The sequence below is a fragment of the Lepeophtheirus salmonis genome, chromosome 6 (genome assembly GCF_016086655.4).
Source record: "Lepeophtheirus salmonis chromosome 6, UVic_Lsal_1.4, whole genome shotgun sequence".
NCBI lineage: Eukaryota > Metazoa > Arthropoda > Copepoda > Siphonostomatoida > Caligidae > Lepeophtheirus > Lepeophtheirus salmonis.
Window position 1 is genome coordinate 56,052,880 of NC_052136.2, and position 144,179 is coordinate 56,197,058.

General features: G+C 31.5%; 1 protein-coding gene and 1 long non-coding RNA gene across 4 annotated transcripts; both read right to left on the reverse strand.

The window, feature by feature from the left end:
- Nucleotides 1-24,059: 24,059 nt before the first annotated feature.
- LOC121120670 (uncharacterized) lies at nucleotides 24,060-27,318 on the reverse strand. The gene is made up of 2 exons (XR_005865144.2): nucleotides 26,756-27,318; nucleotides 24,060-26,695 (listed from the first exon to the last, which is right to left on the reverse strand). It is a non-coding gene; the product is annotated as an uncharacterized lncRNA (long non-coding RNA).
- A 6,634-nt stretch (nucleotides 27,319-33,952) lies between these two features.
- Np (serine protease notopleural) lies at nucleotides 33,953-56,318 on the reverse strand. Of its 3 annotated transcripts, none has more exons than XM_040714724.2 (8): nucleotides 55,855-56,318; nucleotides 43,635-43,916; nucleotides 37,936-38,988; nucleotides 37,598-37,864; nucleotides 36,891-36,966; nucleotides 36,558-36,826; nucleotides 36,039-36,193; nucleotides 33,953-34,577 (listed from the first exon to the last, which is right to left on the reverse strand). In XM_040714724.2, the coding sequence occupies exons 2-8, from the start codon at nucleotides 43,771-43,773 to the stop codon at nucleotides 34,416-34,418; spliced, it is 2,121 nt and encodes a 706-aa protein (XP_040570658.1). In that variant the 5' UTR covers nucleotides 43,774-43,916; nucleotides 55,855-56,318; the 3' UTR covers nucleotides 33,953-34,415. The 3 variants fall into 3 exon arrangements, with proteins under 3 accessions (XP_040570658.1, XP_040570657.1, XP_071745859.1); XM_040714723.2 differs by having other exon boundaries at nucleotides 37,936-38,994; nucleotides 55,855-56,234; XM_071889758.1 differs by lacking the exon at nucleotides 43,635-43,916 and having other exon boundaries at nucleotides 37,936-38,994; nucleotides 55,855-56,209.
- Between the last annotated feature and the right edge of the window lie 87,861 nt (nucleotides 56,319-144,179).

Below are 144,179 nucleotides of genomic sequence, written 5' to 3' on the forward strand. Positions count from 1 at the left end.
ACTTTCTTATCCAGAAGTTTGATCCAAGCACTTGTATTGAGCCCCTCTATCCTCTCCACAAAAATAGGAGGGCTGACTTTTCCTGTAACGCCCAAGACCATCCTCATAAGGACCGGTCCTTAACTCTCGGTACTTGGAATTTTGAATAAATATATGTATGATGTATTGAGCCAAATAAGATATATAAAATATATATTAAGGTGATTGTACATATCTTGCAAAAAATATTATATTTTTCATTATAATACGAACATATTATATTGTTGCTTAGTTATATAATTTAAATTATTATATAACAGAATAATTAAAAGGAGGAAAAACACCCTCATTGACGTCACAAGGAATTGATTTTACTTTCTTTAAGGACCGGCAAGTATGACTGGACTGGACCGCGGTCCTCAGTCCTAAATAAGCACCGACACAAGACTAGTAGTATTTCCTTATTCATAGTGACACTACGTCATTATTCCCCCTCCCTTTTTTTTTTCTTTTTTTAAATAATATATACAGTTGTAATTAAATAAAAAACTTGTCAAAACGATAAGATATTATTTATACAATGTATGTAGTAAATTCAAATGTCAATAATGCATATATATATATACAAAGAAAGGCCGACAGGGGGAGATTTGATGCGTGTTATAAATATGTACAATTTACATAGGTATTATTCATGATGAATAATACCCCTCCCCCTTAGAAGAGCAGCTAATTATGATGTAAATATTAGTGTTTATATTTTTTTTTACACTTCGGTCTGAGGTGATTTTTTTTCTAATTTTTTCTAAAACGATTAATTCTAGAAATATCGATGTAGACCAAAATCTGGGCAGTCCACAGGGTTATATATATATATTGGGGGGGGGGGGTAGGGGTATTGTTTTTGGATTATTTTTTATATTCTTCCGAAAAAAAATCCAAAAATTAAATAAAAATATTTTGAGAAAAATTTCAAAAATCTCTGGTTATACACAAAAATTAAATCTTTTTGGAAAAAATTTTCAACTATTCACAAGAAATATAATTTCGTGAAGAAAGATTTCAAAAATTAAAATATTAAATTTTTGGGAAAAAAATTCATAAAATGTATAGATATTTACAAAAAATTAAGTTTTGAATATTAATTTTTTCCAAATTTGCAGGCAGGTTTCGCGTCAGGTTGGAGGGCTTGGTTGAGGTTGATGATGGTTGGATTGAGTGATTAGATTCATGGAGGATCCCTACGTTTGTATATAAATGGATTTGTAAATATCTCATCTAATTTAAGATACAAAAAGGTTTATGTCCTGGTCTCGAAAATTCTTAATAGTAAAACCGCACCCTGTATGTTTTTTCTCTTTCTATCTCGAAATTGGATAAAGTGAGAGAAAAAAGTGAAATTGAATTATTGCAACCTTTTAATACTAAGGAAATTACTTTGCTAAGTGAGGCGAAGTGACTGTCGCGGCGAAGCGAAGTGTATATTTTTGTGATTAGGAGAAGAAGGGATCTCGACTTTTTCGAGAAATTCGGACAATTATCACTTTGGAGCTTTAATTACGGTGACGACAGAATTAGATAGCATTATAATGGTCCTGTGTTAGATTTTCAGACAGAACCCCACGGCCAGTAAAAATTACATGCAAAGGTGTTTTTCTGCTCGCCGCCCTACTGGTTCTGTTTTGTTTTGCAACACCCATAAAACATATATGCTTAATGGATATATATATATATTACCACCTCCTCCTGTGAGTGGATGTAAAATCAATTATTCTCCCCCTCAACTCTCACGGAGCAAAAGAACGTCAGCGTTGCATTGATTCTCTTCTCCTGTCACAAAACAACTGTTTAGATTCAAATACATATTTAAAAAAATACATATATATATAACATCTTTTTAGTGTTGTGTGTGTCCTTATTTATTCGGTTCAGTACAGTCTTAAGACCGGCTCTATCAGTCTTCTGGAACGGTCTTATCATTTCTGTCATCGGAAGTTTTCATGAATATATCGACTGTTATTTAAGCCAAATAAGATAATACGCGAAGTAAAAAGTTCTGAGCGTTTTTCGCTTTATTTTGGCAATAAAATTAACATGTCAGTTCAACTCGTTTTTTTTTTAAACCTTTAACTAACAAATTAGATATGTATTAAGATCATAGAACATATCTTGCAAAAAATAGCGAGGTATATATTTTACCTTCTTTAAGGACCGACAAGTGGGGTTGGACTGGACTACCGTCCTCGGTTTTATATAAGGACCGAAACAATAAAACTTCTCTTAGTTTTGAGACTCGGCACAAAACCTATTTTTTCTTGTTCTGGCCGGGTCCGTTAGAAGAGTTTATAATAAGAATGAAGAATATTCTTCATTTTAAAATTGAGATAAAAACTGTCGTCTTTTCGAGAAATTTTACTACAAGATTTTTGTTATAGGGGTGGGTGTCTTAAGCGGTTCTTTCACGGTACAAAAAATTTCGAACCGATTTTATTTTTATTAAAGCTTTTCCAATGCACATCATTTTTGGAAAAAAATCGTAAACTTTAACATTTTGCTAGCATGCTCCGTGTAACCGTTTTTGAAATTAGGTGAGGGGGGGGGGTGGGGGTGGTGGCAATAACTGTAAAAAACACATTTTTTTGTGAATTATCAAAAAGTAGAGGAAGCACGTCCAATTCCCTACTTCACGACCCCTGGATAGTGCTCAAAACTCAAAAAGCTATTCTACAATAGTCTTTATACTAATAAAGCATATTTATATATATCAGGGGCGTCTGCAGGGGGTATCGCCCCCTCCCTCAAAAAAAAAAAAAATCAAGAAATATTGCCTATGTACACACACACAAAAAAAAAAAAAAATCTGTCAGGATGTAAAGATTTGTAAGCAAAAATATAGGAGACAAATATTGGATGTCTTTTTATTTTTTTTAAATGCGTCAACCGGCCACATTCTACAATAAAGCAAAAATTTTAATATATATATATTTTTATTGTATTTAGAATCTCCTTGAGTCATTGAGAGATTAAAGGTTGCAAGAGTCCAATCCCAATGATCTTAATACATATCTAATTTTTTGTTATAATTTATTAATTATGAATATAATTCCAACAAAATTAATACTATAAATAGATGTGTGTCTGAGCTCTCTTTATCACTAAAAAAGAGTTCAAAATCACTCAAAAGAGTCTTGCAATGGTTTCTTTAATTGCTGGTGTAAAAGTTGACCCCAGAAGGCTATTTCCACCCCGTTTTTATAGTTCTCTGATGAGTCTGGTGGGAAACCCCAAGATCTCTTTCAAGGACCATCATGGACTCGAGGGAATAAGCATGGGTTGTTTTCTTTAACTCCTCCAGATCCAGTCTGGCCTTTTTGACAGAATCCGTCGTCCTTTCTAACGTTTCGGACTTGCTAACGGCATAGACAGTGGTCCCAAAGACTCCCATTTACTTGGAGTGCGTGAATGGAAATTGGTCAATCACATTCCACTATCATTTTCTCGACGTGTATGTAAGCTAGAGAGCTCAAGTTTGTTAATTAATCATTGAATTAGTGACTAATGGACTACTCGGTACTATATTTATTTTTCCAATCAAGAAATTCACCATTACGATTGCATATGTTGACTTAAGGCCGTGTATGTGACGATTTCTTATTTTTAGGAAACCTCTGTTAGCGTTCCATGATTTTCGGACTGAATCGCAACACTAATATATTATACAGTTAATAATTCCTATTGTGATGCGTTTTGAGAGATTTGTAATAATAATGAAAATATAAATATGGGGGGAAGGAAGAGGGGAAAAAAAGAAAAGAAAAAAGAGAAAAAAAAAGAAAAGGAAAAACTCAAGTATCTTTCCCCGTATTTATATTTTATTATATTATAGAATAAGAATGTTAATAAGACAAGGAAGGAGAGAACTGGGATTTCAAGTGGCCCTGGATTTTATGAACACGTTGTACTCAGCAATTTATTTCTATTTTGTATGTGTAGGGTACATACGTCATATATATGGTTAATCTACTGACAACTGAATGATAATGATATTATGATGATTACTCCTAATTAGATCATTGAAGAGGATTTCATGTGGAGAGCTCAAAGAGCTTTTTCACTTCACGTGCTCCGGGTATAAATAGGCAGATGTCTGCGCATTGCGCAGGTTTGTTTATATAAACTAAGAATAATAATAAATAATAATCATTCATACGTTTAAAAAATTAAACATTGTGTATCCGGTGATCTGTGATGATGAAATGTGCTTGCTTGCCTCGTACATCAAGGTCGCAGGAATCCTATAAATGCACACAACAGATGATTTTGTATTTATTAATCCAGTACCTACGGAAATTTACCATTCTGAAGTTTGTTTATTTATTTATGGATTCGAATCATCTCTATATTTGTTTAGCTGTTAGTCTGAACTAATAAGTACGAGATCATGTATTTATGTGAAATCTCAAATGAATTTCGTCTTCATAAATCATTAATTGTTGTTCCCTTTCTAATTCATACTAAATATTTTGACAGTCTGCTCTGTATGAGTAAGTGATTTGTACAAAACGTCTTCATTAACATCTCTATAACAAAATACATACTTACAACATTATGTGTGTTTTGTATATATACATATATATATATGTATCATTCGTCAACAGAATATAAATCTAAAGGAGTGGTTCAAGCATTCAAATATTACATTTTAGATGAAGCAATCAGGAAAATATCTTATATATGTATACAGTCATTTTTTTAGCGAGAAACTGCCATCTATTGCGATTATGAATTTTGGATTATTTATTCGTAAAAAGTAAATATCAATTTTGTAGATTCTTCATTGGTCAAAAAATCACTTGGTCTCCATGATGTTTGAGGTCTTTAAGAAGACTCCCACCCCGATTCAATCAGAATTCTTGATGATTTTGAATAAAAAAATGGCCTTTCCTCAAACCCATTTGACTTCCGCCCAGCAGGCTTGACCACCAATGACAAGAATTTAATATATATACAAAATTTAACAACTGAATTTTAAAAAGATATATCATATGCTCCCATATTTGGCCATATTTAGTCCAAAATCACTTAATTTGGAAGCACTGTTACGACGAAACAAAACAGAAACCAAAAAATGTTCAATACTGGCTCAGACGTTGTGTTCATTGACTTAAGGAACTGTTAAAATATGAATTCATATAATTACTGGTATTTTTTCCCCCTGTTTTATATAACATACATATTTGCTCAAAATCAATTATTGTCACCATGACCTTGGTGTTACGAGTTACGACCCTATTTAGGGTCGAGGCCCACAAGTTGGAAGTTACTGACGTAGGGCAAAAATCAACAAAAAAAGAAAATCCTTCTTTCTTTAAACTTTTAGAGAGAGATGGACTAGGCTTGACATCCACGCTAGCTCTTGGCTGGTAAATAACCTGTCAGGCTAGTTCAGTGCGAAATGTATCTATCCCGTTTGGCTACGTAATGCTGTACCTTAAATACCGCATATACACTTGGAATTTTGTGTTCAAATCATAAGTATTACCTTGTCTTAACGGCTCATATGTCTAGTAGACAGAGAAAACAAATATGTTAAATATAATCCAATATTTCTTATATTCTGGGGTACTAAATTTTTCACAAGGCTAGTAAGATCCCATTTTATTTAGCTAAATATATTTGGTTTTGCAAGTGGACAGCTGGTCCCAAATGAGATCAAAACCTATCGCCACCGCTATCCTGAGTTCAAGGGTACCTTCAAATATTCTATAATGCACCTCAGCCCACAGGATTTAAAAGTGAACTAGATGCCCAAATATGAGTAAAAACCCACCGCCACCACTTTTTCCTGAGCATCAAGGACCCATTTGAAAATCCTATAATATACCCCTACGATGGGTTGTGCAGGTGGACCACATACATTTCATATCATTTAATAGTTTAATTGACGGAATAAAAATTTTAATGAATGTTCACACAATGAAGTTACTCACGATCAAATTGTTTGCAATGAAATGATATACAATCAAATTACCCACAATTATTTCACATCACTGGGTCCATTCCATGTCAAATCGACAAGGACATGTGACCCGAACCTCTCATATTTGGATCATTTTTTCAAATTCATGAGTAGATTAAATATGCCAAATTTCAGCATATAATTCAGAGTCTTTCATGAGATATAGATACGCGTCTGATTGCCTCTTCGGACCAAAATTTTCAAGGTCGCTTTAATGTTGTATTATCGGACGCTACTTTTTCTTGTATTTTGTTTTATCCAAAAGAGACTACCTCTTGAAATACGTTACTTAACTATTTTGGAGTGTGAGGATTCCAAAGATGAAGTTAAAAGTATAATATTCAAATTTCTTATGTCCTCAATTTTGATTTAAAAAGAAAATCTCAAATACACTATTAAGTACTTGATCATAAAAAAAAATCGCCTAACCTTATGAATATGAAACTTTGACAACATGCTCTAAATATGAAGGATATAGATGTGCAAAAAATCCCGTTTGATTTTGTATCATTCAGAATGGTGGGGGACATATTGAATAAAAATGTAGAAAATGGGTAAATGCCCAACTTTTGTTTCAAAATTTTGCCATAAAAATGGCACAAAATATAAATATATAGAGCTGAAAACGGGGTTTATCCTCACTCTGTATAGGGTGCAACCACTATTTAGGAACTAACACATTTTTTTAATTATGAATTTTCTCCTAAACTCTGATTATCCGATTTTAATAAATACCAACGCTACATGAAAGCTTAATAAAAAAAATATTATTTTTAATATAATCTTTTTTGGTTTCAATAACGCCCTCAAATCAACCTCGGAAATGGTCTTGATTTTGGAATTCCTCCTAGATCCTGGACTTCAGCTCGGATTTTGAGTTGCAAGAGTATCTGTTTGGGCATTACTCAACTATACCACACACAAAGAAGTCCATGGGGTTGAGCTGCAATGAGCTTGGAGATCAAACAAAAGGTCCAACAAAGCAAGAAAAAAAAAAAATACTTGGTAGTCTAACCTTATCTTATGATCAGCACGATTTGCTGCGTATTCTTAATCACATCCAAACTCTTCCAGTTCCTTCCTGACTCACCAGACAAATTAACTTCCCAGGCTTCAATCTCAACATTGTCTCGTCCGGTGCGGAATGTGGATAAATACTTTATGACCGATTACTTTCTTTTTAACTTAGGCCAAACATTTCTAACTAAACAAAAACTTACCTGCGCATTGCAGCTGTGACAGGCACTGTAAGTTCCTTGTTAAATAACAGTCTCACGCTGTATAAATATATTATTTATACATTTTTTCATCAGTTACCATTCACATTTTAGAAAGGGATCGATTTTGTTGCGATTAACCAGGGATTCGCAGATGGAAATTCGGCCTATGAGGATGTTTTGAGTTAACTCGTGTGGCACCACTTTATCGAGGTTTCTTTTGAATCAAGCTTTATTTAAGTGTTTCTAACTGGTTCTTTGTACAACCTTTAGTTTTTAGGCAATTGAAACAGTGCTTACATGACGGTAGGTTTCGATTATTTTCATAATTTCATCAATGTTTTTGATAATTGTTCTTCAAGAGTGCAGTGCATCTTTGACATTAAAATTATCGGAACTGAAATGACAAAACCAAAATTGCGCATGATTGGCTGTTACAGTATACGGACCAAAAACATCCTGCACATTTTTAGCCACCTACCTTGCATTTTCGCCTTTATCAAAGAAAAACTGTAAAATATAGCAGATTTTCTCTGTGCGTGTGTTCATCTTTGATACTCGATTAAACAATACTGAGTCAAGCAATCATAAAATTGTGTAAAAGTACGTATAATAAAAAATCTTATCTTTCTAATGCCATCTTCTTTAACCCGATCAAGCTTATACAACGTCAGATCCAGATTAGTAAAGCTATCTATCAGAAAAATAATGGATTTTTGTGTACCAGACCTTTTATATATACATATAAAAAAAACCTATTTATGTAACTGTGTTGATATTTTTTGGAGATAAGTTCTCAAATGATGAAAGCTAGCAACACTCCTGCTGTTTACCCTGGCATATTCTATGTTGACAAGTCACATGATATTCTGTGATAGATTATTATTCTAATTATAGCTCTACATCAGCGGCACCGGAGTGTCCTTTCAAGTTGGGAAGGGGGGAGGCAATATAATCGTGACGTCATACTCATACAATCGCGCAATTTTATTATAGAAATATTAGTCTCACCCCTATGGTTACAACTTACATACGATACAATACAAACGAATCGAAATGTAGTTACTTTTAATCATCATTCAAGTGTAAAAAGTAAATAGAATTTAAAGGAATTTTCTTTCTTTCCATCCTTACTTAAGAAAAGATGTGTAGGACTACTACAATATATACATAATTAATTCCTTTACGTTTCAACACACTGTTTGACATAATTATAAATGTATTTTAAATAAATAAATAAATAACAAAATGCTCAAACTTTGAAGAAACACAAAAAAATGTTTGTTAAAGATAGGAAAACATTATTTACAACATACAGACATGAAAAAAAAAAAAAAAAAAAAATCTACAAACACACACACTCAATGTCCTCCTGCTCACAAACAGTAGAAGAGTCTTCCGACAAAGGAATGTTCTCTTGTCTTACTCAGTCATAATCTCTTTTTTCGTTTTTTTTCTTCTTAAAGATCAACCCTGAGATTTACATACTTAGGTTCATTAATATAGATGTATTTATTAGTGTTGAGACTCCGTCCGACTTGGATACTTATTTGGGTCCTGAAATGCAGACCCTGGACCAAAGTTTTAGTAGAAGGGAAATTTCCTCTTGAAGTGGTCACAACTAAATTTTTTTTTTTAAAGATCGAATTTTACTACGATAACGGAAGTTGGACAGAATTACTGGGTGATCCATTGAAATCTGAGCACTTACTAATTCAATAATTGATGAAGGTTGAGTGAATGAAATTTATTCATATTTCGATATATTAAAGCATTAATACTTAGTTACAAAATTAAAGAAACTTGAGCTCTCTAGCTTACGTATATTTCTGAAAAATGATACTTGAATGTGATTTACCAATTTCAAATTTCCATTCCAAGCAGTTGTGCGTCGTCTCCAAGTACCACCATCTACGCCGTCAGCAAGTACGAAACGTTTGAGAGGAGGAAGGTCCCTGTCAAAAAGGCCAAACTGTACCTGGAGGAGTAAAAGAAATCAGTCCAGGCCAATCCCCTAAAGTCCATGAGGAGACAGGCAAGAGATATTGCAGCTTCAAAACAGAATGTCCAGAGAGCTATAAAAAAAAGAGGGTAGAAAGAGGCTTGTGAGGGCGAAGAGGCTTTTGACACCAGCCATGAAAAAACCCATCTGCTCCATTGCAAGACTCTTTTGAGTTCTTTTGAACTCTTTTTAGACATTTTTGGGGTCCCTACTGCCCTGATGCAACCCCACTCGAGTACAACTTTTGGATGTATGACAGAGGACTACATCCACAAATAGTGCCACATCTTTCGTCACCTGGAAGCTACCCTTGCCGCTAAGGTCGGCTACATTAATGATAAAGAGAGCTGTGACACACATCTATTTATAGTATTAATTTTGTTGGAATTATATTCTTAATTAATCAATTATATCTTATTAAAGTTCAAAGTTTTCAGATTTTAATGGACCACTCGGTAGATAGAATTATAAGTGTCTCAGACCGGTCTAGGAATTGCAGACACAAATCCAACACTATGTACTATATAAGTATTTACATTTATTTATGAATGGACTAATTAATCTATGTATGCAGACGTTTGACTTGGAAGGAGTGACCTCAGTAGGCCATTTCAAAGGCAAGAGGGCAGGGTTAAAGTACTTAATTCCCAGTCAAGGGTCGCTTCAATGTCCTTTGTAGTAGTATATATCGTAACATTCAGGGCAGTGACAATATTTTAGGAGGATATTATTGATACGCAACACCCCGAAAAGGCGGAACGTTTTTAAAAGTGGTGGAGTTGTGGGAAAAGGCAAAAACAAAACAAAAAACGAAAGAGAGGTCAATTTAAGATCAAAAAGGGTACTTGTAAAATTCTTGAAGTTTTTCATTATACAAGTGACATTTATACTATCTACAACTTTTACATCTAATTCCGACACGACCTTAAGATATAAGGAGGATTCAAACAATTACATGTAGTAATTGATGAAAACATTTCATTTTGATATAGTACAATTACTTATTGAAGATACTGGTGATTCAAATGCGAATTCTTGAACTTATCATAGATAACTAATTAGTAATTTTATCAGAGAAGTCATAGCTATACACCTTCAATAAAAAAATGTACATCTTCAAAAACATTTTTAGTTTCATATTTAGTTCTTGACGTGCTAATAGCGATTCCATAATGAGTTTTTTTAAAATCAAATTTGGTTTTGATAATTTTCTATGAACTTTTTGGTATTTTTATATTTTCTTAGGTTCTATGTCAAGTACTAACAACTAAAATTATATATGGAACTTAAAATATATTTCGTCGTTGACTTGTATAATATATTAAAGATTTTCTATATATCTACATGTATGATATGAATAGATCAAAAAAAGAAAAGAAAGAAAGATAATGTACACATCACATACAGGATGCACAGGCTATATATGCTCCCACTTTGGCTCGCTCTCTTGGGTAAACACAGGCACTTAGTTCAAGCCTGTGCCAGTTGAAAAAAAACCGGAATCAATGGACGAATTCGTTCTAAAAATATTTGGAAAAGACACAGAGTCCTTCTTGGAATCCGCCCCGAGAGAGACAACATAAGAATTGATGGACGTGCAACCCTGGTGAAGCCCTGCACCGGAATAGTTGCCAATGGGAGGCCTTTCGTGTGGCTGTAGGGCTCAGCTCCCTGCCAAACCTAAAAAAAAAAAAGTCTCAAATGGCTCCAAGACAATTTTTATAACTTCATCTTGCCGGACTTTTGGCCTCCAAACTCGCCAAATCTGAATCTGATGGATTTTTTTTTTGTGTGCGGTGTCCAATCGAACAAAAAATCAACCTAACTTCTGAACATATGAACAGTGATTTTTTAGTATGGCAAGAATCGCCGCTTTCACTCTGAATAACTTCATAACAAGCAATGTATGGCTATCCAATAAAGATTTGACTTGAGGGCTTAGATTTATCCAAGGAGTGTGATATAATCACAGAGTAGCATCTATTAGAGATGTGTAGAAATATAGATCAGGAAAGACCCAATGTGGAGGGCATACAGAGAACACCGGTTGATGACAAGAAATGTGTATTCAACAATTTGTATCCGAAGAATTGCCTGGGCATTTTGCACATTGCCAAATACGCCAGATTGCCCGTAACATATATATATATATATATGTGATGGCACGATTAATCACAATCGGGTAATTTTTCTGGAATCAGAATCGTCATGGGGGAAAATAATGGTTAATTTACCATTTACGATTCTTATTTATTACTTAGCTAGGTTATGAAGAAACCCCAAAAAAAAAAAAAATAAGGAATTTTTGCTTTTTTTTGAAAATTTTTAATAAAACCTGTCAATTTTTTTTCGAAAAAATATTACTTTCGGGGAAAAACCTATGTATTTTTTAAGTCTTTCTACGAAAAATTTAATATTTGAACATTTTTGTCAAAAAAATTTATATCAGAAATGCAACTTTTGAAATTTTTTTCCGCAAAAATTTCATGTATTTGAAATTCTCTCTCTCCCCCTCTATAAATATAATCCTGTGGATGCCCCTGATAGCAAATTTGTGTTTATTATTTAAAATATTAAGGAATTGGCATAGGATTTATTTTTTTTGGAAACGTCCCATGACTAATATAGGTTGTGTGACTTTCTGGAAATTCTTCCGAGTAATCCTTCCTCCAGAAAAATTCAAAAAAATACATATGCAACATTAATTATTTGATATAGGAAGGAAAATGTTTTTATAGTAAGTAGGTACAATATATTATTAGTATGAGTAAAAATGAGTCTTGTGTTTATTTTGATTGCAGAAAACACAATAAAAATAATAATTACAAGAAGAAGAAAAAGAAAAAAAAAGGAATGAGCAAATATCTTTTGCTAATATTTATGTTGTTACATACAGAGGAATTAATCTCCTTTGAAGTTTGGTGTGTGTAATGCCGTTGTAGAATACATATATTAATATTTGTTTAAGATGAAGAAAAATAAGTGTATATATAAATTGTGTTTTTTATAAATCTTCTTGAGTCATAAGGGAAACTTCAAAAGAAGGATTTGATTAGAGCTAATATCACCACCACCACCACCATGTACACATACAATAAAACTCTTTATACGTATAGATATCTGTAATGATCCTCACCTCTATGACACCACCTACATACAGTGTGCGTAAGGAAAAATGCATCATCCTGTCCGGTTGAAGGGGCTGTAGCCCCCCCCCCTCAATTTAGGAATTTATGCTTTTTGCAAGAAAATTAAAGTTTTTGTGAATAGGAGTGAATTTTTCCAAAAAAAAAAATTTCTTTGAATAGCCTTGAATTTTGGAAATTAAAAAAAAAAAAGGTTTAATATTTGAATTTTTTGTAAATAGCTGTGGAATTTTGAAATTATTTTCAAAAAGATTTAATACTTCAATTTTTTTTCAAAAAATTTAATAACTGATAATTAATTTTTGAAATTGTTTTCCAAAAAATTTAATAACTAATATTTGATTTTTGAAATTGTTTTCCAAAAAATTTAATTTCTCAAATAATTTTCCAAAAAATTTAATATCTCAATAATTTTCCAAAAATTTTAATTTTTCAAATTTTTTAAATACAAAAAATCTAACCATCCCCCCTAAAGAAAATGTAATCCTGCGTATGCCCCTGATTATAGCAGACAACATGGGCTTAAACTAGTAAAAAAAAATCTTTGTTCCTTAAAATTCATAATGTTCACCTTTTAACTCAATTGCACCCTTTGCACGATGTCGAAAGGCCCTGCACACTCTGATGACATACTCATCAGACAGGGCTTCCGCCACACAGTGTTTCTGTGGGGCAGGAGGGAAGTAAAGACCTTAGATTTAAGGCCATCCCAAATTCTAGAATGTCCAGATCTGGTGCCCTTTAACTTTGCTGTTATGAACTGGCGTTTTTGACAGACGTAGCTCTTGAGTTCCATGTCTTTCAAGACATTCATGATTGTCGCTTCACAAACGTTGTGCTTTTTTGCAAGAAGACATGCCATGGTTTCAATGGCGCCTCAAATCCAATAGTCAAGTCGGTTCAGATCTGTCGAGAAAGGAGGTCACAATGTCAAGGGCCTGTCATCCAAATTAGGAGTTTTTAGGCCTTGGCCTTTACCATTGCTGTTATAAGTTGGGATTATCGTTGGACGAAGCTCTTGATGATTGTGGTTTTTTACGAACTTGCACATCGAGGTGTGATGATTTGCCTAAATACTGTCTCTCAAGGCAATCGTGTCCTCTTGAGATCATGAAACAAGGGGTCTTCACAGGGATTTGGCCGGAGGGGCTGTACCGCTCTCCCAAATTAAGGAATTTTTATGTTTTATTATACCATTTTTTTGTCATTCGGACCAATTATGCAACAGAGCAATAAATTTAGTAATTAAATTTTATGTGAATAGCAGTGGATGATGCATGTTTAATTTCCCTATGTTAATTGGTTTGGAATTTGTTTATATTTTGATGTATTTTTGCTTATGCACACAGTACAAGATATACATTCTCATGCTTTTCCCATCCTCCTTCCCGCAAATTCACATACATGGATTAATACATACTTCAAACATAAGGTAACATGATATACAACAAATGTCAACTCTCTTCTCATTGACCCAAGATCTCAAATATCACCTGTAAGAATCCTTCCTACTCGTACCTCTCAATTAACTCATAACTAATTCCTCTAAAAAGACATTTGTCTTGTGGAGAAAGACGTGCAGAGGGGGGAGAAAAAAAATAAAAATCACTGAATATGTTCTTTCTTTCTTTCGTCTTCCGTTGTTTCTTCTCTCCTCCTACCCCTACTACACACTGAAGAAGAAGAGATTCTCTCACTTCAAACACAATATAATAATATACGAGGGAGGGTTTCAATTTACCAATTTGTTTCTATTTCAACAACAAAAAAAGAAGAAAAAAAACTTATTGGTGCATGAAAATATTCTATTTAACGAACAAGGGAGGTATGAACATTATTGAACACGCATTTAGACATACATATATCATACACAGAAGAGTCACTCAAATCCATATAGAGGGGGGTCTGAAAAGTTTCCGACCTCAACGTGAAGATCCCTGAGGATTTTTAATAGACGTCCGTGTTGACTTTCTCGTTGGCCTTGTAGAAGTAGGAGGGTATCTTGCTCACGTCGGACGCCACGACTGCAAGGAGCATAACCTGAGCTGAATGTTTGTTCCTGAAGGTTCCCTCGACCTGAGCTCTTGATTCAGCCAAGAAGCGATCATTTTTCTTGTTCAGATCTGCCCTAACAAGAAGATCTTCTTGTTGGAGATCAACTTTCGAGAATACTATACATGATTTCTTTTATAATTTTCTGAGGAGCACCAATTAGAAAATCCATTATGAACTGAACAAGTACTATACTTTGTTTTGAGTCCTCAGTGCCGAACTGCAGTTTGTAGAGTGGATTTTGCATGCCGTCGTAATCTTAATAGATATGTACAATTTTCATTCCCAAAGTATATACATTTAAATCTGGATGAGAGAAAAATTCGCTTAAAAATAACTTTTCACGGATACTAATCTTTTACTTAAAAACAACTTTGCATAACCACAAAACAAATTAAAAATATTCTGATAATATAATTTTTTTTTTCATTTTTATTAAAGTACAACTATATAAACTTCATTCCTCTTTGTGAATTTGAATGGAAGAATTATTATTAATTGCTTAAAAAAAAGGGATTTCATACTCTCAGGACAATCCTGGCTAAGAAAAATATGGACGAACAGGGGTACTACAGAGTGCGACAAAGAAATTTTCTAAGATCAAGAAGCAAAACCAAAACCTTAATAACTTTTAATTAGAAAAGTATAATGAAAAATGTTATCGAAAAAACCTTTAGCAATCAATTCATTGGCAAGAATTATTCAAAATGACCGCCTCCAGCCTCTATCACAACCTCCACACGAGGTCAGAACTTGACACAGGTTACCATAATATAATCGGCGGACTTGTTGGCCCATTGCTTCTTGATGCTGCCCTTGAGCTCTTGTACATTTCCAAACCTTGTTCTCTAAGACGCTCCACGCACTGAAGTCGAGGGGATTGAGAAATGGACTGGAAGAGGGCCAGAAGGTCTTGTCCTAGAAGTAAGCAAAGTGCTCCTTGTCTTCAAGGCCGTATGGCGGGGGGCACCGTCTTGGGTTAGTTGTTCTCAGGATAGTTATCCTTCAGCCTGGGCAAGATTTTCCCCCTCAGTACCTGATACTAGGCTTCAACTCCAATTTTCGTATTGGGGTTGAAGAAAAAGGAATTCATTTTCTCCCCATCAGAGGCCACGACTCTCTGGGACATTGTTTGGGCCGGATATTTTGTCCTGAATGTGCCCTGGACTCTTTCAGGTGATGCTACTATAAATATGTCCTTTCTGCAGTTCTAAACCTGGTTCACTGTGAAGATCTTCTTGTCCGACAAGATCTTCACAGTTGACAGATGACTCTTCAAGTAATTAAGAACTTTTTGCATCTCTCAAGCCTTAAGGATTTCAGTCTGTCGGTGAGGAAATGTCTTTGGGTTCTGACAAATCTCTTAAGGCCAAGTTCATCATGAACACCCTGATGTTTCGGACTGTCCTCACGGTCACGCCGACAATGTCTGAAATTATTTTTGGATCAACATCTGTGTCGAGAAGATCCGAAACCCTTTGCATTTTCCGTTTGATTTTGATCAAATCAAAACAGTGTGCAAAAAACAAGAACAAATGTATCGGAACATTGCTTGAGATGTACTCTGAAACCTTAGAAAAAAAAAAAAAAAAATGACGTGCAAAATTTCCTTGTTGTACTTCGTATAAAAAAACCTCTTGTGAAATAATTGCAAATTAAATTTGTATTAATTTGCTCATTAATGGAGAGACATAATGATATTTACTAATTAATTATTATACGAACTGTGCCTTTATTCATGTGTAGACTTAGGATTTCTGTGTGATCAGTCAATTGCTCAAAAAAATTCACCCAATTTACCCTTTCGTGGAAAAAACCCCCAGCTAATTTTACTCTTTTTGTATGTGGAAATGGCTCATTTTTGAAACATAAAATTTTGGTTCTAATTAGATTACACAACAGCTTCTAAGGATTTTTTTTTTCGAGGGTCTCTTTTTGGAGGCGAAAATATGTATATGTATATGATACAATCCGGGGTATAATTACATATCTGAGGGAGGCAGATTTCGACAGCAGCCAATTAGAGGAAGAATAGATTTGGCGTAAATTGACTGTTGAACCCTTGAATCTTGCAACCAAGGAAAAATAATTTTGTGCCAAATTGCCAAATCCTCATTTTCCAGTGGTGGTGATGATCAAATGTCTTCATACTACTTATTTTCATTAAAAGTTATCTGGTTTATATATAATCACATGGGTATTTTCATCAAATTTATCAATAAACATTGTGCCCTCTTATGTTTAATTGTATCTTTAAAAATATAATCTCAATGAGAAAATTAATTAATTAATCACTTTGAAAATTGTTTTGATTTAAAAAATATAAAAATGGTTTAATAATAATATGTGTTTTTACTTAACATAGGTGTTGAATGTGAGTATGTTGCGCGTTTAACTGGAAAAAAGGTAAATACTTTTTCACCTGTTCATATGTAGGTAAAAAGAAGTGAGTCTTAATATTCTTGTCACTACACATCTACTAATTTGGACGTCTTTATTATGTTTAAAACTTCCAATTGGATGAAGGCAAAAATTAAGGGAAAAAAATTTCTTATATCTGTCGATACAATACAGCAAAATTTATGAATAAATTATGATAAATATAAAACAACACTAATTACCTTAAATTAACCTTATAGAACTGTATTTTTCTTCAAATACAAATGGGTCAATTTTAATATTTTCCGTGCTCATTTTTTGACATTTTTAGTGTTCTTTTTTTCTCAATTTTTGGCCGAAAAAATCTCTCAAAATCCAAAGTCTATTGATGAGTATGTATCATTATATAGTACCATTTAAAAAAAATATAATTATGAATTTATTTAAGGTGACACGATCTTTTAAATGGAAAATATTTAAAATTTTTATTATTAATGTACTCGTATATATCATTTTATATATTCCTACTTTTAAATTTTAATGGTTTTTTTTTTTGTAAAAAGTTGAGAATTTAAGAATATTGTTAATTTATTATTTCTAAAGAGGTCTCCAATGGAGACCAAATCTATTAAATGTTACTGATCTTATAAACATCTAATTTGTTTTATTTTGTCGGTTAAAGTTTTTAATATGTATCATTATATCGTTAATGATCAAATAAAGACACAAGATGATGATAGTACACCTGGAAATACATAGTTAGTAGCTACGTGTTGTAGTTACCATAATAGACCGATAGGAATCGGACTGAGAGGACTACAGTCTTTTAAACTTGTTTTTAGACTCGGTCCAACACTAAGGCATTCTAGATTTTCTTTTGCTCATTGCTTCTTCAATCTAAATATGTATATCTACAGATTTAATATGAAGAGGGAAAAAAGATGTCAAACATTTATAGCCACTCCTCTTGAATTGCGGTTCTCCATTGATTGAGAAAGAAAGTGTAAATTGTCAAATATAGTATGTCTATCTATGTATGTACTTATGTAACAAAAATAGAAAGCTCTACAAAAAGAAGAAGAAAAATAAAACAATATTTTCCTCCAAGAACTGAAAACAAAAGACAAAGTTTGTCTTTTATAAGAAAATATTGTTTAAAGAGAATTTTTAAAAGAAAGAAAATATACATAATATAATGTATTTGCCTTCAAGGTTGCGTGATTGAAATTTGATCCTATAAGAAAATATACATTGGATATACAAACACTCTTTTTTGTAATCCATGCAAATATATCACATTTCCTTAAAATGTTGGTGGACATTAGTGTCGATTCGGACTTTAATTAAAATCCTGGTCAAGTTTGGTACTATTCAGTACTATACCACTTTTCAGTCCTTAAAGAAGGACTGATCAATCCCTTGTGACGTCATGGAGTAGGTGTGTTACAAAATACCGATTTACGGAGAGATAAAAACGTGCAGAAGGCGAGTGCGGAAGTGTAGAACTGTTTGGGGATCCCCATAGGAATGCTAGATTTTCATTACTTGTACAGAGAAAATCAATTTGACGTCATTTATATTTAATTTAGATAAATTTTTAATATTTTACTCGATTTAAAAAAAAAAAAAAATCAATCCATTGCTTTGTTTTGTCGGACCATTTGCTGGAAAATAAGTCATTTTAAAATATTCTATAAAATTACAAATAAACTAATGGATTTAAAAAAAAAAAAAATTTCGGTAAAATAATTCAAAACCCAAAGTTATTCTAAGAAAATAAATTCAAATATTATATTATCTTGTAAAAAGCTCCAGCCCCTCCAGCCCAACCCCTGAAGACGACCCCGATCAGTATTTGATGAGGCAGTGCATATTAGCTATACATAGTATGTAGTACATACAATATTATAAATTTTGTAGCCTGCCTTGTACGTCTCAGCTCAGTTTTCATATTTATTAAAAATTTGAAGAATGAAAAGGAAAAACAAAGTTACAACTTTTAAGCTCACAGTTAATTAAATTAACTAAACATTGATTAAAAATTGATATATATATTTAAATTCTGGAAAAGACATGATATATTATGAATTTTATACAATCTCAAGAAAAGGGTTAACCGGAGTTGCTCAGGCCAAGAAGGAAGCTGTAAATTACATTGATAATCCTCAATGTAATTTCTTTTAATGTTTAGAGCCCTTCGGTGCAAAATGGCAAAAAAAGTAGCTAATAGAATTTATTGAAATCGTAAACAGAAACAAAAAAACTAACAAACAATTTTTTTGTACATGCAAAACCAAAAAGTTATAGAGAATAATGTCGTCGAAAAAAAATCATTTTTGCAAGTATTCCATAAAAGTTATGTTATAAATTGTTCCGGTAATTCAAAATATAATATTGACTGTTAAAATTTACAATTTTGTGTTCAAAATGCATCACTTTGTTGCAATTCTTCTTAAAAATTGACGTTTCATGAATAAAAAAAAAAAAAAATGTGATAAAAAAAAAAAAAAAGATAAATTACTCAGACAATGACAGATATTTGAGTTAAACAGTAATTTTATATGTCAAATTTATAAGCAAACGAATCTCCAGACAAATTTTTACAAACTTTATCTTATCAACAAATCCAAAATTCCATCATCTATTTGGATTTTTTTTGCACCTAAAAAAAAAAAAAATCAGCTGCAATTTTACCGATTTCTTTTTTTGCCCATAATCTTTTTGATTTTGAATAAATTTAGAAAGCTTATATATATTCGTATAGTTGTTTTTTAACACACGAGTCACTTTTTGAATATCTCTACACCTTATATTGTCTCCATGAGCTCTAAAAACAATTTTTGTGTTTTGGGTATAGAGTAAGCCCTCCTTATATATAACCTCCCTTCTGAATATTGGTAATTGGTGCCCCCTCTTAGCCTTACAAAGTTCAAAGGAGGCAGCTATGCAAAATTTCAGCATCCTACGCACTTTGTTACATATATTTATTTTATGAGGAGCACACTCAAATATTGTTGAATTGATACAATGTAAAGGAATAAGAAGAATATTTTTAAAAATGGCGGGGATTGTAATATCCCAATAAAAATTGATAAGTACTTGTTAATTGCTTTTACATGGATGCTCCCTCCCCTTACGTCATGGCCTATTTAGTGTCTTTTTCATTCTTATAATATACGATACCCTCAAATCACTTCAGTCAATTACTAAACATACTATCTGTACTTGTATGTTCTTCTATTTGCAATACATCTTTTGGGTAACTTTTTCGAATTTCGATTACGTCTAATTTTGGAAAGTTGTGGTGTGTTGAAAAAAAGTATCACAGGACTCAAAAACATATTTATTTCGTCAATAAGGATTGAAATACAGTATTATTCATTATTTCGCATTCATTAATTTAGATATGTATTAATCTAACCTATATAAAACATTTATAAAGTTTTTTTCTAAAGATACCCATTGGAGCAAAAAAGAGAGAATCACAAGGGAAATTTTAATCCTTCACTTCTGAAAATGTAAACTAAATGATGCACACTATACGCGAATCATCAATTTTTCGGTATATCTGGGTGGCCCATTGACATTTGAAAACTTACTAATTCAATAGTAAATTAAGATTGAGTGATTGAAATACATTCATATTTCGATATATTAAAGCATAAGCAATTAGTTACAAAACAAAACAAACTTCATCTCTCTAGCTTACGTACAAGTTGAGAAAATGGTGCTTGCACCTGATTGACGAATTTCCACTCTATGCAGTTGGGCGTCTTCAGGACCACTGTATACACTATCAGCAAGTCCAAAACGTTGGAGAGGAAGACGGGCTCTGTCAAAAAGACCAGCCTAGCTCCGGAGAAGATAAAGAAAACAGCTCAGGCCAATAACCCCCAAGTTCATGAAATCCCATGGAAGAGATCTTGTGATTTCACACTAGACTGTCCAGAGAGCTATCAAAAAAGTTGGTCCGAAAAGCTATTTGAGGTTGGAGAGGCTACTTTTGACAATAGCAATAAAAGAAACCAATCTTCTCCGTTGCAAGACTCTTTTGATTTTTTTGGAACTCTTTTTTGACACTTTTGGCCCCCTCACATCCTTGATAAATTATTTTACAAGTATCTTGGTTGGCATACATTATTTTAAATAATTTATGATGAATAAAATGGTTGGTGGACAATTAGTCAAAAATATTTTTGCAGAAGGACAATTTGCCGAAGAACCAATTAGACATTTTCCAAAAAATGATATTTAATATATTGTAAATCGATTGTAAATTTCGATTCCAATTTCAAATGATATTATAATGAAATATAATAATATACTATATATATCATATAGGTAAATAAATTCAATTTTAATTCTTTTTACCCTTGTAGTACTCTAAATAATTTACATAATATACAAATCCGATAGCTAATAACTCCTACGTTATCAATTAGTTATCGTTTGTCTTCATGGATTATTTATATTAGAAAACACTCATAGATTGACGAACAAGCATATTATTTAATTTATTTAAAGTAATATTACAGTAAAGATTTGAACTACATTCGAAAAAAAATATTTTTCTACGAAATAACATTAATTAATTTACCTATATCACATAGGTATATAGTCTATGAACAATATCTATTAATAATACTATCATTTTAAATTGAATTAAAATATACAATCGTATGAATCAATAAATTCAATATCATTTTTTGGCCAAATATCCTAATTGTTCCTTTGGTGATATGTCCGTTTGGCAAATTGTCCTTCGAGAAAGTGACATTCGGTAAAAATGTTTTCGCACAAAAGTTCGCTCACGGAAAGAAATGTTTTTATTGTCCTAACAATACAAAAAAAAAGGAAAAATAGTAAAAATTGGACTTTGAAAATAATTTCTCACATATTACGGGTAAACAGTAACAAAAAAGTCGAAGTACCACGCGGATTTTTATAGTTCCAAAACTACAATAAGTGAGGCAGGGACCTTTGCAATGGGTGGGCTGGAAACTCCCCCCATTTTTGCTTTTTAATAAAATGGTGGATGAAAAAATTGGTAAAAAAAAATGATGACAAAAATTTTAAAGATTTTTTATTATTGGAAAATAAGGTCATTGCTACAAATTATGCAGTAGAGGAAAAATTTAATTTTTTGAGAATAGCTGTGGATTTTGAAATTTTTTTTATATAAAAAAATTTAATTTTCTCTAAATAGCTATAGAATCTATAATTTTATTGCCAAAAAAATTTAATATTTGACATTTTTTTCCAAAATTTTTAACTTCCTTGAATAGCTATATATTTTTGATTTTTTTTGTAAATACCTGTAGACTTTTGAAATTTTTTTTCACTAAATAAAATTTTCTGTGAATAACTATGAATTTTTGAAATTTTTTTACCAAAAACCAAGCCTCCTCCCAAAAAAAAGAAAAAAAGAAAGAAAGAAAAACGCACCAGTGGGCATCCTTGTATTTATTTTTCAGTTGGGTGGGAGGAAAATTATTGCTTTGGACAATCACGGCCCCCCAATGACCAACCGTAGTTATGGGACTGATCTTAATATTATTTAAAGACTCTTTATGTGTACGTATATCCAAAAGATTAACTTACAAAGTACTGATAGGGGGGGATGACTCATGATTATAATCTCCTTCTCTCACTCAAATAACCCCTCCCCTTCATTCAAAACGTATTTATGTATATAAAATATAAAAATTATTGTCATATTGTTAAGTGTCAAAATATTTTATTCTTATTATCTACTTTTGTTCTTGAGCTTCAAGTGAAAATTTGTTAGCGCAGCTGAGGGATTTGACTTTCGAATTTCTCTTTTCCTTCTTTCTGCTCCTTCATTCCTCTTCATTAGAGATAGGACGGATATTGATTATCTCAAAACCGGGTCGGTATGGATCTTTAGACATAAATATTTGGTAAATTTCGGAACATTCGGATCCAGATTCGTAAACACAATTAGACGAAATCTTATCTCTAATTGTATGAACATTTTACCTGAACTTTGTACCTAAATAAAATTAAATATGTACAAAGGTTACATTTCCCCTGATTCTGAAAAATGAATAACCCAATGTTATTAGTACCAAGTAGCCCATTAAAATCAGAGCAATTTGAATTTTAAACTTGAACAATATATAATTTATTAATTAAGAATAGAATTTCAAACAAATTTATATTTGAAATAGATATGAGGCTGATCTCTTTTAATAATTAATGTAGCCGTCCTCAGATGCAATGATAACTTCCATGTGTAAGCGGAAGATCTGTCACCCACTACAGATGTACTCCTCTGTCATGGCGTTCCAGTGCTGGCTGTCTTTGAGGGCCTCCGATTTGTATGTGGGACACTGCATAACCCTCCCCTTGACATACACGCAAAATGTTTAGACAAGGGGCTGGCATCATGGATGTAGGGGGCCAAAAGTGTCAAAAAAGAGTTCTTTTCTGAAGAAAGGTTGAGAGATACATCAATGTTTATGACGTTAGCTCCAAGCACTAGTTATGAGAAATAGAGATACTGCGTTCAATATACCTACAGGTGTTTTTTTTTGGTGGGGGGGAATGAGGGAATTTTGTTTTGAGAAATAAATATCAAAATTCCGTAGTTATTAACAGAAAATTAAATTTTTGGAAAAAAATTTCAAAAACTAAATTTCAAATATAACATTTTTTTAGAAAAAAAATGTCCATAGCTACTCACAAAAAATTAAATTTTTGGGAATTTTTTATCACAAACTAAATTTTTGATAAAAAATAATTTTTAATTATTAGATTTTTTCGAGAAAAATTATAAAAAATTTTTGAATGAAAAAAAAGTTTCGGAAAATATTTTATACAATTAAATTTTTTGGAAGAAAATTTCAAAAATCCATATTTAATAACAAGAAAAAAAAATGCCTTTAATGTGCAAAAATACTTTAATGGGGGGGAGCCACAACCCTCCCTCCCACTCCCAGCGGACGCCCTGATATAGATAATATCTTATTTTAAAACTAGAACTAAGCAATATTATATGCTTTTAAAGATCTGAATGATCTCTCCATTCTTATTTATGATCTTCCAGTTCGTGTCTCAGGACCTTTTCACGCTTGATACAACTTTACTTATATAGTACCGGGTACTTTGGATCCATATGCACTAACCGTTCTATATCTACTTCTCATATTATTATTATAATTTATGGAATCTTTCTTTTCTTAGGTGCTTCATCTTATAAAAAAAATCTCCTCTCCTCAAATCAAGGTAAATAATATTGTGAATAGGGAATCAAAAATATATTGTTAATATTGAATCAAAATAATAAATACAATGTACAAGATTGATAATATTACATAATACTTATCTTGTTGTCATAGATTTAATAAATAATCTTTAGGGTATAAACAAACACTCTTAATGAATTGTGATTAATAAATAATAATTATATACATACATTTAATTAGAATACAATATTAAAAAGCAAATGGAAGAAGACAAAAAAAGTATGAAGTTCGAACCCTCGATCACTTTAGTGACCCGAAGCTTGAGTTTGGTGGTACCTTGGACCACTCGGCCAAACTGTCTTTCGGATAAGCATTGTTATATCTAAATATACTGTTTAAACATAAGTATTAGACCTAAGAATACTCTTGAAATACATGCACACTTTTTTTGACCAACTGTTTCAATTGTCATAACTATTCTACTCTTTAATGTTATATTATTTAGTATGCTAAACAAAGGGGGGGGGGGGTGAAGGAAAAAAAGGTCGTTGTTTCATATATTCAGTATTCCTTAACTAAACTATTAGACAAATTGTTTCCCTTGTTAAACAGGCCTAGGCCCACACTTAGTTTTAGTTGACCGTGTCTTCATACACAGACTAACTAAGATGAGAAAAAGACATTTGAACAAAACTCCTCTCAATGCATTCAAATATAGTTCCCAAATTATTCAAATGATGAGTCCAAGGCTCCGTTACAATAGACGAAAGGAAATAAAGAGATAAATGTTATTGAGAGGGACGGAGTCAAAGGAATTTTTATTGTGGTTAGTGAGAATTTAATTATAATAAATGTCAAATTCCATGGAGGAAAATAAAGCTTCTCTGACTCAAGCTTCAGATATGTAAATGTCCTCGGATGTACATTCTACATATTGTATCCTAATGACCAGTTGTTAAACTTTGAGGAATGACCCTTTTATTCAATCATCATACCATAGGCACACAACGGGAATCCACGAGGAACTTGACACTTTTCCTTCAGAGCACGCGTTGTTCGGATTATTACTTCCTCAGGCTTGAAAAAAACAAAACAAAGGAACAATACTTTATTTGATATATAAAAGTAATGGGGGAGAAAACCCTTATGTTCCTTCTTTAGACTGCGTTTCTAGGCACATGAAGCTATTAAAAGCGTTAAATATATATGGTTAAACAGGGGTGAACGAAATTTTGTAAAGCTTCCCTTTTGAATGAAAAATCAATGTATAAACTTAGAAAAAAGCAATACTTTCAACCCTTTTTCAAAAAAAAATACAATCCTGCGGACGCCCCTGATACTTTTTTTTATTAATGGTCTCCGCAACAATCCTTTAATCCAGTCCCCTATAAATCATAACTTTATCTCTTTTATTTCCGTTCCTCAACGTAGAAATTGGACATACTACTATAATAATGATGATAGTTGTCATAGATCCTGTTTTTATGTTCATAGTCTGTGTTTTAGGGGAAAAGAACGTCATGGACCAACATATTTGTACTACACACCAGCTGAGAATGTTGTTACTTCAAACTAAAGACAGGAGTTGATAATATGTGCATAAATATTATGAATAAGCTCAAACAAAAAGAGGAAGGATGATGATGATGACAATGGTGAGGAGAAGAGAGTAATGATCATCCTCATTCTGGGGTGACAACATCTGGTCAACAATTCTTAACCATTATTTATCACATCCCATGTTAAATGTATTTATTTTAAGACGACGCATTAATAGTTATGTATACAGGGTGAGGACTCAAAAATTAGAACGTTATAAAAGCCGTTTTCATTTCTACATAGTTTTATTTGTCCCGTTTTGTATGGCAAACTTTTGAAGCAAAAATTGTTAATTCAACAATTGTCTACACTTTTTATTCAATATGTCCCCCTCCATTCTGAATGATGGCTTCAATACGGGATGAACAGAAGCAACTCTGGTCTTGATGAAGTCGAGGGACAAGTTGTTCCACTCCTACGTGATCACGGTCTTCAGGGCACCGATATTTGGGTGCAAAGTCTTGTTCGTCTTACATCAAAGTCTAGGGGGTGAGGACACATCCCATAAGTCTGGTTGCCAGAATGTAGCCATGTTCTCCCTGGAGAAATACTGTACCTTCCTGGACGTGTGTTTGGGGGCGCCGTCTTGGGTTAATACTTAGTTGTCCATGGGAAACGTGATCTTCAAACATGGTAAGACATAGTACCTAGGACCTTGTAGAATGTCTGTGTCGACTTTCTTGACGGCTTTGAAGAAGTAGGGAGGCATCTTGCTACCGACAGACGCCACGATGCCGAGAACTATTACCCGAGCTGGATGTTTGGTCCTGAAGGTTCCCTCGACTTGAAATCTTGATTCGTCCAGGACGGGATTATTTTTCCAGTTCAGAAAACCATCCACTCTGAAGATCTCCTTGTCGGAGATCTGCTTGTGTGGGAAGGAGATCACACACCCTCTACTGTTTTGATTGTTGCTCGAACATTTTTGATCACACAAAAACAAAACAATCATCAAAATGTAGCTTTTTGTTACCTCTTTTGAATGGCCTTAAGTACAAAATTGTCAGCCTTTTAGAATTGAGGCTAGACGTCCTCGAAGAGGATTCTAATATTTTAGTCATCACCCTGTACATATAATAGAGAAAGATACGAATCTGTCAAAAGAAGTGTGTGATCTTAATGTTTCTTTCCAATGAGTAGGATTTAAAAGTTACCTTAGATGGCCCTGATTTCCAATCGGGGATCTGTGGTGTAGTGTTGTGTCGATCCTTATGTAGGAGTAATAATCGCAGTCCATTCCGTCCACCTTCTCTGTCTTTAAAGAAGGTAAAGTGGATCCCTCGTGACGTCATTGAGGTTATTTTTTCCTTTTTTAGTTATTCCGTAGTATAACATAATTAATTATATAACTCAGTAAAAATAGAATATTTTCCTATTATATGAGGAGAGTGGTCTGAAAAGTTTCCAACCTAACAAAGATACATGATACTTTTTGTGAATTTATAATCTTATTTTTCAACATGTTCTCCTTGTATCTCTATAACTTTCTCCCAGCGATGCTCCCCTCTTTGTAAACCGTTCAAATAGTACTTGGCATTTTTCTCTATAAAATAATTATTCACGGGACACTTTTTGTTTTTGACTCAATGTCTCCGAGTTGGATTGACTTAGACTCTTCAAATTTTAAAACAAAAAGCTTTTATATGTTTGAATCTATTTAAATGTTACACTGTAAAACAAAAAATATTTAATGATTGCTCGAACCTCGATTTTGTTCGTTTTGTCAAAAACACTCACATCAACTCACTCAAAGGACTGTCACTTAATAACTGCGCGTTCAAAATGACTACAATTTGGTGAGAAACTGTCAATAGATGTTCGATAGATGTGACTTACTTTTATTTACGAGTGCTGCCATCATCACGTTAAAGTCGTAAACTTTTGAGACCACCCTTGTGTTATAATGAAAATGGGAATATTTTTTGTAGGATATGTGCAATAATCTTAATATATATCCCAAAAATCTTCTTTGGTTTCATAAAAAATCGAAATTTTTATGAAAAATTCTTAAGTCATACAGTTAAGGAACAGTTCCAAGGACTGAAGGTTCTAAGAACCCATTGACTGTTCTTGGTACTGGACTGGACCAAACAAGGACCGACACAAATGTACAGTGGGGCACAAGAACGAGGCCTAAGTCCATTGGCTATGGCATTGCAAGGTTATCTAGTAATGTATCTTTTAAGAACGTCACCAACAAATGTTTTCAATACAGAAAGAGATGTACAAAATAATTAAAGAAACAATCATTGACCCATATGAACGGGCAAAATTATAGGCTCCCCAGCCCCCCAATAAAAGAATTACGTTTAGGGGCTCTACAGTGTTTTAAAAGTTGCGAATCACGGTGTTAGTGTGACCATAATTTGTTTTACCACTAAAAAGAGTACACTTGAATCAACCAATGTCAGGTTAATACTTTTAAAGTGAATATATTTTAGAATAAAATAGTAATCATTCGTGTCTTTTTACTAAACAAACTTTAGACTGTGGTCTTTAGAATCAACATTTAACAATTCCAAGATAATTCTCTCCTAGAGAATTCTCCTTTGGTTAATTCCCACCTAGCAAAATCCGTCCTGGTGAATTCCTCCTGGTGCATTCCCACCTATATTAATAAACCAATTTCAAATAAAGTAAGTCGATTTTTTTGCATATCTATTGTCTAAATTAACAGCAAATTTAAACATGAGAGAATAGAAAAACATTAACATATATCAATTCTAAAAGAAATAAATATTTAAAATACAATATTATGAGCAATAGCTCGTAAATAATCAAAATTTTCAAGACTCTCATAGTCATTTAAAATAGTCACAATATGTTGGTTACAATAACGATATTGTTTTCTTAAAGTAGGTTGACTTGCAAGTTGTTGAATGATCTCTATGCGCATCAAGTTTTCTTCATCCTTTAAAATTTGGAGAAACTTCTAGAAAACTGGATGACATGAATCAACTTGCGAGGAAAACCGACGGTACCATCCTTCCAATTACAAGTATATTAATAACCTATATTAATTGCATAGAGATAATTTAACAGATTGCAGGTCATCCTCCGCCTGTTCATAGAAGACGATTTTGTGGTTGTAACCAATATATTGTGACTATTTTAAAGGATTATGAGGTTCGTAAAGAGTTAATAGAAAATAGATATGCAAAAAAATCGACATACTTTATCTTTTTGTCATTACATTTGAAATTGGTTTATTAATATAGGTGGGAATTCTCAAGGGGGGGAATTTTCCGGATACCACATTTAACAGGAATAACTTATTTTAATTTAAAACTCAACTGAACAAAAACTTCTATGTACTAAATCAGTGGTTCTCAAATGGGGTAAGCGTACCCCTCGGGGTGCTTGGAGGCACTCCAGAGGGAACTTGAGATTTTGAATGAAAATTTTAAAATTGGCTATAACTCAGAAGAGTCTGCAGGAGTTGGGTTAGAGGGGCTGTAGCCCCCCAAATTAAGGAATTTTTGTTTTTTACTATATAATTTAATGATTGATTCCCCCCCCCCCAAAAAAAAAAATAATAATGTTTGTAATTTAATTTAACTTTCTATGAATGGCAATGAATTTATGAAATTTATCTCCGAAATTTTTTTTTTACAAAAAATTTTATAATTGAATTTTTTTTTCGTGTGAATAGCTGTGAATTTTGATTTTTTTTTCTAAAAAACTTAATTTTTGAGAATAGATAAGGATTCTTGAAAAAAAAATCTGAAAAATTTAATTTTATGTGAATAGCTCAGGATTTTTGATTTTTTTTTTCGAAATAATTTAACTTTTTCCCTAAAAATTTTCATTTTTGGATTTCTTTTCAAAAAAAATTCTTAAAACCAAGCCCTCCCACCCTCCAAAATATAATCCTGCAGACACCTGTCAGTGAAGCTAAAAATGCCTTGTTGTGCTTGTAAGGGTGTACTTAGGTTAAATAAATATTTTACAAGTGGTCCATTAATAAAAAAGGTTGAAAACCCCTCTACTAAATCGTTGATGTATATTTGAGTGACACTAAAGAGAGCTATTCCATGACAATTGATTCAGTAAGAAATCCCTTCCAATCTCTCCAAAAGAACAAAGACAAAATTTCCTTATTGCCATTAGAAAGCTCTCTTAGGAGTCCAAACAAGAATGGTTCAAAACCAGGAACTTACGTGATAATAATTATAATTTGCCCCCGTAGAGAGTCAAATGCTCACAGTTTGCTTCAAGCACCTATACTGATTTGATTGCAGCACAATACATTTCCAACATCGTTTTACTAATCATTGATTATATAGAAAATAATAACAATAAAATATACTTAAAACAACAGAGTTATTTTTAATTTAAAATGAGGTTAGAACAGGAGATTCTCAGTTTACTCAAATTACAAACTTAATTTAAGTAAGAATGTATTTATATTGTAAATATAGCAGCCCCAGGAAGAGAAAACAAAATTAAATTTGAGAGTAGCCTGATTCTACATACTCATTAATTCGCTGTGTTACTTCTCTACTAGTTCCGTGCTGCATATCATTACATATTATTCACGTATTCAGTACTTTGATCAGAAATTATAGACTCCTTATTTCTAGACATGAAGCTCACAAAGTCTATGGGCAAATACGTCTTGTTTTATTGACACAATCATCATTTGAATACACGTACCGAACGGAGTGTTGGATATATCCAAGGACTCTATTCCTTATCCATATGATTAGTGGTGAAAAATCCATTTGAGCTGCCCCGTATTTTAGGAATTGGTAATCTGAAGAATGGATTTTCTTTTCCTTAGCAGTTGTCATTATTATTTAATTCCTGAGTAGTGAACAACCTTTTCTAAATATATTTAAAAACTGATTGAACATTACTGGGTGCTCATCCAAGACGTAGTGTATCCCTGAGTATTTGTTGCAAAGTTATAATTGTAAGACCTTGTTCGACTCACGGTAGAATTGGTGGTGATCGACATTGGAATAATTCTAGCAAATGTCGTTGTTTATCGCCTTCCTCCCCTTTCACTGCTGATAGTAGCTTATCTCCTCCAAAATATTTTTCGAATTGTCAGGGTTACCATATTGATTTTTTTTTACCAAGTCCGTTATATACACGATTTTATCACTACATATATATACTAGAAACCTGTAAGCGAAGGCTCAAGCACACTTGCTACAAACTGGGAAATGAATGACTAGGGATAGTTTTTTTTTTGTAAGAGCGCGAGGAAAAGGCGGCGAGAAAGACATATGATATCCTATATGTGCGCTTACTTTCTATTCTTATATTTAGCATTTGATGGGTTGAACACAAATATTCATACATTTAACCCTCTTTCTTTGGTTTTTAAACAGTATGCATAGAATGTTCCATAGTCCTTTGAATATTTATTGACTTCAAAATCAATCTGTTTGAATTTACATAATCCCTTGTAAAATATTTGTAATTAATTCTTCTTTGAAAAGGTTATCTTGTTTGACTTAAGAGTGAAAAATAATGTGTTAATCTTCTTTGTTTATATTGCATTCATTATTGAATAATATATTTTGTAATGTATTACAAATTAAACATATAGAAACTAATAATACGAGTGTGGTCTGACAAGTTTTCGATCTAAACAAGATTCATGCATTTTTTCTGAATTCTTTGTGTATTTTTCATCATAGTCTCTTTGTCACTCTACACACTTCTCCCAGAGATACTTCTATCTCTGTAACCTGACCAAATGGTACTCGACGTTTTTCTCTGCAAAATAATTGTTCACTGTACTACTTGTTTTAGGCTCAATCACTCCAAGTTGGAATCGCTAAAACGCGTCAAATTTTAACGCAAAAAGCTTATATATTTTTGCCATTGTTCGAATCTGTTTAAAGATTACAATTTGAAAACAAATATTTAATGAAACCTCGAACCTCACATCAACCCACACAAACGACTGTTTCATTACAACTCCGCTTCAATATGCCTGAAACTTTGGTGAGTAATTGTCAACAGCTGCTAGATAGATGTGTTTAGTTTTTATTTACGAGTGCTGCAATCTTTCCGTTAAGCCTGGAAACTTTTTAGAGCACTCTCGTATTTCAAATATCCAGTCGATTGAAAGTAACCTAATAAGTTCAAACATAATTATATTCCTAGGTCCTACTTATTTTTAATAGCCAATAACTAGATAACAATATTTGAAAGATGATGAGTATGAATAAAATTTTTATTCACCAAGTTACGTGGGAAAAAGTTATCATACATCAAGTTCAAGTCGAGTCTCAAGTCTTTACTTATAAGTCTTAATCCTAAAATATTTTCATTGAGTACAGTGCGAGTCTTAGATTTATTTTGAGCTAATTTCAAGGTTTTTCCTCATTTCCGTATAAAGTACCTTTTGAGTCTAAATCGAGTAGCTAGGCTTTGATTGTGAGCTCAAATTGAGTGGCAAGTCTCGAGTCTAAGTAATGACTTCTATTAACTAGCAAAAGTGTTTTACATCACCTCAAATGTTCAACAGATTTTGCAAATACATACTCTTAATATTTTTCAAAAAATCGCATATTTTCATAAAAAGACCGATAGTGACGATAAAAATATTTCATTCACAAGGAATGAAATCATTTAAAAAATGTGTTAAACATCAAACAAATTCACGAAACACTGAACTTTTTCATAACAAAAAATAATTATTATAAAAAATAGTTAATATACATTCTTTGAGAATAAATAATAATTTATTCTCTTTGCTATGCAGTAATCATTCAACCATAAACTTGTCCATTTTGAACAAAAATGATGTCCAAATGGATTTATTTATTAAATTTAATTTCAAATGGATTTAGGTACATATGATTAATTTTTCATTTTTCAATTTAACGTAGTTACATACATATGTTTGGGGTGGATATTGTTATTTTCAATTTCTAACTAATAAGACGTAATAATATTAAAATAGACAGTAAAGTAATCCATCATAATACTAAATGTTAGGGATGCATCGGATCCGACATACTAAATCTTAAAGACATTTTATATTTGTATGCAAAAGTGGTCATTTTTTGCTAAATAAAGTCATAACATATGTCATCAAGTGACATCATCATCAATCTATATTTACCAATGTAAGAATAATGATAAAATATCATTGGGGTTAAAAGATCCTTAAAGCTTCACAAAAACTAATTCAATTGATAAGCTTTACTATAATATGGATGAAAATGATTCTTTCTTTAGGGTTCCCACAAAATTGTGAACTTTTTCTAGGTAACAATAAGAGAGACAGGAGTAATGTTAAGAACAATATTTTGGACTTAACCTACTCAATATTGTAGCATATTTATCGTAACATTATTTTAAAACTACAAAACCTTTCACACTATTTTTTTCTTGGATTTGAGTTGTAAAATATGAGAAAAAATTGAATTGTATTGATAAACCATGGAGTAAAGTCTTTGTAGAATCAGAACTGGCTTTGAGGCGAATGCTCGGCTAACAATCAAGACTGAATCTCAGATGTTCATAACTCTTGCTGGCGGATCAAATTTAACAATGAAGTTTTAAGCTTATCTAAGAGTCTTTTCATACAAAACTGTGACATTTGGTGGGTGCACTTGACATGGAAATTTTTGACATGACCATCACCGATTTTGAGGATTTTTAGTGTGGGTGTTTATCCCAACAAAAAACTCTACGTCTGAAATTTTAGATTAGTGCAAAGTCGAGGGTACATTTAGGAGTTTCTCAAAGTTTACCCCTTTTCGAATGATAATCGAACTTCAGTGGGACATTACTCCACTCAAACTCAACTGATTTCAAAAATGTTACTTTTAAACATACTCAAAGGAGATATATATCCCTAAAATACCATGCAAACATTATTGCAAAAGTATTGAAAATAGCGCCCCATCTATGCTTCAAGTTTGATTTTGCCCTTTTTTTTTGGGTAAAATTAAATCTACTCATACAATAAGACTATGCAAAAAAAAAAATAGAGTAGGATCTCATAAGAAATCATTTTGATTTAGCCCTATAATTAAAAAAGATCTTATTTTTCGTGAAATAAGTGGTTTTTTTAGTATACCAAAGGTGAATTTGTTGACGTTAAAAACTTTCCTTAAAGTTATCCAAAGGAAATCTAGGATTTTTCTAGGGTGGTCATCAGTATTCTTAAGAAGCTACAATGCACACCCTGGTCTTCTAATAAAATAAAATGACAACTTTTTGTAATTACTTTTTACGGCAAATTTTTTAAAGAATTACACAGCATTTCACAGTATTTATCGGAACATTATTTTAAAATCACAAAACCTTTGAAATGATGTTTTTTTGTACGGTCTTTATCAGTAAAATATTATAAAAATATTATTTACAATGTTTATGGATTTTCTTTTATTTTGGCATCGACAAAGTATCACAGTGTTTATATAAATACAATTATGTAAAACTTATATATGTATATAAAAATAAAAAAATAAATCAATATTGGGAAAAAAAAACTTGTGACGATGTCATTAATACAACTATGGAAAAATTATATATATATTAATTTGTGTTTAAATATATATATAAAGAGGGAGATAGATAGATGGATATAAAATGTAACTAAAGGCAAGAGTGGTATAGAATAGTGATCAAAATATGAGAATAAGCTGAGCTCAATACTTTTTTTTCTTTCCTCCTATTGAGAAGAGGACTCATTTCTTTAAGAACTGTATGCTAGGGAGTCTTAATTCAGTCAAAGTGGATTATAAGATTATTTCCACCCATATAGTAACAAGAGTGTCCATTCAATACTTTGATGAAGTGGAAATAGCTTCATTATTATTGTCTAAGAAATTAAAGTCTCTAATATTGCAGAATTTGATTTATCCAATCTTTGAACACGGATATTCGCGTATACACCCCAGGTTGATTCTTTTCTGCACAGCCGATTCCCCAACTAATGACACCTGAGAGCATAAATCTTCCATCTTCTCTCTGTACAACCATTGGTCCTCCACTATCACCCTAGAATGAGCAAAATAATATCATTATTTCATTTCTTCATATGATATAAGTCAAGAGATTTGAAAATCCTCAAAATACTCGCAAGAGTAAATATGTGAACAAAGTTGCTGCTATCTGGTAATCTACAATATATTAGTAGGTTCTCTTTTATTAATGGAGCATGGGCGTTGTTTACTCATATTCGCTTGTAAGCAAGTCTTGTGGCTAAATAATACAACTCCCTCATTCCTGAAGGATAATATTATTTAATAAAATGCATGATGTAAAAAAGTAGTTCATGCCCTCAAAAAAAAAAAGAGAAGCATTTGACCAAAACATTCGAATTGTCTTTATTATTAAAAACATTCAAATATTTTTATTTTTTTAATTGCTTATTGTAATAATAATAATAATTTATTACAATAATTATATTAATTTAGAGATGTCAATAGGTTAATTAAGAAAATATTCATATTTTATTCAAATTTATGAATTTAAATATAATTTATCTAGCCTTTCAAAATATTAATGATGGATTTGGGAGAGTATTCTTACTATATTTAAATTTAAGAATTAATAAATATTGATTCCTAAATTTAATAAGGTTCGTGCGTATGCTCCAAACTTTGGTCCCTTGAATCTTTTCACTTTCCCGTTTTCCCAAAGGATATACATTTAAATCTGCATACTATTTTGAAGTAGATTTAATTAGTGTGAATAATTGGTTTGATTCAGGAGATGACATGATCATTTATAGATTGAAAGACCTAATTATTTTGCTTAAAACAATACTAATAATATATAATTCTTGGAACTTATAAAAGGAAATACAATGTTTTAGATTGCTTTGGTCAACTTTTTTTTTTCTCTCGTCCAATGTTGTGACGTCATATAATTTGACTGGGTATTGCTCAGTATCATTACTCTATATATTTGATTTCTTTAAAAATAACAAATACATATGTTTCTCACATAGAGAGCACTGTCAAAATTCTTTTAGCAGGCACCATTTTTAAAGAACCAGCTACCGACTGTCACACCACCTTGCGAATAATATATGTATTTATATAATCCGTTTGCTCAAGCCGTATTATTTTTACCTATTTGGAAAATTCGACACTTTGTCAGTTTATTTTGTATCTCACAACCTTTCCTCTAAAAAGATTGGTAGGTAGTCAATTCTTCCCAACACAATAATTACTGAGAATTGTTTACTCCTTAACTATAGATAATTCTAACTCAACCAATCACGTTCAGAACACTGATTAGGAGAAAATAAGCAGAAATATCAACAGCTAACAACGAATATATTCTAAATATTCAAACCTATATGGGAGCAAAGAGCACTATTGCTTATACAATGATTTATGTCAGCCAATATTTCGTTTCTCTATGTTACACAGAAGAACTTATTTCTTTTAATTTACGCTCAAGAAGACTTCGAAAATTTTCAGATCTCTAGATACAATAGTGAATCCATACTTCACAGGAATCTTTTCCACCAGCCGCATAGCCAGCGCATATGAATATATTCGGAATATGCTCAACATAGCCCGCAGATTTGTACATGGATTCACATCGAGTATTGTTGATGACGGGCAAATCCACTTCTTGCATGACGGAGGGAAGGGGCCCAGCTGATAAGGGGAAAAAGAAGGTTAAAATAAATAAACACATAGGTAATATCCTAGAGGTAATGATTCTTTCTATGATGAGTGATTTTCCCCTTTTCGAAAGTGCACACACACATCCTCAGGCATGGGATCAAAGACATTTACGGGTGGACTTTTATTTAATTTTAAGTTCTTAAATTTAAAAAAAAAAAAAAAAGAAATGATAAAGACTTCAAATAAAAGTATTTTCAATATTTGATTTAAAATATATAAATATCTAGCCATTATTTGATTTTAACATTTACATACATATTGACATATTTTTGGGGTTGTATTTCTACTATCATCGTTCGTAGAGAGAATACATATTTAACTAAGTATGCCATACCTTCATATAATCGCCCCCATCCTGTCACCCAAGCTGTTTCTCCAACGAGTCTACGATCATCATCAGGTATACAAATAGGAATTACATTTGGTTGGAAGGGAACAGGTTCATAGAATCTCAAAAGAGCTAAATCATATTCAAACGTCTTTGGATCGAATTTGGGATGACTTGCTACGATTTGAACTTTACGATCCAAATAGGTATGTGGCTCATCCACAGAATTTAAATCATACTCGCCCATTCTGAGTGAGAGATCATCGGGTGATATGCTGATAAAATATTTAAAAGAAATTAAGAGTTTTTTTCCTAGAGGAAAAGGATGAGAGTACTTACTTTTCAACACAGTGAGCTGCAGTGATTGCCCAATTTTCATTCAAAAGAGCACATCCACATTTGTGTAGGTAGGTTGCTGAAAAATGCAGATAAAGTACAATAAAAATAATTCGTCTTTAATGAGAAATATTGGTGGGGGGGGCTTAGCTCAAAAGTTATCAAAACCGTTATATAGTTATCTATATATGGTAAATAGGTTTAATTTATATATATACCAGCAGAGGTTGACGTGTTGCAGGAGAATAGAAACAAAGAATGAAGGTAGAAGAAAAGAGACAGAGAGAGGGATGTAGAAATAGACAAAGAGAGAAGAGAAAAGGGAAGAGACAGAGAGTTATAGAAAGAGAGAAGGTAAAGAAAGTGTTATTCTGTCATAAGGAGGTTCTTAATGTTTTGGCAGACCAAAAAATTACCAAAGGAACATTGTTGGTTATTTTATACGTCTACTTGCTCAATTTCAGATAGATTTGTTCGACCATTTTGGACTCCATGTCTGATAACACCGAAAACATACTTATAAATATACATAAGATTTTTGGGGAGCTTCAGAAACTTATAGGTTGCTCAACGCCCTCCCCTAATGGTCTAGCGACGCCACAGGTCTATAATATATTGCACGAAGGCAATGATAAACGATGACTAATTGCTTAACAAAAGGATTATAATATACTATGTAGCGTAACCATAGAATAACAAAAGAATCATACCCGTTCTCCATTGTCTTAACGATATTTGCCAAGGCCATTCTCCGTAGTCGGATGTATCTCCATTGACAATGCGTCCCTCCCGCAAACTTCCAGCAGGGTCTTTCCATGTTCTTAAAAATTTGGAATTCCTATGGGATCTGGCTCGACTGACTTTACGCCTTCGAGGTTTGGATCCTCCAATAGGAGCTGAAGAAGGACCATTTCGATGTCCATCAGGATACAACTTATTTCGATTGTTGACTTGAAACCAGGGTCGTCTTCCACAAGCTAATTGGAAATTATTGAATAATAATGGGATAAATGTTATATGGTAGGACATAAACACTTTATGCACGCACCTTCCTCGTAGTTCATTTTGGAGAGTGCTTTGACGATTTCATCAGAAGTTCGTAGCCGCTCAAAAGGAACTTTCATCTCTGACATTTCACTCAAAGCTTCCCCAATAGAGTCTTCAGGGACATTGATCGTAGGCTTGAAGGGTGTCCATGAGCCATCTGATACTAAGTTAGGCTCTACAAGTGAGGGTTTGACCTCATTGATGAGGGAATTTGGAGTTGTAGAAGAAGTGTTTTTAGTAATGGAGGGAGTAGTGTCAGGGATCGTCATTTCATCATTATCACTTGAAGGAGTCTTAAAAGGTGTAGTGGCATCCTCCTCTTTTGTTACCAAAGTGGTTGTTGATGGGATTGGAGAGGTCATTGTCGTAGTAGGGGTTATTGTCGTAGTAGTGGTCGTTGTCGTAGTAGTGGTTGTTGTCATAGTAGTGGTCGTTGTCGGAGTAGTTGTAGGGGTATTGGGTGAGGTTGCAGATGTGGTACTAGGTTCTTTCTCAGTAAGTGATTCATTATTTTTGTTTTGATACTTGGTTGAGGTTATGAAATGATTAATGGGAATGATTTTGATGAGAGACGGCGATGTTGTAGTATCCGGATAAATGAATGGTACTGTAAAAGTTGAGATTCTAGTAGGGGTCGTTGTTGATGTCCAAGGGGTTGTCGTTGTTGTTGGTGCTATCGTCGTCGTAGTTGTTGTCGTCTTCGTCGTAGTGGTTGTCGTGGTAGTAGTTGTAGTTGTCGTAGTACTTGTAGTTGTCGTCGTGGTTGTTGTAGTTGTGGTTGTTGTCGTGGTAGTAGACGTAGTGGTGATGATCGGCGACTCAGATACCTTCTTGTAAATAAACTCATTGTCAAGAATCACTTCATTAGATACCTCATTGACGGAGTTCTCTTCGAGGGATGGCTTCGGAAGCTTACAGCAGCTCCCAAAATAAAAACGATCAATACACGTTCCTAGATGAAGGCCTCCAGCTTCAACGCAATTCCAGGCAAACATGCAAACCCCCGTTTCTCTTTTGGTCTCGCTGATGCAACTTAAAGGCTGAATTTGACGATCTGTACCTTTCCAAAAGAAGAAAAAAATGTAAGATTCTTGATAATAGTAAGGAGGATTTATTATGTAGATAACAAAAAAACAATATTAATCACAAATAAAATAAAGGAGCAATCACAAAGGATTATTTTGTACTTAACCAAATATTTTATGGACTAATTTTCATCAATAAGGCATGAGTAAGGTTAATAGAAATACAAGGTTAAACCATCATGTAATCGGGCTTAGTAGAATTTTTAATTAGATGGATCGTACCAACTGCTTGGCAAGACGGGCAGATTTTGACAAAACATATACACGCGTTAGGGTATAACCTTGTATTTCTATTAACCTTGGCATCAGGATAATAAAAAAATATATATTAGCCACCAGATGCCGTGATAGTATTCAATTTAGTAATAAACAAATCAATAAACAACAACCCATTTAACTTTCATCATTATAAAATAGAAAAATAAATTAGAAAGAGAAACCTCCATCATAAGCTTGGAACACAAATCTGGAGATTCTGATGCATTATCCGTACTACAAACTCCACATTGGGAAGGAATAAACCGTAGATGAGATATTGAAGGGATGTTAGGAATTTGAATACTATCATGTCGACGAGCATTCTCTTTCTAATCTATTTTTCTATATAAAACAGGGGGGGGGTGATTGATAATAGTTTGTATACTAACATCTTCCATGATGAAGAATTATCGCCTACCTTTGGAGTAAATTGATTAAAAATGCTTAATAAAATAAATATGTATGTATCTAGTATATTTTCACTACACTAATCTTATTTCAAATGCAGAAGGTTCTCCTCTGAATTGCAGTTATTCACTTTCTACCTCCAAAAATCATAAAACATGCAGCTGATATTAACGAAGGTATTAATTGCCTTCTCCTTCTACAAAAATCCGTCTTTATTTATATATGATTGTTCATGAGCAAGGGCGGGTTGTCAACTAAGTTAACAAAGCTCATCCGTATGGGCCTTTATCTTTCTTGGAGTTGTATTGTATATTCCCCACAACACGGCGACACTCTCTAGATTGCTAACTAAAATAAGTAGAACGATCATGTTCTATTGCGGAAATTAAATTTAAACTTCTGGGTTGAGATCAAATACTCAATAATACTACTTACTATAGCTCAAGATTAAAGGAAATACAAGTTAATATCATAACGCTTTTCAAACAAAAGTTTCCACTTCCACCACGATTTTTAATACTGACCTAAAAGAGTATAACTGTTAGCCAGAGTAGCTATATATTGGCTTCCTTGACTGTTACTATTAAAGTACCGCTGTTATACTCCATGACTTCAATATCTGTCTGCCTTCCAAGTAGTCAGTACGGTATTACAAGTTATGTCAAGCCAGAATTACATGTAGGCATAACCTTGTATTTCTATTAACCTGGCTATAGTTTAGAATATTCATATACGATGTACATAATATAAAAGGAATTCAAACAGACTTTCTAGGTCAGATGGAGTGATTAATACATAATGTTTACTAAACGTAATTAATGTAACTCCCTCCAAAAAAATATATTCAAATTGGTTTATGAGCCTCTATTTGGTCTCAATATGGCCATTCAAATCGAACATATCTGATTACTTTTCGCTAGCTGTAACATAAAATGAAGATTTTTTTTCCCAAAATCTAGTTTTTGACAAAAAATTTAATTTTTGGAAAAAATTTAAAAAATTAATTTTCAAATATTAAATTTTTTTTTCAAAGAGCCACAGCTGTTCACAAAAATTTATTTTTGTTTTCCGAAAAAATTAAAATTCATATTTAAAATTTAAAAAAAAAAAAAAAAATATTACATTTAGTAACAAAAAATAATTTTTTTGAAAAAAAAAATTGAAAAATTAAATTAAGAATCAATAATTTAATTTTTGAAAAAAAAAATCAAATTTTAAATTTTCTACAAAAAGTAAAATTTCTTTAATTTGAGGGGGATACAGCCCTCCAGCCGACCCCTACAAACACACCTGAAGACCATTGTTTGAAAAAGACAAATGTAGTAATTGAGAGTCGATTTTGGATTAAAAATAATTCTATCTTGGTTTTGTGTTTACAGACAACATTTCATATGTGTATATGTTAATATTTTTGGCATCATCGTCCCTGAAGAGAAAATAAACTCAAGGATGATGATGCAGATATCTGCCATGAGTCAACCCACTTACTCCTACCTCCAACAAAGAAAGAGTACCTTGACCCAGATTCCAAAATAATAATAATTTCATGATAGAATGAGTATACAAATAATAGGAGTCAATCAAACGTTATGTAAATATACAATCATAATTGCATCGAGGAAAAGTCCTAAATCCCGAGGAATAAGCCTCAAAATAACTGTACCCTCGTGTACCTACGACAATAGTATTATTACATATTATCATTATTGGGGATTTGAGAGGGAATTAAGTTCCTAAATACATACAAAGAAAAGAGTTATAATATCAATAAATCCCATTTAAAACCATTTCCGCTGTTTGCTTATTATTTTTGTCAATGCAAGAAAAAGAAATTCATGAGTCATTTTCTTGGGTTTTTAAAGGTAATAATGATTCTTGGAAGATGGAGAAGGGGAAAAAATCTTCCTTTAGATAAAAAAAGAAAAGAAGGATAAAACCTGGTGCAATTTCAGGGACGACCTTTATACAAATCGAGTTGAAGGCGTCCAAAATCAAATGTATAAATATTTGATATCATAAAATTTTTGCTGAATAAATATAAAATACAGTTGAACACAATTTTCAGCGTTTGAACCTAAATAAAATACCCTTTGTGCTCGGCAGGTGCGCTTGCAAGGGCTAAGCTGGAGGGACTGTAGGCCTCCCCCAAAATTAAAAGAATATCTGCTTTTTACTAGAATTTTTTTCCTCCTTCGGACAAATTATGCAGCAGAGCCAAAAATTTAATATTTGAAATTTTTTTCCAAAAATTATATTTTTGGTTTATATATATTTAAAAAATTTCAATTTAAAATTTTTTCCAAAAATTTAACCCTCCAAATTTCATTTTTGAAATTTTTTTGTGGATAGCTTCGGATTTGAGTTTTTTCGAAATTTATTTCGAAAAAATTTAATATTATAATTTTTTTTTCCGATTATAGTAGTTTGTTGATATAGCCTCAAATATCCACACCTTCTTACGGCTAAGAGATTCAAACAGAATACATTATATAGGTTGTTTTATTTATAATTAGCTTAATAATTTTTTTTTAAATTATTAATATAGCTAATTACACTGCTACCGTCTTGCAAATAATCATGTTTAGTTAACTCATACCTCATTAATTTGTTCCATCAAAAATTTGGTCTAGGATTTGTAGACCGAAACCCAAATATGAAATGTTAAATCTTTAAAGAAGAAAAAACAAAATCTTCATATGAATGTGTACTCAGCAGGGCCATTGCTGGCTTTCAGGTTTGTAGTGCTGAATATAAACCAAAAATGAATGTAGAAGAAAATAGACACAAGGAGGGATGTAGAAAGATACAGAGAGAATATAAAGAAAGAAGAGAAACGAGTAGAGTTGGATCAGTCCGAGGACTGATCGCTTTACCAGTCTTTTTTTCCTACATCTTTTAGTCTTTTTTTTTAAATTATCCGTCCGATCTTTTTTACCATTCAGCGGTCCTAAGGACTGAAACATGGGTTTTTCAGTCAGTCCAACAGTCCTATCTATCTTTTTTATTTCCTTGACTCATAGCTAGGATTGAAGAATATTTTTGCTTTTTACTAAAAAAAATTTTCGAGATTTTCACAAATTATGAAGAAGAGCAAAAAATTTATAATTTTAAATTTTTTTCCAAAAAAAGAATTTTTTTGTGAATAGTTGTAGATTTTTGGAATTTTTTTTGGGAAAAATTTAATATTTAAAATTTAGCTTTTATTTTTTTTAAACAATTTAATTTGTGTGAATAGGTGTGGATTTTTGAATTTTTTTTTCAAAATATTGAAAATTTGAAATATTCTCCCAAAAAATATAATTTTTGAAATTTCTTTCCAAAAAGTATAATTTTTTTAGAGGAGCTCCAAAAGTATGGATTTTTGATTTTCTTTTAAAAATAGTTAATTTTTTCAAAAGCTTGGATTTTTTTGTGGAAGGTGTGAATTTTTTTTCAATAAATTTAATTTTCTGGGAGTAGCTAAGGAATTTGGAAAAAAAAACAGAAAAATTAAATATTTGAAATTTAATTTTCTTTTGTGAATAGCTATGAATTTTAGAAATTTTTAGAATTTTTTTTTACCAAACCATGCTCCCGTTAAAATATAATCCTGCTGACTCCCTGGAAAGTCACATCACCTTTCAGAGAATATATATTTAGTTTTCTTAGTTTATTCAGAATCCATTTTAAGAAAAGATATTCTATCTTGCTTTTGTGTTGATTGGCTACATATGTAGTGTACACATGGAGTGAAAGTTCTTTTAATCGACTGAGTAATAATAAAAAGAACTAAATATGATCTTCATATTCAACATAATTAAATGTTACTGTGAAATATCACACACAGATACATGCACACTTCATAAGTTGATATTTGATGGAAATTTCACTTTTTGACGAAAGAATATTTCCTTTTTTTTATTTCTTAGAACTTAATTTTCTTGGGAGTGACTGAGTTTTCATAACCTACCTTTTCTAAACTGAAAGTTTTTGCTGAAGAATGCACCCGTATGATAATGAGGGAGAGCAAATGACTCAGAGGTGCCCAATAGGCATGTTAAGGTCCATAGAGAACTGAATAAAAGTCTTTGAACATTTTTTGAAGACATTGCAGTAGTAGTAAGTGAAGTCCTTTTAATGTTGGAAGCTGTTATGGTCGCTGTTTATGGTTTTCCAGAATTGTTGTTGAGTTGTGAGCTGCGGATTATAATATTCAAACACAGAACCACATAAATAAACACACAAAACAAATCTGAAAGTAGAAAATAAATCCATTTAATCCATTAGTTTTCAGAGAGTGTCATAAACAATAGGCCGGTTTGCTTTTCAACCTTTTTCGAATTTCGATTACGGCTACTGCGGAAAAGATGGTATTTGGGATGGAAATAACTGAAATGTTATATTCCTACGATGTCATCATTAGTTAGTAAATCCAGCTAAAATTTTGAAAGGAAACAAAAGTATTTACTTTGTCAATAAAGATTAAAATACAACATTAATCCTTGTTTTACATAAACTAAAGATGATAGACGTTGTTATAACTTATAAAAAACATTATGATAGTTTTGTTCTAAAGCTACCACCCTATTGAGCAAAAAGAGAAATTTGAACATTCATTTCTGAAAAATGTAAGAAAAGAATGCGCGCTATACACAAATCACCATATTCCCCTAACTTTTCTCTCTTTTTTTCTCAATAAGACAAATTTATTAGAAAAACAACTTTTTCAATACTTTTTATAGGTCAGAGAAATGTCTATCTAAACTATTTAATGCAAAATAACTAAAAATATGTTCTTAGTATCTATATTCACTAAGTAAAGAGTGTTTGCCATTTTTTATTATTTGAACGAGATGTGCTGTCTAAAGTGGGCAATTTACTCTAATTCTCATACTATCTGACAACATTTTTGGTACTACCCATGATTGAAATTCGAAAAGTTGACAAGCAAACTCAAGATCATATAAATCTTAATACACTTATTTTTCTTTAAAAAACTTTGGAAATCATTTTGCAAAATAAAGTAATTTTATACACACATATCAGGATGGGAAAAGGTGTTCATATATTTGACAAATTTGCTATCTATTTTTTTTTGTCTCATTGTGGATGATTTTATCATCTGACAAGCTGCCTGTTATCTCTTACACTTGTACAAATATATTAAGTATAAATATATTATTCTAATCTTAAGATATGTCTGTGGTAAATATGATATTATATATTATTTAAATAATGTACATAACTCATTGTCTTATGAAAGATCCTGTTTTCACTTTTTGTTTCTTTATTTCATATAATTATGAATGTAATTATAATTTGTATAATGATCTCTCTACTTGGAATTGAAAATTATAGAGGAGGGGAGGGGGATCAATTCAACAACTCGGAACTTTCCCCCCTCTCTTAAAACCTCTTCTTTAAGGGAGCCTCATGATCTTGTAAGGATTTGAACATACAGGGTGTGCATGTTATGTAACCGCCACTTTGACCCGCTCTCCTGGGCTTGTTTAAACTACACCAGTTGCTAAAAAAATGGGATCAATGGATGAAATCGTTGTCCAAAATATTGGGAAAAGGCGCGGAACCCTCCTTGCAATTCGCGTCGGGAGCGACAACATAGCAATTGCTCGAACTATGGGAATCAGCGAGACGATCGTCCCAAAGGTTAGAAGGAAATTGGAGGCCCTTAAAGGTCATGCAATCAAAATTCCCTGCGCACGTTGAGTGCCAAGTCATACTTACTCATGTGTTCCCCTTTGGTCACCAAGGTGAAGCCCTGGGTTGATATGGTTACCAATGGGAGGCCTTACATGTGGCAGCAGGACTTTGAAGAAAAAAGTATCAAATGGCTCTAAACTCACTGGATCTGAATAGGATGTATTTTTTTTTGTATGGGGTTATGATCCAACGACAAACCAACCAAATCCCCTGTAACACCAAAGATGCACTTTTCTGTTCGATTTAGAAGGAATTACAGGATTCACCAAGGGAACAAGTGGCTTGTATACGAGACAGTAATTGAGGCTGGGAGTTTTTCTTCATTAATCTGATATCAAGTTGGAGAGCAAAATTGAGTTTGAAAAAAAAAATCCTTTTTGTGGTACAGATAGCTTGCACACCCTGTACGTAAGATATTATGCATATATTTGTAATATAAATAAATATATTAAACCTTTTGGCCCTCATTTATGGTGAATAGACTTAACCCTATTTATAATATTTTATTTTATTTATCCTTTGTTGTCTTATACACAATAGAATAATAATACTCACCGTAATTTCATACACCCCCCTTCCCCCTCAATACTACTCTGATTCCAAACACTATGGTAGTAATGGTGACAATATTAATCTATTTGCTACGTTTTATTAGGTATTAGACTCAATGAAAAGAAAGAGCAAATAACACAGAGTGAGAGAGAAAGGGGAACTACCAGTAAATAATTGTTTGATTGGAGTGTTGCCAAATCCAATCTCTCTCCTTTTAACCATGTACCAAATGGTCGCGGAGAAAGAAAAAAAAGAGAGCAAATAAAGAGAAGAGCTGGCTCCTGATGACTCCAATATTTACTCCTCTCGGATGAAGTTAATGATAGATAATAAGGAAATAAAGTCAGCAATAAAAGCACAGAGAATAGGATGATGCTCTGTTTGACGACTTTTTTCGAACTTTGATAACGGCTAGTTCGGAAAAGTTGTCATGCTGAAAAAAAAGTAATGTATGCAAAATTTCATTGTCCTACAATTAGTGTTGTGTTGGTCCATATTTAGGACCAAGGATTGGGGTCTAGTCCGGTCCCATTTGTCGGTCCTTAAAGAAGGCAAATCGATCCCTCATAACGTCAATGAAGGTGTTTTTTTTAATTATTCCGTTATATAATAGAATAGTTATATAAAAAAGTATCAATATAATATGTCCATATAATGATGAAAAAAGAATATCTTTTCAAGATAGTTGCAATAATCTTAATACAAATTTCATTTGTCTTATTCATTTTGCTTTTAAAATATCGATATTCTTATGAAAAATTCCAAGAACCGGTTCCAAGACTGGACTGAATCAATAAGGACCGAGACAATATCTTTTGGTCGCACATCTACTTCAATGTTTGGGAGGACCAAAAATATATTTATTTCGTCAATTAAGATTTTAATTAAGACTGCAAAAAATAATTGTTTTACATTAATTAACTATGACAGCCATTATTCTAACCCATATAAAATATTTATAAAGTTTTTTTTCTAAAGCAACCCTATGGCGCAACATATCATAAAAAAATGGGATCTTTCCTTTATGAAAATGTAAAAAAAAGAAAGCGTACTATACGTGGGTCATCAAACTTTCATAACTTTTTTATGTTTTGATGATACAAAAGACAATTTTATATTTGATAAAATTCAACACTTTTTTATAGGCTAAAAGAATGTTTATCAAAATTATTTTATCCAAAATAATTAAAAAGGTATTTTTAGTATGCAAATTAACTAAGTCAAAGTATTTGGGTCTTTTGTTAATTGAATAGAAATGTGCGACCTAAAGATGACCTCGTTGGACAATAACATTTTGTATTCGTCATTGTTTTACCATGATTACTTTTCCGAACTAGCTCTTTTCGAAATTTGAAAAAAGTTGAAAATTAAACCGCAAAAAAACAACGACCCTTTTCCCTCATTAAAAAAACCTCTCTCTTTGGAAATAAACCTTCCTGGAAATCATCATCCTAATCAACTAACGCATAGATAATTAATATACATTATTATTATGTGTATATTCACGCTTTCACTTGTTTAGTATCCAATAACATACATACACTTACGTGACCACATCAAGCACACATGATATCTGTGACTGTTTAGTGACGAAGCATGTAGAGTTCAATCTATCCATGGATTATTGCAATGATATGTGATCTTTAAAGTACCTTTATCTTAACCCTTCCTATTCGTAAAAGAGAAAAAAATCGGTTGTTTATACAGGGTACGTAAGGTATCTGTTCCCAAAAAATGATTTTTTTTTTCAAATGAAATTTTTTCTCCACCCAGTAATCAGATTAAAAATGATAAAACCAGACTCTGAAATCTTGATGGAATCTGATTTTTTAATTAAATTAAATCACTTCCAGCCTCCATTACAGTCTCTTTACGAGGCTGAAAGCGCGTGCAGGCCTTTTTCACTTGATCGTCTTGTAAACCTATGGAATTCCTTCCTTATCCGACAGATGAGTTTTGCCTTTGGCGTTGTAGGGGGTTCGGTTGTTTTGTAGATCAATCGCACACCACACAAAAAAATCCATCCGATTCTGATCCAATAAGTTTGAAGGCCAAAAGTCCAACAAGATGAAGTCGTTGTTTGAGACATTTTCGAGGTATGGCAGGGAGCTGAGTCATAGTGATTCATGTAACGAGAGTCTCTCTGAGTCCCAAAGGTCAATCAATTTTTATGTTGTCGCTCCCGGAGCGGATTTCAAGGAGGCCTCCCTCCCTTTTCTAAATATTTGTCAATTGATAAAATTTTTACAACCGGTGCAGCATTGTTAACTATCTAACAAAAAAAAATCAGCCTCCTAAGTGTCTGCCTTTGCCCAAGAGAGTGTGCCAATGTGGGGCCATAGATAGCTAACAATTCTTTTCGACCGTGAACCTATACATCCGTAGCTTAATTGTAGCAAAAAGAAACATTAAAAAAACAACTTTAAATCAGTTGGTAGTTGGAAAAATCCTCAACTAACAGCCAAATACAGTGCAAATTTTATTAAATGAGGTAACACCATGACTATTTTTCATTGAATATCTGGTACTTTTATTGTACCTTGAATCCTTTCCTTCAAAAAGAAATAGAAAAAGGCTCAAAATCGATTTGGAGTACTGACCTAATTTTCCCAAAGTATTGAACCAAATTAAATAATTCCCTAGAACTGCTTGCAGTTTAACAAGAGATAATTCAAATTCAAGAAATCAACCTTATCCACAAAAAAAAATAAAAAAAATAAAGAGTTGACGAACAAAATAAAGTACTAATTTTGTATGAGTGAGGTAACGGCTTAACTACTTTACATTTACTACTCGGGTAATGTCTTTCTCTATATTATATATTGCAACCTTTCCTAAAAAAAAAAACAAAAAAAGGTTAAAAAGTTAAAAATCCTGTTGGTAATTGGGTAATTAATTATTGTTAATAAATGTTGGGAATTTTTGTACAGTTCTTAACATGAGCTGAGTCTGTACTGTTCAAAAAACTAATAAGTTGTGGAAACATTGAGAGCTAACAAAAAATACTCAGTAAATTTTCATGGTCTTTGAATGACGTCATGATTTAAGCATTAAAAATGATTTTAGCAAATCTGTGGTCCATTCTTTTTAGCAATTGTCAGGCTCTGCAAATACTGAGAGAATTTATTCTACTCAATTTGAAGGGAGTACCAGAAAAGAAACCACTCGAAATCTAAAATGTTTATTTATATCTGCAAGATACAACTTTTCTAGATAAAGAAAGAGGAATCAAAAAAATATGTTACTTTACGAAATGATGCAATTGAGTCTCCTTACATATGTAGTTTTAAGTGCTCAAATCCAAACATCAATCAAGAATGCAAATTTTAAAGGAAAAAAAATTCAAAGAATGTTGAGACACTCAAGCCTAATTTACTCTTGATTGCATTCATATTTGTCGAGGAGAAATATTCCGCATGGAATTTGAACAAGTAGGTCAGTAAGTTTGCAAAAAATAAATAACCGCACATATGATCCTACTAGTTTTTCATTTTACATAGGTACTATGTTGCAATGGGTACAACATTTGATAACTAACTAAAACCCTCAAACAAAGGAAGAAATTGTTATGCAAAAGGATAGCATATCATGTATGGAATAGCTACCTTTCATCTTTTGTGTTTTATCAACACCCTTAATTAATTAATTATATAAATAGGTTTGTTCTATATTTATACTAGCAGGGGGGAGACCGCGATGCAAGGTTGAAAAAAAGCATAGACGTACCGGAGGTCAGACTATTTTAAGCCCGACAATACAGATACCTGTGTGTCAGTGTACGTGTTCAAATTACCAAAAGAACAACTCAGTTAAATATGAATCAGTTTTATTGTAAATAAAATCAAAAACAATACCTTAGAGGCAACAATTTTGTTCGGCCTGCCTACCAGGCAAATACGAAAAAGTGCAGAAAATCGGGCAATGCATTTCGCTCTTTTGAGTGCCAAAGCACTACTTGGCAATAAATTGTAAGTGGAGAACCAATTCTCAGAGACAACTTGAGAGCAATAGTTTTGTCCTTTGTAGCAAGATATGGTGCTTTTGCATTGAAAATACCAATAATGGGATGTGATTCCTGGGACCAAGCTATTGAGATTGTCAAATATAAATTGTCGGATTCAACAAGATATAGAACTACTTTAAATCAATTGTCCGGACGTATGAACACTTTCATCTAGGGAGACCAATGGATTGATTTTTATATTTTTTAGTGTTTATTGTCGGAATCTTTAACTGCTTTTAGGTGTAGATTTTGGCAAGGAGTACTAATTTTAAGCTAAAATCCTTATTTATGTTAAGACAACGCAATTCCTCCTAGCAATTTCATATAATAATATTTTATGTTTTGTATATACATATATGATGTGAATAAACATAAAATAAAAAGTTATTATTTTGTAATCATTTTTCACTCGACACTAAATTATGCAACCAAGAGACATCAATAATTATCAAGAAGCCAATGATCGTGAGCCTCATTTTCTTTTGCACATTCGTTGATTATCTCCTCGTATATTTGATTGTGAGGTAATGACGTTGCATGTGGCTACTCCTTTATGATCAATTTGATATAGTACCGCAAGGCTCCCGCAACGAATTTCAGAGTGGGGGGGGGGGATTCATATAAATTTGCACCCCTCCTCCTCCGTTGCAGAAGCTTTCTACTCCGGCCAATCTAGTACCGGATTATCGAACAGCACTCATTGATGGATAAATACATCTAATAATAAAATATGAGGACATATTCAAATAATACTATGTGGAAAAAATTAGATTTTCCTTTCATTTCAACAATAAATAAGAAAGCGTTGAAGGTCATCGTCGTGTCCTATAGGCTGTATGATTACTCTACTACAGCACGTAGGTATGAATACAGACGGGGAAGAAAATAAAAGAATAAAAAATGACATGACATGATAACATCCAACACACACACTCAGTCCTCACAACCAACCAACTTTCTCCGATTTTTATATACATATATCTTTCAGAAGGAAGAAACCAACGGTACATGTGGTATGAGATGGTTGGACAATAACAACAACATGGACTCGGGCGAGCTCTCATCTTTGTGTCACGTTGTATATTCTGTGTGAGTGTGTGTGAAGATCAGGAGATCTACCAACAACATGTTGTGTAGACTGAACAGCCACACTTACAATGAACCATGAAAAGATAATGAAAGTGAAAATCAAACATCATAAAAATATTTAAATGTCGTTTTCAAAAAGAAAAAGAAGACGGGGAAGAAATAGAAATGAAGGAATGGCTCAACCTATCAAATGAGAAGAGATGAAGTTTAAATGCATTTTAGTTATACATAATCTATAGATAATAAAAATTTCTATTTTATATTCAATCACGTTTTGCTTTTTCTTTTAATACTATTTGGAACAAGGTATGCATAACGACTAAAAAAAGAAGGAAAATACTGAAGGGTTAAAAAGTTATATCTTTGAAAAATATATCAAAAAATATCAAGTCATGAAACATAAAAAGGAGTATGAAACAAGCAAATAAATTGCCTTCCTATATAGAAATGGCACACTTGAGAATACATTGAAACTACTTACTAATATATACTAATGACCGTTGACCTATACTTTGTATAAACTGTGACTTATATAAGCAAATTGTACAATTTTGAAAATAAAGAAGATTTATTTTATATGTATTAATGGTGTAATTTCTCATTATTTTAATCAAAATTACTAATCATTACTTATTAATAATTTGTGGCACATAATCCACTTCAAGTGTTTACAGTTTTATTACACATAAAAACATAATAACCCAGTAATTTTAATAAATTAAAATGATATGATAGGTCTTAATTAATTGTTTTACTGTGAGTGGGGCCTGACGGAAAACTCTCAACAATGGGCCGGTTATATTCAATAAATTCCCTCTTTCCCCTAATTAAAACTAAGCAATATTCGGCAATATTAAGTAATATGGTCAATTCGGGCAATATTTTGACAGCTAGTACCAAAAATTCGACCAAATGTGAGATCCCCCCCCCCACACACACACCAAATACCATCTCATACGCCTGAGGCAACGACCATATGATGTGTCCTTTTATTCGATTCATGTGCAATGCACAGGGTCCCTATTTCATTATACCCAAGGGGAAGAGCCAAGTGCAAATACCTCGCATGCTCTTCTAAAACTAGCACGTCAGTTGGTGCTATAATTACGTATAATAAGGGCGTCCATAGGATTTTTGGATTGATGGTGGTGGAGGCTTACTATTTGGAATTTTTTGGGGGAAAATATTCGAAAAACTGAATATTTAAAAAAAAGAAAAAAAATGGAGGGAAAATTGAATTTAACAAAGACAAAAACAAAATTTTTTTTTTTTTTTTTAAATTTCCAATATTAAGTTATTTGGAGTTTTCTTCAAAATTCATAGTTACTTATAAGAAATTCAATTTTTGAAAAAAAAATTGAATACTAAATTTACAGGAAAAAAATTCAAATATAATTTTTTTCTGGAAAAAAATCTCAGAAATCCACAGCTGGTGAAAAATTTTTACAATAGTTTAATTATTTGGTATTATAAATTCAAAAATCCATAACTGCTGACAATAAATTGAAAAATTAAAGGAAATTTGAAGTAGTATTTAAAAAAAAAAATCAAATATTGAATTTTCTAGAAAGAAGCAAACGTTCCTTTATTTTTTTAGGGGGGGGGGGCTATATCCCTTCTAGTCCACTCCTTGTGAACACCCTGAATCATATAATTGAAGCACTCTAAGACAAAGAAATGACAACTTGTACAATCTTCAATTTGTACACATTCTTACAAAAAAAAAAAAAAAAAAAAAAAAAAAAAAAAAGAGGAGAAATGGAATGAACAAAAAATTATTATTACTAATATTATTTGAGTTCAAACAACTAATAACCATGAAGAAAGAATTGGTGCTGAAAAAGAAATTTCACAAACTTTTTCCCACAAATACCTAATTACCTTTTTGATTTTGCCAATTATATATTGTATATATTTCTCAAAGTGCATTATTCAAATAGCCTTTTCACCTTAGAGTATATACATATTATACATTTAAACACTCAATCTTACATAGAGACAACATTTCCTACTAAGTTTTATGAATCTGTTTTCATACACAAAAAAAAATAATAAGACCAATTCTCATTAGAAATTCTTTAAAAAAAACAAAAAAATAAGGCATGATTTTTTATCAAACATACACTTACTTATGTTATTCAATTTATATCATATTAGTCATAAATGAAAATAGGAATTCACAAGTCATTCCGTTCTTGTATGAAAAACTACTGATTGAAACCAGAAGAAGCGTTGATAACTATCAATTATAAGCATAATTAGAGTGTCTCAAATTTTACAAATTTTCAAGTACGAGTTTATTATAAGATTCGGCAAAATCTATTCTCTTATCCCAGATATGATTGTAAATAAATTACAAAGTCATTCCAAATCGGCAAGAAAATACTGCTGATTTAAAAATCTAGAAGCGGAAATTGATAATTTAATATCTGTAATTTTTTAACTAAAAAATTAAATTTTTTGTGAACAACTTTGTATTTTTGAAATTTTTTCCAAAAAAATTAATATTTAGAATTTAATTTTGGAAATTTTTAATTGGGACTGTAGACTCATATTAATATAAGGATTTTTTTTTTGGACAAGGAAAAATTATCGCTGAAGAAAAAATATAATGGGGTCAAATTTTTTTTGTAGGATTTCTATTAGTAAAAAAAAGTGGTTTGACAAAATTATGCAATGGAGCAAATTTTAACAAAAAATTCAAAAAACAAAGCCCCCTCCCGAAAACAATCATGCCGAATGCCCTGCAGGCTCATATAAGTATTTTATTTTGTGGAGGGGTTAATTTTGGATTTTTTTTGAAAAAAAATATCCAAAAAATAAATTTTTAATATTATTTTTTTGGAAAAATGCTGAGCAGCTTACAAAAAAATTCCAAAATCCATAGCTGTTAACGGAATTTCAAAAGTTAATTTTAGTTTTAGTTTTTAATTTACAGCTGTCAACAAAAAAAAATTCAAAAAATTAAATATTTTGGAAAAAAATTCAAAAATTAAATTTGAAATATTACATTTTTGGAGAAAAACTATAAATTAATAGCTGTTTACAGAAAATTAAATTATTTGTAAAAAATTTTATAATTAAGTTTCGAATATTATATTTTTTTTGAGGCTTCATCCTCTCCAGCCCACGCCCCGCGGAGACCCCTGTGATAATTTCTTATTTAAAAAATATAAGAACAAATTGAAAAAATATCGATAGATACACTCATGAAGAAGGGGTTTTCGTCTTAGATATTCAATATTAATCATTAATAGGTACCCCTAACTACTGCTGTTGTATATACAGCCCGTACAGAAAGTTGAAAACAGTGTCAAGGACAAAGAAGAAAAGTGGTAGAAAGATGTATAAGTTTGGGCGAGTGTGGTCCTCTTAGGTTAATGTGTTGACTCTCATATGCATCAACGGTTTCATATATTATACATACATATACATGTTTGTCTAAAATAGAAAAAAAAATAAAAAATGAAAAAGAACAACATAGCAGTGACAAGAAAGGGACACGTGTATTTTTTTGAATACAATGTACCTAAGTTGTTGTTACCTATTTTACTTTCATTTACGCGACTCCCACTAATTCCAAGAATTTAAAAAATATTAATTTCACTTTTTCTTCTCTATAAATATATTTTCTTTGAACGTCAGCTAGCAACTAACAATAGTATAATACTATAGATCATACGACCCTCGTTCCTCCGGACATGTACACATTTTGCATCCTCTACAACGACTTTGAGGTCTTTAAAAAAATCAAAATATGAAGGGAAAACATTAAAAATTTACTGAAATAAAAGAAATACTTTTTGTAATTTAAAAATAAGATCCAAAATATTTTGTTTCAACAAGAATTGATCATATTTTAGATTGGAGATCAAAATATGGGAACTCTTAGGCACTTATATTTTGATCGGGAGAAGGTTGATTAATATTCTTAAATGTAGTTATAATGGAAGAAATATGCAACAACAAATTTTGATTCTTTCATCTTTTAAAATGATATCTTTTAAGGGTTGTGTTTTGTAACAAAAGCAACGATTTTCGTATCCTATTTTTACTATAAGTGGATATTCAAATTTTACTTATTTGTTTCACAAAGAACTGAACATTTCCTTAACGTTTATATCCACACACCAAATAGAAGATGTAAAGAGAGGACATGCCCAGGGAAAGAAGGACGGTTTACCAGCCTTAGATTACATGTACATCATAGGCCCTAATATTCCATCATCTTCTTTTTTTCTATTGATATATCAAATTAATATCAAACACTGGATACTAAGGCTGAAAGTTTGTATGTATGTGCGTAGCATATGGTATGTTCCTTTAGTACCTTTGCAAATCCGTTAATCATTGACAACTCTTTAGAAGCAGGAGTAGTGAATACTAATAAATATAATACATGTATTAAACATGAAACAAATGACGCAAGGAAAAGAAATTATAACTGTGATATTAGGTTGTTAAGATGTTGCTTATTTACATTTTATATTTTCAAGAAAAAAAAACGAATCATTCTGCATATTATGTGGAGATGAAACGGTCAAAAGACTTATTTCTGACGACATGAGCAACATATAAGGACTCTCAATGGTAGGGCAAATGCACATTTTGATTCAATAATATAATCCTATGGGTATATATATATAGAATTTTCCCTTTCAATATTTTTATCCCATCGTTATTTATCCCTGGTTCGAATGGGGGAGATTAGAAGCCTTAGTTTCAGGAGAAGAAAACAGGTTTTCTTCACCCATGCTGAATGTAGATGGCAAAAAGTAGATATAATAATATATTGGCATACAGAGATAATATTTAAATGACTTACTCCTATCCTAAGATTGATAATTAATTTGTGATGACTTATTTCCACCGTTTTTTTATCTTCTCATCATTGGAGAAACCCCTTGGAGATGCTGATGAAGGATGACAGTGGAGGAATAAAATAACAACTGTGATTGATTGTTGTAGTGAAGGTCTTCTTCTTAGGTGGTGATGATGATAATCCCCTCCATTTCTATTCGCGTTTTTTATTTATTGATAAAATATGAAATGAAATGTATAATAATGATCACTACTAATTATGTTGTTTGATTCACTTAAAATAGGTGACTGGGTCGTTCCTCTCTCTCCTCCTCTGGTAACTAAATCAACTATCTCTGTTTTCCGAAAACCAAGTATTCAAAACAAAAAATTTCTATTTTTCTTATAGTTTTATTTGATATTTTAAGACAAAATATCAAGGAGCGTGCTCCTCCGCGCACACAGGTGAAACATGCTGGAAGAGAAACTGTTTCTTGAATGTACAGTGTGTACTATGTACATAATATATAAATATATGTACAACATTCGGGTAAGTTTTTTTTTTTTCATTCTTCATATTTTTTAAAGTAAATTACAGAGCGAATTTTCACTTTTCAAACCAAGACATGAAAGTAAAAAATACAAACAACAGAATCTTCATACATCCTACATAGGTAGCTGCTGCCTATATATTATATTCATGTAGGTTGAAAAGGATAATACATAATTGTTATAGGGATGAAACTTTGTCGTCACAGGTGAAGAAGATTCCATTTTTCTACTAATAATCTCATCCATGGAAGGACGTTCATGTGTAGGACTGCTGAACAGAGTTTTTAACTCTGCTTTTCTCTAAAATTGGGAATTCCTCTAGAATGACAAATCTATTAGACCCAAGGTCAAGAGAGAATTATACATATTATACTGAGTGGTCCATTAAAGTCTGAACACTTTTAATTTTAAACATCAACAAGATATAATTTATTAATTAACAATATAGTTTCAACAAAATGAATACTATAAAAACATGGATGTTCATCTGAGCTCATTTAATCATTAATGTAGCTGCCCTTAGCGGCAATGATGGCTTCATTTAGAGGGTGGTGAAAGAGATGGTACCCACCGTAGATGAAGTACTCTGTCACAGCATCCTAGTGATGGCTGACAGTGGCTTTGAGGAGCTCGGTGTTTGGATGATGGACACTGCAGGTCCTCGACTTCATGTCAAGGGGGTTGACATCAGGGGTTTCTTGCATGGACCCTCAGGGGCTTGTGGGGATTGGCCTAGGCTGTTATCTTTAAATCATCCAGTTTGGCTGCTTCCTTCTTTCTCTCTCACGTTTCGGACTTGCTTACGGCACAGAGGGTGTTCCTGGAGACGCACAACTTGTTGGAGTGCACGAATAGAAATTCGTTGATCCCGTTCAAGGGTCATTTTCATGACTGATACGTAAGCTAGAGAGCTCAGGTTTGTTTTGTTTTGTAACTAATTGTTTATGGTTTAATATATAGAAATATAAATTAATTTCAATTCACAGCCTTAATTAATTACTAAATCAGTAAGTGTTCAGACTTCTATGTATCACCCGGTACTATGAGTAACGCAATATGGGACAATTTGAACGTTGGGCATCTGAACATAACATAAGTACTATGTGTACAGGTCTACTTGTTCATTAATTCAAGGTTATTGATCGTTGACAAACTAATGGTTCCTTACCCAGTATTCTATTGTTTATTGTTGGTTTGTTGTGGAAACAATAGAGAGAGAAAAACCAAGTAAACACAATTTAATTGTATTAATCAGAAAAAAATTATGTCAAGGAAGCTTTTACTTGATCATATTTTTAAAACGAATTATTTGTATACTTAAACTTAGTATCAGTTCTTATTTAGGGCTAAAGACTAAGGTCACGTTCAGCTCATTGTTGGTCCTGTGTAGTTCAGTCCTGCATATCAGTCCTAAAACTTATAAAGCTCGGTCCTTGATGACGTCATTTGACTTTATTTTATATTTTTTCTATCAGTTTTAGTAACCTACAGTCTCAAGGACTTGTTCCAATCAGTAATCGGACTGGTTTTAACACTAGACCAAATATATAATGACAGACACAATCCTATTTTCACTACGTCAGGGATGTCCAACATACGACCCGCAGACCGGGGATAAATATGCATTATTTAAATGAAAAAAATAACTTTTGTGGCTGTCAATAAAAAAATTGAGTCCGGGATTACATTTGAATTCTTTTTTTACGAAATTATAATCTTTTTCTATATACAAACTATTTTAACTAATATTTTCGATCCGTTGTAGAGAGTCATTATCACAATGATATCATTTGAAAGTGAGACATTTTGTTTAAAAGGGAGATGCGTCCGCTGAGTGTGGACTTGAGGGACGGTAGATCACCCAAATATCTAAAAAAATTAGTTGTTCAACTTTTTTTGCAAAAAATTTAATTTTCTATGAATAGCTATGGATTTTTGAACTTTTTTCCCAAATGTTTCATTTTTTGTGGATATTTGTGGGGTTTTGAAATTATTTTCGAAAAACATTAATTTTTGAAATTTCATTTTTTTTAAATTCTTCCAAAAAATTCAATTTTTTGTAAACAGCTATGGATATTTGGAATATTTTTCCAAAATTATTTATTTTTTTGAATTGTTTTTCAAAAAAAATCTACAAACCATGCCCCCAAAAAAAAAAAAAAGTTTATATATATATTCCTGCGGACGTCCATGAAAGACTATATCCGAGCCCAAATGAAGTGTGATAAATCAAATAAAAGTTCTTAGCTATTGCTAACTTCCTTGGATAGCTGAACTTATCCAAAGTACTTAATCATAGGGCTTATAATTGAAGGAAATATGTCTATGAGATATTAGGCTGCATGTAAAATTTATAACAATTTTATTTAAATGGACATATAGGGTCAAATATTGTTTCAAATATCAAATGAAGATTCTATTATATAGATAACATTAGTGAATATTCTAGCTCATCCCAGAAATTTAAATACACAAGCTATGATTCACCAAAATATCCCTAGTATTATTAGACTATATGTGTTCAACTTTTAAATTTTAGACTTGACTCCATTCTGCCCTTTTTGCTCAAAATAGTTTTTTGTTAACTCACTACATTTTTGACGAATAATAATAATTGTTTATATACTAAAACAAAATATGAAAAATAAAATAGGACTCACATTTTTTACTGATTACAGAAATGAATGTACATCCAACGATATAGTCACCTGTTTGGATTGAAATGTTTTGTAGCCCATTGAGAGAGTTGATATACATATATATGTAATTATGGATAATTACGGATTTTAGTGGGTCTAGACAGAATATTCATGTGATGTAAAACAAATTGAAAAATATTTTGTTAATTTTGTCCCAACTATTGATCTCTTTATAGGCAAATAATTACATATTGCGTAGCCCAATAAGGATATATAATTACTCATATTTCATAGCAATGGATGATATTTTTTTTTCTTTAATTACAGGATGTGCCGTGAAAGGATTTCTTTTTAAAATGCAATTTTAACTCCAACCAGATTAAAAAAAAAGATTCTGAAAACTGAATTAATTCTGATTTATTTCATTTTTCGAGATGTGGCCGGGAACCAAGCTCTGCTGGGTTATGTAAGGCCTCCCATTGTCAACAATGCCGCTCCAGAGCTTCATATTGGTCTCTAGCATCATTGTTGAGCCTGAGGGCTTGGAAGAACATATGAAGAAGCAGAACGTGGGCTTTGGAGCTAACCACAGAAAGCACCATGTCGTGGAGTGAGAACATGGTCTCCATGACGAAGGGCACATCCATGGAACGAGGAGCAACCACCAGTTGTTGACCTTCTGGTCCTGGCAAAAGTTATCTTGTCGCTTCCGGAGCGGATTCCAAGGAGGGCTCCAATTCGTCAATGATTCTATTTTTTCCAACTGGTGCAAGTTTAAACAAGCTATCCAACAACAGCAAAAAACCAGCTGCTTAAGTGCTCGTGTTTGCCCAAGAGAGTGTACCAAAGTAGCGGCATAGATAACTTGCGCACCCTGTACATAGAATAAACACAGAAAATATGTTATATATATTTTTATGTTGGTATAATCAAGTCTAGTGATTGTTATATCAAATTGGTACCAATTCCGTCATTGACATTCTTATGTAAATCCTATGGCTCGAAATTATAAAATTATTACAAATTATTACATGCAAATGTGAGTACAGTGATTGCTCCTACTTTCAAAAACGATGTGACGAAGCCAGGGCCGTGAATATAAAAGGGTATGGAGGCGTGCTACACCCTCTAACTGAAATATCAATGTCTAATATGTCGAAAAAACAAAGTTTTTTTGTCAATGAATTAGTCTATGTTGTTAAAGTTTTTTTTTTTTTTTTGTTACAATTTGAAATTTTCAATAATCGTGTGATAGCGTTTTTTTTAATAAAAATATGTTAAAAAACAATCAGTAAAAATGTATAATTTTCGTCAAAAATCTCTTTCTACTCCCCGCCCCCTCCCCCCAAATAATCTTTGTAACAGCTCTATGCCGAGCCTCAATTGGACTCTGTTGCTATTCAATTGTGTTCTGTTGTCGATAGATTTATGTTGAGTGCATTTTCTTTAGTTTGTAGGCTATAAGGGGGTCCACAGAATTATATATATTTTTTGGGGGATGGGGAGGCCTTGGTTTTGAGAATTTTTAGGAAAAAAATTCCAAAAATTATTTTTTTTTGAAAAAACAATTGAAAAATTAAATGTTTTAGAAAAAAATTTCAAATATTAAATATTCTAGAACATATTTCAAAAATCTACAACTGTTCACAAAAAATAAAATTTCTTGGAAAAAAAGTTCAAAAATATAATTTTTTGATTTTTTTAAAAATATTAATTTTTTTTGAGGAAAAATTCCAAATTCCATACCTATTTACTGAAAATTATTTTTTGTTGGAAAAAACATTCAAAAAATTAAATTAAATTTGAAATATTGAATTTTTTGTTAAAAAATTTCAAATATTAAATATTTTTGTAGAAAGGAAAAATTCTATAATTTGTGGGGGAGGGCTACAGCCCCTCCAACCACTCCCTACGGACGTGAGATATTGTTGATGATTACGAGGAATATGTTTTTAGAATGGAAGGCACAAATATTTATATTGAAGTACATATGTTTGTAAAAACAAGGTGGGGTCGTAAATCCTCCCTCATTTTAGTACTGGACATATGGACATATTTTATTATTTCCATGTTTTTCCTCTTGCCATTGTGTTGAAATTTATAAATTTTAACGTTTAACTTTGAAAGCTTTATGAATATATGGCATTTAGAGCGGTTTGAATTTTCCCTTTTTTCGAATGTCGATTAAAAGTAGTGGGGAAAAGTTACCCTATGATATTTTAATCGACATTTTTTTACCTATAAATTTTCCAAAATTTACAGCCTTTCACAAAATTTTCGAAAAAAATTCACAAATCTATAGCTGTTCTCAAGAAAATAATTTTTTTGAAAATAAATGTGATAAATTTAATTGTTAATGTAAAAAGTTTCGAAAAAAAAGAAAAAAATAGTTCATTATTTAATTTTTGGGAAAAAAATTTCAAAAATACACAGTTATGCACTAAAAATTTAATTTTTTGTAAAAAAAAAAAAAAATTTTTTTAGAAAAAAAAAAATAGAAAAAGAATTGGAATAGTCGCAAATTAAACAGTATTTTACCAATGCCGATCTCGATTCCAGAAAAAAAACGATTTTCCGATTAATCATCCGATCACTATTATATATACTGCAAGGAATATATGTATAAATATTTACATATTGACATCATCCTAGCGATCCTTTTCCGACAGATTAGTTTTAAAGTCATCTGATCCTTCTACTAGAATAACTTAGTAATGCAGACTGTTGACAAACATTAGACCCAGAGTAGATCATGATAGTATGATATGGGTTCATATTGTAGACAAAAAGTTGCTCTGAAATTCGTTGTGGGAGCCTTGCGGTACTAAATCAAATGGATGATATTGGAGTCGCTACATGCAACGTCATTACCCCTCATAATTTGTGATGAAAATCGTTTGTATAATGGGTTTGTTAAAAAAAAAAAAAAAAAAATCAACATGGCAACCCTGACAATTTGAAGAATGTTATGGAAGAGATGAGCTTCAATCAGCTGTGACAAGGGAGGAAGGGAAGAAGGAAAGTAAAAAGACATTGGCAAAAAATGACTGCGAATTCGATTCCCAATTCTACCCTAAGTCCAACAAGGAATTACAATTATAATTTCGCAACAAATCCTCAGGATTACGGGCCCGTCCTTTATGAAAACACGGATGCTCAATCAGGTTTTGAATATAATTAAATACCCATTTAGGAATTAAATAATAATGATAACTGCCGAGGAAAAGAAAATTTATTCTTCACATTACCAATTTCAAAAAACGAGCCAGCTAAAATATTCACATCACTAATTATACTTCCCTTAACCAATTTGTCTTTCTCAAATTTATAATAGTTTAAGTAAAAGACAGCGATCGTTGCTAAACCTTTAATGGATTTGTCAAAAATGTTAAAATATAGTCAATATTTTTTAGTAAAAAAAAATAAAATAATAAGAAATAGCTATTATAAAGAATAAAAACATTCTATTTACAACCCAAGTCATCAAAATATCCACACGGGTCCAAGTTTCCAATTCTTTTTTTAATAACAAATATACAGTAATAATCCGGCTAGTCTTATTTTAACTCCCCGCATAGCGCATTTTGAATTATTAAAATACTAAATTATAAAAAAACTATATATTGAGATAAACAATAATTTTTGTTGTAATTGTTGATGAGTTAATTCATACTATGCCTATATATTCATATAATACAAGTGTATAACTTGCAAGGGGGGGTGTTTCATAAATATATCATTAGATACCTAGACTTACAAGCTTTTTTTTTTAACTTATTGTAATTAAAAAGGTTGCTGAATACTTATGGCTGAATTGTTTAAGTTACGATTATTTAAATTCTACAGTATTGAAATGATCTGATTCAAAATACGTCAATAAGTAGTAAGCAAATACCATAATAAGATTAAATTTTTCAATTATTTAATTTAACAAATCCAATTTTGAAAAATTAATTTCAAATACACAATTTGGCATTTAAATTTTTTTCAAAAATCCTCAACTATTCACTTAAAAATAAACCTTATGAAAATTTATTCCCAAAAAATAATTTTTTTGGAAAAAAAAGTCAAAAATCCACAGTTATTTAAAAGAAATGTAATTTTTTGGAGAAAAATTTCCAAAATCTTCAGCCTTTCACAAAAATAAAATTTTTGTGAAATACATCTCTAATTAAATTTCTAAATAACATATTTATTCACAGAAAATTAAATTTTTGTAAAATAAATTTGAAAAATTAAATTAATTTTCAAATATTAAATTTTCTAGTAAAAACCAAAAATGGGAGGGGGAGGGAGAATTTTTTTCAGAACTTAGAAAAGTAATAAATAGTTCAATACCAGTAATAAATAAAAATGTGATCTTGATTCCATAAAAAACAGTCAATTTAGCAATTCCGATTAATTGTCTCATCACTAGTCCTAACCATAATAAAAAAATAGTAAAAAGTGGCCTTTGAAAAATGATTTATCCAATCTTACGGGTTTTAGTACTAAAAAAGTCCCCTAACAACGCGGATTCCCAAAAAAAAAAAAAAACTGTAATAAAGATGACCCCTTTTAATGGCAGATTTTAGACCTTTTTTCTCTCTCTACTTTTTGGGAAATAAAGGTTGAGAGATATAATTATAGTAACATGAATGTTCTAATATCTTCAGACTTCCATGTATAATATAAAACCAATGTTTTTTTCTTGAAATGGCTGTACTACATACATACATCATAGAGTCAGAGATCCCATACTTACAATGGATTAAGACAACATAGATCAAGTACATATGTAAATTAGGCCGGCTTGTGTTTCAACTTTTTTCAAATTTTTGATCACGGCTGTTTTGGAAAAGTTGGGATTTGGTAAGGAAATAACTGTTGCTAAATTTAATCTTCCTACGATGTTGTCTTTAGGTATTACATCTAGCTCAAAGTTTGAATGGAGACAAAAGTTATTTACTACGTCAAATAAGATTAAAATAATGCAATACTCCTAATTTTACATTAATTAAATAATGATAGACAATATTCTAACCTATAGAAAAAGTTAATCAAGTTTCTATCTAAAGCTAATCTACGGGCAAAAAAAAAAGAGAATCCCATAAGAAAAATTTGATCCTGCCTTTTTGAAAAATGTAAAAAAAAAAAATATGATGCGCGCTATACGCGGATCATTCAATTTTCCTAACTTTTTTCTGTGCTGAATAAGACAATTTACGAAGAAAATAATATTTTAATCTTTTTATAGGTTAGAAAAATTCTATCAAAACTATTTTATGCAAAATAAACTAAAAATACTTTTTTCTTAATTTGAACAAATTGCATAGGTCATTTTCATACAATTTGACAACTTTTCCGAGCTAATCGAAATTCGAAAAAAGTTGAAAATCAAACCACTCTAATGCAAATGCCTTAGGATTTCACGCTTGGCGAATTTTAATATAATGAGGCGAAGTTAGTATAAGTTGAGTTTCTTACAATATTGTGCTGAAAAACTTCTACATACGTAAATAAAATTATTCACAAGGTGTGTTTTCAATGGAGAGTTCATTGTTCATCACAATATGTAATAACTAATTTTATCTGTAATTAATGTAATATAGACACTCATAATTTTTCTACAGCTTCAGACCCCCTAGTCTGCCCCAGTACACTTTTTGTTATGCTTTAAGTTCATATTATGAACACATAATTTGAGTATATACCGGGAGGTCCATTGAAATCCGAACACTTAGTAATTAAATAATTAATGAAGGTTTGAGTGATTGAAATTAGTTTAACTTTTGATATACCTATGTAAGAATTAGTTACAACACTTAGTAAAGTTGAGCTCTCTAGCTTGCGTACAAGTCGAGAAAATGACACTTGAACGTGATCAACGAATTTCCATTCGCACATTCCAAGTATTTGGGCCTCACCAGAACCATCGTCTACGCTGTTAGCAATTCCGAAACGTTGGAGAGGAAGAAGGACTCGGTCAAAAAGGCCCACTAGACCCAAAGGAGTTAAAAAATGCGCCCAGGCCAATCCCCTCAAGTCCTCATGCAAGATATCTCGGGGTTTCACACCAGAATATCCATGGAGCTATAAAAACTTGTGCCAAAGAGCAATGTTAGTGTGGACAGGTCACTTTGATTCTAGCAATGAAAGAAACCCATCTTCTCCATTACAAGACTCTTTTGAATGCGTCTTTTGAGTTCTTTTGAACTTTTTTCGCCGCCCAGTCTAACAACCCCTCGATTACACCTTTTGAGTGCATATCGAGTGGAAGCCCTGCAGTGCCCGTCATCCAAACACGGAACCCCTCAAATCCACTGCAAGCCAGCACTTGGACGCCATGACAGACCACTACCATCCACAGAGGGTGCCAGGCCTTCCACTGCAGACTGGAATCCATCATTGCCACTAAGGGCGGCTACATTAAGGATTAAGAGAGATCAGACACAAATCTATTTATAGATTTAATTTTGTTGAAATTCTATTGTTAATTAATAAATTATATCTTGTTGAATTTTAAAATTCAAAGCGTTCAAATTTTAATGGATCACTCGGTATGTACATACACTAACCAATCATGTTTTAGAAATCCCTTCTTTCTGTCTAACCGTCAAGGAAAATCATTTTCCTGTTTGCTCAGATTGACCTATTGAAAGTGGCATAAATCCATGGAGATGAAAAGAAAACTTGTCATGGATTAAATTGAGATAAATACGAAGACAAAAAAAAATTTCCCCTCGTCTAAGGACTAATGTGAAAAACTCAAAAAATAATCTTCGGCTTATTCATATTCTTTCTAAAACGACAATACTTGTATTTTTTTAATTCTCCTTCAAAATATGTATTCTGGAGACAAAGGATTTGACATCAATATGTTCCTTAAAATCTATATCCATTTCACTTAACAAAGAAATTAATCTAATAGTTTGTGCTTCAGATTTTAAAAAGATGAAGTACCTAATTCAAGTTGCATCCATAGGTAGATTAATCTCAGGTCTATTTATTGGGTTTGGTACGTAGCTGACAAAATTGTTCCCAAAAAATCAGCAACTTGGAAGTTTTGTAAAAATCAGCTGTCGATTTGTTTACTCTTGCTCCTTCTGAATGTTGATTATTTGAAAGAAAATTAACTGTTGTTAAGCTGAATAGTCCATGACATGGGCTGAAAAAGGGCAATGACTAACTGCTACCAGTGAATTTTGGACTTATTTCTTTCCTTTTTTGGAGGAAAGGTTGAGTGATGTAATGAAGATGACTTAGCAAATAAAAAATATATGTCCTTTACAGAGACAAAAACAATAAGAACACTGTTATAGTGGCACGCAAATCATCAATATGAACCTAAAAGATGATTCGAACTAAAATAGATTTTGTTTTATAATGAAAATCATGTCGAAATATAATCATTATACCTTAATGATTCAGTTTGAATATATTTTAATCACGTTTACTCTCTCTCTTTCTTTATCAGTTGTATCATCTAGTTTTCTTACCCCTAACAACAGAGCAGACACAATTTCTCACAAAAAAATAATTGATAACAACAAGTGAGTCACTCATCTCATGCTGTCGTAATATTGAGAGATTTTGATGTATATATGTCTTTATTTCTGGTCTCATCAGATATAAGTTTGTCAAAAGAGCTCATCCATGACTCGTTTCGGTGCAATATTTTCCCATGATTGACATTAATACAATATTAAAAATCCTTTACTTGAAAAATTGTCAGTGTCGTAATAGATCTGAATTGATTCAAGTTTCTCCAAAAGTATTTGTGGGTATTTGTAATTTTGACCTTCATACAGTATATTGTACGTACAAAAAGGTATGTACTTACAATAATGATTTTAAAGGAGGCAACATTCTTTGGGTGCTGAATACTTTTTCAAAGACTAACATATTGATGTACAATATACATAATACGTATTTATTAATGAGTAGAAAAGGAATTTGTGTAAGAATGCAAGGAGAAGGGAAAGAATATTGCATTACTGAATTCAGACCATTGATATTAGCTGATTGTTATATTATTATTATGTTTTTTTTTTTTTTTTTTTTTTTTTTGGGGGGGAGGTGAGAAAATACTGCCATGCTGAATATAAGTTTCTACATCTAAAATGCGGCCAAAATATTGTAGTTATATTTAAATACATTTTATTTTATTTTATTATACATTTTTAAAATAATTTACACCATAAATAGGCGAGAATTCTTTCTTTAGAGCAAGATGTTAGCCCACGACTGATTAAATAATGAACAAAAAAGAAAAAAGAGCACACGCTCAACCATTTTTACTTTTCTAATCGCTATATAGTTAGTTTTTTCTTTATACACATCCCATCTTTATTAGTGAGGACATACACATAATAATATCTATAGTGTAAAGTATATTGATAAAAATCTTGTGTATTTTGGGCATGTTGAAAAAAATGAAACCGAAAATCAACATGGCAACCCTGACAATTTTATAAATGTTTTAGAGGAGAGCAGCTTAGCTTCCATGATGTTTCATAAGATCAGCTACAATCAGCTGTGAAATAAACAAGTACATCGCAAGAATTACTCCGACATCGATCCTCAAGTCGACTCTGAGTCCAACAAGGACTTGCAATTATGACTCAACAACAAATCTTTTAAGATTACTCTCCCACTTTTATGAGCACACACGAACATTCAATCAGATTTTGAATCAAATTGAATGTAAAAGAATAGGAAGTTCATTATTCAAGACTTAAATAATAATAACGACAGCTTAAAAAAAAAAAAATCATTCATTCGATTAGCAACTCAAAAAAAAAAAAAAAAAAAAAGGGGAAGGCAAAATGCACACAATTATGGCCAAAAAAAATAGAAGGAAAAAAGAGGTTGAGAAACACTGGTATTAAAGGAATTACTCAAATACGTTACGACTCACATTTTATATACAGAAAATCTCCTCTTATCGTATTTTTGGGAACAAGAAAAATCTACGTTTTATGAAATCCGCATTATACAGGGAATTAGATTCCTCAACATCACTTTTCTGATGCACTTCATATTGACTATATTACCTTGTAACATCCTTACCGAAACGATGTGAGCTCTTCTTTATCTTCGAAAAAGACAAAACAAAAGAGACAGACTCTGAGGACTGAACTAAGTCGAAACTAATCTAACAATTCTTGTTTCATGAAAAATAAATATTTTACTATTATGATAAATATTACCCTTTTCAATTATAAGCCTAAATGAAGTGTATGAGTAGGTTAAACTTCTTACAAAAAATTGGCCTGATCAAACTTAAAGTATGGCTTGGGCGCCATTTTTAATATTGCACAATAATGTTTGGATGTTATTTTGCACAAACATTATTTTTTAATAAAAGTTAAATTAAAGCACTTTCTCTTCTGAGTATTTTAAAGTAATAATTCTTAAAATCTGTTGAGCCTAAACGGAGTTATGTCCCGCCTAATTTAGAGTGTCCTTCAAGAAAGCCATAATTGAGGGACTCCAAAACAGGCCTTTGTACTCGCATAAGTCTAAAATTTCAGGTATAGTGTTTTTTTGGGGGGGATAAACACCCCCATTGGCATTTTGGGACAATCTATTTTTTTCAAGTTGTAAAAATAACTTTGTCACACATATTCCATATATTTTTCCAAAAACTGGGGTACCCTATGATACATCATAACGCGGATCAACACTCCATGGTTATTCTAAATCAAGTTAACTTAAAGATTACATTTTTTGTTCAACTCATGTTGAACACGCTCACATATTACATACTAGCATTATGTGATGGAGAAATATATTTTCCTTCTAAAGAATTACTTTTTGAATGGATGACTTGCTTGCTTGTAGTTCCCGGCATATTGTCATCATCAAGTGTGTACTCAAGTGGAGAACAGCCCAGGGATATCATAAACTTACGCACATCCTTAAACATATCCTTCATCTTATTCAAAGACAAATACTTGATTTAGGCTTATTGCATGATCAAGGGTTGTCTGAAAAGTTTCCTTCCTCAATGGACAGATGGCAGCACTCCTAAATAAAAGCTGGTCACATATATTTCTAGCTTCTGTTGAAGTTACTAATCAAATTTTCAGAAAAAAATGTCTTGTATCTTAGTTAGGTTGGAAACTTTTCAAACCACCCTCGTATTGTAAGTATATAATATGTCATCATATAACCTGTACGTGATGTTATCAACACTATGGAAAATGTATATTTACTATAAATAGAACTCGTGTATTTGAAATATTTTATTGGTGAAAGTGCTCTTGGAGTCTGATTAAATTTCCATTAAGGATTTTTGTTAAAGGTAGATGATTAAGTTTCTCATTTACCAGGAAATTGCCCTTCAGAGAGATGTTGTGAAACATATTTCTAAATTTTGGGCATTTCAAGATGTCAATATTGCGAAATTTAGGTAAATAATAATACATTTTCTATCCTTCTCATTCGTGAAAGATCCAAAATAAATCTATACTTAAGTACATATAATTAAATATTCATTTCTAAGTTTAATAAATGTGCTTCTTTGACCAATAATTTTTTGATCCACGTCATTTGCACATTAGTATCAATTGTTAAAAACCTAATCTCAAATGAATCTTTAATATTAGGCTGGTGGAAAAGTAATTTCGTATTTTCGCTTTATTTAAATTATTTATCAGAAGTGTTAAAATCGTCCTATTTAAACCAAGTATGCCCGTTCTTTTTGATACCTGTTGCCAACGAGAATCAAACTTCATAGATCCCTTCTTGTAGAAGCCCTTATACCTTATGGAAAAAACTCGGACAAACAATTTTCATAGGTATCTATTGATGACAAATTTGTACTCCCAAGTACGTTGCCCATAGACAGAAACAGGTGGTATTCACCAGGTCCGGGCTAGATCCATAACACCTTCCCATCCGATCTTCTGGAGTTTCTAACGCCTCATCGAAGATGTGTGCGGCTTGGTGTTGTCTTGATGAAATACAATTCCACACCTATTCGACTTTTTTTTGTATCCAGTCTTCTGCAAAGGGTTCAAAACGGTTTTATGATCGATGTTGAGCTCCTGGGTGATACCACGACTTCAAACATGACTGTCTATCTCGATATTTGCTGGGTTTTTATGACATTTTCGACGACAGGCCTGCCAGTGCGTGGTGCATCATTCATATCGACTACACCAGAACACAAATGATCAAACCATTGTTGTACAAAATGATCCGAAAGAATATCGGTCCCATAACCATCTCTAATTTTCTTACTTCCAATCGGCACGTTTTCCCTTTCAGGTAGTAAAACTATAAACTATGGTGAAATTCTCCCTTTGAGAGCTTCATACTCGAAGCACGGTAATTCACAACTCAACAGGCGAATCATAATAATGTCTAAAACGCGTTTGTAGTATACGTAACAACCTTTACAACTCTTTATAGTATGATCCAATGATGAACAAGATTAACTTAGTTTAAAAAAGGGGGGGGAATACGAAATTACTTTTTCCCCAACCTACTATGTATTAAACCTATACATTTTAATAAATAAAGTTTATCACACATAATATTATTATTAGGGCTGTAGCGATGGATCGGAATTGGTAAGAATCACAATTTTTGAAGTTTCGGAATCGGCTCAATATTTCTGATTCCATTGATACCCGTTAAATTTTTTTTTACCTTCAAGGTCATGGCGGTCTCTAAATAGTATATCTTTAAAAACTAATTTCTTGAATAACAAAGGACTACAAAATTTAAAACATAAAATAGAGAACATAAAATTTTAAGAATGATTCTTGCAGCATGTTGATATGTATCTTTGCACACTTTTTTAAAAGGAGATAATAAGATTTCGAATGGAACAGAGAATAAAACTCAGGCTTTTTGACAATAATATGTGAGTAAAGCGAACGACAGTTTAACTTATGTATTTTTTCTTTTCAAGCATTATAATCTCCTTTTAAAAAAAGCAAAAGAGCTCAGAATTAATTTTGATTTCTTAATGTCCTGTGGAACAACGGGAAAATCTACTTTATCTCCTTGTAAAGATGATATCTATGTATACACACACCAACATGCAATGATAATGATTCTTAAAATTTTACGCTATTTATTTTTGTTTTATATACAGCAGAATAATTTTTAATTTATTTCAATTTCTCAATGTCCCGGGCAACGCAGGGAAAACCTACTATTACGCAAAACAACAACACAATTATTAATTCAAATGGACGACGAATAAAAGGAAGGAAGGATCATAGTTTAGACTAATCTAGGTAAAAGACTAGGAGCTCCTACCTATAGAGACGACTCTGATAAAAATGTATTTTTCTTTATTTTCTATTTCAACATATATTTCCTTAGTGCAATAATAGTAGACCTACAATGCAAAATTCAGGCCATCTCAAGTCCTTAGTCTGAAATCACATTCATTATTGTTATTATTTGTTGTAAAACACGAAAATGACTTTTACAGCCTTTAACAGATCCAGGTTTCGCCTTTAAAGTCTTTAAAAAAATCTCATTATTAGGACATTTTACGATTAAAAGCCATATTGTGCCGTGAAATAACCATATAAATGGAAATAAAAGTTTGTAACGATTGATCAAGATAACATTACAGCATTTTAGAATTGATATATTTTTGTCTTTTCTTGTTTAGTCCAAATTAATAAAAAGTTAACATTAACAAAAGTAAATCGTTATTTGTTTTTGTGTAATAAGGAATTGTTCTCAAAGATGGTATTGGAATCGCCTGAAATTTTGGTATCGGTTCATTTCTAATTATAAGGCTAAGTAAAAAGTTCTGAGCGTTTTTACTAGATGTCTTAAGTGAGCTATATCTCACGATTAATACATTGTATAAAAAATAAAGCTGAAAATATGCATAAAGGTTAAGAAGGGTACCCTTAAAAAAGTTCATTTACAGTTTAGTTATCGGTGAACCCAGTTTTGGGGTACAGTAAAATAATGGAAGTAAAAATAGAGAAAATTAGATATAATTTTCAGGATCACTACGACCAAAATGTAATATCGGGTAAGGGGGCCAAAAAAAATTGAACTGTTTGTGGACCGAATACAGTTTCGAATACAAACAGCAAAACGGTGGTTCAAAAGATTTCGTTCTGGTAATATGAACGTCAAAGATGTCGATAAAATAATGAAAATCGTCGAGTTAGATAGGCATGTGGGGACTTATGTTATTGCCGGAAACTGAAATTTAGCCAGAAAACCATTTGGTGCCATTTAAATGTAGGATTATAACTATGTTAATTTGATTGTAAAAACAAATTGATAAAAACACTCGGAACTTTTTAGTTCAACTATTATTATATAATCAAATGCAAGATTCCAGGGAAATATTTTTTGATTGAATTTATCGTATGTTTTAAAACTTAAGAAATTGTGTGAAAAAATATCTAATAGCTTTAAAATCAAATAAAAAGTCATCATATTAATCTATTTTTGTATATTTAAAGTTGATTATTTCGCCAATTGAGAGGACTTAAATAGTTTCCCTAAATTACTACCTTTTGATGACATTATTATTAGGATATACCTATACCCATCTGAGAATGATTTGAACTGACGTTTAAAGTACATTGTATTTTGTATTTTCGTGAGAAAGAATTGAAACACATAGATTGTACTCATATGAAAAAGAAAATATTTCATAATAATTTACTTTCTTTGAAAGTAAATGATGTAATAAATCACTCAATGAAAAAAAGCAGAAATAAAAACTGATCGATTCTCCTTATCACTTTTTTTCACAAGTAATATTCACGGTGTCAAATGATCAATTTCTTAGTAAGTTAAAGAAAGTGAAATTTCTATTTGAATACGTAGGTATAATATCGTCTTGAATAAAATAAATATAAATGATTGCCTCAGCACTCTGAGAGTCAGGATAATTAGATTTTTTTTTCTTTTGATTATTCTACTACATATATGCAATGATTGTCTTCAAATGATTTATCATTCCTAGGCCCTTAATGTAGTCTCACCAATGATTACTATTTATACATTTTTAGGAAGGATTTCCCTCGTATCGTCGAGTTGAAAATAAGGAACTCTCATTTACACTTTCTAAAAGTATCATTTATGCAATATTTAAACATATTTTCAAACCATAATTTACATACAGTTGTGAATAGAAGTATCCAGACAATATTTTCAATTAAGTTTAAATAATATTAGATGCCGTTTTTAACACAAAATTTATTACATATGAAATTTAAATAGAACAATTAGCTGTTGTATCATTCAATAGGATCCCCATCGGCATTTATCACCAACTGTAGACGGGACATAAAGTCTGAGATGGTCTTTATTACATCTTTATTGTTGAAGCGGGAACTTTTCCTCTTCACAAAGAGCTTTAAAGATCTCAAGGAGCTATGGGGATGTTCGTTTACCTTCCTTCTCAGCTCTGGCCACAACTAGAAATCAATCCGGTTAATGTCAGGACAGTTGGAAGGTCACTCATCAGCTTTGATAACGTCCTGGAACAAGATGTTTAGGTAATGTTTGATAGTTTTGGCAACATGACAAAGGGGATAAGTTTGGAATCCATATGAACCTTGTATCTGGAGTGTATGTGGCTTCCAGCTATGGTATAACAACATTCTTAAGGAGGTCCAAGTATACTGAGGAGGTCAACTTGTAACCTTTGTCAAAAATGTGAGCCGGCTTGACATTCCCGTCACTTGTGATAATGCCTAACAACAATATCTTGGACTAAAACTTGGTTTCATCGCATGAGGAATACTACCTCTGTTCTTTGCCAGCCAGGGGTTATTTTTGGGGCTGTAGGCAGCGTATAAGGTGACGTTTGGCTGACCAGTAATAGCTTTACGATACCTCTAATTTAACGGAGTTTCTTTCCTCTTTGTAAATTGATGTCCTTCATCTTCGGGGTAAGAAGGTGACACCTTCCCCTGATGTAAGACTTCAAGCCAATGTCGTCCTTGATGGACAAGTTATCGGTGTTGATTTATTGATTGCATCACTATTTGCCTCAGACATCTGAGTCCAAAATATTGTTAAGACTTTTGACTTCAATAAATGTAATTGTTCTATTGTCAGTCTTCTTAACACCTTCCAAATTTATTAAATAAGTTCAAACCCACCAACACTGCAATCATGAATTGAAGTTTCCTCAAAGAAAATAAGATTATCAATTCCTTCAAGTTCTTTTTAATCTTTGAAAACATTACTTTACTTTGGACTTCATTGAATTTGTCATGGTGTAGCAAAAAGGAATGGCATTGTCAGTATAAAGTTCCATTAATTTTACAAGATTTAGATGACTATCAGTATGGAGTGGTACATTGTAAGAGATATACATCTTGTTCATATCCGATAAAAAATTAATATTTAGGTATATGTAATAGCAGAGACGTCCGCAGGGGAATGACTGGAGGGGCTGAACCCCTTCCAACTTAAGGAATTTTTTATGTTTACTAGGTAATGTTTTACCAAAAAATTAAACTGTCTGTGAATAGCTATGAATTTTGGTAATTTTTTTCCGAAAATTTTTACATTTGAAGTTTAATTTTATAATTTTTTGAGAATAGCTATGATTTTTTGAAATTTTGGGGAAAAAATTTAATATTTGAAAAAAGTTTACAAAAAATCTGATATTTGAAATTTAATTATACATATATTTTTTTCAAAAAATTTAATTTTTGTGAATAGCAATTAATTTTGGAAATTTTTTCCAAAAAGTTTCATTTTGTGTAAATAGCTATTGGTTAATGAGTGTTTTTTTCCAAAAATTTAATATTTGAAATTTTTTTCTAAAAATAATTTAAAAAAATGTTTTTTTGTAAAAAAAATAGGTATCAAGCCTCCCCCTCCCCTTAATATAATCCTGCAGACAGCCTTAAACAATTAAATTTATTTTATCTTGTTACAAGCATAATATTTTATCTAAAACAAGTTAAAATTATTCATCAGAAAAATAAGTAATATTGGTATTGTAGGTACAATTAGTCTCAGAATAAATACACTTAAAAAAATTAAACTACCTATATTATAAATTTAAACAATTTGGGTCCTTTTTTTGGGTCTTGATGATGACGATGGAATTGTTCTTTGAAGTTCTACGTAATATTGAACCCGGTTCTTGGGTAATAACAATTTTGTAATTAAAAAGCTAATATGATTTCGATATTTAGTGGACATTGCAATTTAATATTGTAATTCATTAAGGATCCATATCGTAACTCTTCCCATATTTGATAAAAAGCGAGTAAGATAATTTATTAATATTGTATCCATTCTTGACTATGCGACATTGGTTGGGAAGTTGTTACTATGGTTATGATAAAAATTCCTTGATGGACTATGACTAGAGTTTTTAGGATCTACTTCGAAGTAATTATTGCATAATGCTGATGTTTAACTTCTACCTTGCTTTTTAATATTGACGTAATAGTGTATGAGTGGTTGTGTGTGTGGTCAAAATCAGACTTTCTTGTCGGACAGTCGCTACAATACATTTAATTGAAAATTCTAGTAATAGTGACGTCATAGACTATAAGTGGTTGTGTGTTTTGTCAAAATCTGTGTGTCTTGCCGAGCAGTCGGTACGATACATCAAATTGAAAATTCTAACAAACCCGATTACATGATGGTCTAACCTTGTATTTCTATTATCCTTGTTCACAGCTAATTAAACATCATGACATCTAGGGTACTCTTCTACCAGGTATGCGCCTATGAAATGAGACCTTTTTTAAAAAATTTTTGAACATTTATTCTGAAAAAATAGTTACAAATTTAATTTTCAAAGTATAAGCCTTCCCTAGTCACAGATTTTCCCCATTTTTCGGGCAATCTATGGCTGCCTTTCCAAAAAAAAAAAAAAAAAAAAATGTTCGTTTTTGGCTGCAATCAAGCCATCGATCCATTTTTTGGCTTCAGCGTGAGAATCGAAGCGTAAATCATTGAGTGAGTGGCCCACCGACGCAAACAAGTGATAATGGGAAGGCGCCATGTCTGGTGAGTAAGCAGCATGACTAAGAGGTTCCCAGTGGTACAATTCAACTAGCCGGCGGGTGGGTATAGAGCAATGCGTTCATGTGGCATCCACCTACCGATCTATAAAATTTTTCCAATTACTTTTAAACATTTTCCAACGGTCCGACGGTCAACATCCAATTGTTCTGTGAGCTGTTCTTGCGTTTGGCGATCCTCTTCATCGAGCAATGCTTGCAATTCGGCGTCTTCAAACTTTTTCTGACCCCGGCCGTGCTCTTCATTTCTCACGTCAAAATCACCACTTTGTAATTTTTTCAAACCATCTGAAGCACTGATGGGCTTGAGAAGCGTTTTTCTTCAATTGGTAAGAGAAAATCAATGATGTCCGCACATCGTAGTTTGTAGGCACAAAATTATACATTTTTACGAGCGAAAAAAGTACGTTGTTGAATGAAACTATACAAACAGTGAATTAAATATTTTTGACACATGTCGAAATAAGCATTTAGATTTTTGGACCGCTTTATAATGTCTAACTGGCGACACCTACGGACCAATTGCCTAAAGTCTCATTTCATAGGCGCATACTTCCTAGAATAAAACATGCTTTAAATTGTTAAAGTGACCATGTAAATTTTCTGTTCGTATTTTTTTTTTATCATACCGGTGGATATAATTATTTTCATCTCTGGTTACAACACTGTTTGGGGAGAACATTTTGTTTTTTATTTATAGATTATAATTATTAGTAATTGCACTTATTACTTTATTTATTTTTGTTAAAATTAATTATTTTTCTAACTTGTACTCAGAAATCATTATTTCAAGGGCGAATCCCTTCCAATTCCTTGATCATTAATTTGAAGAAACACAAAATTATCGAGGTTTCAAGATTCCGAAAGTTTTCAAAATGGCAAATTTGTTTTTTGTCCTTTGTTTTTGTATCGTGTCCCTTCTGAGTTTAAAGAGAGGCGTAAAATGGTTGTTCAATCTTTAGTGTTGGATCAGACCTAAGACCGCTCCTCGCTCCTACGGTTCAATCTATATGTATACTAACTTTCTTCAGTCATAGCTAGGCCTAGGGTTGAATAATTGATAAAACACTAAATAATATTGTATGTTAGCTAGAACGTATAATATTAAGTTCTAGGGACATCACGATATTACCTCGCTTACATAAAAATGGGATATGTATTTTTTTGTCAGTTCCTTCCTCTTACTTGATACGTCATGGCCATTTCATAATTTATTTATTTTTGAATGAATTTACAAATGCTTTTAATTAAATATTACAAAGCAATGTTATATACAGTATGGAATAAATTATTTTGTAAAATATTAATGTTAATAGGATTAATGATAGTCTGTGAATACTTAAGGGATACATAGCAATTGTTGTGATTAATATATTTGGCTAACTACCAGATGATTTTGGGCCTTTTTGGTATTTCTTTTAGAGGAAAGGCTGCGTGATACGTTAAACGTAACAACGTATCACACCTATTGTTTTAAAATTCATATATCTTACCTCTTAAAAGAGGTTATGTTGAACAGCTGAAAGGGCTAGTTACCAACTATATCATTACATATTTCACATTTGAGGTCTTGTAGTACTAGTTACAATAAAAGACCGTTAAGGTCCGGTCCTAGGACTGAAATATTTTATTAGGACCGCACTGATATGATTGCAGTTTTTTTTCAATCGATCCAACAGTAACAATCATAGAATCACCCAATCGAATTATTTTTATGAATGCAAGATCATTCCAATAAAGTTTAAGAATCAAACACATCGATTGCAATTCTTTTGTGAATCAAATGAAGAAATAAAAATAAAATGCGGTTATCGTTGAATGAAATAAAGTACAGTATACAATATACAAATAATTAGAGATAAAGAAAGAGTTTTATTGTGATTCATAATGATGTAGCTAAAAAGTAAGAATTCGTATGTACGTATTTTAAAAGGGGGTAAATAATTTCTAGACTTTAAAGAAATGACTTAATTTACTGTTAGAAATTTACTTATGTTTTTCTTATTATTTTCCTATTAAACTTTCATGATGATTCGAGTCTTTCGTTGTAAATTAATTAAAACTAGAGATTATACATACATGATCTAAGCATTAATATTTAATAAAGTAATAGAAGATAACTTAGATCTTTTATGTAATAATTTGTCATCGTTTATTTATCTTATATATTGCTATAAAATTAAAATTAAAATATTGAAATTCAACCTATGAATTATCCAAATGATAAGTTTTGGTTAACTAATTGTACTATATTAAGGATGCTTAATATTTTTTTAAAGTACTGTATAATTTAAAATACTTATTTTCACGTAAGTTTTACTAAACGTAACAAAACCTCATTGATGGTAAAATTTCATTTTTGGTTATAAGGTTTCGCGATTTTGAAATACCTTTTAGATTCCGTTGTTTTTATAAATATACCAACTAGTATATCGTTTCTATTATAGTGTTATCTATTTCCTGGATCAGGGATGTCCAACCCCTGGACCGTTTAATGTTTAAGTGTGGCCCACTAGTACTCATTCTCTCTTCGAGTAGAATTTTTAGCAAAATTATCACAGAATGCGCATAATTCGTACAAACCTTAAAAAATATTTCCCAAATTAAGGAATTTTTGAAAAATTATCGCTCCAGGGAAAAAAGTTTAATGAGGAAAAGGATAAAAAATTTTAGACGAAAATTACATTTTTTTGAAAAATTCAAAAAACCAAATATGTATATATATATAATCCTGTGGATGCCCCTTAAAAGGGTTACCAGATTAACCTTTATTTAATAGTTTTGTTTTATGAAGCCATTTTTCATGAAATTTATTTTAAAAGGTTCTGTGGCCTATTATAATGTTTAAAATGACAATGTGGCCCCTTATATTAAAATGTTGGACATTTCTGGCCTAAATCTACATTACATCATATGGGGCTATTTACAAATTATGTATGCCGGTAAGAGGTCTTTTGAAATGGCATAATTTTAATTTTTAAAGGCAACAGCTTTAAACAAATGTGTGGAAAATGCAAACATGGGGAGGAGGGGGCTAAAAATGGCGCCTATTCAATTTGTATCTTGATTAGTCAAGGTTTTAATTTAATACGTTTATTCATTTGAATACTCTTTTGGTTAAAAAAAAATCCATTTACATGCCAAAATAATAAAGGTCTAAAACAATCTGGTATATTCAACATTGTAGAACCAAATAGTCGAAATGTTTGGATTTTTTTTTTTTGCATTAAAAGATTAATATTTGGACATAAAATAAAAGTAATATTCTACTTGATTAATTTAATATCTTATTAATCTTCAGAAGTCGACAAATAATTATGATAATGGTTATATTGAACAAAGGATTGTATCCTAATTTCCTTGCTGAACGTTATTTTTTTTATGAATGACTTTGCAATTTTCATTTGTAATATTGAAATTTCCATTAGTTAGTCAATTCATTTTTTTTTTATAATTATTTTTATATATTATTTACCTTTTTCTCGAACCCACAAATAACTACAATATGGAAATTCCTTTCTATCTCCGGGATCATGATTGAGGATTATTAAACAATTAAGGTTATTCAATTTTTCCTATATATTAATTGAAATGATAATGATGTAATTTGTTTATTATGCTATTAGCTTTCAATTTGGTAGTATGGAGGTTGCGTGTCTATCCTTTTGGAAGATGTTTCGTAATTTATTTTATACTAGTTATGGGTTACTCAGCATTACTGAAGATAAGGAGGGAGCCGAAATGGTCAATATTATAGTATGCTTACACGCCTTCGGTGCAAAAGAGCGATAATTTAAAAAAAAAAATGTGTTAACATCAAATACCATACTTAAATATGAAAAAATTTGTCTAGATAAAAAAATAAAAATAATTGCCAAATGAAAATTTGGGAAAAAAAATTGCAATTTTTTTTTTTGCACAAACAAAAAAAAAAAAAGTAAAAGTATTTATTGAAATTGTAAAGAGGAGCACAAATCTACTACTATTTTTTTCGTACTTGGAAAAGCAAAAAAGCAATGGAGAATAATGTCGTCAAAAATTAACTCTATAACGGGTGCATTTTTTGCAAATAACGCGAAAATTATGTAATAAATGGTTTGGAAATTAATAATACTCTGATTAATGGTAGAGTGTAAAACTTTATGTAAAAAAATGATTAAAAATTGACGTTAATGAAAAAATGAGAAAAAAAGAGAGAAAAAAATTGAAATACTATTTAGAAAATGATAGATATTTTAGTTAAACATCATTTTCTATGTATCATATTTAAATGCAAATGAATCTGGAGACCAATTTTACAAACTTTAGTTGATCTACAAATTCTATATTTAATTGAAAATCTATTTTTTTGCTTAAAAAAAACAACTACTATTTTCACTGATTTTTTCTTGCCCATATACTTTTGATTTTGAATAAACTTAGAAAATGTCTTTGCTCGTATAGTTATTTTTTGAGACGCCAGTCACTTTATGAATTATAACTCAATCCCCTATTTAATCTCTTTGACCTCCAAAAAAACAGTTTTTGTGTTTTGGATTTAGATTAAGTCCCCTTCCAAATCTGCACCCTGTCTTAGCCTGAACGGGTTCAAACGAAGGATCTTTGCAAAATTTCAGTCTCCTAGATTCAACGTTGTGGGCACCCATTAAGAAAAAAGACACAAACCCTATTATATATAGAATGATGGAAGCTAGCAACACTCCTGGTCCCCAGGTACTGGGCCTCAGAGATGACCTGGATTATATGTAAGCGAAAAAAGATATGGTATCGTAAAATTTAGAAATATGGTGGCTCTAATAGTGTTGTGTTAGCCCTTATTAATTTGGTCCAGTCCAGTCTTATTAGCCAAACTCTCAGTACTAAAACTGATTAAGGAAAGAAGAAATAAAGTTGAGGAATGTCGTCAAGGATCAAGCTTGATATGTTTTTGGACTAATGTACAGGAGTGAAATAGACGGGACTTTAATCTTCTGTCCTAAATAAAGACTGACACAACACTAGTCTATGATGGGAAACCAACAAAGAACTCTGAATTAAGGATAATAATTAATGGCATTCCTTAATAAAAATGATGACCATTGTTACTGTTTGTACAAAAAAATCATAATTAGTCAATCATCCAGATAAAAGCGGAACATTCCCTACTTCTTCTTCATTACTTTAGTCAATTTACAAAATTATATGTTAATGAAATCAATAATTAATTGCCTAATCAGCCCCCCCCCCTCTTTTAGTGACCGATACGTCCTGTCCAAGCTATCTTTTTTGCTGTTCTTCCCTCATAGCTAGAATTGAATAATATAAAAATGAAGAAAAAATAAATAAATAATCAATAGAACGAATTATAATAAGTTCTAGATACACACCCTTTCTTTAAACTTCTGCTATCTTGTCTTTTAAAAGAAGTAATGTTGAATAGCTGAAAAGATATAGTTAGTACTCGTAAATACGTCATTTCAGCTGTTGTAGTTACTGGGGCGAGGAAGGATTATTTTTTTTTTTGGTGGGGATCTGGGTTTTTCAGAATTTTAAAATTAAATTTTTCCTTGTCCAAAAGAAAATTCCTTTATTTAGGGGGGGGAGGGGTCTAGCCAACAACCCTGCGGGCGCCCTTGAGTTACCATAAAAGACCAACAAGGACAAATCCTAAGAGTGCAGTCTTTCTAATTTTTTCAATACCGATCCATCATTATTTGCTATTAATTAATCAACATGATTCAAAGACTGCATTGACCTCCATGTGGTACATTTGACACACGTATAGATCCTTAAATATCATTAGCGTGTGACAAGAGTATTTTCGTTACGCTATAGAAACACATAGGATCACATTATGTAAAAACCGTTTATACATCCAAAATTATAGTACCCTCTAATATCATCATCATATTTATGAGGTAATATATTTTTTTTTTATATATATGATGGAATCTATTCAAAAAAGTATATTAACAAATTGATTCAAATGTTGCTTTAAACTTATTTTAGTTTAGTTATAATAGAGGCGTATCCCAGGCCATTAATGATGCTTCGTTACCATTATTTCTTTCTTCCTTTCTTATTTATGACTTGAGAAAGGCTTTTTTTTAAATGTTGAAGTTAATGGAGTGCATAAATCAGAGCCACTCTCTCCTGGCTATATAAATGTACAATAGAACATTCAATTATTCCATCTTTGAAATGATTTTTATTACAATAAAAAAAAAAAAATCAAAATTGAATTGAAAAAAAATAAATTTGTTAAATTCTATTTTCTATAGATATTATTATATAACAATAAAAGATGGAGGGATGTTTTGTTTTATATTCTCACTAGTAAATGCATCACATATTTAAGCAACACATGAAATAGGTAAATATAGAACCAGAGGCGTTGCTAACTTTCATCATTTGGGGAGAGGGCGGGGGGGCTTAGCCTCATAAGTTTTCAACACATTTATATAAATATATTTATTTTATATATATGTTCGGGGGCGTCCACAGGGGTTGGCTGGAGGTCCTGTAGTTTTTGCTTCTTACTAAAAAATATAAAATTTGAAATTTTTGAAAAAAAATATAATTTTTCAGATTATTTCCCCTAAAATTTAATTTTTTTGTAAAGAGCTGTAGATTTAAGAATCTTTTTACAAAAAAATTGATTTTTGAAATTTTTTTTAACAGCTGTTAATTTGGTATCTTTTTTTTAATTTAATTTTTTTTGAAGAACTGAGGATTTTTGAAATTTTTATCGAAAAATTGATATTTGAATTTTTTTTCTAAAAAATATAATTTTTTGTAAACAGCAGGGATTTTTGAAATTTTTTTCTAAAAAATTTAATTCTTTGTAAATATCTGTTGATTTTTTGAATTTTTTTTCTAAAAAAATTTAAATTTTTATTGGGCAAAATTGTCATTGAAAAATTTACCGTCATTTAATAACAAAATCGAAATACCATGGCCCAAAGCTTCTTTTGTGAATGACAAGACTACCCAGCAGATGAAAAACTCTTGCCACCACCTTACAAAGTATTTAGGCCCCCTCATAATACTTCAAAATTAACCCCGAGGCCATGGTCGTTTAAGACTACGACAGATATACCATGCAGTTTAAAACACCCACTACAGAATAAAAATTTTGTGCACAACAATTGGTTTTTGAATGTTGATGAATAACAATGGATTTTTGAATTTTTAAAAATAACAATGGATTTTTGAATAGCAAATGGTTTTCGATATTTTTTTCCAAAAATATTAATTTTTCAATTTTTTTTTCCAAAAAATTAAAATGTATTAGGACAGCTGCCGTTTTTCGAATTTTTAATCTATCCGAATAACTATAGATTTTTGAATTTTTTTTATAAAAATTTAATTTTCAAATATTTTTCCCAAACTATTATAATTTTTGCAAACAGCTGTAGATTTTTAAATTTTTTTTCCTTAGAATTGAATTTTTTTTTGTGAATAATGATGGATTTTGAATTTTTTTCCAAAAAATATAACTTTTGAAAAGATAAGTTTAGATTTTTCTTTTCAAAAAATTTAACTTTTGATTTTTTTGGTGTAGAGTTATAAATTTTTTGATTTTTACAATCCAAAAATTTATCATTTCTTCCATGTTATATACTTTATTTTATTATATAAATGAATAATTAAAAGAAAGAAAAACACCTTTTTTTCCTTCTTAAAAGTACTGACAAGTGAAACTGGACTAAACTGGGCCGTAGTCTTAAATAAGGACCTACACAACACTAGTGGTTGGCACTCAAAAGTAAAATATAAGTAAGAACTTGTTACATTTGAATTGAGACATTTTCAAAAAGACGTACAAATTGCTAATGAATGGTTTTTTAGCTGTAAATCCGGTCTAAATATATATATATATATTTATTTATGTTAATATTGCATACTCAAGTCATCAATGCATTAAAAAGTCGATTCATCATTCATGCCCAGTGACAAAATATTTTTTTGCAATTTTTTTTCTTTTAAGTGTAACAAATAAGTAAAATTAATGATTCTGGTCTTTCATATATAACTAAATATGTACATTGTCCATACTATGTAAATAGTGACCATTAGTGAATCCATTGTCTGGTCAAAAGATTAATGAAGACCGGAAAAGCGTTTTCCTTTCTACTCCCCACTCTGCGTAGTTCAACATATAATTAATCACAGAATTCGTCACTTGGAACAGAATGAAAATATTTATACATCTGTGAATTGAAGCTGTTAAATAATTCACTTAATGAACTTACAAAAAAATATTTTTTTTGAAAAATACATTAGTTATGTGAAAAAGAAGAAGGGGGGACTCCATGTGAACATCAGCAGCTATTTGAATCACGAATTAGCCATGGTTTGGTTCTCCCTCTCACTCAATAAAGACGATTTATTTAAATAGACTCACATTTTTGAAATAATTGAGATGTTTATGCATATTTTTATGAGAAATTAATGCAAATGCATGTCTAATAATATATATACATAAGGGCTATAGGGTAAATAAGTTCTATTGGTTCAATAATGTGTATATGTATAATATAAAAGAAACCCCTGACGAACATTCATCTGTCAATCAGGAAATCAAATAAAACTTTTACCGAATTTTTTATATTTATTTGATTTTATCGATTCAACTCTATGTTGTCTTTTCTACTTTTATTTTTTTCAATCAGAATTATTTTTTGGAGGGAAAGGGTATATCAATGCAACAATCCATATGTATGTATGTAAGGCCATTGAGGTTGGCCGTTCGTCTCTGCCATTTCCTTATCTCACACGAATATCTAAATCAAACAATTTTAGAAAGAAATATTAAGTAATATATATGTGTAATCATATACTTTGATTCGATATATCTTTTATATATGTATATACAGGTGACCCTTGATGTAACGGGTCCTTTTTTTATGTTCAGAGGCATCTATATGTATATTATATATACCGCCGTTCTATCCCTGATCCCAATGCCACATCTGTAATAATAGGACAATCACCTATTGACATAAGAGATCTATCGACATATTATGTGAGTATTCGTACATAGGAAACCATTAAATATCAATTAAATATTTTCCTAGAGTATATATTAAACCCCCCTTAACCCTCCTTCCTATCATATGTTCTGTATCATTATGATGGACCACCATTTCCATGAATGATAAAAACAAGAAGCAAGTCTGCTTCAATTTATTTACTATTTTCAACTGTTGTTTGTACGGATTTTTAATTTATATATTTAAATGAGGATTTATTTCGTCTGTTCTTTTTTTATGAAGAAAATGATTAGGTCAAAATCCAATTCGTAAGATTTCAAACTTTTAAGAATTAACATAATAAAATTTTACTATACCAATGGATAAAGGTGTTCAAGAATCTTGTAACTCAGAATTATTACCTGATAGCATTGGAAAGTGAAACTATATTATGAAAAATATTAATGCAACAATGTTATATATATAAAATCAATTGAGATAAATTTGTTGAAGAGACTGAAAAGTAATTTTAGTCTTTTATTATTGAAAACCAAAGAGAGAAAGAGTTCTTGTATTACAAGTCCAAGTCGAGACTCAATTTATTAATCACAAGCAGTGGCGTCACTAAATTCTGTTTTTTGTTATATTGGGGCTCCCAAAGTTTCTGAAACCCACCTAAAAACTTAATCTTATACATGTTAGGGATGTACTGATATCAAATTTTCAGCCAATTCTGATTCCGATACGAACTTTATGGACGATTTCAATACCAATTCCTTATTATGTATAAATTAATTTCATAAACAAATAACAAAATTGTTTGCTTTTTTTTATGTTTGACTTTTTACTGATTACGGATAGGGAAAAAAATATTTAGTTGTTCATAAATTTTACTTTAGAAAAGTTCATTTATATCTCTGCTCATGAATAAATGTATTTATGGTGGGCTTCCCTCCTTTATTAGATTTTTAAAGTCAGCCTCCTTGCCCCTCAGCCTCTGATCTCATTTCAACTAACTCACTGATTAAAATTAAAAAAATACTTGCAACACTGGTAATAGGTTTTTTCTGTTATATTACTGGTTCGGCCCACATGAGATCAAATGGTCTTGAACTGTTTCCATCTCCTAACTGAGTTTTATATGCTTGTCCTAGGAATTGAAATATGTATTGGCTCGAGTCTTTTTTTAATGTACCTGAAACGGATCCTGATCACTCGAACTTGAATTAGAAAATATGGACTCGACTTCAGTTCTGTTATAAACAATATTATTTAACAAACATACAAAAAAAAATATTTAGTGAAAAACTTATTCAAAGTTCCAGAGCAAACCGATCAACCCAAATAAACCGTTACATACTTCTTGCCCGACTCATGATACAATTCAAATGTATGGTGCACTAAAAATGTGGCTATTTCTAAATTGTTACTTTCAAGTAAATTTTCTGTTCCAACCTGCAAAAATGTATAATCTTTCTTTATACTTTCCAACCCATCTTTTGAATAGGTCTGAACGACGTTGTCAAGTCTATCTATTTCATTGATTTGTAATCGTAATTTTGTATACGAAAATGAGCTCAAATAATTTATGTTGTCCATAAAAATAATTATGTATATGTATCGGTGGAATCGGCATTATTGAACCGATTCCGATGCATCGGTGCACCCCATGTATTATTTTTCTTCTACAAGTTGATATATCTGTACGAGTTGCAACTTGTATAAACACATTCTACCAGTAGCAATTTCTCCGTGCTAAATTGCATTATTTAATAAAAGCATTGTTCATTCTAGTTACCAACTCTACATTGATGCCATCATTTCAGTTTGATCTATTAAAATTATACATTATACAGTTATTATGCTTTTGTATTTTATGATGCGCTACAATATGTTAATTATCTATGGAATATTCAATTATTGCATTATCATTATGCAAAGTACTGAAAATCGTTCCTTTAAATTATCCATCTCATTTTTTGGTTACAGGTTGTACAAAATTGCATCTTGTACAAAGTACATAATTAATATACACATTTGTATAAGTAGCTAAGGCCCTTCCCCCCATTGCTGAACGCCCCTGCTTACAAGTCCCACGTTCCTAAATATTTTCATTCTATCTATAAATTGAAGAGACAAATACTTTCAAAAAGTTGTGTTCTCTCTGTAGATAAATGAAACACATTTTTATACCTCTAGGTGTATGTTCATTAATTTTTTTTTAATAGTGAACTTACTTCGAAGACCTTTCAATAGTAAGGATGGAGAGAGGGAAAGAGTGGACTTTCAAAATGAACAAGTCAAATGGTTAATATAATAGCAGTTGGTGAATCATTACAATTTATAATTGTAAAGAGTTATTAATATTGATTAGTGTTGAGACACCGAATGTCCAGCACCGAATGTTTTTTTCGGTTTGGTCTTAAGTGATTTTTTCTAAACCAATTTGGACCGATCTTTCGCTCTAGACCACGGTCTCAGACCGTGGTCCAATTTTTTTGGTTTCATATATTATGAGAGACATTTTATTTTTTAGATCAACTGCCATTCATTTTTTCAAAAAAATCTCAGAAGTACACGATAAGTTCTAGAACAAATACTATATACATATAACAGACGGCGGGATCAAAAAATAAATCTAGCTATCGCTGTTTAAACTTAAGATATCATGTTATAAACAATTTATAACATGATATCTTTTTTAAGAAAGTATAACGTGAAATTTAAATAAGACAGTCCTTGCTAAATCTTATAACTTTATTTATCAAGGTGAAAATTAAAATATTTATTACATTGACTAGAAAAAGGGACACTTCACGACTTGTTTGTAATTAGTGATAATCAAAGATGGGGAAATTATCTAAATCCTCTTGAGGGTAAATAAAAAAAATATATGTATATGTAGGCTACTTTGACAAACGACATATCTTCTGAAAAATACCACTGAATAAGGCTCTTATTGCTCTTTGCACGCTAATACCTTTGAATTTTAAAGATAGAGAGAAATAATTAATATCTTGAAACATATGTATAGGTGAGAGTGAGGATACATGTTACAAAAAATCATATATTTTTTGTAACCGTCATATGTTTCACAATTTAAAAGATAATTCAACAGCCGATCAACAAGACATAGGTAGTTAGTTATCTATGACAAATAATTCCAGAGTATTTTTGATGTAGTGCAATAATTAATAACCGTTTATTGGTTTTTTTGAAACCAACCAAAAGTAGGATACTTGATATACCAGGAGGAGACATGGTACAGGGTAGGATTAGACATTACAACAGGAGAAAACATGTAAAAAATGTACTATATTATATTCAGCATTTATTTTACTTTTTATTACAGTTTGTCAGCATAAAGTAAATACTTATAATTACATATTTTATAAGATACACAAATAAAACATTTACAGAAATAGAGTATAGTTAATAATAAAACTACAAAAATATTTTTTTGTATTATTTACTGAGATTGATAATTAAAGTATATCATGAAATTACACAAAAAACAAAACATAATTACATATAATATATTTATATATAGTACGAGTATATATAATAAAAATGGGGTGTAACAAGTCTCCTCCATAGTGTTGGAATCTGAATAAATGATGTGAACTGAATATTGAAATTACTAGCATGTTAATTAATTGATCAACATGCTAGACTATGGCATTTAATAAAATAAAATTAAAATCTCATGTTTTAGAATAAAAATATATATCTATAAACACTTACCTAAAATGTCGAAATTTTCAATAACTGTAAGCATTAGGAAACCCAGTTTTTGTTGATTTGATGAACAAAGGAAGACATTCAATTGTATAAGAACAGGAGTCTTAGATAATTTTGCAGTTTTAAGAGGATTTTCAGAATTTTCACGTCCCTAGTGATAATCCTACAGAAAAATGAATCCTGTGTTTACTATTGTATTATTGATGAATGGCTAACGTCTCAATTTATGTCATCACGACTCTTTATCTTGTTTTTCATTATTGTTATTGTTATACAGTTTAATATGGTTAACATAAGTAACCCTGAAATATATTTAATGCTCTAATCAAAAACTGAAATAACTTACTATAATATTTATAAAAATAATGTCCTCTAGGGGGCACTTGAACTTATTTTTTGTTTTTTAAAGGGCAATATCGATTTTAACTCACAAAATAAAGTATAATACAGTCCTTCTATTATTTCATGAAGGTCTTGCAATGGTGTCGCTAGCCCCTTTTTTGGAGGGAGGAGGGGGGATGTTATCACACATAGTCCAACAAATCCGTTAGAAATTTAGGAAGTAGTCGTATAAAATAACCAAATAAATTTCTTTTATATTTTTTTGCATCCGAAGGCTGTTTTGACCGAAATAAAACCTCATTCCCTTCTCGCTTTCTATATATATCTCCTTCTCTCTGTTTCTTTTCTTCTACCTTCATTTTTTGTTTATATTGTCTTCTACTCAGCCTTACAACGCAGGCATCCTCTACTAGTATATATACGAAAAAAACTCAACATAAGGGTGAGGACTCAAAAATTAGAATCCTCTTCGAGGCCATCTAGCCTCAGCTATAAAAGTCTCACAATTTTGTATTTGGTGCCGTTCAAAAGAACTCACAAAAAGCTACATTTTGATTTTTTTTTGCTTTTGTACGACCAAAAATGACCAAGCAACAAGCAAAAAGGCAGAGGTTGTGTGATCTTCTCAGTGGACGACAAATCAAACCCAAGGATATCTCAGCCATTGGCAACGTGTCTCTGGCCACCATCTACAACATCAGTAAGTTGATGAAGAACTCCAATACGGTCTCCAGGAAGACTGGAAGCGGCGTCCAAACAGGAATAGGAGTGCCAAGTTTGTGGCCTTGGTCAAGGAGGAAATTGAGAAGTACCCGACGAAATCCGTGAGGAATGTCCAATACAAGGTACAATGTCTTGCACTGGTTGAAGAGCACGTTCCGCAGGGACAACTATGTGTTAGCCCAATACGGAGTTCCTAGACACACTTCCTAGAAGGAGTATCATTTCTGAAGGGAGAAAATGGCTGCCTTCTGGCCGGCAGACTTATCACCTTCGTCCTCACCTGCCGTGAACCCCATGGACATAGCTGTACGGAGTGCAGACGAACAAGACTTCTCACCCGAATGTCGATACCCTGAAGAACCTGACCAAGGAGGAGTGGATCAACTTGTTCTTGGACTTTATTAGGTGCAGCTGTGCTTCTATTCGTCCCCATACTGAAGCGATCATTCAAAATGGAGAGAGACATATTTAATAAAAAGTGTACAAATAATTTGAATTACCATCTTTTTCTTCAAAGGTTTGCCATAAAAATGGGACAAAATAAAAATATGTACAAATGAAAACGACTTTTTAATATTTTCTAATTTTTGAGTCCTAACCCTGTATATAAGTAATTATTTAACAATGTTGATAATTTTAGGTACTTATGAGTATCTACTGTGGAGTGGGTCCTTGAATTTTATAGTATCCAAATTAATATTAAACGAATTTGTAATTTTTATGGGAGAAGTAAAAAATGATACACTAATTGAAACAAGCAATCAGTATAGGACATAAATATGTTAAATGTTGGTATTTATCATAAAGACTGTAGTGAATTTTTCTGGTACTGTATGTATGGAAGTAATATATTTTTGATTATAATGTCTGTTTGATCAACGTAGTAAGTTTAATAACCATCCTTTCAATATAAGATACATTTCTTATAAATTGCTATACAAAAACAACCAAGAAATAGAGAAACTGTTAAAAAAACAAAGTGCAGTATTTAAAAAAAAGTACTTACATTTCTTATTCCCCCTCTGTGTTTGTTAGTTCATTTGCAAGTTTCATAATATTTCCCTCTCTAGGTATGTGTATCAGTATGCAGTTGATTTGAGAAATAACTTAAATTCCATTGGTATTCAATGTATGTATTATTTTTGAATAAAGGTAAAAATATGAAGATAAAATAAAAATAAACCAGGATAAAAGAATTTCCTCGAAACATGCTTTTATTTAAACCTATTTAAAGGCTACATTTTGAAACGTAAATATTTAATGACAGCTAGAACCTCGCTGTTGTACATTTTCACAAAAACACTCACATCAACTCACTCAAACAACTGCTTGTCCAAAATGGCTGTAACTTTTGTGTGTAACTCTCAAAATATGCTAGATAGATGTGACTACCTTTTATATACGAGTGCTGCCATCTTCATGTTGAGGTTGGAATATTTTCTACATTGCTAAATACCTAAAATATGTAAAATTTCAAATGTAGATTTCAACATTTTTGATACATCAATACTCACAAGTATATAATTATAAAGTGGTATAAAATTACATTCTTATACAAAAAAGAAGTAAGCTTACATGTTTGAAATTCAGGTCATATGAATAATAAATGAAAATCCGACGGAGGGGGGGATAAGAAGAGAGAAAGAGTCACACATTGGATCTAAAAGAAGAAAAACAGGTCAAAAAACAACGGAGAAATCACTATATTGTAAATATTAAATCAATAAATCTTTCCTTTAAAAAAACCAAATCAAATCTTGCTACTGTACTATAACTTTTAGAGGCAAATACTTTTTTGTAAATCAAAAACTTTTTTATTTACGCCTCAAATAAATATCTTTGGTAGAAAAATCAAAATTGAAAATGTTGTGCCTCTTTCTTTTCGAAGCAAAACGTCAAAAAGTTTGTGGATCGGTCAATTGAATTTTCTAAAGAAAGAATGAAAAATATACCCACTTTTTTGAAATTAGTATGCAATTTTACATTGATGGAGCTTAATTTCATGTAGATTACTATTTTTTTAAATAAAAAGATGGCTAATTTTAAATTTATAAAAATATTTAAATAATTCAAACCAGATTCGATACGAAAAAACTATTTACAGATTAGTTATCAGCATGTCAAATACTACTATACGAGTTGTTAGTTAAATAATAAATATTGCTGTTGACCATATACAAACACTATAATAAAACGATACAAGCATAAGGCAATGAACACAACCCCACAAAGGTGTATATGTGCTACGACAGCAGTTCGTTAAAATATTAAAGTTATTTACAATATTTTTTTTTTCATCATTGAACATTTAATTAATTTTAAAATACAATGTTTTTCGTTTTCTTTTTACCTTGATTAATGTAGAGCGGGAGATCTTTAGATTATGTGGTTTGCACTTTGTGGCTCTTCGAAAAACACATTGCACTTGTGTTTTTCCATTTGCTGAGGTGGGCCAAAAAAGGCCCGTGGCCAATGTAAGCTTGATCCATTATTCCATTAATTTCATGTCCAAGTTTGATGGCCTTCAGTTTTTGTTCTGTTAACATGGCATGTGTATGTTTCATTCCTTGATCTTTTTTGTATTTATTGAACCAAACTTCATAGAAGAAGTCATGTATTTTTTTTCATTGTGTTGGTGAGTGGCGCTCTTACACACTTACGATTTTTACTCTCAGTACCACTCTTTGTAAGGTAGTCTGCAAATTAATTTCCTGTAATATCAGAATGACTTTTGTACCAATCAAGAGAAAGATATATATTTGTCTCACTACTCTCTTTGTTCAAGATTTATTTACACTTTATGACTTCCTTTCTAGTAGTAAGCGGATTAAGGATAGCTGGTTGAAAATCTGATCGAATTATCACACTTTTTGATGGTTTTTCTTACTGGATGAGAGCCTCCACTGATTTTGCGATTGCAAAAACCTCTGCATTGAACACCGATGCCTCATTATTCAATGACATCGATGAGTGGTAGATTGATGTATCACCTCAAGCGTTTTACATTATAGTTTTATTAATAAAAAGTCGTTAATTAAAAGAAATGGGGATAAGGTTTAATTCAAATGCTACGTAAAAAATAATAATTTGTGAGGGTGTCAAAGTTAAAAAGGAGCATAAAAACAGCAAGTTTGAATAGAAGGAAAATAAAAACCCGTCTCCATAGAAATTAATTATCAGGATAATTGTCATCATAATAATAGGAGTTGACCTCATACACCCAGATAGCTTTATTTGTAGTTAATCGCCGCTTTTGTCCCATGATTGTTTTGGCCATGTTCCATATACGAGTACATTTGGCAGCTTTTTCTTTCGGGTGTTCTGTCAATGTGTAGTATTGGATACGGAAATTAAGTTTTAATTGTGTTTGTGGACTTGTGTTATTTATAAACTTTGAAGGATAAGTTTCGTTATTTCATTTTTTTTTTTACATGTTAAAGTAAATGTTTCAACTCAAGGTATTTCAAAAGGGAATGACTGAAATTTATTGAAAAAGTGAAGTTATATTTGTTAAAGTTTGGATTGATCTATATTATATGTATGTAAATGAGTATATGCAAGGATGCATATTTTATTCAATAACAATGAGAAAGGGAATGAAACACTTACTTTTCTGTTTCCTTCTTACTTGTTGTTTAGTAACTTCAAAGAAAATCAATGATCTCATTGTAGAAATGTCGTGATAAATTATAAATAAATTAACAACAAAGTTGTTTAAAAAATTTATTGGTAATTTATGAAATACAAAAGAAAAGGAAATAAAGGTCAGTGGCGTCCGTGAGGGTAGACTAGAGGGGATGTAGTCCTCCCCCCCAATATACAAATTTCAAAAAAATTTAATTTTTCCATTTCTTTCAAAAAAAATTATTTGTTCAAATTATTTTCCGAAAAAATTAATTTTTCAAACAACAAACAATGGTCCTTGGGACCGTGGCGTACGATGGCAAGAAAATGCTTCCCTCCTATTTTAAGCTTAGGGAGAAAATCGCCCAGGAGACCTCCTACAAGGTGCTGAGGTTCACCATACTGCCATGGCTCAAGGCCACCTACCCAGACGACAACTATGTGTGGACCCAAGATGGTGCACTCTTACACACATCGGGCAAATACCAGAAGTTCTCACCGACAGTATGGTTGATTTTTGGCACAAGGATATGTGGCTATTGTCTTTGCCGGATTTGAACCCGTTGGACTTTGCTCAGCGGGGTGCTTTGGAGAGGGAGACTAAGCGGACACCTCACCCGAACGTGGATTCCCTTAAGGCTGCCATTGTGAAGGAGTGGAACAACTTGTTAAAGAAGTTCATCATCAACTCCTGTAAGGTTTTCTACCGCTGTGTGGAGGCTGTGATTACTGCTGAGGGCGCCAATATTGAGTGAACATGTTCACAAAGGTCGTGTCTCAAAGTTTTGTAAAAAAAATTTCAAAAGTATTTAACAAAAATAAGATTATTACCATTTCTCTAAAATCAGTCATTCAGTCCACATTTTGCTTCCAAACCCTGTATATAGAAGTGAAAAAAATTTGAGAGGAAATTTAACAATTTGTGAGCTTTATTGTGAATTTCTATCCGGGTGTTCTGATATGTCCCAATATCAAAACTTGACGATAATCGTCGTCAAATTTTAAGGTGCTGGGAGAGTTGGGAGGTCCGAAACGTTGAATAGGGAAATTATATTGGTGTAAGGGCATATAATAAATACCTCCTGTGTGTCCACCTACACCAACAATGCAAAAATATCTTGGAAGATCGCAGAGGAAGGAGAAGAATAATAATTTACTTAGGCCTACAATAAGGAAAACACCATACAATATTATTCAATATTTATGAGCAAATAGAAAGTTCTAGGAAAATTGCCTTGTAGAAAATTGCCAGTGGTAAACAGTCATTGGGGAAATTTCCCGTCATTTACTAACAAAATCACAATACCTCAGCTCAAAACTTATTTTATTCCAAAAAGGACCACCAAGCAATTTAATACACCTTTACCATCCATTCAAAAAGCATTTAAGCCCTTCTAAATACTTCAAAATTAACCTCCATTTAATGTAATTTGCTTCAGAAAGTATATAGGCTCCTTCCAAATGCTCAAAAATAAACCTCAGACCCATGTGTTGATTAAGACTATGTTAGGGCCACCAAGCAGGGTATAAATCACTACCAACATTTCACAAAGCATTTACGGTTCCTCTAATACTACAAAATGAACCTCAGGTTGTTTTGGGTCCTGCAAAGAGAAAAGGTTGGTTAAAAACCCAGGCATCGGGGTTCATTTTGTAGTATTTGGAGGAGCCTTAATGGTTTGTGTGTTTTTTCAAACTGCAATTGTGTTCTTGCATTACAGAAAGCAAGTTTTGGAACTAGATATTCTGGTTTTGTTTGTAAATGGCGGGAAATTTACACAATGGGTATTTTCCAAACTGATAATTTTCTCCATAGCAATTTTCCGTGCATGCATAGTAATATTATGTCTAGTTCAAACTTGATCCGCCAGCTTATTTATTTCAATAAAATTTTACTAAAAATTTATATGATAAAATAATATATTGCTGGCTCTTATCTGTAGAATTTGTAGGAATAGCCGGTGACAGTTGCAACACACTTCGTTGAAACTTTCCCGTTGTTCTCAATCATCAAAAAAGCTACAAATATTCACAAATAAGGATCTTTGATGCGTTTTGTAAAGTATGTTAAACGCTCTTTGAGTGTATGTATATAAATATTTTGCAGTGAAAGGCTTAAGTAACTACATTTGACTGTAATGTCAATCGAATTTCCTCACAAAATAATCATTGCTGTTAAGGTATAGAATTGTAATTAATGAAACATAATAATTAATGGTAGAAAAGACTTGTTTTGTTATTTCATTCTCCTTTTTTTGCTTTTCTTTTTTGTTTTTTGCAACATCATTATTAATTTTGCATTAGGTATTTATATATATTCTATAAATAGCTAAAACTTTGCTCAGAGTGAACCAGTTAGTTTTCAACTCGCAACTCTCCCCTTAAATACATATATGCATATATGTTTTTCGTGTGTTGAGACTCGTTGGTATTTTGAGGGGGTGTTAGAGCTTAGTTCTTTATGGCTATAAAATTAAAATAACGATACTAATAAGTCCAAAAATTGAAACGTGTTATTAAAAAAAAAATAATCATCATAAAATTAAAATGATATTTATATTTGGTAAAATGAGATATTATATTTAACTTCATTTGAATTGCAGACTTTATTTGTAGACATATATGTATATATATAGCATTTTCACAACACGTTTTCATTTTATATCTCAGCCACTTTCGATTATATATAATTAACTAAATTTTATAAAAATAAGAACTATGATTCATACAGATGCAACAGTATATATTTTCAATGGTTTTATTGGATTGGATGAAGTTTTCTGTGGATTTTTTACGAAAATTTGTTCAACAATTAAAATAAATAGGGTGTGCAAGGTAACAATAATTTCTTAAATCTTTAGATTGTCTACATATTTTTATAGAAAATGGATTCTTCTTTTTTCTTTTTAAACATAGTTTTTAAGAAATATTACAGTTTTAACACAATAAAAGTTAAAAAAAAAGAAGAAAAATGATTTTTTTCTTTCTTATACATATATATAGGGTACGCAAGGTATCTGTGCCACGAAAATGATTTCTTCTCAAACATAATTTTCTCTCCAAACGGTAATCAAATTAATAAAATACAACCACATTCTGAAAAGAGGATCAATTCCGATTAGTCTTATACAATATAATCAACTTCAGCCTCAATTCCAGCCTCCATGTGAAGACAAAAGTACATCCAGGCCTTTGTCACTTTGCCCCTTGGGCAATCCTAAAATTCCTTCTGGATCTGAATGATAATTTCTTCTTTGGTGATGCAGGGTGTACGGTTGGCTTGTCTTTCGACCGCACCCAACACAAAAAAATCCATTGGATTCAGATATGTCGAGTTTAGAGGTCAAAAGTCCGCCGAAATAAAGTAGTCAAAATTGTCTTGGAGCCATTTTAGATTTTTTTAAGTTGTGGCAACGAGCTGAGTCCTGTTACCACAGGTAAGGTCTCGCACATATGGAATCCAAAATGATTAACAGATCAGTCTGAAGTTTAACAAGTAGGCGTATTATTAAATAACCAAAGCATTAGTGATGTGTCGTTCCCAAACGTAACGTCTCTATGAGCTGGCTCTTTGAATTGAACGACGGGAGCCAGCTCCCCTCCAATCAGAAACCCAAATGTTGGATTTATTCCCTTGTTATTCTAATTTTTTTTTCTTCAGAATGAAATAATTTTTTTTTTGAAGATATTTTTCTTGGGAGGGGGGGGATTTCTTGTCTAAAAAAAGTCAATTCAGTGCGCAAGAGTAAAAAAAAGTATATAAAAATCTGAAAACCCGTTTGGTAGCCGAAAGAGCTATTTTTAGTGAGCTAAGCCGAAACAGTCGGATCTCGAAGAAGAACCAGAATTTCCATTATTACAATGCATGTTCCTAAGATATTTTTGGGCCTCCAAGGTCATTAGGAGCCTCTTTTTGACCGATATTCAACATCTTTTTCCTTCTCTCTTTCTATATGTCTCTCCTTCTCTTCTCTTCTCTCTTTGTCTATTTCTACATCCCTCTCTCTGTCTCTTTTCTTCTACCTTCATTCTTTGTTTCTATTCCGCTCTATTCAGCCCTGCAACGTGGGCACCACTTACTAATATATTTGTATTATAAATATAATTATAAGATGAGGTTGATAGTTTTTCGGGGCTAAGCCCCTCCAAAAAAAAAAAAAAAAAAGAAAAAAAAAGACGATAGTTAACAACGCCCTTACCCCTGAGATTAACTATTACATTTACAAAGATTAAAAATATATTTTTCTCCAATTATATCCTACTTTTCTTGTCCCTAAAATCTAGTCATTTCATTTGAAATATTTCAGTAACTACATATTTGATTTATAATTTATCAATGGTCTCAAGTTGTATTCAATTCAGGGTTAAGGTTTTTTTTTAAAATTCTTAAAGTCATTGGATGTAGTTTCATCAAAATGTATTGAAAATTTGTCCATTTTGATATAACAAAAGTATCCCTTATGCGCCCCAAGATGGTCCTGTATTCAATTATTTCGAGACCAATATTTAAAAAAAACAGCCTACTCCAAAAACAATAGAGAATTTAAAGGAATTCCTTTTGGTTCCTGCTTTTTAAAGAAAAGAGTTAAATTGAGATATTCAATTATTCTTTTTTATTATTGTGTTTCCTACCGAGTTTGAAACAATTACTTTTTCTCAACCTTCTCCAAAAACGAATCTAAAATCAATTTGTTTTATTGTTTATACTCATAGGTATATGTAAATAATATGTCCAATAGACAATTTACAACCAGAACAACTCTGTTGTTAGTTCTATTTTTTTCCTTCCATTATTTTAATCCACAGGAATTCCAATTGACAAAGATAAAATAGAATAAAATTAAATTTGAAAATGTATTTTAATTATAAAAAAACAAATCAAAGATTTTTTAAGAAAAGTACAAAAGATTAAAAAACCGATTTAGAGAAGTAAAAATTAAATAAAGAATATATATTAATGATTGACCTTAATAATCGTTGTGTGGTCCATCCATCCACTTATCCAAAAAAGAAACATGAAAATACTCCAAATCAGCAAAAAAATCAATTTATCCCAATTACATAGAATTAAATATAATTCTGCCAAATGGTAAAATAAAGAAAAGAACCAATTTTAAATTGTCATCAACCCCCTTGTATTTTTTTCAGCTGTTGGTCTATCCAAGGCAACAGGATAATTCTATTAATTATTCTAACAAAAAACAAACATTTATTACTTTTTATATTTATAAATTTTGTATATTTTTATTTAAAAAAACAAAAAAAAAAAACAATAACGAAGCATAAACTTCATTAATTGATATATTAAGGCGAAATATCCTTGAATGCAAAATAGTTAAAAGCAAAAGTACCAGGTACCACAACTTATCTGTTTTGTGGAAATATTTGAAATATTATATCATGCTTATAAAATGGGGTGACTGACTATTTTATGAATTAAAAGAAGGGGAGAGAGCCTTGCTCCTCTGTAAGGATAATTTTGCAAACCCCTGTTTTAATGGGTATATTGATCAAGAAAAGTAGTGGATGAGGCTACTTAAGCCTGACAATATGGCCATGCATATCAAACGTATATATATATAGATGTAGTTTGAATAAGTTTATTATGGAATAACGGAAATACATATTATGCTCCTTAACAAAAATTTATCCAAAGAAGATAATGAACCCTTTCAACTCTTGTGCCATTTCCTGTCCAAGCACAAAGTCCACCTCATAAACCTGTCAAAAAAAGAAGAAGAATAAATACTTTATAGCCAATTATAACTTTAATATTTTTCTTGTAATGGCTTTAGAAATGTTCAAAAGTGTATAATAGCCACGTGGCAGAGATTTGAATGACTGTATGTACAATGTACATGGAGTCATATAAATATACTCCCCCCCACCCTTTCCTTATGAAAACTCATAATGTTACGGGCTATTGAATCATTTTAACGGATCAGAAGAATTTGATTACTCAAATACATATTTTTATATTTTTATGTATTTGTACAACTGTAGACAAGTACAGGGTGAATAATTTCGTGAAGATATGTTTTAGTTTCAAAATTTATTCAAATCCTATGAATTAGAATAAACTTTTGTGAAAATGACAAATTGTAATATATATTAATTTCAAAAAACTTTTGTTCGAAATAGACACCCTTTTTCCAGATTACATAGCAGAGACAAAGAGGTACTTGGGCAGAAAAATAACGGACACAGTTTTTCACGCGGGTGAGGTCATCCATAACGTCCGAAATGACTGCGTTTTAGGCAGGACGATTGACTTAGGAGAACTGCATCATCCCCAGGTACAATAAGCCCTCCCAGTGTCATGTTCTGGGCCGATATTATGTCAGATGAGAAGAAGATGACCCTCATTTTCATTAGGAAGGCTGCAAAGACCAAAAACACATTTATAAGCCCATGTGATGCCCCTTACATCTTTAGCCAAGACGGGGCACCATCTCACACTATAAAAAGTTTAATGGACTAGTAAAAAAGAAATTTCAAGGGATTTTGAAGAAATAATATGTGGCCTCCTTGTAGAATTGACTAGAACCCCAAAGAGTTTTCTATGTTATCCATCCTTCAGGCCAGGCTTGTACTCCCCCGCCCATCCCCAAGACACTCTGAAGCGTGTTTTCATCCAGGAATGACCCAACATCTCTGAAGAAACTATTAGTGCTACCTCTGTCCACGTGCCTCTTTGCTCTGCCATATAATCCGGACAAAGTGTGGCTATTTCGAACCTTTTTTGTATTAGTTTACTTTACAATTCCATCATTTTCACGATATTTTATCATAAACTTATATTGAATTTTTAAACTACAAGATATCTCCACAAACGTATTCCTCATCCTCTATGTAGGTTAAGAATTACTGTACCATGATGGCACCAAATTATAGACAATTTTAAAACGGTATTACATTAAATTAGTATTAGACTGTTGCTTACAACACCATAATATCATACAAATATTGGCCCGTCATTGACGTATTAATCCCCCTCAAACAAAATTATCTTCATAAAATTTCTAAACTACAGTCGCCCTTGTTAGTCCATTTGAATGGACATGAACGGTAATTTTTGTATCAAAATCGGTGCAAAAGTATTAGTATCATGACAACACTATAACGAATTGAATATTTTCTTGTTGTTTTTTTGCAAAATGTTCCAATTTGTTCACTTTGATATAGTTTGCATGGAATTCTATCTAAAAAAAAGTCCCATATAATTTACTTATTTTGCATTTCCAAGATGATGTAAAATTTGGGTGCATGCATTTTTGATGTTTGCAAAACATATATATACACATGTCCATTTCAGTTTGAAGAAAAATCTTTTCCAAAATAAAATAATCCCATACTCAAACGTAAATTATTACAAATATCGGGAAAATCTATGTACCATAGAAATTCAATTAACTTTTGATTGCACCATATTTTGCCCTTATTTTTCTAATAAAATTAATACAAAAAATGAGGTTTTTGATGTATCGAATATCTCTAAAAATGCAGATATGCTTCAGGAAATATCAAAATTTACTTTTATATTTATGAAGGGAAAATTCTGTTGTTTTTTTTTTAAATAGAAAAGAGAATATCCGCCTTTGTGATATCCATTAATCCCTTGATATGCAAGTTTAATTTGTTATTTTTTTAGAAGTATAAGTAGAAAATAAATATTAACATACAATAAAATAAATAAGTTTTTGGAAATGATTAAAACATATAATAATATAGAACTTGTCTATCTTTATTAGCTACTATTCCATTTAAAAATAATAGGGTGGTCAGAGAAGTTTCCAAACTAATAAAGATGCAAGACAGGTTTTTTAAAATTTTTATTGCTAACATATTCTCTATGTAACTCAACACACTTTTTACAGTGATCTTCCCCCCATCCCTGTAACCCATCCAAATAGAGCTGGACATTTATCTCTGCAAAATAATTGTTCATAATAATTTTTTTGTTTCTGACTCAATTACGGCAAGTTGGATTGACTTAGACGCATCAAATTTACACACACCAGCCTTCATATGTCAGCTATTGTTTAATCTATTTCAAGTTTACACTTTCAAAAGCAAATATTTAATGGCAGCTTGATACTCAATTTTTTTCAATTTTCACAAAAATAATCGCATCAACTTACTCAAACAACTGTTACATAACAACTGCGGTCCAAAATGGCTGAAACTTTGGTGAGTAACTGTCAACAAATGCTAGATAGATGTGACTAACTTTTATTTACAAGTGCTGCTTATCTTCCCGTTGAGGTTGGTTGGAAACTTTTCAGACCCCCTCGTCATTAGACTATACCATTTTTGAATTATTAAGTTATAACTTATAAGGATATAAAGCAGATTCAAGCCCAAATTACCAAGGTTGGCCATATAAAACCTTCAATTTGTGGGGTAAATCCCCCTTCTTGCATCTTCGAATATATTTAGATCTTAAGGTTTGGGGTAATTATATTATATTTGTAAGTAATTCCCCCTTTGTCGAATTCAAATGCCTTAGTTCATGCCAACTCAATGAGTATGTAATAGAAATTTTTTGTTGATTACAGCAAATAAGTTAACGGGCACAATGCACAAGTACCTATGCACTATACTTGACTTTAAATTGTTATTTACAGTCTCTAACTACATAATTTGCCGATAGGTGACACAGGCATTGTATACATTACTTTAGTATTATAAAATATAATGCCGGGTTTTCATACATTGTCGGTAACACATATGTAAGCAAAAGAAGGTTGGTTCAGGTCAACAGGAGCCCTATAGATAAGTATACTAATGTCCCGGAAATGAATTTTCGTTTTAACAATATGTACTTAGAAATTATAACAACATAATATGAGTATAATCAAGATCATTTTCCTTCGTCTATGTTAATGAATGATATTTATCACAGGTTTTTGATACATTCAGTGTCTCTCCTCAAAAGTATCTTCGCAGTCGCAGTTCTGGCTGACAGTTGTTTTGGGGGCCTCAGTGTTTGTATGACGGACACAGCAGGCCTTCCCCTCGTCGGCACTCAAAATGTGTAGTTGAGGGGTTTAGTATCAGGACTGTAGGGGATACAAACGTGTCAAAAAAGAGTTGAAAAAACTCATAAGACTCATTCAAAAGATTTTACCAACGAATGAGATGATTGGCGGTTTGAAAGTGGCCTCTTCACCCTCATAAGCCTCTTTCCACCCCGTTTTTGATAGTTCTCTATACAGCCTGGTGTGAAGCCCCTAGATCTCCTTCATGGACCCTCATGGACTTGAGGGGATTGCCCTGGGCTTTTTCTTTAACTCCTCCGGATCCTGTTTGTCCTTTTTGACAGAGCTCTTCTTCCTCTCAAACGTTTCGGACTTGTTGACGGGGTCGACAGTGGTGTACTTGGAGTGTACGAATGCATATTCGTCAATCACGTTCTAGTATCATGTTTGCACGTGTACGTAAGCTAGTGAGATCAAGTTTGTTTTGTTTTGAAACTAATTGTTTATAGTTTAATAAATCGAAATATGAAATAATTTTAAATACTTAACCTTAATTAATAATTGAATTTGCAAGCATTCCAATTTCTATGGACCACACAGTATAAATAAAATATTTTGATAAATCCTTCTGAGGTGCCACTAATTAAACATAAAAATTCAATGTACAAATTCAAGGAACAATTATAAAAGATATGGTAAATTCTATTTGACAGAGCATAATGGAGCTAAACAAAGTCTTACATATTAAATGATGGATTGAGGCTATAGCTAATATTCCTGAATATCTCAATCCATCTCTGAAATTAAATATTAAGCCCATTTTCACTTAAATAAGGCAATTAACTACTGATGAGCTGATATTTATAAAATAAAACAAAGATTTCTATTTAAAATTGTTTTTGTGGGTTGACACAATTTTTCATGAATAAATTGAGCGTTTTTCAAAAGATATATTTGCTTTGTTACGGAAAACATGACTAAATCCAGGGGCGTCCGTAGGAATATGTATTGGGGAGAGCCCTCCCCAAAACATATTCCTACGGACGCATTAGGCATTTCTGAAAAAAAAATCCAAAAAATAAAATTACTTTTAAAAAATCCATAGTTATACACAAAAATTTGAAAAACTTATAGCTATTGACAAAAATTTCAAGCATTAAATTTTTGCTTAGCTGCATAATTTTCCCAAAGGACCTTTTTTTTTTGAAAGAAAAAAAATTTTAATCCTTATTTTTCCATAAATTTTTTTCCCTCCTGACAAAAAAAAATGTCTTGTAATACGTAAAAATTTCCTTTTTTGGGGGGAGGGTGCCCCTCCCGTCCACCCAGTGCGGGCATCCCTAATATATGCATTCTTCTTTGATTAAGTCTTCCACCTATATTTGCTGAGTAGTGGCTGCAGCAAATTCAGAATGATTGCTTTCTGAATTTCAAATTAACTTTTGGAGGATATAATTTACTTAAATGTCTTTAATTTTGCTAAGTAATTTACTTACTATATATGTATAACTTCACTGATGATGCAAAGAGGCTCTATTACATATTTTAATGAATTCAGAATTAGAAGTTTTTTGATAGATGACAGATATTCCAATCGGCCTTAACTTTATCTATTTCTCCTACCATGAGATTCAATGGGAATTTATGTGTTGATAATACATTTTTTGTTTTTTCATAACTCAGATGAGCTGTAATAAAAGGATATTATATTCCCAAAAAAATTATGAATTAAAGTTTAATACATTGTAAGTGTAAAACAGCTCTTTAAAATAAAATATTAACTTATCCATTCATAGTACTTCGAGGGATTAAATATATTAAGTTATAGAAAAGACGACTAATGCATAGGAAGCAAAAACATATTTTCTTTTGTGTAATCCATCAAGTTAGTGTTTGATCGGTCAAAAAAACTAAAAAGACTGCAGTTTCATCAGTCTTGGCCTAATAAAATTTGTCAGCCCTAGGACCGGTCCTTATCGGTCTTTAATGATAGCTACAACAGCTGAAATGACGTAACCTCTTTCAAGAGACAAGATACCTGAAGTTGTTTAAAGTAGGTGGTGGGTGGCTAGAACTTATAATTATTCGTTCAAGTGATCATGTTTTACTTCCTTCGTTTTTATGTTTTTCAATCATAGTTTTGAGTGAAGAATAGTTATGAATATCTAGTTAGGCCTGTAGGACCAATGTATATGCCCTTAGGACCGTTGAATGTTAAAAAAATGAGACAGAAAGGTGAAAAAAAGGCTAATTAGTTGTGATTCAAATCGCATGTTTAAAAAAACCCCTCAATTATCAACATGGTAATCCTTACCATTTGAAGAATGTTTTAATATAAGACAACTGCTAAGGAAAATAAAATGTATTCTTCAGAATACATTTTATAAAATAATGAGCCCGCTAAAAGTTACACACGATCTACACCACTGCTGATTAGACAATTAGCCCTAAGACCGATCAAACACTAATATACACAAGAAAAATAATATCTACAATCTCTCACTCAACTTATCTAAATTTTATCAAAAGAAATGTAAAATACTAGATAGCCTCTATATTATATAAATACATAAACATATCTATCTTTTTCATTCTTTGTGTCTTTATACGACATCATAAAAATAAATGACACTATGCATTGAAAGAATGCCTAACTCATAAAGTTTTATGAGTAAAACAAAGTCATTAATTATGAAAAGCCTCATTCGGCTGGAGTGTGTGTAGATGGAGGAATAGTCATCGTTCAACTTAATTCTATGAATCTTTCTGTCTATATTATGCATACTTATTTTATTTTATTAAATTATTTATTTTGACTACTTATAATTTTTTTTTTTCCCTTCTTATAGAAAGAAACATTCTTACTTTTTTTATCTATGATATATTGATGGATGAGGATATAATTATTTAAGTTTGTACAGTTTGCATTAGGAAAAATGCATAATGCAAACAAATTAACGTAGGATAATGAAACATACATTGTTTGAAAGAGCAGTCTTTAGACCTTCCCCTTTACGTCATACAGTTTTTTGTGAACAAAGTCCCTTTGGTGATGTTGTCGAAGAAACGTAGAATGGAAGAAATGGAGTTGGGGCTGCAACATAAAGAAGGGTGACCTCCTTTTTTTTTAACTTTTTTGGAAAAAAATTCAAAAAACTTTCAAAAAAGCATATCTATTAACAAAATTTTTTTTTTTTAAGTTCTAAAATTAAATTTCTTTTTGGAAAAAAAAATTAATATTTCTTCACAAAAAATTGAATTTTTGGAATTTTTTTTTGAAAAATTCTTAGATACTATCAAAAATTAAATTTTTTGGAAAAAAAACAAATAAAATTTATTATTTCGCAAAGAAAATTCAAAAATTAAATTTTAAAATTACTTTTTGAATTTTTTTTTTCCAAAATCCACAGATATTTATGTATATGGATTTTCCAAAAAGATTCTTAGGTTAGGTAGCGTAATTCTAATACAATAATGTTTACTAATACTTAATCAGTGCAACTCCATCTACCCAATTAAAGGAACATTATAAAAAAATTAAAGTTTTGGTAAAAAAATTCAAGTACTAAATTAATTGCTTTGTTGTATAATTTCCCCGAATGACGAAAAAATGTTCTAGCGAAAAAGCAAAAAATCCTTCATTGTTGGGGGGCTACAGCCCCTCCAGTTCACCCCCTGCGGAACTCCCTTGTATCAAGATCTCAAGACTTCAAGATTGCCTTGGGAGCAGTATTGCAAATCCTCAAACATCGATGCTCAAGCGTGCAATAAAACACAATGTTGGTGAAAGAACGATCATGAATGCTGTGAAAGAAATGAGCCTCAAGAGCTTTGTCCACTGATAATCCCAGCATATAACCGCAATGGTAAAGGCCACCACATTGACCAAGCCCAAAAATTATACATAATTTGGATGAAGAGCACTGGACATTGTGGCTTCCTTTCACGCAAGATCTTAACCCTACTAGACTATGGGATTTGTGGTCTGTACTGTTGTAAAAAAAACAACAACACAACGATAGGGAAGTGACGATCAGGAATGTCGTAAAAGACATGGCTCTTAAGAGCCACGCCCACTGAAAACGCAACTCGTAAAAGCAATGGTAAAGGGACCCTGATTGATTGAGGCAAAAAAATCCCCAATTGGATGAATGACAAATTATGGCCTTGAACATTGTGGCTTCCTTCCTAACCAGATCTGAACCCACTTGACTATGATATTTGCTGCAGCTTTGGAGAGGCCTCAAATTCCATCCAACCCTTGCTATCAAAGGTCTTGCTGAGTTCCAAAGTTTGAGCAATTATAATGTTGTCGTTCCCGGTTCGGATTCCAAGGAGAGGTAAGTGCTTTTATCAAATATTTGAGACAATGAATTCATCAATTGAATCCATTTTTTCATAACTGTTACAAGTCTAAACAAGCTTCGTAACAAAACTCAAACAAGCAGCTTAAGAGAGTTGCCCAAGAGAGTGCCCCAAAGTGGTTGAATATATAGCTTGTGTACTCAATACTAAGTAAAATAATGATAAAAAAAGTGTTAATGTCCATTGCAGGATCCTTTGTTAATTAGGAAACAAATTTATTAATTATAAATTATTAATTAAAACGAAAAGAACATGTTTTAGTGAATGCATCTGCCCTCAGAATTGATGGTGAGCTCAAGGTGGTGGCTGAAGCTGCTGCAGACCCTGTGGTTATACTTGGCCATATTGAGGGAGGTCTTCAGGGCAGGGGTGCTACTGTGGTGTCTCCTGTGGCCTTGGACTCATCGTTCACCCAGATGGAATGTCTTGGGGGTTGATGTTTGTGATTTCTGGCGCAAAGAAGTAATTGTCCAGAAGTACTTGTTGGCCTATATCCACTCTTGGGTTTTCTTTGGGGGTGTCAGCAGGTGCTCCATCTTGTTGGGACACCCAGGTAGAATTACCGAAGATAGATTCGATCCATGGGAGAACTTTGTTTTCCATAAATTTGACTTATTCATCCGCCTAATTCCTAAAGGGAACCACACGGGATTTATGCCCATCCATTAGATGCAACCAGGCCTAACATCATCACTGAAGCTGGAGGTACAGCTATAATGGTGTTCCTCTGCAACATCTCCAAATGCCACTACTCCATCAGGCTGCCTGTTAAAGACAGGGTCAACAGTAAATATCCTCTCATCACAATGAGTCAAGAGGTTCATAGACTTTCCTACTATCTTTTTTAGAGCTCTGACTACTCCTGATAGGGACTTGATCATTTTTTGCCCATGTCAGCAATTGAGGAATGTGGCATTTTCTTGAAGGCCAACTTCAGGCGGTTGACAGACAAGGATGGTGTACTTTCTGCTCCTGGAGAGTGTTTGAGTTCCTCCCCGACCTTCAACTGCATGGGTAGATGATAAATCATCTTCTTCGAGGCCCCAGCCTGCTTTCATATGGCCTTCTAGGACACTCCTATGCGGAGGGGAGCGCTGCAATCTCAATCCTCTTCTCGTACTGTGTGCTTAAGGTGACAACTAGGACTATATTTTTCTCAGTGAAAGCTAATTATGTGTTCGATAACATTGTTCATCGGACCATTGTAAAAAAAATGACTCTTAATTTCTCATAATTTACATAATGGAGATGAGAAAATAAGTACAGTTGACCCAGTAGAGTAGGGATTATATTTTTATGATAAATAAGTATTATTTATATGCTTTATATGCCATGTTAGTAAATTAATTAGTGTTATTTTGGCGAAAAATATTTTTTATTAATTATATTCATTTATGACCATTATATAACCACAGCAGTAGCATGTGATTCCAATGCCTTTGACAGGAAATCCTCGTCTGCTTAAACCCTCCTATAGAGTTAACCCAACCATACCTACTACAATTAACTAAATTATAAATATCTAAATGAGGTGTCCAACACATTTTTTCAGAGCCGTGTCTTTAGTCATTAAATATCGATATATATTTATTCAACAATTTCAGTTAAATATTCCAAGTACATTCGAATCAAAATTTAATTGTCAGCACTGCATTAGTCTTGCACAGTGCCTTACTTAATTACTTTGTTGGTGTTGGAAGAGGAGAATCCATGCACATCAGAGTCTACTTTACACTTATCTTTCGCTATTCTCAACTAGAAGACTTTCTTTTTTAAGTTTGTTAAGAATGCTACTCCTCATTTACTTATTAATAAATGTATGAGTCTTTAGTTTTTGTATTTGCCCATGTAGTTATTTGTGTAATAATTATTAGAATTGTTAATCGTAGGTACTTTTTTCGCATCCTAATTTATTTGTTGTTGGCAAACTGAACAGTTTCTTTTTATTTTTTAAAACTGCTATCTTAATTATTCTTCTATAAATATAAATGAATGTAGATTTGCCCTCTTACTTAGACTACATTTTAATTAATTGAAATTAAAGGCTATTTTGGAGTTCCGTTCAATTTTATTTTTCGTTCAATGTTCACCCATTATTTCAATTCTGTTCATCATCCTGGACAACGTCCCGTTCTGCTTTCCAATCATAAGATAGTACCATATACACTGTACTACAGAAAACTGCGACTTCCACTTAGATATTATCAGGGAGGCTTCATTTGAGAACTAGTTTTCCACATTTTTTAAAACAATAATTTGGTAAATATTAGCGTTCGAAAGAGCAACAACTGACTAAAATGGATTAATTCATTGTTGAGATAGAAGCCTAAAGGTAAAGTATACTCGATTTGATTCGCGTCCAGCAAAACAACAATTCAAGAATAACTGGACCGTGGACTTGTCGAAAAACTACAGGTACGGCCACTACCTTGCAGCACCGACTCAAAAAGAATTATACGATTTCTTGAAACAGGATTTGTGGCCTCCCTCCTCACCTGACATGAAAACTCTCGAAACTATGTTATCTGCAGCTATGTCGAAAGTAGGGCCTGTACTGAAAGAATATCTCTCCATTGGTGGAAAAATGCCGTTGGGATGAATTCAAAAGGTTTGAAAACAGATATCCTTGACTCAAAAGCATTATGAAATCCCTATAAAACGTTGACTAAGTTTTTTTTATGACTGGGTGATATCTTCGCCGTTGAATAATTTACGGAAATATAGTAACTTTACGAATATATAATCTATAATGGCAATATTTGACAGTTTCTTGTACAAAAATGAATTAAGAAATGGGGGCCTTTCCTGATTGTTTGTTCTAAAATGGGTCACTAATTTTGAAAGGTTGGGAAACACAACTGTAGAGTATTTTTTAACTATGGATAATTAAATAAAATTTAATGGACCACTATTACAAATTTGTAAACTACAATATATGTACACTGTACAGGGTGGTCCAGACAAATTGGCAAATTATTTAAAGGGTATTACGAACAAACTAGATGGGTTAGAACCATAATTTTAATTTTTTTAAAGCTACATTTTATGACATTTCATTATTCATAATGAGAAATGTCTTTCGTAATAACATTGGCCATACGGCGTCAGAAGCTTTGGCAGATCCAAGCGATCTCTTGAGGGTCCAGTATTGCCATTATGCTGGTTTTAAGTTACATTTCCTGGATGGATGGAGAAGCTCTAAGAAGAAATTAAACCTTCTAACAAGACAATGGGACCCTTCTCGATTTCAGTTCACTGTTGCCTGTGCTGGTCGAAAGTGTTACCATCATCGTACTTAAATTAACAAAAAGATCTATGACATCCGTCCTGGATTCCAGACCTAAAATGGAATGATTGTAAAAACAATGCAATTACGCAATACAATATTGCGTCAAATTTATTAATCCCATGGGATGATTCCCTCACTATGGTGAATTAAAGCAAGATTTCATGATCCTCAAGGGTTGCTGGATTGGACCCAAGAAGCGTGTCTTGACTTTGAGAAAGTTAATTATTACACACACCAAAAGGAAGGCTCTTGATAGTATCAACCACAAGTTCATCGATACGAGCTCCAAATTTAGTCATGGTCACTTCCAAACTCATGCTGATAAATGTCCTTTATGTGTCCTTTGAAAAAGGATAAAGTGCGTGAGCGTGCTACTGCTAGATCATCTGGATCTGTGACCGAGGTTATCAAGAGAGGCAGCATTACCATAAATAATTAAATGTAGTTTTCAAATAATTAAAAAAAAAAAATGGTTTTACATTAGCTACTTCGTTCGTTATAAGCATTTAAAGATTTTCCCAATTTATTTGGACCACACTGTACTTCAATCCTGTGACTCAATGAATAATGCTGTTTGCATTTGTCAAATCATCATATTGTGTAAATAGAAGATACATAATATGCATTTATTTATGTATTGTTATATGTAGATGCAGATGTCCAGCTAGCTCGTTTGTCCAACTAATTAATTACAAATTAATGTCCTTTTATTGTTATTGGATTTGCATTGTAATTTAATGATGATGATCTCCCCTCTCCCTCTGACTATTATGTTGTGTGAGCCTCAAATAAATCCTCATTTGCATTCCTTTTATGAGCATTCAACCCCCTTCAAAGTCTTCAAAGATAAATCATGGAGCTCTTTGTATGCATTACATAAGTGACCCAAGATGAAAGAGAAGAAAAAAAAATACCGCATTGATATCATTTCTTTCTCTCTCGTTATTCAATACCCATTCCTCTTGTGTTCTCAATTCTCATAGTACATAGCACTCCCAATAATTTTATTATCAAAAGGACAATAAGGCTATGATGCACTTACAATAAAGCCACAAGGTGATTTAACGGTCTCATTCAATTCCATAAACGATCCGAGTAAATTAAATATAAAAAGTATGAAATAATGTAGAGTCCAGGTGTATATCATTCATTGTATACCTGGGTAGGTAATTGAAAGGACACTTTCATTGACTTATGGGTAGAACTATTGATAAAGTGTCACTTCAACTAAAACATTTATTTCTATTGAAGGGTGCCTTATTATAACATTTTTTTGTTAAATGAGTTTTCTGGTTAAAAGTTCTTCTTGTTTTCAAATATGTAAGGGACTTCATAGTTCTTCAATTTAAGGTCTTTTATCTGCTCTGGGAACATACTTTATGAATGAATGTAGAATAATGGTGAGAGGGTACAAGGGATTGATTCCATTACCAATTAGCTGAGACCCCTCAAAAATTAATGTTTTCATTTATTTCGAGAAAAAAAACCCCCAACAATAAACTTATTTTTTAAATTCAAGAGGATGATTTTCCCCTTTCTAGTTTTTTTCTTTTTAAAAATAAAAAAGTCAATAATACTAGGCTGTTAAGTGTTTAATATAAAGATAAATTACGTAGGCTGCTAATTATACATCTTTCTTCAAATAAACTATGCGTTCTAAGCTCCATCTGCTGTATCCAACTGAAAATAATAAAATAACGTGTTTTTATAAGTGATTTGATTATTTTATACTGATTTAAAATATCAGATCAAGTACAAAAATGGAATTAATTCGTGAACACTTTCCTGCAATCGTTTTTATAAGCTACATATACAGGCAACAGTGCGTCGATGAACTTACTTTCTTATATTACGATTATGCACCATCCTGCAGTACAAAAAAAAAAATGGCTTAATGAATTCAAACGAGACCAGAGTTCTCTCCACGACGAATTTCGTGAAAGGTCGTCCAAAATCGGTTGCTGTCCCAGAATACATCGATGCTGTGCATGAGCAAATAAAAAAGATCGTCATGTGACTTAGAGTGAGATCAAGGTATCATTGGGGATCGGTATGATCAGCATCTACAGGATATTGCATGAAAATTTGGTTGTAAAGAAGATTTATTCACGTTGGATCATTTCTTCAATGCTCAGGGCTCACATTTTGGCTTAGACAATGAGCTTTTTGGATAGTCAAAACTTTGAAATGATGGACACAGCCCTCATTTAACCCCCTATGGCTCTTTTCTATTCCCATACATCAAAAATAAATTAGCAGAGATGCATTCCAAACCTATGTTTTGGTGTTACCTCAATCAGAATGGAAAATATGCTTCGAAAACTTGTTCAAACGTATGAAAAAGTAAATTGATCTTCCCGAAATTTTTTGAAAAGCAATAAAGCCAATTTTACAAATTACTAATTGTTTTTTTCATTATTAGGCCAAAAATATAAATAACAGCCTATGTATTCAAAGTTTGAGCTTCTGGCAACCATGTTTCCCTGATCTGGATCAGAAATTCGAAGATAACCCACTAATTTCATCCTAATTAATAAACCACCACTTATGCTGAATGGAAGCCTTGTGATCATGTCATGGTTTGGCAAACTTCACAATCTGTCCTCGATTACACTACAAAAATAATAATCCGAGAAATTGAGAGCTGGGGATAAGGGTGACCAAAGTTTTTCCCCCCATAATTTTTATAAGTTTTCCAAGGATAATTTTTTAATAGGTGTTGAATGGGACGCTCTCCCGCTACTAAAGATACTCTCTTTTTAGATATATATTTTTATACAAAGTAAGAAGACATTCTGAACGACACTTATGTAAAAGTTTGAGTTCACTTTGAACCCCACTTCAAAAAACCTCCGTTTTATCTTTTTCTACATACCACCCAATTCTTAATGTTTTGGGAATCAAAATTATGATTTATTTTTTCAAAATTTTCAAATGGACAATGATTCTTGGCCAATGCCGTTCTTACTTATTCAACTCGAGGTTGACTAAAACAAACTGCACCTTTATCAAAAGTTTAAGCCTTCAACTATCAAACTACATTATTTTCAATTACGTGTGATAATTATAAAGGGTTTAAAAATAGTAAAACCCAAGGAAGGATATTTTATATCGTCACCCTGTTTATGTTTATACATAAAGTGTCTACATTTAATATCTAATGTATTTTTTTCCAAGCTTCCTAGGATCGGTCAAGGAATTTACAGAATGCGGAATGGTAATTCGAGTTTCTTAACCTTATAATTTTATGCATTTATTTGACATTTCCCTTCACCAAAGTCATTCCACATACCTTATTTCTGCATTTATCAAGGAAACAGGCATGAAATATATTTATAAATAAGTTAAAATTCATTTTCTTTGACAAGTCATACTTTTCTAAGAGTAGCCATATACTAGTATCTAAAGGGTTATTTTTTTTTTTTTTTTTTTTACTACAATCGAGTCAAAGATAACTTGATTAACTGAAAAAGCATTTGGTACTTTTGCCTTACGGATATTTCACCTTAAAATATAAATAAATATTATAAATATATCTCCTTATTTAGGACTGTAGACTGCAGTCCCGTCCAGTTTAGCCTCATTACTCCCCGTAATGCAGAAATTTAAATCACTTCTATGGAAAAATGATTAGCCCCCAAAATCAATGAAAAGATTTCTTTCCTATATTAAAAATGACTGATACGACCTCTCATAGGACTGGTTTTTGAACGAACAAATAAGCACTGACTCAACACTACTGATAATACATATTTTAATTTATATTAAGGAGCAATAAAACAGTGTTTTCCGAAATATTTATTGTTGTATCTTTAAGTTTATTTAATTAAAAACAGAATTTTCAACCGCATTTTTTAATTAAGAGGTTTTGGGGTTTTTTATTATTCCCTTCATTGTTGAAATGGAGTTGCACTGATTAATTATAAGTAAACATTTATTGTAAGTGTTAAAATCAAATTCAATTTTAGGCCGGGAGTCAATACCATCTTTTAAACAATCTAGAAAAAATAATTTTTAATTTCCGGCCGTTTTATGCCTTAAGCAATAATTATATAACATTTTGAGCTTATAAAGTACTGTTTTTAGATCATGTAAAGGTCAAAGGTGACAAATGGTCAATTTCATCTAAATGTTTATTATACCGTGTGTACTAGGGTTTCCTTTTTTAGGGTTACCGGTTTATTCGATTTTCTCTTGTATTTTAATGAAAAAATAATATTTGTTAAGTTTTAGTCTTCAAAAGGTATATTTAGACCTCGAAAGCCATTTGAAAATAACTTTTTTTTTAACAAAATTCTCTTTTTGTAAAGGATTCATAAGTTTAAATTTTAAAGATATGTTGTTAAGTTTAAAAAGTTTCATTCAAGGGGGTGGGGGCGGGGTTTTTTTTTTTATTGTATCCGAATAGTTGGGCTAAAACTTAATTTTTTCATTTTCATAATTTAACATATAAATTTACTCCATCTAACCTAGGAATTGTTTTGAAGTCCAAATACATTATGTAAATTGCCTTGTCTAGGAATGACCAAGCATTAAGTTCAAGAGAATAATTTCTCCTGAGCGCGATATCCATTGAGCTACGTTAATCTAGGGTGTTTTACATGGGTATTATATATTTTTGAAGGCGTAAGACTACCATAAATTGTAATCAAATCCATACTACTTTTTTTGGTAATAATACCCTTTCACAGGCTTCAAATAAATCCAGTTTGGAGGAAAACTAAATGATTCCTTTTAAAAAAATACCTATAGAAAATAAAACTTTTAAAACCGTTACATTGCATTTTCTCTGTATGGGATCTTCCGACAAATATTAGAATTTTTTTTATATTAACATTACATTTTGGATATTATTAATTTAGTTCTAAAAAAGTTACTGATTTTTACCATAAAAATAAACTTAAACCTATTGAAAGTATAAAAATACTCTAAGCAATTTAAATATAAACTTTCGAAGACGACAATTGATATGAAAAAAAACTAATTAGAGATTCGTAATTAGTTCATGGAGTACTGCTAGAAAAAACCAATTATGCCCCTATTTTCTAACTTGATCTTGTAATAATCAAGTTAACAAAAGTTTTGAGCCTTTATTTTGAATTCAAAGACTTACACAATTACGAAGACGTCACAGAGAAACAACAAATAATAAGTGACGTAAAACGTAAAAAAATGGATATTTGAAATGTGAAAATGCCAAGTTTTTTTTCAAAAAAGAGGAAACCATTTTTGATCTACAACCGTATCATATGTTTTTGTGAAATAGATTTATTATTTTAATCATACGTTAGTGAACATCCTTTATTCTTACGTAGTTAGTGAAATGTGGTAAAATGTTAATCTAAATATTAGATGAAAATGATATTATCTTAGCCGACATATAATGAAAAAGGTTGAAAAAACATTTTTTTTTTAAATTTAAACCTTAATAACATGATTAAATTTTTGAATATTATAGTTAGAACGTTATCATTTTATTTTTGATAAAAACTTCTAAGAAATATTTATTACGTTTAACAAATTTTAGATACGAAAATGTACACATTAATTTGGATGAAATGAAGTGTGATTTATAATATACCTGCTAATATTATATTAGTAGCTATGCAAATAGCTTAAATAGGGTAAAAGTAAACATGAAAAGCAAAAAAACGACTTAAAGGTGAACAATTTAATCAACTTCATGAAACCTTTATTAAATATTGCAAAATTTACCAATAATTCCAAGAAAGTAGTTTTTTACACTTATTTTGAAGCTGTGGAAGTCAAATATTTGTGAGAGAAGCATTATAGTATAACCTTGTATTTCTATTTTTTGTTATCGTTGTCTAATTATAAAGATACATAATTTTAAAAGTAAGCAATCTAATCAAAGGGGTTTTCTACTCTTTCCCTGAGATTTCTTTAGGTTTTTACAACTATGAGAAATTCCCAGAAAAGAAAATAATATCTTATTGAAATATTTCATAATATGTATAAGCTTCTTTTATGTGTAATTTATAAAATGTAAAGTTGAGTACATATTTGGAAACTTCCCATGACATAAAGTTTTTTATGATTGATTTGCTAGTGTAAAATTAAATTCTTATGTGCATTGACAAAAATGAGTAGAGACAACAAATCTATAACAGACCTACAAATGAATATTTAACCATAACTTCACCTTTAATTGCAGGAAATATATATTAATTTTGGTTCCTTTACGAATTTATCAATAAGACTAGCTTAAAATTGATGTTTTCTTCATGAAATTTCATAGTATGTATTATATAAATACTATCTCATACTAAAATTTCCTAGGAATTTTTTTCCAAGGATCTCACTGGAGGATAATTTTCTGGGAAATGAGAAACTCCTGTATCAACATTGCACTTAGGTATCAGCAATGATGGAGTGGTATGACATTCAACGTCACATATGTAAAATTTAGTAGTCCTTACTTCTATGAATAGTTAAGAGTATATTTAATAGAAAAATAAACTCATTTTTAAAGTAATTTTGTATTTAAAAGATTAAAAAAAAAACAGCAGATCCTTTTTCGAATAGGTGTCACTTCATGCCCTTTTTTAGCGACCCCAGGTGACTAACCTTTCAAATGTTATAAATTGCAATTAATCTTTATAAATTAAAATATCAAAATTGATTTGTTATTTTTTTTCTAACAAAAATTTCGATATTTTTTTTTTTTTTGGGGGGCTTGGCTCTTTTGGGGAAGAGTGCTTGGTTCTTGGAATTTAAAAAAAAAATTCAAAAATCAAATTTTAACTATTACATTTTTTGAAAAATAATTTAAAAATCCATTGTTATAAGCAAAAAAATTTAATTTTTTGGAATTTAAAAAAAAAATGTACAATTGCTCGTAAAAAAATGATTTTATTGGAAAAAAAAGTTAAAAAATACAGTGTTAGATACAAAATTCACTTTTTTTGGAAAAATATTTAAAAAAATTAAATTTTTGGGAAAAATTATTGAAGAAATGAAATTTCAAATATTTAATTTGTTCGAAAAAAAATTAAAATTCACAGCTTTTCGTAAATCTATATTTATTCACAAAAAATTTAATTTTGTCTACAAATATTCAAAAATCCATAGCTATTAAAAATGAAAAATTAAATTTGTAGCAACAAAAATTTGAAGCATTAATTTATTAGGAAATTTTGATATTTAGGGGAAGTGGCTACAGCCCCTCTACCCTACCCCTGAGGACGCCCCCTTAAAGTATTTTTACTCAATACGAGAGGTTACCCTCGCTTTTACGTATTACATTGTTATAGAAGACAAAGTGTCCTGAAGAAAGAAAGAGAGAGATTGTTTTCAAAAATGAAAGAAACAACATCAACATACATAATAAAAATAATAAGTGAAATATACTTGAAGAATAAAAGGAAATATGTTTTATTTTTTCGTATGAGTTTGGAGATGATCTAGATTCAGCAGCAAGCAACAGAAGGAGCAGCTGCCTTTTTATCCTCGTTCTTCTTCAATGTTGTAGTATACATATCTACTACTTATATCCTCTTGGTGTTTGAATCAATGAATGACTTACAAAATAAAGGTGCAAGCAACTTCTACTTATCTACTTTCAATCTATTTTCTCTTATTACTTTTGAGGGGGTTCATTTTTGCCTTCTTTTCAAACATGACGATTCAAAAAGATCAACGAGTTTTCCTCCATCATTGATTTTGCGCAGAATACCATTATTTTCCTCCTTTTTTTTCCATGTTCCTCGGCCTTAATCGCTTTGTCAGGAATCCAAGACATCTCCTCACTAACAAGATGAAGGCCTTAAGGCTTGATAGATGAAAAAAAATCCTTAATTACTTAAAGAGTCATCTGTCGACTGTGAAGATATTCAGAGTCGATCAGGTTTTGAATCGTAGAAGCGACAGATTTAAAGCAGTATCACATGAGGAAGTCCAAGGTACCTTCAGGATAGAACATCCGACCCAAAGAATATGCTTGGGAGTTGTGGCCTCTGATGAGATGGAAAAGGAGCTCTTTTCTACCGGCCCAATTAGAAAATCGGGTCTGACATCTGCTATAAGGTCTGGAGGTGGAAAATCTTGCCCTGATTGAATGCTAACTATTCTGAGAACAACAATGTTGTTACCCAAGACGGTACCCTTAACCATACGGCCTTGAAGATAAAGAACTTCTGAAGGAACCACTTTGCGGACTTCTGGGCCCTCTTCCAGTCCTGATCTAAATCCCCTCGACTTCAGTGTCTGGAGCATCTTAGAGATCAAGGTACGGAAGACATAACACAAAAATGTGGATGAGCTCAAGGCGAGCATCCAGAAACAATATGTCCCCGATTGTATTGTGGTTAGCTGCGACGATGTTCTTACTTCGTGGTGAGGCTGTGAACGAGGCTGGAGGCGGCCATATTGAATCATTCATGCTCAGGTCAATTGCGAAAAGTTTTTTTAATAACGTTTTTAATTATACTGTTCTAATAAAAAGTTATTTAGGTTTTGGTTTTGCTTCTTGATCACGGAAAATTTCCCTGACACACTCTGTACGTAGTTGTATATTTAGTATTATGGCCTAACTATTAATGTTATATTATTTCAATAGAAATTAATTTGATAACATAATGAGTTCTATTTTTCAAACATGAAACAACATTTGAATACATATAGGACATAATTCGTCTTTAATTATAAATATATTTGTATGTATAAAAAAATTTACTGCAAACATAAATATGAACATATCTTGTGATCATGTTACTCTTTGCTTGTGAAAGTCCTTTTTATAATGCAGTTTTTTAACTGGGTAAAAATAATTCCCGAATATAAAAACGTTTTTTTAACTATAAACATGGAGTCCAGAAATATATATTCTTCTTGAGTCGTTGATTTTTCCCCTTAACTATATATGTGAGTCGATCATTATCTTGATTCAAAATATTCTTTTTTTCAAGTAGATTCGTTTTTTAATAAGACAACCTCAACAAATACTTATAATAATTACTGATTGCTAGTTTAACTCATTAGATTTTGAGTTCGAAATCCTATCAATATTTGTTTTTATCCGATATGTATAATTTACAATACTCCCTTTTTTCAATTAAAAATTGTGAATATTTAATTGTTAATGTATTGCCATTTATTTTCGTATAAAATGGTACTTATATATTATATATTAGCCATTGTCCATATAATAAGAATAATAAAAAGTAAGTCTTTGAAGCATAACCCAACAAAGTCCAAGTCTGTTATATTTTATAGAAAATATATCCTGAATTAATGATCTGCCAATGATTCAATTTGCTTTTCCAATTCCTCAACATTTTTAATTTTCATTTGTTAATTATAACTAGTGATGGGACGATTAATCGCAATCGAGAATAGGAGAATAAGGTGTTTTTATGTGGAATTGTAATAGGGATCGGCTTTGAGAAAATAATGTTTAATTTTTGAATTTTTTTTTTGTGAACAACGTTGAATTTTTGATATTTTCTTTTAAAAAATAAATTTTTACATATTAGGTATCGTTTTTGAAATTTTTTTCCCAAAAAATTTAATTAATCACTAATTATTACAGAATGCCACTATTTCCATTGGAATCAATGAATGTAGTATCCAATTTATATTTTGACATTTTTACACTATGACAGTGGACTGGACTGACCACTAAACACCCGTAACATAACAAAAAGTGTTTCACTTACGATCTTTTGGTGGGACATGACGGACATATACGTCTTTATATAACACTGTGGCTAAAAAGTCCCGGCCTTAACGAAAAGAACACACGAAAAGATCGATGCAGAAGCTATTCGAAGTTTAATTAATTTAGTTTTGTCATTGTTTTGATAGACTTGTGATGCGGTACTTTATCCTGGTGAAACGACACATCCTTCTTCGTCAAACCAGGTTGTTTTTCCTTGATTTCGTCCTTCAAGCGCTTTTATAACGGTTATATAAAATTCACTATTGATGGTATTTCAAGTCTATGAATATTATGACATCCCAAAATACCGAGGTCATAATCTTTCCACTTGATTGTTGTGTTTTTGGGAGCTTTGAGGCTTACCAATTGCTGTCCACTCAGTGGATGATCGCTTTAATTGCAGATTAAAGTGGTGGATCCATCTTTAATTCATTGTCACATACCGGCTCAAGGATTCCGGTGTGTTATGTTTAAACATGGCCAAACACTGCTACGAACCATCACCAGGTTTTTGTTTTTGGTCAATAGTGAACAAACGTTCTACCCACATTAAACAGAGATTTCTCATAGACAATCCAACATAAAACCAACATGTTCTTTTGATATCTTTATGATGTCAGATAGCTCTCACAACTTTACTTTCCGATCATTTGAAACGATTTTTTGGATGTTTTCTGTTCTTAACACCTCATTTGGACGTCCACTGCGTTCTGCATATTTAACCACGTTTGAAGTCAACAAACCAACGTTTAATTGTTGTGCCTGATGGAGCAGAGTCACCATAACACTTTTCAAGCCCTTCCTTATCTTAAATGTTGTTCTTCCAATCAAGAAGCAGTGTGAAATTAAAACACAATTTTTTTTTTGATCCATTGTTTCGGAAATAACAATACTTAGCACAATGACTCAATAACTAAAGAGCAAATTGTCATGAAATTTTGATAGCTGCCTTTTGAAGGTTGGTACTAACAGAAAATGATGTGAATAAAAAAAATAATGAAATCTATTTGTGATGCACAGGACTATTTCGCCCATTTGTTAAATCTATCGCAACGGATATATTTTACGAATAAACCTCGAAATAATCATGAGTTACAAGGGTACAACAGCTATTGAATATAAGCAAAGGTAAACTACCAGTATAAAAAAGTACATACGAATATGTAATCTAATATAAGAATAAAGGGTTCATTAAACTTAACAAAGAAAAAACTAAAACAATCAAGCTATTTAAATAAATATCTTAGAAGTACAACTACATAAATAGAAGGTGCATTTCTGAAACAAGGATGAGTAAAAAAGTTATATAGGTATTTGACTAGTGATTATAATTTGACAATGAAAGAATATTTGCCTTTTACCACAATTTATTAAGATCAATCAACAAAAAGAACTACTTTCTGTGGGAATTTTTTGAAAAATAACGCTTTTATCATGGTTCAAAGAATTTTCGGGGATGATTCGAATTGGTTGGGAATGCTTCTTAAAGGATAAGCTGTTGGTGATAGTTTTTAGATACGAGAAATTCAGAGCCAATGAATACCCTGCCACATTATAGGGATCCATTGGAAGAATTAGAAAACTTTTGGAGGATAATATCCAAAATATTGAGGGAGATGTCTTCGAAGATAATTGAAACAATGGACTAGCAGGAACCTTTTATTAAAAATCCTTGACTGGACTTCGTGTGACAGATGCCAATAAAAAGGAAATTTGATTATGTAGGCGAAATTTTCAATAATTCAATCGACTTCGAGGAATTGGAGAATAAGAGAGTTCTTAAAAACATAAAAGTACGTGAAAGGGAGATTGGATTGAGGGATAGTTTTTTAAAAATTTCCTAAGGGGACTGGTCCTTCAATCCTCGAAAACACAATATATCAGATCAGTAAACAACAAACAGGAATCTGAGAGCGAAGAGGCTTCTGTTAGGGAAATATTGTATGCCATAAACTTTAAAATGGCGAAGATATTAATTTTATCATAATAAAAATAGCTAGCATGCTTTATAAATTTATTTTGTGTTTTGTGTTATTCAGTTTTTGGGTGGGGTTACTCGAATTTGATATTAATTTATGTAATTTACGATGTTGAAGATCGGGAAGTATCATTTTGGGACGAGGGTTGAATCCTTCTTCACTATTCTTAGGGAAAGAATTCTCAAAAGACATCTTGTTGCACGTTATATTATAAATAGTTGTATTCTAGGGTTTCTCATTTTCTAGGAAATTGTAATTGAGCGATATCCCAAGTAACTATTTAAAAAAGAACAAATCCTGAGTTTAATTTATTTATGTTTTAGAAAGAAAATAATTATTTTAAGGTCGTTCTACACATACATTCCTGAAAGATCCTAAATGTATTCTTGCTCACTACGTTAGAAAATGAAGTTACAATTGAATATTCATTCGATAGGATTTATAGGTATTTCGTTGTCCGTTGGGCATCATTTTTGTTGATGCAATGTAGCAATTAAATATGAAATAATTAAATGTGAGACTTTATGGGAAATTTTTTGTAGATGCCAATCCCCGAGAAACCCAGAGAAAACAAAATCCTGAGATCCCAAAAGAGACAAACCCTTACTACATACCAATAAATCGGTTCTAAGACAATTGACCGAATATAATTTTGTGGAATGACCATTGGAGACATTTGGCCAAAAATAAGAGATAGAAATATACTATATGTATATGGATTTCACCATAAGATTTCTAGGTTAGTTAGAGTTATTGTGATACAATCATGTTTACTTATACTTAACTCCAAGGAATTAAAGGAACATTATATAATAAAAAAATAACGGGGAAGTGATTAGCACTTCTTCCATTAGAACCGTTTTTGTTCATTATTTAATTTGTACTACAACGGTAAAGATTCGACCTAAATACTAATACAATGATCATTAATTAATAAAATAAAAAAATCGTCAATCGAACACTCATTGATTTACAATACCTATTTATCATACTGTAATTATAAATTGAATTAGAATATATAATTTAATATCATTTTTCAGCCAAATGTCCCAAATGGTTCTTTGACGAAATGTACAATTGACAAATTATCTTAGGACCTAAATGTTTTCGTCTAAAAGTCCGCTCACACAATGAAGCATTGTTAAAATGTGTAAACTCTTTGATGTATTCCTCAATTCCGGGGACTGTCACGTTTTGACCGAATGGGACACCTTACGTGACATATAAACTGCACATTGTACACTCCCGAGAAATAATTATGTTATTACTACGCGCTCTAGAATCATTTTATCTAACACGAATGTGCAAAACATTGAATTTTATCCCACAACATGTGGCCAGCTTAATTAGCCCACATTGAACAAAGAGTTCTTTTATTTGTCACTAAACATGCATTTACATATTATACATTGTATACATGCTTGTTTAGCTCCTGAACAATAAATCAGAAAGGCTACGCTTTCATTGTTTATTTGACAATTCAATTTGCATATTTGGGCTCATTACTCATTTCTAATGGAGGGAACTAACTATGTACGTATATGTTTTTTTAATAATAGTGAAGAATACAAGGCTGTCAACCAAGTAGATCAAAGATCTCTTCTCCTCCATCTCCCTTTTATTCTCCTCCCCTCCCCCTTTTTTTTTTTTTTTTTTGGTTAGATCCACTCTTGCCTCATCAAAAAGAAACACAAATAAATTTCACGGATGAGAAAAACTGAGAGAGAGTAAAGCGTGATGAGGAAGAAGAAACGGGTCAAAAGTTTGTCATCTTAAAAGATGAAATGACAAATATAATTTGTCAACTTTTACTTTTTATGTACCGGCTGTAGAAAAAGTATTTATACTTTCTAAAAATAAAGTTTGGAATAGGTGTCATTGATTAAATCTTAAAGTACCGATTATTTTTGAATAACTTAGATTCTAAGCCTTTGATTTATTTACATGTTGTAAATAAAAATTATGTACATGTCACGAAGGCTCCAAGAACCTTGCCCCCTCAGAGCCCAGATTTGAATCCACTGGATTACTCCATTTGGTGGCAAATTGAGAATAAATCTTTCAATGTCCGCCACTCTTATGTTGATGCCCTGAAGACCTCCGTTTACCAGCAGTTGAGGATCATGAAAAAGACTACGTTGTCAATGTGTGCAAAGGGTTTCGGAGGCGGTTAGAGGCTGTCACTGAGGCTGATGGTGGCTAGATTCATAATTAATATGTATTGTTAAGACAAAAAATATTACAAAATAAAAATTTTTCTATTTACAGCATCATCCTGACCAGTTATGAGTAGTCTAATGAAAACTTTGAGGCAGGTCTCAGAATTATTTTTCACTCGGTATGTAGGTTAAAGCGGTTTGTTTTCAACTTTTTTCGAATTTTGAATATGACTATTTTGAAAAAGTTGTGTTATGGTAAGGAAATATTTAGTGATGGAACGATTTAAGAAAATCCAGATGCCGATTCCAATTCTCTAATATTTTTAATAATAATTAAAAATACAATTTTACTCTAAATTTCTAAGAATTACAATTGATAAAAGCAATCGCCTGAAATAAAAAGGCAATTCCTCGGCCCGGCGAGCGTTTTCCACGGCGAGCAATCCCAAGGCAAACTTCCCCAGGGCAAATTTTGTAAACGCGAGCTTTCCTAAATCCCTTTAGAAAACTGATTCCCCTAAAATAACAATATCTGCACTGTGTTTGGAACACTTTTGTTCAGGTTAAGTTTGGTTTCAATTTATTTCTCCTCAGTTTTTGAGCATTTTTGTCATAAATTATTTTATTACAATATTTATAAGGCTCAAGTACCAAATTCATATACTCGATTTCTATGTCTTGACGGATATGTTTATTTTCTTTTGTTTCATAACTTAGAAAAATAATCAATAATAATACATACGAATTGGAATTGCAAATTAAACATTATTTTCCCGATACCGATTCCGGAAAAAACACTCTAATTCTCCTATTCGTGATTCCAATAAATTGCTCCATCACTAGAAATAACACATACAAAATTGGATTGTCCTATAAACTCATCTTTATGTAACAGATCTAGTTCAAGGCTTGAAAGGTGACAAAAGTTATTTATTTTGTCAATAAATATTAATAAATCATCATTTTGCACAACTTAACTGTGACACACATTATTTTTACTCATAAAAACATATATAAAGTTTAATTCTAAAGCTACTGCATGGAAGAGCGTAAAACATAGGAAAATTTTTTTTTTTTTCTCAAAATGTACAAAAAGGATGCATGCAAATAAGTGGATTATTAAGTTTTTCTAACTTTTTTTCTCTTTTTTTGTTCTATACGACAATTATTGACATTTTTTATAGATTAAAATAATTACTTTATCAAAATAATTTTATTCAAAATAAGAAAAAAATGTCGTTCTAGTTTCTAATTAAAGTGTTTTTGCCTTTTTCCAAAATGTGTTCGAGAGGTGCGACTTGTTGATGACCTCGGTGGACAATGCAATTCTGCATTGATATTTTCCATACCATATGACAACTTTTCCAGACTACCCGTAGTCGAAATTAGAAAAAAGTTGAAAATCAACCCGCTCTAATGGAGATATCTTTCATTATCTTAAAAAATATATTATGTATATAAATATGTATGTAAATATATAAAGGGCCTGATGAAGAAATATAGGAAGTGGACATTGAAGGGTTATCTACCATAAAAAAGGATAGTTTAAAAAAAAAAGTTAAATAAATTTTGTTAAGAAATATTATACGTCAACATAAAAGTAATCTCAAATAAGCATAAAGGAAATGAAAAGTTTCTACACTACTGTTATTTTGACTTCATAAATAGATTTAAATGTCCCATATTCTATACATATATTTTGCTCAGTAATGGACTTATACTCAAATTGCCTTGAACAACCCGAAAATGTTACCAAAAAGTCTTGGATCAGGAGTGTTTGTGGAGTATATTGATATATACTTTTTTTTTTGTGGTGCAGGGGTCTTGATTTTCGGAACTATTTAAAAAAAGAAAGTCCAATAATTAAAATTTTTTGGGAAAAAATTGGAAAATTAAATTTATTTTCAAAAAAAAAAATCCACAAATGATGGAATTATTTTATTTTTTTTGCATTTGCATGTCTTTATTTATACTCTACAAAAGGGATTTCCGTAGCTGTTGTAGAGATCCACAGGGAAATAGCTAATTTTGTTCGAATGTTTTGATCAAGTAATTGATTTTTTATTTTATTAAAGACATTTCCTGATTACCTTGATAACCTTGTAGAGCCTCAGATGTTACTTATTTTGGTATTTTTTCTCCATCGGTGTTGTTTATTTCGGTAGGGAGGGATGTCCTCGGAGGATTTTTCCGAGGATGTTTGTCCAAGAACCGTCTAATATCACCTTAATTTGATTTAGGATATTTAAATTTTCTCGGATATAACCTTACAAATATATTTAATCTTAATAAAGTTTTTTTATTAGTAGAGAGTGAATTTTTGAGGCATCTATTAAGCTATGACGTAGACATTACCAATTAGTGAATAATTTTTCGGAAGATATATTTTTATACGTGGATGATATGAAAATCCTTTTCTCTTATTTAAATACCATCGGTGATGTTTACACCAATTTCTTGACAGCAGTGTTACTTGGAGACCCCTACAAATGTTAAAAAATGTGTCTTCCTCCTTTTCTCAAAAAAAAAAAGAGTTTATTTACCTTTGTCTAAGCGTGGTAGATGATTAATTAGACTTAGTAATTTACATGACTCATAATCTGAGATTTAAGAAGCATGTACACTACATTATAAAGAAGGACAATTGAAACTTGGTAATTATCTAAAGAAGTTTCATAACTCGTAACCCGTCGTTTATCGTAAAATTTTTTAATGTGCTCCATGTTCTCCCGACCTTAATGTACGGACATGAGATATGAAATCCTTCCAAAACCTACATGGTTAAGTCCTTAGAAGAGATACAGGGACTGCAGGATCACATTTGCGGAAGGGCTTGTTTATTCTTTGGAAAAAAATTCAAAAATTCACAGTTGTTAAAAAAAAGTTACATTTTTTGGAAAAAAATCTTTCAAAAACTCACATCTATTCTCAAGAAATTAAATTTCTTAGAAAAAAATTTAAAAATCCAAAGCTATTCTCAAGAAATTACTTTTTTCGGAGAAAAATTTACAAAAATCAATAGATCTCAACGGAAAATAAAGCTTTATGGATTTTTTTTTAAAAAAATCCATAGCTATTCTTAAGAGATTAAATTTTTTGGAAAAAATTTCATAAATCCAAAGCTGTAAACGAAGAATTAAGTTTTTTGGTTACAAAAATTTTAAAATGAGATTTAAAAAAAATCATATATTAAGTTTTCCAGTAAAACACTTAAATTATTTAATTGGGGGGCTACAGTCCCTATAACCCTCCACCCGCGGATGCTCCTGTGGTTTGTATCGTTTTTCCCTTCATTGGTAGATTAAAAAAAAAAAAACTATAATTGCAAAGCCAAAAGACTTTGCCTCATATATCTGTATCATAGACGTGATTTCCACAGCTGTTGTATATCTTTTGCTTGAATGTTTTGATCAAAGATTTGATTTTTAATGGCTTTTTCTTTATAAAAAGGCATTTCTTGATTACTTTTATAACCTCATAGAGTCTCGGATGGTCCATCGGTGTTGTTTATCTCGGTAGGGAGGGGGAGGAGTGTCCTATGAGGATTTTGCCATGGAGGTTTGTCCTAGAACCGTCTAGTATCACCTTAATTTGATTTATGATATTTTAATTTTCTTAACCAAGTTTTAATATGAAAAGAGACTGAGTTTTTGAGACCTTTATTAAAGGCTTTAAGGGTAATATGCCAACGGATTCAATAGAATATTTGATGATTGGTAATGTAAGATAATTAATTCGTTCAAGAGACAAGGTTATATAGATTTTTTTTTTTTTTGAAAAAAAAAAATATCCCTGCTTCCTTTTGTATTCACGATCCACAAATTATATTTGTAAGATTACATATTATGTTGTAACTAAGAGAATGCTCCTTTCAATGCATCAACGGTTTTCTTTCTCGCTCTTATTGACTTTTGCCAATTTGTATTATATGTAGGTGCATAAAGGAAGAAAAATGAGTATTTCTTTTTTTGTTGTTATTATTCGTATTCTTGTTTAAAAATAACATTAAGAAAATTCTGAAAAAAAGAACCGACCAACTGACCTCCAATTTGTCCTCTTCTCTTCCTTCTGCTCCTCCACCCTAAAACTCAGCTGTTGCAATAGTCTCATTTGTTCACTTCACATAAATGCAAAACAACACTTAAGAACTAATGGAAAAAAATTGCATTTACTGACAGCCGTGAATAAATATATATATATATATTTTTTTTTTGTTTGGTTACAGGATTTTTTTTTTTCAAAAATCTATAGCTATTCAATACAAATTTCAAAAATCCACAGATGTATACAAAAAAATAATTTTTTCGGGGAAAAGTTTAATATTTGAAATTCATTTTTTTTATTTTTTCGGAAAAGGCATAAATCTATAAGTATATATATAAAAAAATATTTTTTTTTGAAAAAAAAACCTCAAATTTTGTGTTTTTCGCAAAATTTTTTCAACTATTACTTTTTTTTAAAAATAAAAACTTCAAATATTATATTATTCTGATAAAAATTTCAAAAATCCATAGGTAACGCAAAAAAAATTATTTTTTCGGAAAAAAGTTTCAAAAATTAAATTTCAAATATGAAATCTTTTTTTTTTTTAAATTAGAAGAATTAATTTTTTTGGAAATTTGATATATAATCATTGACATATATAATGTAGACTGCATGTATGTATAAAAGTACTCATCCTAGTGGTCAAATTTTAATTAGAAAACAACAACATTTATATCGTATTTGTTAAATGCACAAATGGGTAAATAATTTGTCATTTTGACTTTTGAAGGACGAATTATTCATTAATATTTATTTATTTGTAAATGCATTTGTTTTTTTTTAAAGGAAAAAAAAACTGCAAAAAAAGAATGATGAATCATGCGGAAACTAAATAGCTCAGAAATGTTATTTGGGACCTATTTGACCCAGTTCACACCATTCATTGTATTTGTATCATATGTACATATTCCGACAACAATTTCATAATCAGTAGCCATTTTGTATTTCATTTCGATATTATCATTATTATTATTTTTTTGTAAAAATCAAATTCCCTATTTTTTATGTGAATTTTTTTTTTTTTCACTTGAGGAGTTATCCTTCTATATAGAATACATTTTTAATTTATGAGAAATATAAGTAATTGAATTCTGGGGAATGAAGAACCCCTCAAAAAAAAAAAAAAAGTATAATAAAAACCAGTGACGTCGTCCCCTTTTTAAAGCAACCAGAACCAATATATGTTATATATATATATATATAACATATATTGTGCTATTGTCTCTTAATGAAAATCTCACCCTCTCGTTCCTTCTCTTTCTCTCTCTTGTCTAAAGCATCCATAAAAAAACAAGAAGCCCCTCTCTTTGTGCATGTATTTGACCCTTATCCTGAAAGGATTCCCATCAACTCAATCAGTGGCTATTATTATTATCGAATATGAATATAAATACATAATATATATCTTTGAACCCTCCACGTCATAATGGTTTCCTAACCATTTAACAAGATTTATTTGTCCTCTTATCCCGTTGCTCATAATATCCCCAAATATGGACAGTGATGGTGTGTCCAAGAGAGGAGTACAGAAATAGTTCGGGTGATTAGTTCAAAGAATGTACCGTACTGTTGCAAAGGTTTACCATGCATTAATAACACCAATCACCAGAGGTGGGAAAATTCCTTATATTCCAAGTCCATGTCATGTTCCTGTCTTTGACTATCTTTATTGAGTCCGTTTCTATTCCTCAGATTTATCTTAAGCACACTTCAAGTCCATAATTATGATGCAAGGCCCATAGTATGAAGGCTTTTCTTGAGTCACAAGTCTCCAGAAAATGGACTCGGATACAAGTAGGACTGCGGTGTCCGTACATCAAATGCCTAACTCTCACTCCAACACATAAATTTTACGATAATGTATTATATAGCCTATTTAATTACTATTGAGTCAATTGAGTATAGAGACTATAATTTCAGATTTAATTGATAGCTATATGTAGTTATTAGTTCAGTAAATTAAGTAATTGGGCACTGTATAAATAAAATATTTAACATAATGGACAACAAATGAAATGGATCAAAAGTTAAAAGACTAGTTATACTGCTAGTTCATTCTTAAATTTGTTAAACATAATTTGTGCACTCTTAAAAAAGGAACGACAGTTCACACAACATCTCACTGCTACATTACATTTAACACTGATGACGTTGACTATTCAAAAGACTAAGTAATCAACTAATATGCATATTATTGCTCGCTATAACGTAATAATTTAGACTTTAGAAGTGTTCGGGAATTGTTATTGTCAAGACCATAGAGCACCTATAAAACTAATTTGAAATTTGTGAAAAAAACTTATAAGTTAGCTAAATAAATTAGTACGAATTAATAAATAATACCTATAATTTATAACCATATAGAAAAAGACTTTACAAACACTTAATGTAAGCCTCAAATTATAAATAAGTTTTATTCGCATAAATTTTGTAGCCGTAGTCGGAGTGGGTACAAATTTTCCGACTCCAACAAAAAAAGATCTGACTTGGACTCACACTCTGCAGGCCTGGGTACAAGTCGAGTTGTAAGTCTTACATCCAAGTATCAACTATGTAAATAACGTTGCCTACTATAATTAACGAAACGAGGATTGACATTAATATAATTTAAATTTTGAATTAGTTATTATTGATATATGCAACAATACACCCCCTGGCAAGCTGTCTGGAAAATTGGTTTCACGGAATTACCAGACTCTTTGAGATTATAATTTTAATCTTTTTGAATTTTAAAGGATTGATTATTTGTATTTAAAGACTATAAAATCAAAAGGCGTACTATAGGAATAGCTCAGGCAGAATGAAGTAATGCTTTACCAGGAAGTAGCCCAAAAACAGATGGATTCCCCCCCAATCATCATCATCTTATTTTCTTTAATGATGCGTTTTTGAGTCTCCTTAGGAATCTTTTTTTTTTTTAGAATTCCATTAGTGAATTTGTAATTGGTACATTATAACAATTGAACCATGATCAACTCTGATTAAAAACGAACTTTTCTTTTTTTTAGTAATAAAACTGGCAATATATTTATTTTATAATGGTTTTCATTGCTTCATGGTTTCCCATCTCTTCTGTAAACATATGAGAAAAACCGACAGTATCTCTCTACTTTAATTTTATTATTTTACGAAGAATAAAAAATAAGTAGAGAAAAACTATTTTGCAAATATTAGAATGATATGAAATACAAAATGCATTTTTCTACTTTTTTGGTTGTTTGTATATATGCATTTTGTTTCAATTTAAAAAAAATAAAATGGCAAATACCCTTTTTTTTAGAAAGTAAGTAATTAAATTCGATAACAAAATAGATATTATAAATTCCAAATTGAAGTTTTGTGACTGATATCTAAGAAACAAAAATCCCGTGAGGAGATTTAATTAGGATTTGTATATACCTATGTACTTTTTCATAATATTACATAATTATTTACAGTGTACAGCGTGCGAGGTAAAAATGTGGACATGACTTTAAATCAATCGGGATTACTTTAAGGTGCATATTTTAAAATAATAGGTTGCATTATTAAAATTAAACACTATTCCAGTTAATTAATAATAAAATAAGACTTTCAAAAATCAACAATTGTCAGCCTTGAGGGGAAAAGGCAAAGGGTTTCTGACTTGCCTTGAGAATTGAGAGGTCTCCTGGCAGCAGTTGATGACGTAAAATCGGGATCATGGAGGATGTGGACAATGTGATCCCCAGAAGTCTGGTCAATACTCTCCATATCAATTATTAGACTATGATAAGATATGTTAATTATTTGAAAAATAACTCTTATTAGTGATGGAGCAATTAATCGGAATTTGTAATTGGAGATTTGATGTTTTTTCTGGAATTGGGATTGGAAAAATAACTTTTTATTTGCAATTCAGATTCTTGTTTATTATTATTTATTACTGGTATTTAACTAATTATTGCTTTTCTTAGTTATGAAAAAAAAAATAAAGCAATTTTTGCTTTTTACTAGCAAATTTAAAATTAGAAATTTTTTTCAAAAACTTTAAATTTTGAAATTTTTTTCAAAAACTTTAACATTTTAAATTAGTTTAATTTTTTTATAAAAAATTTAATTTTCAGTGAATAACTATCTGTTTTTTAAATTTTTCTCCAAAAAATGTATTATTTGAATTTTTTTTTCTGAAAAAAATTTATATTACAAGTTTAATTTTTGAAATTTTTCAGAACAATTAGGGACTTTTTTTTTTTATTACTAGATTTGCATTATGATCATCATGGGGATTTTTTTGGAATGGTTCCATCACGACCTCTTATTTACGACGACATCGGCATCTACTTTCAACAACAACAAAAGCCAATCGGTTCAAGAGAGGCCAGAAATTGTTGACTTGGTTTAAGCATAATGGAAAGCCAGGCCACTCTTCTACCGAGACTCTTCCCCCTTTGAATATTCCATTTTGGGCATAGTCGAGAAGAGATCTTGTGTTACCCTTCACCGAAATTTGGATGTCCTTAAGGCCTTCTTTGAGTAACAGTGGACTTGTACGAGACTTTCATCAAGAAGCGCTTCGGCGCCTTTAGACCCTGGTTGGAGTAGATGGAAGCAGATAAAGAATATCATTTTGAAAAATAAAGAAAGATTTAACAAAAAGAAGTCTGTCATAAAGCCTCAATGTTGTAATCATTTTCATTCTTGCCACAGTTTACCCTATTTATTCATTATCAAAAAGTCCACGATTTTACCTTGCACAGTGTATATAGGTAATATACCAAAATAATACACCCTAAGTCGACCTTGAAACTCGGTTTAAAAAAATGAATTTTACAGCTTTCTTCCTGATTGAGACTGATAGGGGATTAGAGGGGAGGGTGGAAGAGTGGCTAAGACTTCAAAGTTCATTTTGTTTATTCATTGATAATGATAAGTTGTCAAAATGATTAGAAGGAACTATTTTTGATGTGTGACCTTGTGGAGAGTTTTGTTAATATTATTGAGAATCCCCTTCAGTTTGAAAAAATAAAGCTTATCTAGCTAGGTATATATATGTGGTAAGTAAACACAAAAGCAATCTTGAACATAAATCAAAGAAGAAGAATTGTTCAATTTATTTTTCCCACCCAAAATACGTAAGAAGGTAGTTTGAAAACTTTCCGACCTAACAAAGATGCAATACATTTTATCTGAATTTTATTCTTTCATTTATCAACAATGTCTCCTTGTAACTCTACACACTTCTTCCGGCGATCCTTTCCTTGTCTGTATCCCGTTCAAATAGTACTCGGCGTTTGTTTCTGCAAAATTATTGTTCAGGTACGTGATTCCCACTTCATTTGACGAAAATATTTACAGTTAACTATTTAGACTGTATTTTTGTTTCGGGCATATAATGCTTATTCTATGATAATTAGTCGACGACAAAACATGGATTTATTCCTCCTAAATAGGACCAACAAATCAATACTCGTTTTGGCCTATTTTCTCAAAAACACTCGCATCAACTCACTTAAACCACTGTTATATATCTATTGCCCGTCCATAATGGTTCAAACTTTGGTGAGTAACTGTCAACAGATGCTAGATAGATGTGAGTAATTTAAATTTATGAATAGTAATGGGACAATTTAAAAAAAAAATCACTATTCCGATCCAATTCTTGTAAAAAATTATAAGTGCAAATTCCGATGTCGAATCCATCAGCGTCCATAGGATATTATTTTTGGTAGCGGAGGGCTTGGTTTTTGGAATTTTTTTGAAAAAAATTGAATAATAAAATTCCAAATATCACATTTAAAAAAAAAAAAAAAAAATAATAATATAAAATTTGATATTCAATTTTTTTTCATAAATATACTACTATTCAAAAACTCATAGTTATTCTCAAAAAAGTAAATTTTTTAGAGAAATATTTCCAAAATACACAACTGTTCACAAAAAATAATTTTTTTTCAAAATTTAAATTTCTAATGTAAAATTTTTTGGAAAAGAAAAAATATACAAAATTTTTCTCCGAAAAATTAAAAAAATACTTATGAATTCACAGAAACTTATTTTCTTGAATTTTTTTTTATAAATTTTCTTGTAAAAACTAAATATTCCTTAATTTTGGAGGGGGCTATTTTTTCATAATTTTGGAAATTAATAAATAAGAATTGAAATCACGAATTAAACATTATTTTTCCGAAGTCGATTCCAGAAAAAACACCCGATTCTCAAATTCTGATTAATCATCCCATCACTATTTATGAGTGTTGTCATTTTCAGGTTGGAAGCTTTTTAGACCACCCTTGTACAGCACAATAATCCTATACATTTTTTGGTCCATTATAAACTCCATATTCAAATTCCTTGGAGGAGCTAAAATGCCCGAAAACGTAATCTATATTATAGAATCTTCATTTGAAATATGAAACTAAATTTAACTCTGATATGTTCTTTCGAATAAAACAAATACTTATTTCATTGTGATGATGAATTTTGCCACTCAAAGTGGAATTTCCCGAGCTTACAGAGAATTAATCAGAATCATACGTTAATAAAAATTGACGATATTTCGTCATAGAATACAAATGTACATAATAAAGACTCCACTTTGAGAAATATGATGATAGTTTGCTTTTGGGTTAACGTGTCACACCTCTAATTTGATTTGACTCATCACACAGCCTCTTTTAAAAAAGATGTCTATTAATAAATAACAAAATGTCGTTCCTTTACATACTTAGAAAATAATTTTTTATTTTAATTAACAATTTTGGGGTATTCATAAAAGACATTTTTCTTTAATCTCTAAGTTGTCTACATGTCATTCTTTTTATAACATAGATTGTAAGAAAAATTACAGTTTTAACAATATGAAAGTTAAAAGAAAATATTTTTTTAAGAAGATGTATTTTTTTTTCTTTAATATATATACAGGATACACAAGCTATCTATGCCACATCTTTGGATATCCCTCTTAGGCAAACATCTGTTTTTTGTTTTGTTTTTTTAAATTTTTTAGATAGCTTGTTCAAACCTGCACCAGTTTGAAAAAATGGAATTAATCGACGAATTCGTCTAGTTCTAAATATTTGTAAAAGGTATGGATCCCTCCTTCGAATCATGGTCGAACTCTGGGACTCAGTGAAACGTTCATTCTAAAGGAATCTAAAGGCCTCTAAATGAGATTTTGAGGTAACAGCAATACCTCAAAGTCTCAAATAGCCCCAAGACAATTTTGTCCTTCAACCTCGCCGGATCGGCATGTGATTTTTTTTTTTTTTTTGTGCAGTGTATGAACGAATGACAAACTAACCGAACCCCCTTCAACAGCAAAGACGAAATTATCTCTTGGATCAAGACGGAATTCGAGGATTTGCCAAGGGACCAAGTGGGAAGCCCTGCTTGTGCTTTCGGCCTCGTATAGAGACTGTTATTGAGGATGGGGGTAAAACCATCAAGTTTAATAATCTGATTCTATTTATTTTAAATCTGATAACTGGTGGTTGAAAAAATTGCGTTAAAAAATTCTGTTTGGCGGCATAGATAGCTGGCGCACCTTGTATGTAACAAACCTTGTTCGTTTAGTGACCAAAGTTGTACGTTCTAAAATGTTTTTATTTTTTTCACTTTGGGAAATGAGGTCAAAAACAAAGTATTAACGAAGAACATCAAATATAATATGGGAAAGTATACGGATCAGGGAAATAGTTTATTATTAACTATTTTTCTCTCTTCTCAATTCATAAAAGTGTCTTTAAATAATGGACTCAATTTATTAAAGAAATAATGAGGAAAAAGTCCTGATTGCAGAGTGTGTTCTGCAGAAAATTGACATGGGACTATTTATGTTTAAAGCTTCAACGAAGATATTTGAAGTTTTTTTTTTAAAGCAAGGAAATCCAAATCTTTCAGCGTTTCATAAAATGTTTAAACTGGAACACTTCAATACGGTCCTTGGACAATTTGGCAAAACAATTTTGTGTGTTCATTAAACATTACTTTCTGACTGACAAAACGCCTCAAGAGACTAAAAACAAGATTGATAAACATTACGGGGACTCTGCACCTTCAACTAGAATAGTTTATCAGTGGTCTCAAAATTTTTGGAGTAGTCATATAGGCACAGGACTCTATTTTGTGTCAATTTCTGGGTGTTTTTCTTCCGGCTCCGTTTTCAAACGGTCCAATAACGATGAATGATATGCATCTGTCGATCTAGTCGATGATGATTATTCCTTGCGAATCCAAAGACAGTCCCCATATTCTGGTCCTTCCAAATGGTCCTTCCTTTTTAATCTTTAAAAAAAAAACCTTTGGAGCAGGGGAAGAAGCGGGAGATCTAAAGTGAGGGGTGGGGAGAGGCAAAGGTATCAAAAAAGAGTTCAAAAGGGCAGGCAACGGATAAGATTGTTTTATTTCTTTGCTGGTGTCAAAAGTGGCCTCTCCACACTTTCATGGCTCCTTCCAGCCACTTTTTTGGTAGTTATTATTATTTTTTTCTTGACAGTTTGGTGTAAAGTCACCGACATCTCTTGCATGAGCCCTCACGGGCTTGAGGGGATTGACCTGGGCTTTTTTCTTTAACTCCTCTGGGTCCAGTTTGGCCTTTACAATTCAATTTATGGTTTGCTTTATATAATTTATGCATTAATTTCAATCACTCAATCTTCATTAATTATTGAATTAGTACGTGTACGGATTTCAATTGAGCACCCCGTATATCAAATCAATTAATATGTTTTCTGTCTTTGGTGTATTAATGTAAGACTTTTTTAATATTTTCGAAGTTGTGTGTCTAGTACTATGTTTTTAAAATCAACTTATTTAAAAAAATCCTTCGTAAGGATTGTCTCTTATTGTCCACTTCAAGGATCCAATTATGATTTCATTGTAGAACGTATATAGTTGAAAGCCACTCATTTAACGACCTTGAAATTCATTTATTCCCTTCTTTTCATAACTAAGGGCTTTTAGACTACAAAATAATAATAATAACAATAATAGGAAAATGAAAAATAATATTTATATATATATAGGAAAAGTTCTCATATATAGGTAAATAAATAGAACAAAAAGTCCCAATCACATCAAAGCAGCCCTTTGAACTAGATGTGGATCGGTGTAGAGAATATCGGGCTTCTGACTAAGTTGAGATACAAGGTACTGGATTTTGGTCCAGCCAACAGGCTTTGGGGCCCAAATATGAGAATATATACTATAAAGTTAATTCAAAATATACGCAGTACTGTTGTTACTGTTTAAAATGTCTTTTAGGGTAGGTTGACTCGATTATTACTTCGATCTATAACGGTTCTTTCGTGTGTTCTTTCTTGTCGTGCCTCCATATTCTCCTTCTTGATGTGATATTTCACTATTTTATTTAATCCCGGCATGTCCAACTTTCTCATTAAAAAAATAATAAATGTTATCATCCATATTCCTAGCACTTGCAAATAATCAATAAACTCATCGCCAGCTTAATTTTTATAAGGTGTCAAATCCAGGATTTAGTTGTAATGGAATTATTTTACATTAGAAATATGTCAGGCTGGAAAATTCGGCCCACGGGCTTTTTGGGGTTGAGAAAATGAGAATAAGATGGTGGTGAGCTTTTGGGCTCGGATCTAGACCGTACTCACCTCTACTTTGAACCAATTTTCCACATTTTCAATGTATTTAGGTATAAGTATTGTGTAAGTGAGTCACTTGTGAATTAACAACAATGAGTCAATCTCTGTTCTCATAAGACAGTCTTATATATGGTTGAAGGGTCAAAATATATTTTGTAATCCTCGTTTGCCAAGTTTTTACAAATAAATATAAAAATTGGAAGGTTTTATTTTGTCATTTCAGTTCTCATAAAATAACTATCCATTCAATTCTTACAAATTAAAATGGGTTATTTTATGCTTTGGTATACATATAAAATATCTGCTAAATACTCCCTTTATACTCACTTATTTTGAGCTTTTGAGAGAGAAAGCATTTAAAATGGAGTTTTGTATTTTAAGTGTGGGATACTTTTATCTTTATTTTTATGAGGTCCCCCCCCTCCCCCCTTTCTTTTGTTATCATGGGATACTCACGGAATTAAAATGCTTTTTATTTAAAAATGGTTGCATTAATCATCAGGATATCCATTTGATTACAACGGTTAATAAAATACTTTGCTATATAAGACACAGATACTTATATAAATAATGTTGTTTGTTATATTACTGTTATCAGACGTAGCTTTTATATTGTGATGGATTGTTAAGGAATGGCTCGTACAAAACAATTTGCTCGTAAATCTAATGAATAAAAGACTTCTTAGCAGAAATTGACAAACAAAAGATGTTTATAAATCAGCACATGTTATTGAAGGAGTTAAGACTTTTTAGAGATAATAAAAAAAAAAGTTTAATAGCTAAATATTTTTTCATTTAACTTTTAATTTTCTAATAGAATATTTAATAATTACGTAATGTAAGGTTCAAAAAATGGCTTGGAATCAAAATTATACTTAAGAAACGTGCTATCTACGCTGTCAGCTTTGAAACGTTATAGGGGAAGATGTGTATCAAAAATTAAAAACAAAGGTATTAAAAACCAAACCTACGATTGAGTCTCCTGAAAACTGGAGTCAAACAAGTCATTGTTGAGAGGAATTAATGACGGGGAAAAATCATAGACCAATTACAGATTTTGCTAATTGTATTTTTTTTCTTGAGCCCATGCAAGGACTGTGGTAAGACACAGTGATAATACCACAGTGCATGCTCAAATTTTATATTTTACCTAAAACTAAAAAATCTTTAACTATGCTAAAGCAATTTGTAAAATTATATGCAAAAGGTTTGATGTGTAGGGATGAAAAGTTTCAGAAAGTGATTGTGCTGTTTGCTTTTGACTTTTCAACGAAGCAAAAGGTTTGATGTGTAGAGATGAAAAAAAAGTGAGCTTCACTTTCACGAAGGAAACCAAAGCAATTGACCTTGCTCTACTAAACTCAAAAGCTCTTATTGCGAGCAGGCTGACCTCACATGAGCCGATTGTTGTAGAAGAAGTGAGGGGTATAATTTTGGCCGCATTTGCGAGATATGTGGTATTATCACTGAAAATTCTAAGCATAGGAACAGACATGGTCCAGAGCATCAGGAGTGGCCAAGTTTATTCCTTCTATGGGATCCAAGGAAGGAAGAGTTTTGATCAGAATGATCCATAATTTTAGGAAAAGCTTTTCATAGTATCATAATTAATCGTTTTAATTTTATGTTTGCACATAATTAGGATATTTTAGCTCGTTTTAGTTAATTTGTTCTACATGTATATTTATAAAAAACTCAGAGGCACTCAATTTAAACTACATTGTTTTTTATGTATCTGCACGTAATTTCCCTGGACTTAATTATAATTATATTGATATTATCAAGGAACCGAATAAAAAAAACCTTCTGCAATTGAAAAGTATAAAGCCTGAGTCGATTCTGAAGTCGCAGTTTAATGAGACTTCAGAATGGACTCAGGAATTATAGGTCTCTTCTATTATGATAGGATTTTTTGAATCAAAATTCCATTAAACTTGGACCAAAACAGCATTATGGTCCTTGGAAATTACGATCCAGGTTTGTAAAAATCTACTCAAAAGGACTTTAACATATCTATACAGATTCTAAATATCTTTCTACATCCTTGTGCATGACTTATTTCGTTTGGATACAACTTTCATGATAAAATTAGACCTTTCAATTAATTTCTGATCATTTTATTTAATTAATTAATATAACCATAGTTATATAATAGAGAGTTGTTTGTTTTCTTTGAAATGTCTACCTACATCATTAACTACAGGTATACGTAGGTTGCTATTTAATATTTTGGGGCTACTATTGAAAAACAAAAAATTGTTACAAGCAAAATTACTTTATTGTTTTTCAAAATATTCTCCATGAAGATCATTACACTTTTGCAATACGTTTGAACCTGTTTTCGAAGCATTTTTTTTTTTTCCATTCTGATTAGGGTAACTCCAAAGCATGGAATTTGAATGCATCAGTTGTTTCTTCTTGTGATAAAAACTAATCTCCACGTAATTTATTTTTGATGCATGGAATAGAAAAAAGTCATTTATGGCAAAATCAAATACCCATCATTTCGATGTTTTGACTAGCCAAAAAGTACGTGAGCACGTGTGTTAAAGAATGATTCGCCTCTTCTTTTGCTTGTTTTTTGGATTTCTTGAAGGACTTTTGGCAGAAAAATGGCTGTGTACAATTAAAACTAACCGTTCTACTTTGCTCGAATGCCCCTGAAGCTACGTGATCCGTCAATTAAAAAAACCAGGGAATCATCTGTTTGGATGAGCTTCTCCCAAGAGCAACTTTTGTTGGATTTGAATCCATATTGAAAGGCCCATATAGTCAATTACTGTTTTGTTTGTTTTAGGTTCAAATCTATAGACCCATGTTTACTCACCTGTTTAAATATTATAAAAAGTTTTTGATATATCTCTAACAAATTGTTTCAGCATTTCCTGACACCAATCGACACGAGCCTTCTTTTGATCATTTTTTAGATTACGTGGGATTCAACCGGAATAAATCTTTTTTAACTCAAATTTGCGTATATTATCCAATAGAGGTTGGTCATACTGATCCCCAATGACGCCTTGATCTAACTGCAAGTCACTTGAAAATCTTGCTTTACAGCTCATGCACAGCATGAAAACTTCGGCCTCGCTTGAGTTCATATACCAGTTTTGTTGTACTACAGGGTGGTGCTTGATCGCTATATAATAAATTAAGTTAATCCATGCACTGTTGCTTTGATAACCTCCGTCGAAAGTTATGAACAATGAATGCACAAAAGTGTTTACGAGTCAATTCCACTTTTTGTACTAGAAATAATATTTCAAATTACTATAAACTACTCAAATCACGTTTAAATAACAAAACGTCATTAAAAAGTTGATTCTTGTAAATACAATGCTATCAACTAGATACAGCTTAAAACCCATCATTTTTTAGGCCGAAAATATATGTAGCAATCTACGTACGCCACCAATACCTCTAAAGTCTCATTTAATTGGATATTCCAGACTGTTTAAAATACGAGACAAGAGTCCGTGCTATGAATGTGCTTTATTATTTTTTACCATGTAGTAAATTTTGTGTTTTATTGCCAAAACCATTTTAAAATAAAACACAGATTAACCTGAAAATTGATTTTTATATGTAGGTATATAATTATTGAGTTCCATCAACGAAGATATTTCTCTTCGCAAGAAATTAGAGTCATGAGAGGTCAATATGAGTTATGACGTCACTTGATTAAAAGATGAGTGTGTAGGTTAATATTGCTGACTCTATCAAGAACATGAATTTATTTTAGACTTTAATAGGTTTCCTTTAAAATTCATGGTAACTGAAGTTCCTCCCACGAACAAAGAAAGAAAAATGGTTTTCCAAGAAGTGTGCAAATATATATATATATATATATACAAAGGTATAAGACAACTCTTTTATGTTAAAACATATGTAGTAATTTTGTGATGTGTTTAACAGAGATATGAGGCTTTAAGATAAAAGGGGAGAATTTTTATTGATTTGGAGAAGTCAACAATGAGATACTAGCTTCATTTATATCTACAAGCCCTCAAGTATAAACACATGTTTCTCAAACCAACAAAGGAAGTTGAATATCTGCAATTTATATCTTAAAAAATTGTCAAAATGCAATGATAACACATATTAGTCATCATTCTAAAAGGTTGACCAATTTATCAAAGCTTCTTTTATATTCGTATATGTACCCTCAAGACATTAATTTTCTTTCATGCTTGTATAATATGTTATAATTAATCAAAAGCCTCAAAATACAGCTAATGCCAAAAGTCAACTTGTCAAAAAGTAAAAGATGTGGTTATAAATTCGTTTAAATATACATGCACCTGTGGTTTTTTTGTAGGAGTATTTGTAATATGTAAAATCGTGGAATAGAGTTCACCAGAGTGTACTTTTAATGCATATATAAATTTTGTCTATGCCCATTTGTATATAATAATTAAAAATCAAGTTTTTTATTCAATAGCAGGATCATTCTTTTCTACGAGTGTTATGATACAGATTTTATTTATGTGGTTAATTAGTGCCAGAATACGAGAGAATGAAAAACAATTAGAGGAAAAATTACTTGATGATGCTGTCTGTCATTAATATGTGATCTCATTTTTATAAAACTGGCCCTCCACTCATTAATTGGTTCAGACATATAGTTTTGGTTTTTTGGGGGGAACATAGAGCTCCATGTTTAAGAACATCGACTTTACATCAAAATGTATTTCCTAAAAAAGTTCAGTAATCAAAATTTAATTCAATAAAAAAAATAGAGAATTGTGCTATTCAAAAATATCCTTACTTTAACGTCATATAAAGGCCACATACTTTTTAACTTTACATGTATATTCTAAAACCTATATGGCCAGTACCCCTGAGCATATAGTACATGGGATCAATAATTTACATATAATAAATTGGGTTGTAGGAAAAATGCCCTGTAGAAAATTTCTAGTGTGGAAAATTGTAATTGGGAAAATTTCCCGCCATTTACTAACAAAATCTGAATACCTCTACCCAAAATTTGTTTTGTGAATAGCATGAACACCAAACAGGTTATAAACTACTGTCACAACTTCAGAAAGACATTAGGCTCCCTCCAAATACGACAACGACATCAAGCAGGTTTAAAATAACCAACATTACTTCAGAAGACATATAAATCCCTTCCAAATGCTCCCAAATAAATTCCCGGGCCCATGGGTTGATTAAAACAACGACAGGGCCACCCAGCAGGTTGTAATCCCCCTCGGATTACTTGCTAAATCAATTCTAGGCCCCGTTAATTGTACTTATGTTAATTTTTATATGGTTTATAGTAGTTTGACCACTCATCTCAGTTTTACCATGACTTTCCCTTTTACAAATACTTTACTAAATACATTATCATTTTCTTTGTTCGCTGCGTAGTTAGACCACCAAATTTAAAAAAGTAGTTTTCAAGAGGAAAAATTCTTCATAAAGAGGGTGGATCCCTGTATTTTTCCTCTAGAAATCATTGATGGTTATAAAGCAGTCAAAGAGATGTCGACAGAATTCATTGACCAATAATTTGAAAAAACTTGTTTATGGAGGCATTCAAGGGCAGGCTTTGTTATTGGGATTTTTTTTGGTGTTATTGATTTCTTGTTTCTTAGGTTTTTTTCTTCTTTTTTTTTGAAAATGAAAAGACGTTTAATTATTAGAAAAAACTACTAAGAATTATTCCTTATTAAGATTGCATCATATATTAAAGTAAATATATATACATAAAAAGTTTCCGCCCTCAACGTGAAGATGGCAGCACCTTCTTAAATAAAAGCTAGTCACATATAACATCTGTTTACAGTTATTTACCAAAGTTTCAACCATTTTGGAGCCACAGTTGTTATGTAACAGTCGTTTGAGTGAGTTGATGTGAGTGTTTTTGTCAAAATGTACAATATTTAGGTTCGAGCTGAGATTAAATATTTGTTTTTAAAAATGTAATAACAATAGATTCAAACAATAGCAGAGATAGAAAGGCTTCCTGTCTTAAAATTTGACGCGTCTTAGTCAATCCAACTCGGAATAATTAACCCAAAAACAAAGAGGATCTCAGGAACAATTATTTTGCATAGAAAAACGCCCAGTTATATAATGGGACAGAGATGGAACATCGTTGGGAGAGGTGTTTCGAGTTACAGGGAGACTTGTTAGTAGTTTTAGTTCAGAAACTTTTCAGACCAACCTCGTACATTATCTTATTTAAATTCTGTGAGGCTCTCAGTTCATACCTTATCCTTTTTTTATGTTAGGAATAGCATATAAATGAGCCCGCAAGGATTCAATTGCATAAACATAATTTATTTGTCCCTTAATGATAATATTTGTATATGTATTGACTGTAGGAAAAAAAACAACTCTGTAGGTTTAGAGGGGAGACAAACTTGAATTGATTTCCATAATTTATTAAAGAAGGCTCACATATTTGAGATTGGGCATTTTGTTCATTGTATTTTCATAAATCTATTATCTTAGGAGTTTTCAAACTTTTATGTCCAATAACAATAATATTTCAGAAGTTTGAATGGATTTTATTCAAGTCTTCTTAATCCTGGAGGGATATAGTGGCATTACACGCAACCTTTGAGTCATCCTAAATTCAGTATTCTGGATTTTTTTATTTATCCAAAGTTAGCCTGGGTTTCGTTTACTATTCGTCGAAGAAGGTTTTTTTGATAAACGACTACGGGACAAAAACGAAGGGAAATCATTTTGCGAAACGTTTTGCC

What these genes read in the sequence shown, in the direction of transcription:
- Np (XM_040714723.2), bottom strand. Translation starts at nt 43,773, where the DNA reads ATGTCTTCAAAAAATGTTCAAAGACTTTTATTCAGTTCTCTATGGACC. An exon ending in GTTAAGACAATGGAGAACGG is followed by an intron (nt 36,967 to 37,597) that starts GTATGATTCTTT and finishes TGCATTTTTCAG; the next exon opens with CAACCTACCTACACAAATGT. An exon ending in GTGGAAAAGATTCCTGTGAA is followed by an intron (nt 34,578 to 36,038) that starts GTATGGATTCAC and finishes TGCTCATTCTAG; the next exon opens with GGTGATAGTGGAGGACCAAT.